The sequence below is a fragment of the Dasypus novemcinctus genome, chromosome Y (assembly GCF_030445035.2).
Source record: "Dasypus novemcinctus isolate mDasNov1 chromosome Y, mDasNov1.1.hap2, whole genome shotgun sequence".
Taxonomy (NCBI): Eukaryota; Metazoa; Chordata; class Mammalia; order Cingulata; family Dasypodidae; genus Dasypus; species Dasypus novemcinctus.
The window spans coordinates 25448635-25592813 of NC_092216.1; the positions used below are offsets into that span (position 1 = coordinate 25448635).

General features: G+C 39.9%; 1 non-coding gene across 1 annotated transcript; it reads left to right on the forward strand.

Moving 5' to 3' along the window:
- The first annotated feature begins 36799 nt into the window (after positions 1-36799).
- On the forward strand, positions 36800-36931 carry LOC139438460 (small nucleolar RNA SNORA42/SNORA80 family). Its single transcript, XR_011648123.1, has one exon. It is a non-coding gene; the product is annotated as a small nucleolar RNA SNORA42/SNORA80 family (small nucleolar RNA).
- Positions 36932-144179: the final 107248 nt, after the last annotated feature.

The window sequence follows — 144179 nt, forward strand, 5'->3', positions numbered from 1 at the left end:
AATCAAAAATACACTTGCAGAAAATAGCAGCACATTAGAAGAGGCAGGGCAGAGAATTAGCGATGTGGAAGACAGTGCATTGGAAATCAAACAGATAGTAGAATTGATTGATAAAAAGATAGAAAAAATCCAGCTAGGACTTAGGGACCTGAATGACAATGGAAAATGCACAAATATATGTATTATAGGCATCCCAGAAGGAGAAGAGATGGGATAGGGGTCAGAAGGAGAGTTGCAGGAAATAAAGGCGGAAAACTTCCCAAATCTACTTAAAAAGAGACAGATGTACATCTCCAAGAATCACAGTGCACCCCAATCGTCATAAACCCCAACTTGTCAAATTATCCAATTGGATAATTGTCAAATTATCCAACACTCAAGACAAAGAGAAAATTCTAAAAGCAGCAAGAGAAAAGAAAGTCATCACATAAAAGAGAAGCTCCATAAGATTAAGTGCTGATTTCTCACCTGAAACCATGGAAGAAAGGAGGCAGTGGTATGATATAGTCAAGGTACTAAAAGAAAAAAATTTCCAACCAAGAATACTCTATCCAGCTAAACTAGAATTCAAAAATGATGGAGAGTTCAGAATATTCACAGATAAACAGAAATTGAAAGAGTATGCCAACAAGAAACCTCCCCTTCAAGAAATTCTAAAGGGAGTTCTGCAGGAAGAAAGGAAAAAGCAGGACAGGCAGAGTTGGAGGAGAGTGTAAGAGCAACAAAAGAGACAAAAACAGAAGAAAACAAACAAACAAACAAAATATGACAAACACAAATCCAATCAAAATATGGCTAACATAAATAATTCCTTGAAATTAATAACAATGAATGTCAAAGGATTAAACTCACCTATCAAAAGATTCAAACTGGGACATTGGATAAGAAAATATGAGCCATCTATATGCTGTCTACAAGAGACACATCTTAGACCCAGAGACTCATGGAGGCTGAAAGTGAATGGTTGGAAAACAATCTTACAAGCAAACAATAACCAAAAAAAGGTAGGAACAGCTATATTAATATCAGACTAAATAGACTTTAAATGCAAAACAATTGTGAGAGACAAAGAAGGATACTACATATTAGTGAAAGGGACAATCTCTCAAGAAGAAGGAACAATCATAAATATTTGTGCTCCTAACAAGGGTGCCTTTAAATATGTGAGGTAAATGCTGGAAAAACTAAGTGAAAGAATAGATTCATCTACAATTATAGTGGGGGATTTTAATACACCACTGTCAACTCTAGACAGAACATCTCAAAAGAGAATCACTAAAGAAACAAAATATCTGAACAGTATATTAGAGGAGCTGTATCTAATAGACATATACAAATCATTACACCCAAATACAGCAGGATATACATTTTTCTCAAGTGCACATAGATCATTCTCCAAGATAGACCATACGGTAGGCCACAAAGAAAGGCTTAATGAATTCAGAAAGATTGAAATCATACAAAATAATATCTCTGACCACAGTGGAATGAAGCTGGAAATCTGCAAAGGCCAGAAGCCCAGATTTCACACCAAGATATGGAAATTAAACAGCACACTCTTAGAAAAACAGTGGGTCAAAGAGGAAATCTCAAAAGAAATCAATGACTACATTGAAACAAATGATAATGACAACACAACATACCAAAATTTAGGGGATGCAGCAAAAGCAGTACTGAGAGGGAAATTTATAGCCATAAATTCATACATCAAAAAGAAGAAAAAGCAAAAATTGAAGCACTAACTGCACATTTGGAGGAATTAGAACAAAAACAACAAAGTAATCCCACAGGAATAAGAAGGAAGGAAATAACAAAGATAAGAGCAGAACTAAATGAAATAGAAAATAAGAAAGCACTTGAAAAGATAAACAAGACCAAGAGCTGGTTTTTTGAGAAGATCAACAAAATTGACAAACCTTTAGCAAGACTAACAAAGAAAAAAAGAGAGAAGATGCAAATACACAAATAAGAAATGAGAAAGGAGATATCGCCATTGACCCCACAGAAATAAAGACTATCATAAGAGGATACTTTGAAAAACTATATTCCAACAAAAATGACAATTCAGAGGAAATGGACAAATTCCTACAAACACATAAGCAGCCTACATTTATGAAAGAAGAAGTTGAAGACCTCAACAAACCAATCACAAGTAAAGAGATAGAATCAGTCTTTAAAAACCTCCCAACTAAGAAAAGCCCAGGGCCAGATGGCTTCACAGGTGAATTCTACAAAACATTTTGGAAAGAACTAACACTAATCCTGCTGAAAGTATTCCAAAAAATGGAAACAGAAGGAACATTGCCAACTCATTCCATGATGCCAACATTACCCTAGTACGAAAGCCAAACAAAGACACTACAACAAAGGAAAATTATAGACCAATTTCTCTAATGAACCTAGATGCAAAAATAATTAATGAAATACTTGCTAATCATATTCAACAACACATTAAGTGAATTATACACCACAACCAAGTGGGATTCATTCCAGGTATGCAAGGATAGCTCAACATAAGAAAATCAGTCAATGTAATATACCATATAAACAGATTGAAGGAAAAAAATCACATGATTATATCTATAGATGCAGAAAAACCATTTGACAAAATACAGCATCCTTTCTTGATAAAAACACTCCAAAAGATTGGAATACAAGGAAATTTTTTGAACATGATAAAGAGTATATATGAAAAACCTATAGCCAACATCATTTACAATGGAGAAATCCTAAAATCCTTCTCTGTAAATTCAGGAACAAGACAAGGATGCCCACTCTCTCCCCTTTTATGTAACATTGTCTTAGAAGTACTTGCTCAAGCACTGAGGCAAGAACCAGATATAAAAGGCATTCAAATTGGAAAGGAAGAAGTCAAAATTTCATTATTTGCAGATGACATGATCCTATACATAGAAACCCTAGGAGGGCTACAACAAAGCTTCAAGAACTCATAAATGAGTTTAGTAAAGTCACAGGTTATAAGATCAATGTGCAAAAATCAGTAGCATTTCTGTACACCAATAATGAGCACAATCAGAGGAAATCAAGAAACAAATACCATTCACAATAGTAAATTAAAAAATCAAATATTTAGGAATAAATTTAACTAAAGATGTAAAAAACTTATACACTGAGAACTATACAAGACTGTTCAAGGAAATCAAATAAGACCTAAATAAATGGAAGAATATTCCCCGATCATGGATAGGAAGACTAAATATTATTAAGATGTCTATCCTACCAAAACTGATCTACACATTCAATGCAATCCCAATAAAAATCAACACAACTTTCTTTCAGGAACTAGAAAAACTAACAATGAAATTTATTTGGAAAGGAAAGAGGCTCCAAATAGCCAAAGACATATTGAAAAAGAAAAACGAAATTGGAGGAATGACACTACCTGACTTCAAAACATACTACAAAGCTACAGTAGTGAAAACAGCATGGTATTGGCATAAGGAGAGACACACAGGCCAATGGAATTGAATTGAAAGTTCTGATATAGAACTTCATATATATAGCCATATAATATTTGATAAAGCCACCAAAACCTCTCAACAGGGAGAAAATGGCCTATTAAACAAATGGTGCCTGGAGAACTGGATATCCATATGTAGAAGAATGAAAGAGGATTACCATCTCACACCTTATAAAAAGATCAACTCAAGATGGATCAAAGACCTAAATATAAGAACCAAGACCATAAAGACCTTAGAAAGCAGTATAAGGAAACATCTACAAGACCTTGAAATATGAAATGGCTTCATGAACATCACACCAAAAGCACGAGCAGCAAAAGAACAAATAGATAAATGGGACTTCTGCAAAATGAAAGCTTTCTGCACCTCAAAGGAGTTTGTCAAGGAAGTAAAAAGTAGCCTACACAATGGGAGAAAATATTTGGCTACCATATATCTGATAAGAGACTTGTAATTTGCATATAAAAGAACTCCTATATCTTGAAAATAAAAAGATAAACAACCCATTTAAAAAATGGGAGAAAGATTTGAACAGACACTTCTCCAAATAAGAAATAGAAATGGCTAAAACCACATGAAAGAATGCTCCAAATCTTTAGCTATCAGGGAAATGCAAATCAAAACTACAATGAGATACCATCTTACTCCCATAAGATTGGCAGCTATGAAAAAAACAGAAGAGTACAAATGCTGGAGAGGATGTGAAGAAATGGGAACACTCATCCACTGCTGGTGGGAATGCAGAAGGATCCAACCATTCTGGAAGACAGTTTGGTGATTTCTTAAAAAACTAACCATAGATTTGTCATACGGCCCAGTAATTCCACTGCTGGGTATATACCCAGCAGAACTGAAGGCAGGGAAACAAACGGATATATGCACACCAATGTTCATAGTATCATTGTTCACTATCGCCAAAAGTTGGACTCAACCCAAATGCCCATCAACAGATGAGTGGATCAATAAAATGTAGTATATACATACAATGGAATACTACTCGGCTTTAAGAACAAATACACTACAAACACACATGATAACATGGATGAATCTTGAAAACCTTATGTTGAGTTAAGCAACCCAGGCATTGAAGGACAAATACTACATGACCTCAATGATATGAAATAAGCAAGCTGCCTCAGATAGCTAGAGATTGGAAGACAGACTTACAGGAAATTAGGGGGTAGAGGAAGGTTGTAAGCTGACATCTACATGGGTGAAATCTATGATAAGCTGAAGGTAAGTATGTGTACAAGGAAGGGATAAAATGAGGGCATACGGTTACCTTTGGGTGGGACTTTGCAGGTTTGAGGGGGGCTAGGGATGGATGAAAGGGTAATATTGCCCCCAAAATTGGGGGAGGGTGGGGCAACAAACGAACATAGGAGATTGTCAGGTGTTTGTTGAGAATAGAATGCAGAGAAAACCTTTTCAAAATATAATTAGGAAAGTTATCTGTTTAAGATACTCAAAGGGGATAATCTGACACAGGACAGACTCCTAGGGAATATCTGAATGCTCATTTTGCCAGAGTGTGTTATACCATTGGGTAGAGACCCATATAATGAGAGTGAAGGTAGACCCACACCCTGGGGAGGACTAATGCCATCAAACAGAGGGAACTGTATCTCTCAAGAGAAATGGTGGTTCCCAGGGCATTAGGGCAGTTGAGCAAGTCAAGCCCTTAACACTGTTGCAAGTATCTCTGAATGTAGCTCCTCAAGAAATGAAGATTGACTGTCACTGTGGGCCCCAAGTGGAGGGGGAAATAGATATTGAATAGATGGAACCAAAGGAAATGTGAAGGCAAAAGAAGTGTTTCACATGAGTACACGAGGATGGATATAAAACATGTAATATTACACCAAAAACATATAGGGGATAACAGACTAATAATGTAAACCATAATGTAAAACATAGGATAACTAAAAAATTTAGAAAACTGAATAGCCTAAAGTATAAACCACAATGTAAAAACAAATGTTACCTTGTTTGAAAGCTATTGTCACAATATCTGTTCATCAGTTTCAGTAAATATGATATGAATAAGTAAAAAGATTATCCCTGTGGAAGGGAAACAGTTTTATAATGGATATGTTGAAGTACTGTATATTGTATATATGAATTACTGTGATCTAAGGCTCTTGTGAAGAGAAGCTCAATAATTAGGAAATAATTAGGGGAAAAAGAGAAGAAAAAGATAGGATGTAGAATTTTTCCAAATCAGTATGTATCCTATATCTAACCTTTAAACTCATCTCTTTATTCCATTTTACTGTTAAGGGAACCTGACATTATATTGGGTTTCACTTTTCAGGAAGTTTTAGATCACAGAGAGGTTCAACAATGGCAGCAGAGGAATACTGGTATGGGATGTTATTGACAGAGGACATATGGTTGACAGCGAGTTATACAGGGCATGTGTCTAGGGTGCATGGAAATGTTTAGATATACTTATAGTGGAAACAATTCAAAACAACAGCTGGGGGGGTACTTGGTTCCTGGCGGGGGGGGGGAAGACTCTGTGATGGTCCCTAGAGGAGCAGTGGCAGTCCCCCGGGTGCAACGGCAAGGACCAGGAAGGAATGAGGATCCACCAGTGGCCCCCTGATACTGACTATGCTTGTAAGCCTAAACACCTGAAATAAGAACAAGGCCTAGAGCAGCACTGTGCCTAAGAGTTCCCTCCTGACAGCCTCCGTGTTACTCAAATGTGGCCAGTCTTGAAGCCAAACTCAGTAGATAAATGCAATACCTTCCCCCAAGCATGGGACATGACACCCAGGGATGAGCCTCCCTGGCACCAAGGGATCACTACCAAGTACCAGCTGATGACGTAAGTAGAAAATGACCTTGAATTAAAGGTTCAACGTGGACCAGCAGAATATCCCTGTCTACAAATAATAAGAGGAGTTAAAAATGCTGTTTGACCTAAAGTAAGGGGGAAATGGAAAGGAAAATGAGTTTATATGGCTATGAGTCTCTAAAAAAGAGTCTGGAGGTTGTCAGAAGGATTGCCCTTATGCACACCTGAGCAGAATCTCAGAGACAGATAAAGTAGATACAACCCCAGGTATTGGTTCTTTTGAGGGCTAAAAAGACCCACAGGTTCTATGGTCATGGCAGATGGGGTTCACTGCCATGTCAGTTGGCCCTTCTTTGGAGTTGTTGTTTCTGCATGATGGAGCTGGACTCAGATGTGATCTATTTTCACAAGTCTTTCATGCTACTTTACTGGAATTGTAGTTGGTGCTGGTGTTTAAGATGTATCTAGGGTATTTGAATCTCTGGACTGACAATATGATAGCCAGGCCCTGAGCCTCAACAGACTTCAGCTCCTACACTCTGATTTATTGGACTTATCCCACTCAGCTAACATGGAGTTGAAGAATGTCAACCACCACACAATGGAGCCTAGAGTGCCTACAACTGAGAACAGGAGGATTGCAACCAGTATCCATGTAGAATCTAAGCCCCTTCTTGACATAGATGTGGAATGGACACAACCAAGCCAAGGTCCACAGGAAGGAGGAATACAGTAAGGATTAGAGTGGACTTAATGATATTCTATTCATGAACTATTGTGGTTAATAATCAAGGAAATGTGGCATTGGTGTGGAAAAAGTGGCCATGGTGGCTGCTGGGTGTGGGGAATAGGAGGAAGAGTTGAGATGTGGAGGCATTTTTGGGACTTGGAGTTGTCCTGAGTGGTGCTGCAGGGAGAATTGCAGGACATTTTATGTCCTCCCATGGCCCACTGGATGGAACGTGGGAGAGTGTGGGCTATGGTGTGGACTACAGGCCATGGGTGCAGTGATGCCCAGAGATGTACTCACCAGATGCAATGGATGTGTCATGATGATGGGGGAGAGTGTTACTGTTGGGGGAGTGGTGGAATGTGGGCAGAAGGGGTGAATGGGGACCTCATATTTTTTGAATGTAATATTTTTTAAAAAATGAATAAATAAAATTTAAAAAAACCAATAACACTTACTTATTAAAATTTCTAAAGAGTTTTCTCAACATTATAGTTTCAGTCATGTACCTGACAATCTTTCATGTTCACCTTCGCCTCCCAACCTTTCCCCTAATTCAATGGACCTTCTGACCCATCATCTCAACCCTAGCCTCCTTCAAGCTTGTGACTCCCAACCCAATACTATCCCTATACCCCATCTTTTTCCTTCACTGCACAAGTACTTACCTCTACCTTATCATAGATTTTGCCCAGGTGGGTGTTGGCTCACAACCTTCCTCGCCCCCTATTTCCTGTAAGCCTATCATCCAGTCTCTAGCTCTCTGAGACAGCTCAATTTGCTCAGTGCATATCAGAGGTCATGTAGTATTTGTCCTTGAATCCTGACTTGTTTCACTCAACATACGGTCCTCAAGATTCAACCATGTTATCCCATGTGTTAGTATTGTATTCTTTCTTACAGCTGAGTAGTATTCCATAGTGTGTGTATACTACATTTTGTTTATTCACTCTTCTGTTGATGGGCATTTGTGTTGATTCCAAGTTTTGGCAGTAGTGAATAATGCTGCTATGAACATTGTTGTGCCTATATCGGTTGGTGTCCTTGTTTTCAGTTCTTCTGGGTATATACCCAGCAGTGGAATTGCTGGGTCATAATATAGCTAGTTTTTGGAGGAACCATCAAACCATCCTCCACAATGGTTGGATCCTTCTACATTCCCACCAGCAGTGGATGGGGGTTCCCATTCCTCCACACCCTCCCCAACACTTGTAGTCCTCTGGTTTTTTTTTTAAATAACCACCTGTCCAGTGGTTTTAAGATGGTATCTCTTTGAAGTTTTCATCTGCATTTCCCTAACAGATAATAATGTTGAGCATCTTTTCATGTGCTTTTTAGCCATTCATATTTCTTCTTTGGAGAAGCATCTGTTCAAATCTCTTGCCCATTTTTTCAGTGGTTTGTTTGTCTTTTTATTTTTGAGATCTAAGATTTCTTTATATATGCTGGAAATTAGGCTCCTATCAGGTATATGGTTACCAAATATTTTCTCCCATTGGGTAGCCTGTCTTTTCACTTTCTTGATAAACTCCTTTGAGGTACAAAATTTTTAATTTTCAAGGGGTCCCATTTATCTATTTTTTCTTTCACTGCTCATGCTTTGGGTATGAAACTCCTGAAGTGATTTCCTATTACAAGGTCCTGTAGATACTTCCCTACAGTGTCTTCCCAGGTCTTTATGGTCTTGGCTCTTATATTAAGATCTTTGATCCATCTTGAGTTGATTTTTATATAAGGTATGAGATTGGAATCCTCTTTCATTCTTTTGCATAGGCATATCCAGTTCTCCAAGCACCATTTGTTAAAGAGGCTGTTCTCTCACCTCTCTCACTTCTAAAGAAATTTCATAGTTACTTTTTCCATTTCATTTAAAAATGCTGTGTTAATTTTCTGGCCCAGAAATCTTCTTGGTAGGGAGGTTTTAGTGACTGATTCTATCTCTTTACTTGTGATTGGTGAGTTGAGATCATCAATTTCTTCATTCATGAGCGTAGGCTGCTTATGTGTTTCTAGGAATTTGTTCATTTCCTCTAAATTGCCCTTCTTATTAGCATATAGTTTTTCAAAGTATCCTTTTATGATAGTCTTTAATTCTCTATGCTCGATGGTGATATCCCCTTTCTCATCTCCTATTTTGTGTATTTGTATCTTCTTTTTTACTTTGGTAGTCTAGATAAGGGTTTATCAATTTTATTGATCTTCTCAACTACCTCTTTGTTTTCTTTATTTTTTCCTAGTGCTTTCTTATTTTCTATTTCATTTAGGTCTGCTCTGATCTTTGTTATTTCTTTCTTTCTTCTTCCTTTGTGGTTAGTTTGTTGTTCTTTCACTAATTCCTCCAAGTGTGCAGTTAGGTCTTCAATTTTAACTCTTTCTTCTTTTCTGATATATGAATTTATGGCTATGAATTTACCTCTCATTTCAGCTCTTGCTGCATCCCATAAGTTTTGATATGTTGTGTTGTCATTTTCATTAGTTTTGAGGTAGTTACTGATTTGAGATTTCCTCCTTGACCTACTGTTTGTCTAATAGTATGTTGCTTAACTTCCATGTCTTTGTGCCTTAGCTTGTTCTCTGGCCCTTTCTAGCTTCCTTCCATTGTGGTCAGGCAAATTATTTTGTATGATTTCAGTCTTTATGAATTCATTGAGACTTTGTCTGTAGCCTAGCATGTGGCCTATCTTGGAGAATGATCCATGTGTGCTTGAGAAGAATGTATATCCTGCTGTATTTGGGTGTAGTGTTTCGTTTATGTCTATTACATCTAGATCCTCTAATATATTATTCAAAGTCTTTGTTTCTTCATTGATTCTCTGTTGAGATGTTCTAAGGGTGATAATGCTATATGAAAGTCCCCCACTAAAATTGTACAGGGATCTATTCCTCCCCTTTGTTTTTGCAGTGTTTGCCTCATGTAACTTGAGGTGCCCTGGTTAGGGACATAAATATTTATGATTGTTTTTTCTTCTAGAAACATCACCCCTTTTACTAATATCTAGTGTCCATCTTTGTCTCTCACAATTATTTTTTATTGAAATCTATTTTGTCCAATATTAGTATAGGTGCTCCTGCCCTTTTTTGGTTATTTTTGCTTGTAAGATTATTTTTCAGCCATTCACTTCAGCCTCCTTGAATCCCTGGGTATAAGTTGGGTTTCTTGTAGACAGTGTATAGATGGGCCATATTTCCTTATTCATTCTGCCAATCTGTGTCTCTTGACTGGTGAGTTTAATCCATTAACATTGTTATTACTCTGAAGGAATTACTTACATCAGCCATATTTTCTTTGGATTTATGTGTGTTATATGTTGTTTTTATTTCTTTTTGTCTTGTTAGTTGTCTTATACTCTCCTCCACCTCTGTCTCTTCTGTATTTTTCTTTCAACCTGAAGAACTCCCTTTTGTATTTCTTTTTTTAAAGATTTATTTATTTATTTCTAACTCTTTCCCTATCCCTCCTGCTCTCAGTGTCCATTCACTGTGTGTTCTTCTGTGTCTGTTTGTATTCTCATTAGGTCACTCTGGGAATTGACCTTGGGACCTCCTGGAGTGGAGTGGGATAGTGGCAATCATTCTCTTGCACCACCTCAGGTCCCTGATTGCTTCATTTCTTATTACGTCTCTTCTGTGTCTTGTTTTGTTGCATCATCTTGCACCAGCTCTCTGTGTGGACTAGCACTCCTGCACTGTGCCACTTTCCTGTGTGGGGCAGCACTCCTGCACAGGGTAGTACTCTGTGCAGGCCAGCAGTCCATGCAGTCCAGGACTCCATGTTGGCCTGCACTCAACATGGGCCTGCACTCTTCATGGGCCACCTTGTCACACGGGCCAGCCTGACTTCACCAGGAGAACTTGGGCATCAAAGTCTGGACCTCCTATATAGTAGATGGAAGCCTAGTTGCTTGGGCCATGTCTGCTTCCCACTTCAGTATTTCTTGAAGGGCAGTTTGCTTATTAACATCCTCTCTTAGTTTCTGTTCTTCTGGGAATATTTTGAAATCTCTATCATACTTGAGTGCCAGCTTTTCTGGATAGAGTATTCTTGGCTGGAAATTTTTTTCTGTTCATACCTTGACTATGTCATACCACTGCCTTTTTGTCCCCATGAATTCAGCTGAGAAATCAGCACTTAATCTTATTGAGTTTCCCTTATATGTGATGGTTCTCTTTTCTCTTGCTGCATTCCGTACTTTCTCTTTGTCTTGAGCATTGAATAATTTGACAAGTGTATGTCTTGAATTAGGCCTGTTGGGTTTTATAATGTTTGGGGTCACTGTACTTCCTGGACATATACATACAACTCCCTCAATAGGTTTGGGAAGTTTTCAGCCATTATTTCCTACAACACCCGTTCTGTCCCCTTTCCCTTCTTTTCTCCTTCTGAGATGTCTATAATGTGTATGTGTGCACATTTTATGTTGTCATTCTAAACCCTTAAAGTCTGCTGCACTTTTTCTATCTTCTTATCTCTCAATTTTACTAGCTGTTTGATTTTATATGTACCATCTTCCACATCACCAATTCTTTCCTCTGCCTATTCAAATCTCTTGTTATTTGCTGATTTCTTATTTTTGATTTCTTGGATTGTGCCATTCATCACCATCCTATCTGTTATATTTAGTGTGTGTTTACAATTTCTTCAGTATGCTCTCCAAGTGTTTTTTTTAATATCTTTAATCTCTTCCTTCACTTCATTGAATTGGTCCATATTAGTGTGGACAGCTTTGATTAGTTGTTTGATGTTCTGCTCCTTTTCCCTGTTTTTAGTTTGTTTATTAGACTGGGCCATGTGTTCATAATTATTGGTATGGTCTGTAACTTTTTGTTGCTCTCTGGTCATTATTTTATCTTGATGGGCTTGTTCAGTTGATTAGCTTCTTTGTGTAGCCTCTGGAATTATTTAGTTGCTGTTTGTGTGTGTGTGTGTAAAGTTTTTCTCTTTAACACTTTGTTCTTCTTATTCTATGTCCTTGATGTTGTCTAAGTTCCCTTGAAGGAAACAGATTAGGGCCAGGGAAAGTAAAAGATGTAAGAAAAGAAAAAGTATAATAGTAATATTGATAGTAAAAGTTGGCAGAAGAACCATATAGGACCTAGGAGAATGAATATTAAATTGTGTAAGCAGTGTAGAGGTATAGGTTTAAAAAATTGGAGCACCTATAATGAGATGGGAAACTTAATATGGAGAAGAGCATAGTATGAATTAAAAGGCCAGCATGATGAGGAGAGAGGGAAAGAGAAAAGAATGGAAAAAACAGAAAGTGTTAATAAAAAATAAAAAACAGGAGTGTTAGAAATAAAAAGCCAGAAAAATTTGGGGCTAAACAAAGTGAGGTAGAATGTAAGAGCAACAACAGTAGGCAGAAGATAGAAAGATGTAGGGAGGAAAAGAGAGAGTGTTGGTAGCCAAAATAAGTACACACAGAAAGGAGGAAATGGAGGAAGAGGAAACCCAGCAAACAAGAAACAAGCCAGCAGCACCTAATTAAAAAGAGTGGGGGGAGGGGGGAGGGATGAAGAGGAAGGAAAGACAAGAAAAGAAAACAACAGACAAACCCACAAGCAAGGAGTCAACCAAACACTAAGAAAAAACAGACTTCTCTCTTAAGCCCATGTGGAGCTTGTCAGGCTGCCGGTGTTAATAAATTACCTTGTAACCTTCTCACACCAGATTTTGCAATGGATTTTAGTGAAGTAAACTAAGTTAAATTATGTAACAAAAAATAATCTTTTTTTCAATAAAAAATAAGAGACTCAAAGGAGGCTAATACAAGGATAATGTCTATGTTTTCCCTGTCCTAAAGTATCAGCTAGATGTTTAATATCCCAATGGGTCACTACTCCAAAAGGAGCCAAGAATCAAACTAGAGACCTTGTATACCCAAGGCTAAAACTCCTCCACTGATCTAAACTTTCTTGTTGGGTTCATTATCTCTTCAGAAAGAGGCCCTTTCCCTGGGGTAGGATTGACTCTTTGCAATTGGATAAACTGCTCACTAGGAATCTGTACTCCCTCTCCACCCCCCCCCCATTTTTTTTCTAACTGCTTTTTCTCCCAGGGCAGCAGGAAGCAATAGCCTGTGAGAGTTCCCTTTTGAAATTCAGATGTGACCCTGGTGAATTAACTCACCACGGAATAAAATGACTATCAGTCTCTTTGAGAGAGAGCACCCACACCTGGCCAGGAATCCTAAATATGTCTTGGAAGCCGATTAAGCACGTTCTACTGTCTCCCTACCTTAGGTGGGTTGCACAGGACTAGTTAATTGCCTGAGCCCACCTTCACCCAGACTAATTTTCCCTATCCCAGGGAGGTTAGGTAAATCAGGCTGCCTTATCAGATTCACCTCTCCCCTCTTCCTGGTTTCTCCTCAAGCCAGCTTGCATGCTCCTCAAAGCTCAAAAAAGAGGGTCCAAACAATTGAACCTGCACTTGGGGAACCTCTCTCCATCCTTCACCAGAACCCTCCCACTTTTGGAGTTTGTGTCCTCCAGCTGGGTGACTGGCAAGGGTCAGGGAATGCCATGGTCTCCTGCCCTGAGGGAGGGGCTTAGCCGTCCCAGAGCTCCAACCTGGAGCATAAGAAACTCATGATCTTACCTTGAACAATCACTCTTTTTGTCTGATCTCTCCAAATTGATGCCCTAAAGCCTCTGCATTGTGGGTTCCCAAGTATCTCAATCAGGCAGAATTTTGTCCCCACTCAGCCATTTATTTTGTAGGAGAGATGATGTGGGAGCACTTAGTCTGATGTCATCTTGCCCTCCTCTGCCATTATACTCTTTTTTTAACAATTTTTAACAATTTATTTATTTATTTCTCTTCCCTTCCCCCACCCCCCCGACCCCGGTTGTCTGTTCACTGTTTCTATTTGCTGCATCTTCTTCATCCGCTTCTGTTGTTGTTAGCCGCACAGGAATCTGTGTTTCTTTTTGTTGCATCATCTTGTTGTGTCAGCTCTCCATGTGTGTGGCACCATTCCTGGGCAGGTTGCATGCTCTTTCATGCTGGGTGGCTCTCCTTATGGGGAGCACTGGTTGCGCATGGGGAGGGGATACTCCTGCGTGGAACGGCACTCCTTGTGCACATCAGCACTGTGCATGGGCCAGCTCCATATGGGTCAAGGAGGCCTGGGGTTTGAGCCCCAGACCTCCCATGTGGGAGACAGATGCCCTAACCAGTGGGCCAAGTCCACCTCCCAACACTGTTTTTTAATTAAAATTAATAGATCACAGAACATTACATTGAAAAAAAAAAAATAAGAGCTTCCCATATAACCCACTCCCCACCATTTCTGTAAATTGTATCTTTTGAAGATACATACATCACAGAAACGATTATATTATAAAAAGCATAAGAGGTTTCCATACACCCCCACTCCCCCACCCCACTCCTCCCACACCAGCAATTTCCCCCATCATTGTGGCACACTCTTCACACTCAGCGAACACATTTTGGAGCACCGCTGCAACACATGGATAATAAATAGTTTATCCTGTCATTCACACTCTCCCCCAGTACATTTAGTGGGTTATGGAAGGGTATATAATGTCCAGCATCTGGCCCTGCAATATCATTTAGGACAAATACAAGTCCCAAAAATGCCCCCTCATCACATCTCTTCTTTCCTTTCACTGTCCTCAGCAACTACTGTGGCCACTTTCTCCACATCAATGATACAATTTCTTATGTTACTAGTCACAATAGTTTTATAGTAGAATATCAGTAAGTCCACTCTAATCCATATTTTATTCCTCCATTCTGTGGGCCCTGGGATGGCGATGTCCACTCCACCTCTAGATCAAGAGGGGCTTAAATTCTGCATGGATGATCGCTGCAATTCTCCTGCTTCCAGTTGCAGAAACTCTTGGTTCTTATGACCAGTCTTCTCTCTTCCTCTAATTGTTTGTTTAAAATTGATATAAAATTTAAATACAGTTAAATATATTCATCTTAACTGAGTGATGTCAAATTTTTCAAACCTTTTATCACCTTCCTCTACAGTATCTAATTACACTATCAAGATATGAATTTTTCCAAATAATCTGTAAAAATAATCAGTATTTGCTTCAATCAATAACCACCTCCCAACATATTCACCCTCATTCTCACTTTCTTTCCTCATACATTCATTTTGCCACAACTTGAAATTCATAAAAATGAAATACATTGGAATTAACTATTGGTGCCTGCATCCTTTGCTCACAATATTGTTTTGAGACTCATTCTTGTTGTTTGGTATTTCGGCAGTTCCCTCACTTTTTATCATTTACTCCTTTGAAACTGAATGACCGTATTACAAAATATTTATTCATGTTCCTCTTGGTGGATGTTTGGGTCCTTCAAGTTTGTGTTATGAGCTAAAGATATTATGAGTATCCATTATTTAAGGATATGTTTTACTTTCCTATGAGTAATAGAAAAGGAAAGCTCAATCCCAAAAGATCCTTCACATCCCACTAATTGCTTCATCAGCTGCTCTTGGCACAGTTGGTTTCTCTGTACTTCTTGAAGCGTTCCCATCACTTATTCCTGGTTCATCACATTCTCTTTTTTCTTTTTATCATCTGGACTCTCTTGGCTTTGCATGTCTGTTATTTAGAAGATATACATTATTTTTATATTCTTTTAGAAGTTATATATGAAAAGACAACAATTTTCATTGCCTTATCAAATCTAACATTAACATAATCTGTCATGCATTTCCAGGATGATACATCATTTTACTTAGAGAACTTTAAAGTTTACTGAAAAATCATGCATGATTTTCCCAATATAATTACCCACATACACACTGCTTCCCTACTATCAGCACTGTGCATGTGTGTGGGAAATTTGATGATTTGTTCAATAAAGTCTTTTGCCCATTTTTAATTGGGTCATTTGTTGCTTTAGTGTTGAGTTGTAGAATCTATTTATAAATCATGGATAGTAAACACTATCAGATTTGTGACATCCATATACTTTCTCCCTTTAAGCCAGCTCCTTTTCACCCTTTCAGACCTTACCCCTACCTCATACCTTAAACAAAAATTAACTGAAAATGATCAAAGACCTAAAGAAAAGTGCCAAGACCATTAAACTCACAGAAGACAATGTCAGGAATATCTGACATTGGGCAGAGCAAAGGTTTCTTATTTACAATGGAAGCACTTGCAATGGAAGAAAAATAAATAAATGGAAACTTCTCACAATCAAATCATTTGTGCTTGAAAAGATTGGTCAAGAAAGCAGCCTACACAATGGAAGAAAATACTTGGAAACCATATACATCATAACAGTTTACTCTCCAAAATATATAAAGCAAAACCACAACTCAAGAATGAAAAGACAAAATGGCAAAATGGGCAAAAGACTTAAGACATTTTTCCAAAGAGCAAGCACAAATGGCTTAAAAGCACATGAAAATATGCTTTCCACAACTAGCTATTAGGGAAATGGAAGTCAAACCACAATGAGTTATTATAACACACCTACTAGAATGGCCACTATAAAAAAAACAACAACCAGAAAACTGCAATTGCAGGAAAGGATGTGAAGAAGGAGGAACATTCATTCACTGCTGGTGGCAATGGAAAATCGGGTAGCCACTGTGGAAGACGGCTTAGCATTTCCTAGGAAGCTAAGCATGGAATTGTTAAATGATCCGGCAATCATGCTACTGGGTTCATACTCAGGGGAACTGAAAGATGGAACGGGAATAGACTTTTGTTCACCGATACTCCTAAGTGTCCATCCACCAATTAATGGATGAGTGAAATGTGATGCATACATAGAAAGGAAATCAACTTGGATATAAGAAAGAAGGAAGACTTATTCATGTCTTATTACTGACTTTTTGAAATAATCCATGCACAGAAAGACAAATATATTATGATTTTACTAATATCCACTAATTATAAAGCTAACTCATTTGGTTATAATCTATAATATAGGTTACCCAGAGATGGAAGCAGTGAGAAAATGAGGAGCTGACACTTACTTTGTGAAGAATTTTTCATTATGTTGATTACAAATGTTTGGAAATGGGTAGAGGTGATGTAGCATATTATTGTGAGAATAATTTAATTGACAGCAATTATGTGAGTAAATGTGTTTAAAGGGGAAGTTTTGGGTCATGTATGGTAATAGAAGGAAAGCTACAGGATAAAATATGTGTATAGCACAATGAACCATCTAGTGGATGGTGACTATGTTAATAGTAGAAATACAAGAAATGCACATTATTACAAGTACTAATAATGGGGTGAATATGGGGAAAAGATAAGTATGTCAGCTAAGGGTACAATTGTCAGCACTCTTTCTCCTGGCACTCTGGCTCCCATGGTGAACACAGGCCTCCTTATCCCACTGAGCTATTACTTCCAAGGAGGCACTGAGGATTGAACAATTCATTCAACAGTGGTGTACCTGGAATAACATTTACAACTTTGAAACCTCTTCATGAGAGATGAATGACTTAATACTAATAATAAGTCTAGCTTTGAATTTCTTCTCAAGATTCCCTTAATCCTCTTAGGTTAAGTTCCAGGCCAGCCCTATGAATCAATTCTGATTGGATGGGCTGGGAAATTCTAGCTTAAGTATTTTGGACCCCTGGCTTGAAGACTGGGGTGGAATAAGAAGGTATTCAATGTGAAATACGGTAAAAATTCTCAGAATGACTTTCAGGAGCGTGAGGATTTGGCAGGTTACCCCAATAGTGAGGATCACATGGTCCTGAGATCAGATCTCCAGAAATAGAAGCCCAATCCCAGGCAGAGAGAGTATCCCAGGTAATACCATGGTTGGCGTGAACTTTTATTAGCCAAAGGGCATGCACAGCCCTTGCTTCCTATACCATGAATATGTGCGATGGGTCAGCCAATTCCTGAGCTCTCTTCAGGGCTTCATGACTAGCATCATTATATATTACTAGAATTATTATCTTTGTGATGTCAGCTGTTTCCCCGAGAAAGGAGCTCCTTGCTGCTCCCTAAGCTTTCCTTGGAGGTGTGTCATTTAAATAGAAAGCAGGAGTGCCAGATGGATATGGGATGGAGAGTGTAGCTTTTCAGATTTTGCCCAAGAGGGATTTCTTCCTGATACAGAACTCATACTGCAGCACTCTTGCAAGGGAATAAAAAGTGTTCCATGTAAAGATATAACTTTTAAATTTTTATTTATTTATTTTCAAATGGACCATTGAATTTGTAAAATTCTTTGCAAGTATACTATTTACCTTCTTCCCAAGAAAGATGAAAATCTCATTTTATTTTTATTTTACATCTATTAAAATTTTAAGTAAAATATACTTTTACTTATAACTTAGGTTTCTTGGCAATATACTCTTGCAAGTTATAATGTCTTAAAAAACTCATGACTGAACTGCATATATGTTCAACTTACAATTACATATGTAATACCTATTATACAGATAAGAACAATAAAAGAAAGTTTATACTTATAAGATCAACACAAAAATTGTAACATAATGTATTAATGAATATATTAAGAATATATAAATATATTAAGAAATAAAGAACATATATGAACATATACATAAGTCTCTTAAGTATATGAACAATCTTGTCAGTAGTAGTATTGTCTTTCATGTTGATTTTCTGTAAAGAGAAAGTTCCATATGTCTGGTGTGTTCCTCAAGTTGAAACTCTGTGTGACTGAAAGAGGAATTGACTATGGAAGAAATCGCTTGTGTGTCCAGGAGATGAAAAGAGAAACTCCAGCCCATGGAGGAAGTTCCGTTGAACCACTGCTCTCAAAAACACTCTGATGGAAGAATTGAAGAGGGTCATTCCTGCCTGTTGGCTCTGCAGGCCTGAGGGGAGCAGAAGCGCAGTGATGCTTTAAGACCAACCCAGGCTCACTGCTGCGGGAGGGACCATCAGGGAGGGGAAGGGATCCCAAACACACTGAATTTGGAAAAGTGCCTGATGCTGCGGTGGTCCTCATGACATCTTCTTGGGACTCCAGTGTTTTCAGCATCTTCATCTCCTCTTCTTGTCTGGAACATCTGGATCTCTCTTCCTGTAGTTCTAGGACCACTGAAGTTAATTCCTCCATCAACACCGCTGTTGTTCCCTTAGCCTTTCTGTAGGTTTCAATAAAGCTGGACATTTTTAAAGTCACTTTCTGTAGCCTAGCTTCCCCTAAAGATGACTTAGTCTCTGCATACCTCCTGTTCGCAGCACTCATCTTATCAAGAAGTTGACATTTATTGACAATCAGTGTAGCTAGTGAGTCTGCAAGATGCTTTTCATGTTTTATATAAAGTCGGCTCCTAACAGACTGTTCAAGTCTGAACAAGAAGAGACACACCAGAATGTTGAAGAAGGATTGAAATGCCCCTGAGTCCCACAGGAGGCTGTGCAATGTGAGATATGGAGTAGTGCCACCGCGCTTCATCACCACCTCTCAAAGTTTCCCAAGGATCATCCAAAAGACAAGCTCCACAGAGCACTACAGGCCCTCTGTGCCACTGATGCCACCACAGGACTCTGCCCAGTAACCCCGTATCCACAACAAACCCCAGAGAACTCCCCAACATTCTGCCTGGAACCCACAAGCAACTGACAGCCCAACTGCTCATCAGTGAGGTGATCAGTGGGGGAAAGATACTGAAAATAAAATGTGCTTATCTCCATTGTACTCTTATGAGCAGCCTTCTCTCTCTCTGTCTTATTGCTTGTTTAAAAGTGATGTAAAATTTAAATATAGTTAAATGTTTCATTCTTAACTGAATTTTTCAAATCTTTCATCTCCTTTACCTACAGTATCTACTTGCCCCATCAAGATAGGAATCATTTCCAAGAATCTTGAAAATAATCCCTATACATGTCAATCTATAACCACCTCCCAACATTTTCACTCTCATTCTTATTTTCTGTCTGCATACATTCATTTTGCTACATCTTGATATTCATAAAAATGAAGTAAATTGGAATTTGCATTTGGTGCCTGCACTATTTCTGAAAATAACTGTTTTGAGATTCATTTTTGTTGTTTGGTGGATCAATAGTTCCCTGTTTGTTTTGTCATCATTGAATCCTTTGAAATTAGATGACTATTACAAAATTCTTGTTCCTTTTGGTGTGGATATTTAGAGCCTTCAAGTTTAGGGTATTATGACCTAAAGGTATTATAGGTATCCTTCATATAAGGACATGTTTTCCTTTCTGCTGGGTGATAGAAAAGGAAAGCTTACTCCCAAAAGATCCTTTACATCCCACTAATTGTGGCATCAGCTGCATTTGGCACAGTTGGTTCCTCTGTACTTCCTCAAGTGCTGCCATCACTTATTTCTTTTTCACCACATTCTTCTTTCTCTTTTTATCATCTGGACTCTCTAGTCTTTCCATGTCTGTCTCCTGTGCTGGTTTGTGTTTTCTTCCAAAAATTCCTTAGCTTTAGTTTTGTTTTCCCCCAGGGCTCTGTACTTGGACCTTTTTCCTTCTTCAGAAATCGGTTCACTTCCTGGTCATGTGATGTTGGCTTTAAGTTCCATCTATCCTGGCATAAGTACTAACCCTATTTATCTAACCCAATTTTCCACACAGTCCAGATTTATACAGAGTTGTATCCAGGACATCCTACTTCTGTGGTATTGTGCCAACACCAAACTCTAGACTCCTTCCCCAAACTCCTCCTTCTTGGTCTCTCCCTTTTCCATAGTCAGCATTTCCCTCCTGATAAGTGTTCAGGCCAAAGCTTTGTGGCCTTTCTCGAATTCTGTCTTTCCATGCCACTCCATCCTTCACTTTCTGTGTTCATCTGGCCCCTTCTACTTTGCCTCCTCTTTTTCTTGTTAGAGCCTGCTTCATTGCTGACAGGATGACCATGGTTGCCTCCTACATACACTCCTTCTCCTGCCTTAGCCCTTCAGTTCCTTAAGTTCATGAAACAGAAGTGTATTTTTCCCTTTGCCATGTTTTACACAGATGGCTGAAGGAAAAGTGTACATTAAGTAAAATATATTATTCATGATAATGAAGTAGTCTCTTATCCTTGTTGATAATTTTTCTTCTATTCCATCCCTTGCTGAGAGAGTCATCCCAGAATCTCCTATTGGGATTTGGGTTTGGCCCTTACTTGTCTCTTACTTGTTGTAATTCTGTCAATTTGCAAAAGCTTGCAAATATGTGTACTTCAATTTTAATTTGGTATTTTTTTCTGGAATTTGAACCTTGTAATGATATGATAAGACCCTACAATTCCGGTACTTTTTCCTTAATGATTGTGTACTTGCTATAGCCATACTGACACAAGATTTACTTATATTTTTGTTTGTCTGTGATTATATAAAATCCATATTTTACTGCCAAATATAGTGTTTACCTTTGCTTTTTATCAGAAGGTACCTGGGATTGAACGTGGGAAGCAGGTGCTCAACAACTTGCATTACATCTGCTCTCCCTTAGATGGGTTTTGTTTTTTCATATATAGAATTATTTTTTTCATCTATTTCTCTTCCCTTCCTATCCCTCCATCCCCTAGTTGTCTGTTCTCTGTGTCCATTCGCTGTATGTTCTTCTGTGTCTGCTTCTATTCTTGTCAGCGGCACGAAGAATCTGTATCTCTTTTTGTTGTGTCACCTTACTGCATGAGCGTTCTGTGTGTGTGGTGCCATTCCAGGGTAGGCTGTGTTTTTCTCTTCTCTCATGGGGCAGCTCTCTTATGGGGTGCACTCCTTAAGCATGGGGCTCCCCTATGCGGGGGACACCCCTGCATGGCATGGCACTCCTTGGGGCATCATCCAGGTGGGCATGGGCCAGCTCTCCACATGGGTCAGGAGGGACTCCTTTTTAAAAGGAAACATATAGAGTTCTTTAAAAATCCTCTTGAAAATTTTTATAAGGTGGAACACCTATATGACTATAATTACTATTCAAGTTTAAATATAGTCTTCCTTCCTTCATTATAATTTTTCTTTATTCTCACTGTTCAATATTATTATTTTTCTCCTGAATATCTTCTTTGGAATCATAGTCTTTATTCAATCTTATCTTTTCCATTTCTTTAGAAGATATACACTATTTTTACATTCTTTTAGTAGTTACCTGTGAAAGACGTTTTTCTTTGCCTTCTCAGATTTAAAGTTGACAAAATTTGTCTTCTATTTCCAGACAACTCATCATTTTAACTAGAAAAGATTTTAGGTTTACTGAAAAGTCATTCAGGAAATAGAATACTGTAATGTAACCACCAACATCCACTGCTTCCCTATTATCAACATTGTGGGGAAACGAACTTGGCCCAGTGGTTAGGGCATCCGTCTACCACATGGGAGGTCCATGGTTCAAACCCCAGGCCTCCTTGACCCATGTGGAGCTGGCCCATGCACAGTGCTGATGCGCGCAAGGAGTGCCCTGCCACACAGGGGTGTCCCCGCATGGGAGCCCCACGCGCAAGGAGTGCACTCATAAGGAGAGCCGCCCAGCATGAAAGAAAGTGCAGCCTGCCCAGGAATGGCACCACCCACACTTCCTGTGCTGATGACGACAACAGAAGCGGACAAAGAAACAAGACGCAGCAAATAGACACAGAGAATAGACAACCGGGGGAGAGGGGGGGATCAAATAAATCTTTAAAAAATAAAAATTAAAAAAAAATGTGCATGTGTGTGGGAACTTCGATCATTTGCTCAAACAAGTCTGTTGCTCATTTTTTAATTGTGTCATTTGTTGTTTAAATGTTAAGTTGTAAAATCTCTTTATAGATCATGGATATTAAGCATGTTCAGATCTGTGATTTCCAAGTATTTCCTTCCAATAAGCAGCTGCCTTTCCACCATTTCAGACCTTACCCCTACCTCATACCCTAGACAAAAATTAACCAAAAATGATCAATAATATAAAGATAAGAACCAGGACCATAAGATTCATAGAAAAACATGTGGGGAAGAATCTTTAGACATTGCACTGGCCACGTTTTTTAGATTTTACACTCAAACACTTACAATGAAAGAGAAAGAGATAAATGGAACCTCCTCACAATCAAATCATTTCTGCCAAAAGAACCTGGTCAAGAAAGAAGCCTACACAAGGGATCAAAATTGCTTTCCACCACTACCCTATTAGAGAAATGCAAATCAAACCATAATGAGATTTCATATCACACCTACTAGAATGGGAAGTATAAAAAACAACCAGAAAACTTGCAATTGTTGGAAAGGATGTGGAGGAAGACAAACAGTCATACACTGCTTGTGCAATGTAAAATGGGGTAGCTGCTATGGAAGACACCTTAGCAGTTCCTCGGGAAGCTGAGGATAGACTTGTTATATGATCAAGCAATCATGCTACTGGGTTCATAATCAGAGGAACTGAAAGATGGGATGTGAACAGACATTTGCTCACTGATGTTCATAGTGGCTTTATTCACAGTTACCAAAGGATGGAGACAAGTGTCCATCAACCGATGAATGGATTTAAAAAAAGGAGATATACATATATATATATATAGGAATTCAATTTGGATGTAAGAAAGAATTAAGACCATATTCATGTCATATTATGGAGTTTCTTTTGTGTAAGCCAGGCACAAAAAGATATGATTGCACTCATATCAACTAATTACAAAACACTAGCTCATAGGGTTATAATCTACAGTTATATATAGGTTTCTCGGAGATGGAAGGAGTGTAAAAATGGGGAACTAACACTTAATTGTGTGTAATTTTTCATCAGGTTGATTGCAAATCTTTAGAAATGGATAGAGGTGATGGGAGCACATTATCATGGGTGTTATTGACATCACTGAATTACACATGTACATGTGTTTAAATGGGAAGTTTTTGGTAATGTGTATTACTAGAAGGAAAGCTAGTGGGTAGAACATGGGTATAACACAGTGAACCATGTGTGGAGGATGACTGTGGTTAAAAGTACAAATATAAGAATGTTCTTTCAGGAGATATAGTGAATGCACATCACTATTACAGGTAAACTAACAATAGGGTAGAGTAGGGGTAATATAACTAATGAAAACTACAGGGTTTACTTAGCAGTAATATTTTAATACTGTTCTTCCATTGCACTAGAGGTAGCACACCAATGCAAAGTGTCAACAAGAGGGGGCGATATGGGAATATTGTATTTTTCATGAATTTATATAAACCTATAACACCTCTAATTAGAAAATCACCACAATAAAAACTGTTTTCCTGTATGAAGAAAACCAGACACAAAGGACTACAATTGGTAGAGGTCTTTTTTGTTTAAAATGTAATTATAAGTAAACCTATAGGCACAGAATGGTTATTAGTGGTTATGTAGGGTGGGGGAAGGACAGAGGAATTGAGAGGTAGCTGCTGTTGGTTATGGGGTTTTCCATTTGGAATGATGAAAATGTCCTAAAATTGCTTGTGGTGATGGTTCCACAACCCTAATTATATTGAGAGTCATTTGGTTGCACACTTTGGATGGACTCTATGTGTGATAATATCTCAATAAAATTGCTATAAAAGACTACTCCATCAACCCACAGAAATACACTAAAAGACACAGGCCCCACCTAAACACACAGAGTTTCTTGGACAGGTGTATACCCCTAATAACTAAGTGTGAGTAAGCAACCAGGAACACGGGATATTTGAGGAGATTTGTAGTAGGAAACATAGAGATCAAACATGCATACTAAAAAAGGGAGTGATGAAAAGAGAAAAAATTATAAAGGACTTTGGGAAAAAATATTATTGCCATCAGTGAGATAAGGGGACATGGGTTATACTGAAAGGATATGCATATATAACTTCGTACGTGTGTATTTGTATGTACATATATATGTCCGTGTCCATATGCACGTAGTGGTTACTGCATGCACCATTACACAGACAACCTCACCATTCATTATATGGCTCTCCTGAAAACTAGCAGAAGGAGGAGGCTTATACCCACATCAGCAAGACTTGCTACAGGAACAGCATATTTTCTGATCCCTAGAAAGGGCAGCATGAACCCAGCTGTGACAGTTTGAAGCTCTCTGTGGATCTCAGAACAGCTGATGTCCACAGAGGCAATTCCTAAATATAATGTAAATGAGAACAAATAAAAGAAAATTTACAGTTAAAAGCAACAAAACTTTAAATTATAAATATAAGGTTAATAAATATGCAAGTGATCATATATAAACAAAGAGCTAAGTCTCTTGAATAGTTTCTTAATTATATTAACCATCTCATCAGTCGTACTAGGTCCTTTCATGTTGAGACTCTATAATGAGAAAGTCACATATTTCTGGTGTGTTCCTCAAGTTCAAACTACGTGTGCTTGAAGGAGGAATTGACCAAGGAGGAAATCGTGTGTGTGTCCAGGAGGTGAAGGTAGAGGATCTCCACCCCATGGAAGAAGTTCTGTTGATCCACTGGCCTCAATGACTCTCAGATGGAATTGGAGAGGGTCATTCCTGCCTTTTGGCTCTGCAGGCCTGAGTGGAGCAGACAGTGCTGTTTTAAGAAGAACCCTGACCCACTGCTGGAGGAGGGAACATCAGGGAGTGGAAGGGATTCCAAACAAATTTAATTTGGAAAAGTGCCTGGTGCTCTCTGGTGGTTCTCATGACCTCTTCTTGAGACTCCAGTGTTTTCAGCATCTTCTTCATCTCTTCTTGTTTGGAACATCTGGATCTCTCTTCCTGCAGTTCTAGGACCACTGAAGTTAATTCCTCCATCAACATCACTGTTGTTCTCTTAGCCTTTCTGTAGGTGTCAATAAGGCTGGACATTTTTAAAGTCACTTTCTCAGGAAGGAGACGTGGCTCAATTGATAGAGCATCCACCTATCATATGGAAGGTCCAGGGTTTGATACCCAGCACCTCCTGGCCCGTGTGATGTGCTGGCCCATGTACAGTGCTGCCGTGCACAAGAAATGCCCTTCCACACAGGGTTTTCCCCTCTTTGTGGTGCCCCACATTCAAGGAGTGTACACTGCAAGGAGATCTGCCCTATGTGAAAAAAGCACAGACCGCCCAGGAGTGGCACCACACACATGCAGAGCTGACTTAGCAAGATGATGGGAAAAAAAAGAGACACAGTTTCCAGGTGCTCCCTGTCAAGAATACAAGTGGACACAAAAGAACGTGCAGCAAATGGACACAGAAAACAGACAATGGAATGGGGCAGGGAGAATGGGAGATAAATAAATAAAATAATTCTTTTTTAAAATAAATAAAGTTGCTTAGTCTAACCTAGCATCCCCTAAAGATCACTTACTCTCTGCTTACCTCTTGTGAGCAGCACTCATCTTACCAAGCAGTTGACATTGCTTGTCAGTCAGTGTAGCTAGTGTGTCTGTCTGCAAGCTGCTCTTCATGTCTTATAAAAAGTTGGCCTGTAACAGACTGTACAAGTCTGAATAAAAATATGAAACACAACAGAATGCTGGTGAATATTGACACATGCTCCAGTTCCCCTGGAGGCTATGGAATGTGAGGTCTGGACTAGTGTCATTGGGCTCCTTCCCCACCTCTCACCGATTCCCAAGAATCATTCAAAAGACACTTTCTGTTCATGGGATGGACATTATCCATCATCATCTCCTGGTTAGTTGTCCTGGGTGAGTCCAGTGAATTGGAGAGTAGGTGTTGCAATGCTTCTGTAATTCAGGGCTCAACTGACACATAGATGGACCAGAGATTGAAGTCTCTTGGACATATATTTATCAAGTATAGTGCTAAATATAGGTTCAAATAAAGGGGCAGAAGAGCCATGTGTAGAGATCCTATAAATGAGTGTAACTCTGTATATTCTTATGAATATTTTTCTATCTCTCTCAGTTTTTTAAAAATGGAGGTAAAAATTTTAAATAGTGAAATGCACTGATCTTAACTGCATGCTGTGTCATATTTTTAAAAGTTTCACCCTCTGTCCCTACAGTACCAATGACCCTATCAAGATATGAAACATTTTCCATTAATCTGGAAAATAATCCCTATACCCTTCACTCATTACATACCCCCCCAACATATTCACCCATGTTCTGATTTTCTATTATCATAAATCAGTTTTGCCACATGAAATAAATTGGAATTTACATTTTGGCACATGCATCTTTTGCCCAAAACATTGTTTCAGAATCATTCATGTTTGGTAGATTAGCAGTTCTCTCATTTTTTATCATTGTGTCCTTTGACTTTGAATGACTATATTACAAAATGTCTATTCATGTTCCTTTTGGTGGATAGTATGGTCCTTCAAGTCTGGGATATTATGACCATCCATGTATATGTCCTTTATATCAGGACATGTTTTTCTTTCTCCTGGGTGATAGAAAGGAAAGTTTAATCCTTCACATCTTAACTAATTGCTTCCCTATTATCAACACTTTGTATGTGTGTAGGATCTTTATTAAATTGGTTAAATTAAGTCTTTTACCCATTTTTAACTTGGGTGATTTGTCATTTTAGTGTGGAGCTGTAGAATCTCTTTATATATAATGGATATTAAACCATTAATGGATATGTGATTTCCAAAATCTTTTTCCATTAAGTTGGTTTCTTTTTCACCTTCTCACACCTTACCCCTAACAACTTAAACAAATATTAATTGAAAATGAACAAAGACCTGAAGATATGATCCAGGACCATAAAACTCACAGAAGAAAATGTGGGGAAGGATCTTCAGATATTGTGCTGGGCAACTGTTTCTTAGACTTACACTCAAAGCACATACAATGCAAGAAAAAATAGATAAAGGGAACCTCCTCATAATCAAGTCATTTGTGCTTCAGAGGACCTGGTCAATAAAACAGCCTGCACAATGGAAGAAAATATTTGGAAGTTGAACGAAAATGAGAACAAAACATATCAAAACCTGTGGGACAACACAAAGATGCTGCTAAGAGAGAAATTTACAGCCTGCAATGCTTATATTTAAAAAGAAGAAATAAGGAACGAATTGTAGCTCAAGTGGTTCTGCACCTGCTTCCCACATATAAGGTACAGGGGTCAATCTCCAGCTCTGGTACCTAAAAACAAGCAAACAAACAAAAAATCACAGCTAAACTTGAACTAACTACACATCTGGAGGAACTAGTAAAAGAACAGCAAACTAATCCTAAACCAAGCTGAAGAAAAGAAATGGTAAATATCAGAGCAGAAATAAATGAAATTAAGAACAAAAAAATGCACAGGGAACGGGAAGCAGCTGTGGTTCAATCCGTTGGGCTCCCATCTACCATATGGGGGGCCCTGGGTTCACATCTTGGGGCCTCCTTATGAAGGCAGGCTCCCCCGTACTCTGTGGTGAGCCGCCAGCCCTGGCACCGCAGAGTGCTGCCCAGCCTGCAAGCACCGTGGAGTGCCACTGCCCACAAATGACACGGAGATCTGACACAGCAAGGTGACGCAACATAAAAGGGAGTCAAGAAACAAGCAAACAAAACAGAAGAGCATGCAGTGAATGGACACTACCAGAAAACAAGCAAGCTACAAAAGGGGGCGGGGGGAGGAATAAATAAAAAATAAATACAGACACAGAAGACCACACAGTGAATGGACACAGAGAGCAGATAGCAAGCAACTTGCCAGGGGGGGTGGGGGGTATGGAATGTATGAATGACTGACTGACTGACTGAATGAATGAAAGAAAATAAATAAATAAATAAATGCAATAGGGAGAATCAACAAAATGAAAAATGAAAAGTTGGTTGTTTGAGAAATTCAACAAATTTGACAAATCCTTAGGGAGAGTAGTAATAAAAAAAGATACAAATATATAAAATCAGAAATGAGAGGGACACATTACCACTGACCCTGAAGAAATGAGAGATCAAAAAAGGCCTCTTCTGTCCCTTTTATTGAACCTGTGGTTGGTGTTGGGGTTGTATGTTCAGGAGACTTGAATCTTTGGACTGTGCATGTGCCAGCTGGGCCCTGAGCCTCAGCACAGTTGCAACACCTCCTCTCCAGTTCATTGGACTTACCCAGGTCAGCTAACAAAGAGATGATGATGTACAATCACCACACCTAGGAAGTGAGAGAGTCTACAACTGCTAGCAGGAGAGTCCCATCCATCAGCCATGTGGGATCAAAATCCCCTCTCAATTAAGAGTTGTAGTGGGCATCACCATCCAAGAGTCCTCAGGATTGGAGAATAAAACATGTACTAGAGTGGGCTTACTGGTATTCTACTACAGAATTATTTTGACTCTAGCAATGGAAGAAATTAAATAATTGATGAGACAGTAGCCACTGAAGTTGCTGAAGGAATGGAGAGAGAAAAAAGAGGTATAATATGGGGGCAATTTTGGGCCTTGGACTTGTCCCAAATGATATTTCAGAGATAGATATAGAACAATATATATCCTATCATAACCCACTGAATGGACTGGGAGAGATTGTAAACTACAATGTAAACTATAATCCATGCTTTTTAGCAGTGCTCTAAAATGTATTCATCAAATGCAATAAATGTAACACACTATTGAAAGAATAGTTGATGTGAGAAAGGTGGGGGTTATGGGGAGTGGGACATATGGGAATCTCTTATTTTTTTAATGTAAGATTTTGTGTGATCTATGTATCTCTTAAAAATAAATAAAAACTATATATAAAAAAAAGGATGCTATGAACTATTGTGTGCAAAAATTGAGACAATGTAGATGAGATGGAAAATTCCTAGGAAAACACACAAACTTATACTAGGGGTTCTGAACAAGGGTTTGACAGCCCCCCAAGGGTCCGTGGGACGATTACAGGGGGTCTATAAGCTTGAAGGAATTTTGAATAATCCTAAATTTTAGTATAAAGACATGCCAGTGTTAAGTGTTAAAAACTCTGCTGCTACATTCTGAGAAAGCATTTGTGTTTTTTTCACCTGACTGGCAAAGGGGTCCATGGAACAAAAAAGGATAAGAACCCTTGACTTCCACTGACTGTAGAGGAAATAGGAGATTTCAGCAAACCAATCACAAGTAAAAAGATTGAAATAGTCATCAAAAACCTCCCAAAGGAAAGTGGATTTTGCTTAACTGATACAGCATCTGCCTATCACATGGGAGACTCAGGGTTCAAACCCACGGCCTCCTGACCCATGTGGTGAGCTGGCCCAAATGCAATGCTGATGTGCACAAGGAGTGCTATGCCACACAGGGGTGTCCCCAGCATAGGGGAGCTCCACGCACAAGGAGTGCGCCCCATAAGGAGAGCTGCCTGTACAGAAAAGTACAGCCTGCCCAAGAGTGGTGTCACACACACAGAGAGCTGAGGCAACAAGATGATGCAACAAAAAGAGACTCAGATTCCTGGTACCACTGACAAGAATACAAGCAGACACAGAAGAACACATAGCATATGGACACAGAGAGCAGACAACTGGGGGGCAGGGGTGGGAAGGGTGGGAAATAAATAATAAATCTTTAAAAAAAAAAACAACAAACCTCCCAAAGATGAAAAGTTCAGGATCAGATGGCTTCACAGGTGAATTCTTCCAGTCATTCAAAGATGATCTTTGCTCAACTTTTCCAAACTTGCTCAAGCTTTTCCAAAAAAATTGAACAGGAAAGAACACTACCAAACTGATTCTATGAAGCCAACATCACCTGAATATCAAAACCAGATAAAGATATCACCAAAAAGAAAATTACAGTCCAATATCTATCTCTAATGAATATAAATGCAGAAAAGTCTTCAACAAAATACTTGCAAACCAAATAAAAATCACATTAAGAGAATTATCCCTACAATCAAGTCAGTTTCATCCCAGGTATGCAAGGGTGGTTCAACACAAGAAGATCAATTAGTGTAATAAACCACATTGATAAATTGAAGAGGAAAAATCACATGATCTTCTTGGTTGATGCAGAAAAGGCATTTGTCAAAATACAGCACCTTTTCTTGATAAAAACACCCAAAAGATAAGAATAGAAGGAAGCTTTCCCAGTATGGTAAAATGTATATAGGAAAACCCTACAACTAGCATGGTACTCAGTGGTGAAAGGTAAAATGTTGTGGGCAACTGGCTTACCTATTTGTTGCTTCTGTTATTATACATGATGTTGCAATTTCTTCCTGTTATTGTAAATGTTACCTTATTGTAGATGTTGCAGATGCTTCCTATTGTGAGCTGATTGCAGCAATAGAAAGCTCTTCTGCTGAGATCAGGAACAAGACAAGGATGCCCACTGTCACTATTGTTATTCAATATTGTACTAGAAATTCAAGCTAGAACAATTAGGCTAGATAAATAAATAAAAGTCATCCAAATAAGAAAGGAAGAAGTAAAACTTCCACTATTCACTGAGGATATGATTGTATACCTAGAATCTCCTGAAAAATCCATAACAAAGCTACTAGACCTAATAGACAAGTTTGGCAAAGTGGCACGATACAAGATTAATATGCAAAAATGAATAGTGCTTCTATACATTACTGGTGTGCAATCTGAGAAGGAAATCAGAAAAAAATTTCATTTATAATAGGAACTAAAATAAAATATTTAGGAATAAAATTAAGCAAAGATATAAAGGGCTCCTATTCAGAAAACTCCAACACATTGCTAAAAGAAACCAAAGAAAGCTTAAATAAATGGACAGCCTTTGTTCCTGGACTGGAAGGCTTTATCATTAAGATGTCAATTCTACCCAAACAGATTTACATATTCAATGCCATCCCAATAAAAGTCCTGTCATCCTTTTTTTGCAGAGATGGAAAAACCAATTATCACATTTGTTGGAAGGGAAAGTGTCCCTGAATAGATAAAAAATGGCTTGAAAAAAGAACAAGGTTGGGGGATTCTAACTTCTGGACTTGAAAGGATATTATCAAGGGAATTAGATTTGGCTCAACTGATCCGAGTGTTCACCTACCATATGGGAGGTCTAGTGTTCAAACCCAGGGCCTCCTGACCCATGTAGTGAGCTGGCCTACGCACAGTGCTGCTGTGCGCAAGGAGTGCTATGCCACACAGGGGTATGCCCCATGTAGGGAAGTGCCACATGCAAGAAGGGCTCCCCCTGAGGAAAGCTGCCCCACTTGAAAAAAAAAGCACAGCCCACCCAGGAGTGACACTGCAAACACGGAGAGCTGATGCAGCAAGATAACACATCAAAAAAGACACAGATTCCCAGTGCTACTCACAACAATGCAAGTGGACACAGAAGAACACACAGGAAATGACACAGAGAGCAGTAAGGGGAGAGAAATAAATAAATAAATAGATCTTTTTTAAAAATAGAAAAATAAAGGATATTACCAAGCTAGTGATAAAAACAGCATGGTACTGGCATAAAGACAGATTAACCGGAGGAAACATTTTAGGAATTCAGAAATAGACCCTCACATCTATAGTCAACTATAAAAGTGCTAATAGAAAATGTAGGAAAACATCTTTGACATCTTGTGACCAGTGGTAGTTTCTTAAACTTTGTACCCAAAGCAAGAGCAACAAAAGGTAAAATAGATAAATGGAACTGCCTCAAAGTTAAACACTTTTATACCTCAAAGGATCTTGTCAAAAGGGTGAAAAGGCAGCCAATTCAATGGGAGAAAATCTTTGTCAATCACTTATCCAGGCTAGTGGAAGCGTTTTGGGTCTGGAATCCCTACACAACCTGGTGGATTTAACACAATGATCTCTCTCGGCACTGGGAATGCTCTGTCAGCTTCTACATTCTCTCCTGATGGGAGAGTTTTTCAAGTTGAATATGCTATGAAGGCTGTAGAAAATAGTAGTACAGCTATTGGGATCAGATGTAAAGATGGTGTTGTCTTTGGAGAAGAAAATTAGTCCTTTCTAAACTTTATGAAGAAGGTTCCAACAAACGGCTTTTTAATGTTGATTGGCATGTAGGAATGGCAATAGCAGGTTTGTTGGCAGATGCTCGTTCTTTAGCAGACAAAGCAAGAGAAGCTTCCAACTTTAGATCTAGCTTTGGCTGTAACATTCCACTCTAACATCTTGCAGATAGAGTGGCCATGTATGTTCATGCCTATACACTGTACAGTGCTGTTAGACCTTTTGGATGCAGTTTCATGTTAGGGTCTTACATTGTGAAGGATGGTGCACAACTCTACATGATTGAGCCATTGGGTGTTTCATATGGTTATTGGGGCTGTGCCATTGGTAAAGCCAGGCAAGCTGCAAAGACAGAAATTGAGAAGCTTCAGATGAAAGAAATGACCTGCCGTGACATTGTTATAGAAGTTGCAAAAATAATTTACACAGTACATAATGAAGTTAAAGATAAAGCATTTGAAAGAGAGCTCAGCTGGGTTGGTGAATTAACTAAAGGAAAACATGAAAAGATGTAAGGGAAGAAGCAGAGAATTATGCTAAGAAATCTTTGAAGGAAGAAGATGAATCTGATGATGATAATATGTAACATTTACATCTGCTTCTGTTTTAAATTTCTATATAGTCCCATGTAAACTATTTAGCCCACTGGGTTATTATATACCCAGTAACAAATTTTCATTAAATTTTTGTCTTATAATCATTGACATTTGCTTAATATCTGCTTAACAAAATATTTGCTTAACAAAATTAGTGTGGGCAATTGAAAACCCGGTACTCAGAATTAAAATGCCTGCTTAAACATTCCTTAGAGGCTATTGGATCACATGAATTTAAAACTCCAGTCCACTAATGTAGAAGCTAAAAATAACCTGCTGGGCTGTTGTTGCCCAGTTTTGTAATTAAATGATGTTGGTTATCCTCCTCTCTTAAACTTTAGGTGTAATTTAGAAAAACAGATCCTACAACATGTGAATCAAGAATGTTTCTCTTTTCCTTTATTGTCATAAGGAGGAATGGATTTAAGAATTAAAGATCCTAATCTGTCACTTAAAAAAAAAATCACATATCCAGTAAGGGTTTAATATACAAGATATACAAAGAAATTGTACAACTCAAGAGTAAAAAGACAAACTTCCCAATTAAAAAATGGGCAAAAAACTTGAAAAGAAAATTGTCCAAAGAAGAAATACAAATGGTGAAGAAACACATGGAAAAATGTTTTTCATTAGAGTTAGGGAAATGCAAATCAGAACTACATGAGATATCATTTCACACCTATTACACTGGCCAGTCAAAGTTGGAAAACTAAATGTTGGAGAGGATATGGAGAGATGGAAACACTTATTCACTGTTAGTGGGAATACTGAATGGTACAGCCATTGTGGAGGAATGACTGGCAGCTCCTAAGGAAGTTGAATATTGACCTAGCATGTTAGCTGGCAACTGGCAATATCGTTACTATGTATGTGCTTGGAATAACTGAGAGCAAAGACACCAACAGACATCTGGACATTGAAATTCACAGTGGCATTATTCATGATTGTCAAAAGTTATAAGCAACCTGGGTGTCATCAACTGATGAATAGATAAACAAACCGTGGTATATACACATAATGGAATATTATGCAGCTGTAAGAAGAAATGAAGTTGTGAAGAATAGGACAGCATGGATGAACCTAGAGGACATTATGTTGAATGAAGTAAGCCAGACACAAAAAAGACAAATACTGTATGATTGTGCTATTATGAAGTAAATATAAAATATAAACTGATGAAGTTAATAATTAGAATATAGGTAACCAGAAAAGAAAATGGCAGTAGAGAATGGAAAGCTGAGATTTAATCTGTGCATAACTGGTGAAAAGGTTATTTGTAAATCTTTGAAAATGAAGAGAAGCACATCATGGGCTTGTAATTAGCCAAGCTATATATGGGTATGACAGTGGTTAAAAGGGCAAGACTAAGGTCATGTATATTACTAGAAGGAAAGCTAAAAACTGTACCATGGGACTTCATAAGACAGTGAAACCTCACATAAAGCATGAATGTGGGTGATATTGCATATATAAGACCGTTTTTCCAAAATAAATATACAAATATACAGAGAGAAAGAAAAAGAATAGCAGCTTCCTACAGCAGGGGAAACAGATTAGAGGGGATGAGTTTTTTGGGGGATTTGTTTATTATTATTATTATTGGAATAATGAAAGTGCTCTAAAATGACTGAAGTAATGAATGCACAAATATGTGATTAAATGGAATAACATCGATCAGTTTGGAACAATTTATGCTTTATTAATATTTGTTAATAAAAGGGATTTGTTTAAAACAGTGCTAAAATAAAAGAAAAAATAAAGAATTTTAGTCTTCAAAAGACAACATGGAGAAAGTGCAGGTCAAGCCAACTAGTGGGAAAATACTTTTGCAACCCATATATCCAAGAAAGGACTCATAGTCTTAATATAGAAAAAAACTTTACAAATTAATAAGAAAGGCAAAGAGCCCAGTAGAAAGATGGAGAAAACACTTGAAAAGGCCCTTCATAAAAATATATTAACAAGTGACCAATTAATATATGAAATAAAGAATCTTCTTCAGTCACAAGGCTTGTTCTTCATCTTTGTATTTTGGAGGCACCAGGAACCAAACCTGGGATCTCCCTGGTGGGAAGGAGGTGCTCAATCACTTGAGCCACATACACTCCCCCCTCAGTTTTAAAAAATTATGTATTTCCTCCAGGGGATTCTTGCTTTTAGTCGGCAGAGATCCAGTGCATCTGGGTTCCTACTTAATCTCAAGGATCCAGAACTTTCCTGGGACAAAGAATTCAGTCAAAAAGTATTTATTAATAAAGGATACAAAATGTTTGCAAAATTTTCTGAGATTTTAAAATTTTAATTGTATGATAAATTCAATCAAATGAACAGGGCAGGGCACATCCCACAGAATGAAGCCTGGCCAGCTTTAGCAGCTGTGTAATCAGGGTGTGTCCCTTGAAATATAATTCTGATTAGGTTTATGAACTGCTTCTCCATGTATAAAGAATGACAAATAGAGGAGATATTTAACCAAAAAAGAACAAGATGTAGAGTACAGAACTTTAGTAGAAAAGCCAAGTGCTGCTTTCCTGTGGAACCTAACTTGGAATTTAGTTGGCTTCACTCCTTTGGTTTCAGTTCTGGTTATTTTTCCATCTAATTATTATGAGCCAGCTCAACTCCATTCCTGTTTTATAAGTCCTCTTTTCAAAAAATCAAATTATTTCAAAATCCTTAAATGTATTATGGTCTACTTTTTTTTTTTTTAAGATTATTTATTTAATTCCCCCCCTTCCCCGGTTGTCTGTTCTCTGTGTCTATTCGCTGCGTCTTGTTTCTTTGTCCGCTTCTGTTGTCGTCAGTGACACAGAAGTGTGGGCGGCGCCATTCCTGGGCAGTCTGCACTTTCTTTCGCACTGGGTGGCTCTCCTTATGGGTGCACTCCTTGCGCGTGGGGCTCCCCTACGCGGGGGACACCTCTGTGTGGCAGGGCACTCCTTGTGTGCGTCAGCACTGTGCATGGACCAGCTCCACAAGGGTCAAGGAGGCCCAGGGTTTGAACCATGGACCTCCATGTGGTAGGTGGATGCCCTAACCACTGGGCCAAGTCCGTTTCCCTACTTTTATTATACATTAGTTTATCTCTCTTATGCATTCTTGCCAACCTTCTGCATAGAACAGCATTTGCACTTTCTACCTCTTGCTGCACAAAAGTGAGTCCTTGTCTGGTGTGAATGAGAGTCAGGTAAATGACACTGGGATTTCTGAGAAGAGAAAAAGATTCCTTAACAAAGAGAGGAGGACAGACCCCAAATCTATCTCTCTTAACTGGCCAATACTTCAGTGTTTTATAACATTAAAACAAAGACAGGCAGATTTAGATATTGAGGTTAGAGATAGTTTAATCTCTAGTAGGTGCAGATTGATTGCATACTTAGCTCATTTGAAGTTTAACGTTTAGGCTATTGCACATATTAGACACAGGCCTACTTTGATCAGACGCACAAGGTCATATGCATGGGTTTGGATTTATGGCAGGCCCTTCCCCATGGACCTCTCACAGTGTCCCATGCCAGAGCAAACTCTAACACCGAACCATTGCCTGGCCTTGTCCATAGGCCTCCGTACTGAAGGGGGCTGCACAGTGTAAAAAATTTTAAAAAAAAGAACTCACTAAGTGAGCTCTGGGCTGAATCGTGTTTCTTCATTAATATATATTGAAGTCTGAGTCAGGAGTATCAGACTGCAGGGTTGCAGAAAAAGATAAGGGCATAAATGCTGGCCCAGTCACAAGATATCCTGTTACTTGCTAATTAAAGGGAAAAGTTTATGCAGTTAAAAAACATAGAATCATCATCAAAGAAACAAGGCATGAGGGATAAAGTTCAGTGAGTTACAACAGTTCCAAATCACTTCTTCTGCCTACATTACAATATGTCAGAAAGTTAAAAGGCATTTAAAGAATGATTCAGCAATTATAATAATATTTGTTAGCTCATGATGAAAATTCCCCCCTTTTCTTTGTCCATTCCTCAATCTTGAGGGATATCTGGGCAATGAATGCTTGAACTTCTTCATGCTGAAAAGGGGTATCGACGTTAGGGGCTAGAGAGATGAAACTGCTTTGCTTACAGATGGGTGTCTTCCTGAGTTGCAGGTTGTCTTCTTGGAGGGATTGGAACCCCTGAGTTTCAGGACTCAGCTGGAACAAGAACAACCCAAGGCTTTAAGTCTCTGAGAAGTAATAAGTAAATTGAAAAATACAGGTTTAAATAAAAAAGTAGGATTATGATCAGGGAATTTATAAGTGAATATAATCAGGTCTGAGGGGGTGTTGATATCATATGATTTTGTAGCTTGATCATGGTGTTTGGATGTCCCAAGGGCCCTTAGGAGCACTTCTGTTTGAGACTTTGCCTACTGTGGCAGTTTGTGATATATATATCTGACTGAGACCTCATGAATGACCTTTTGACACTACTTGAAATCTCTTAACTATAGAAACTTTTTCTTTTATTTATTTTCTCCATTATGACCAAGATCATTCTCTGTAAGCATTTCTGATCCCAAGGTGCCAGGGAGGCTTATTCCTGGGAGTCATGTCCCACATAGGAGTGAAGGTAGTGAATTTATCTGCAGAATTTGGCTTAGGCTTAAGCCATATTGAGTAACAAGGAGGTTTCCTGGCTGTGTCTGTTAGGCATCAATTAAAATTAAGCCTAGTTTCTTGGGTTTTTTTTTAAGGCAGTACTAGGGCTTGAACCCAGGATTTGTACCTGGGTAGCAGGTGCTCAACCACTGAATTACACCTGCTCCCTAGACTTAGTTTTGTCTTTCCAAAAATAAGGTTTATAATTGCAAGCTTCTAGACTGAAGTTGTGGCTCATTAGCATATTTTTTATGAGGCAATTTCCATCACTGTTAGACATTCTTCCCATAGGTTTCCCTGTTATAAGTTTAAATGAGGACAATCTTCTTTACTAACAGGAGTGGATGTTAGATTTGGATCTTGTAAGGTTTTTTTTTTTTTTTTTAATGTAGAGTTTCTGTAAGATTGAAAGAATAGCAGGAATTCCTCAGATGGGGACATTTACAGTTCTATGCTTTCCCTTTCTAGTCCCATAAGGGATTTCACAAATACTTTTTCATTTTATGCCTAAAACACTTTGAAATGCATCACAATATTACTGAAACCTGTACAGAATATTAAGATCTCATCCGTTATTTTAGATTCTATGTAAAATAAAATTGAGTTAGGTTGTCTAAATAAACTGACCTAATGGAATAAATCAGATATTGTGCAATAGAAAGTTTATATTTTTGATAAAATAGCCCTTCTGTCCTTCATCTCATATAGAAATTAGAGTTCCAATATTTAGATAATATCACCGTTTACACTGAATTTTTACTCACTTTAATCTTTAACTATATCAACCCCATTCACCTCTTTGATTGAGCTTGGATCCTTTCTGTAGCTTCTCTAAGAGTTGTATGGAGTTGACTTTTGAGAATTAATGCTGCTTTTTCAGCACCTTCAGAGCTAGATAATTTTAAAACTGTCTCAGGTGTCACACAGACACCTAAGGTTTTAGGGAACTACAAATTATGCACAAAGAGCAAAGCATCTCAGAATATGAAAATAACAAAGTCCAGAAACAAATATGATTACTGCAAAAGAATAAAATCTATGCTTTAATTTACTTATTTTTAAAATATAATAAACTTTATTTTAAAAGAGGCTCTAGATTACAGAAAAGTTACATCAGAAGTATAAGGGATTCCTATATATCCTACCCTGTCCCCTTCCTCATCTTCCCCTATTTAAAATATCTTACAATTTGGTGGTAGTTTGTTAAAATTAATGAGTAAATATTAAAGCATTGTATATTAGTCAGGATTCTCTAGGGAAACAAAACTGACAGCAGATATCTGTAAATAGTATGAAATTTTATATTGTCTCACATGACTGTGGAAATGCACAAGTCCAAATTCCCTAAGGCAGGCTGCAAACCAGGGCCTTCAGTGGAAGTCCTTGATGAGATCCCCAGGAGACACTGACTGTCTGAAGTAGAGATGGTACTTCTGTCTCTAAATCCTGAAATCACTTCCCCTTTAAGGTCTTCAACTGATTGGATGACATATCACTCACTGCTGATGGCAGTCTACTAACTGATGGTAGATATAACCAGCCATCTGTGCAATCAACTCACTGATGATTAAAGTCCGTGAAATGTTCTTCTTTTACAATTAGCCCAGTGCTTGCTTGACCAAACAACTTGGCACCATTACCTGGCTGACTTGATACATTAGCCTATCACACATGGCTACTTATCAAAATCTATAGTTTACATTGTGGTTTTCAGTTAATTCCAATGTCCCCAAAATGCTCTATGTACCACCTATTATTCCCTCTCCCTCCCTTCAGAACCTCTAGTAACCATTATCTTTATGTCAATGTTACATGTTCCTCCATTGCTACAATATTAATAGTTTACTTTTTTTATTCATTTTTTAAAAATATTACATTCAAAAAATATGAGGTCCCATTCAACCCCACTGCCCCCACCCCATTATCATGACACATCCATTGCATTTGTAAGTACATCTCTGGGCATCACTGCACGTCATGGTCAATGGTCCACATCATAGCCCATACTCTCCCACATTCCTTCCAGTGGGCACTGGGAAGATCTACAATGTCCTGTAATTGTCTATGAAACACCACCCAGGACGACTCCAAGTCCCGAAAATGCCTCCACATCTCATAGTTTACTTTTTTATGGTTGCATTCCCTCCTAATGTTTGTTCATTCCTTAACATTGAGGACTTTGTTATGTTGCCAGCTCTGCTGCAGATTGAGAGGCGGCTTAGATCTTATGAGGCAGATGGAAGGAACTGTTTTGTTTTCAGTTCTAGATAGTCACTGTTTTTCTGGGATGGGGGTTGTTCATCATTATCATTTTGTGGGTTTTCTTGGGTGAATCTGATGGACTGGAGAGTAGGTGTTGGCTGCAGTTCTGCTGAATTTCAGGTCTCAACCGGAATATGAACAGACCAAACATTTAAGCCTCTGAGACATATATTTAATGGGTATAGTGTTAATTACAGGTTGAAATAAAAGGGTAGGAGAACCTTGTGTAGGACATATAAATGAGCCTAACTCTGTTATGTTGGGAAAATAGGTTCTCATATTCCAAGACAAGGCCCAACAACATGATCATGATTTTGAGAGTTTCTGTCCTTGCCTATATTATCCAGAGGGCTCCAGAGCCCTCAGCAACACCCCTGTTTGAGGCTGTTTACAGTAGCAGTTAGTGCAGTCTGCCTGAGACATGCATGAGTGTAACAACTGGAATGACATCCCCCAACTCAATATAAAAGCTCTTAGTCAAAAAAACTCTTGTGTATTTGATGTTTCTCCCTGTTTCAAGGTCTTTTTCCAAATGCATCACTGGTTGGAGCTTGGTATTAATCCCTTGGTGCCACGGCTGCTCTTCCATGGAGGTCATGTCCCATGCTAGGGTGGAGAAGGTAGTGTGTTTATTTGCTCAGTTTGGTTTAGAGAGAAGCCACATGTAAGTAAAAAAGAGGTTTTCAGGAGGTAACTCTTAAGCAATAATTACAAAGAAACAGGAACAGAGCATTCCTACAATTGTATTTTCAACCAGAGACCTCCACCTCCCCAGCATTCAACTGTTCCTTCCTAAGCCTTCCCCCAAGTTCCATTATAGCCCAACCCACTCCTCCAACCATGCTCACTCTCTCAAATTCCTGTACCACCATCACCCCCATCCACTGCCAAACTACCACCTTTCACCTTATCATAGGTTCTTCCCAGATTGAGGATTGGCTCACCACTCTCGACGGCCTTTATGTCTCCTAGGAACCTGTCTTCCAGACTATCTCTGTGAGTCTGTTCAATATGTTTGGTCATATCAATGAGGTGATGGAATATTTGTCCTTTAGTGACTAGTTTACTTCACTCAACATAACGTCTTCAACATTCTTGTTGTTGTGTGTGTCAATACTTCTTTCCTTCTTACAGCTGGTGAATATTCCATTGTATGTATATACCACATTTTTCCCATCCCCTCATCTGCTTAGGAACACTTGGGTTGCTTCCAACTTTTGGCAGTAGTGAATAATACTGCTATAAATATTACTGTTCATATATCTGTTCATGTCCCTGCTTTCAGTTCTTCTGGATACATACCTAGTAGTTTCATTGCTGGATCATATACCAAATCTATAGTTAACTTCTTGAGAAACTGCCAAACTGTCCTCCACAATGCCTGCACTATTCTATATTCCTATAGCAGTGGGTGAGTGTTCCCGTTCCTCCACATCCTCTCCATTAGTAGTTTTCTGTATTTTTTAAATAGCAGCCAGTCTAATAGGTTTGAGATCATATCTCATTGTAGTTTTGATTTGCATTTCCCTAATAGCTAGTGATGCTGAACATTTTTTCATGTGCCTTTTAACCATTTGTATTTCCTCTTTGCTAAAGTGCCTAGTCAAGTCTCTTGCCCATTTTTTAAATGGGTTGTCTTTCTATTTTCAAGATGTAGGATTTGTTTATATATGCTGGATATTAGATCATGATCAGCTAAGTGGTCCCCAAATATATTTTCCATTGAGTAGGCTGCCTTTTCACTTTCTTCACAAACTCCTCTATAGGACAGAACTTTTTCATTTTGAGGAGTTCCTATTTTTCTTTCATTGCTTGGTTTTGGGTGTGAAGTTTCTGAAACAATTTCCTACTACAAGATCTTGTAGATGCTTCCCTACATTATCTTCTAGGAGCTTTGTGCTCTTGGCTCTTATATTTAGGTCTTTCATCCATCTTGAATTAATTTTTGTATAGAGCATGACATAGTGATCCTCTCTCATTCTTTTGGGTGTGGATATCCATTTCTCCCAGCATCATTCTGTACCAGTAGGGTGGGCTTGGTGCCCTTCCTGAATATCAGTTGGGCATACATTTGTGGTCTGTATCAGAACTCTCAATTCAATTCCAGTGGTCAGGATGTCTATCCTTGTGCCAATACCATGCAGTTTTGACCACTGTAGATTTATAGTATGCTTTAGAGTCATGTAGTGTGATCCCTCCAATTTTGCATCATTCTATTTCTATAAGTTATTGGCTTTTGGGGCCACTTGACTATCCAAACAAATTTCATCATTGACTTTTCCAGTTCAATAAAAAATGCTGCTGTAATTTTTATTGGTATTGTGTTAAATCTGTAAATCAGTTTGGGTGGAATAGATACCATAATGATATTTAGTCTTCTAATCCATGAACACGGAATATTCTTCCAATTATTTAGGTCTTCTTTGACTTCCTTTTTTAAAAAAATATGTACAAGTCATTTACATCCTTAAATTTATTGCTAGATATTTGTTTCTTTTAGTTATTATTATAAGTGGAATATTTTCATTTACAGATTGCTCAGTATTAGTGTAGAGAAATTCTGAATTTTGCATGTTGATCTTATATCCTTCCACTTTGTTGAACTCATCTATCAACTCTATATTGTGCATTTTGGGGCACTTTCTACATATAAGATTGTATCATCTGCAAATAGTGAAAGTTTTACTGCTTCCTTTTCAATTTGGATTCTATTTATTTCTTTTTCTTCTGGCTCTAACTCTCTTATGAGAATTTTCTAAATGAAGCTATTTTTAGAAATAAAAACATTTCACAATTAATTTGTATTGAGGACATCAACTACAGACCATAACAGTAGTTTTGTTATGTTTCACCTTTACACTTTGTGTTGATGATGAACCTTTAACATGTACCTGACTGCTTGTGCTGTCAGAGAAACATCAGAGTAAAACAACGTAACTGACAAGGAAATTTGTTTTCTTTTTCTGTGACATATAATATGTTTAAAATAACTAAAACCATGACTAACAATACCACACTCTTGTCTTATATCATGAAGATCATTATCATGACATAGCATGAACAGTGAGAATGTTGTTAACTCTCTAGGAATTTTATACAAACTTTATATTAACATTTTACTCTAACAAATTTAACCAACCAAGGGTTAAAAATCTCTTTTAAAATTTTTAATACTTCCTAAACACCTCCCATGTAATTCATAACCTATTAAATGAACTTTATTTTTAGCACCTCACTTTTTGGAAGGTGAAAGAAAAAAATCAGTTACAACAGTTTGAAATAAAAAGATATTCCATAGGGTTTGACATTTAAAAAGCAAAATGTCCAAAGTTGTCAGGTTTCAACATTATGTTAAAGAGGAAAATGTGCTGTTGTGAAGAAATGTTTGGTTTTGCTTAACTAAAGTTAAGAGAAGTCTTAGTTCTTAAAATGTAAGACTATTTTTCTTAAAACAACCATAGGCATGAAAAAGTTAACATAAAGTATTTTGATAAAACATAGGCTTTCTGCCTTTTATCCTGATTATTGAGGGAAAAAAATTCTTTATAGTGTCTTCCTAAAACAGACCAACAGTGGAACTGATGTAGCTTAAGTGGTTGAGCACCTGCTTCCCATATATGGGTTCCCAGGTTCAATCCCTGGTAACTTCCAAAAAGAAAATCATAACAAACAAGCAAACAAATGAAGAAAGAAAAAAAAAAAAAAACTCAGGGGAGCTGGTGTGGCTCAGTCGTTGAGTGCCAGCTTTCCACATAGGAGATCTGGGTGTCCGTTCTGAACCTGAGTACTCAAATAAAAAAAAACAGGCCAATAAACCAAGAAATAATGTCACCTTAATAAAGAAAAATCCAAGTTTCAGTTTTACATCAGTATATTATTTGATAGTAAGATTTTTAAAATTTTTATAGACCTATTAAATCTTTTCCAACTTTGACCATAATTTCCTATTCAATGAACCTTCTGTCACTTTCTGTATCTATTGAGGTTTTTTTTTTTTTAAGATTTATTTTTTATTTATTTAATTCCCCTCCCCTCCCCCGGTTGTCCGCTCTCTGTGTCTTTTTGCTGCGTCTTGTTTCTTTGTCCGCTTCTGTTGTCGTCAGCGGCACGGCAAGTGTGGGCGGCGCCATTCCTCGGCAGGCTGCTCCCTCCTTTGCGCTGGGTGGCTCTCCTTATGGGTGCACTCCTTGCGCATGGGGCTCCCCTACGCGGGGGACACCCCTGTGTGGCACGGCACTCCTTGCGCGCATCAGCACTGCGCATGGGCCAGCTCCACACGGGTCAAGGAGGCCCGGGGCCTGAACCACGGGCCTCCCATGTGGTAGACGGACGCCCTAACCACTGGGCCAAAGTCCACTTCCCTCTATTGAGGTTTTGTTCTGCATTTTCTTCTCTCTCATTCCATAACAACCAGTCATTTTATATTAGGAAAAACTACTTTCTTTTTCCTTAATAAAAATACATATTTAAGTTACCAAATTGATTTTTGAAACTGTCTACAAGTAAACATATTACAATGAAAAATTACCATCAAAATTGAACTTGACAGGATAATATTAAATACTTAAAACACCTTAGTTAAAGCACTTTGAAACAGTGATATACAATCATTTAGCAAAGATTAATAGGTATTACACTGTTTCACCCAAAATGTATCATATATGATTTACTTTTATATGAATTTTGAAATCTATGAGGATATTTTGCCTCTACAGTTTTGTTAAATGCTTGGAATTAGTTATAAATATAATATAATTCATTGGAAGCTTGGAGAGAAATTTTCTCTTAAATGAATTACTTCTATTTACTTAAAATGAAGTGTAATGAAGACAATGTTTTCTTAGAGGTGAAGAGTGTGGGTGGGGTGCTGTTATTTTGGGGATTGTCCAGGTTGTTTACTGTAACACGAGTATAAGTGCCCTGAAATCTTGTGCCCTAGGGTATGTTGGGGTTTATGTAGCTGCTGTTTTAGCTTGAGTGGATTTTTTCCTCCATTCTTTTTCTTTTACAATAATTTTGTCTATCTAGATCTACTTTCACCAGCAGTTCTGTAAATCAATTGGCAAAAATCTTAGTAATCAGGCTTATAAATCTAAATAAGATTGAAATACTTGCAAGACCCACTGGGTCTTCAATAAGATTTAGGAAATATTATTATTACAAAAGGGGATTTAGGCTATGTCAGGACATACAGAGGTTAAGAGAGGAGGATTTCAAAGAGCATTAAAAGCTTGACTTCCCCAATTTCTAGGATTCCAGGAGTTTTTTTCTTTTTGATCTATAAAAATGTTCTAAAATTGATTGTGGGGATGAAATCACAGCTCTGTGGTTACACTGAGAACCACCGATTATACACTTTGGATGGATTGGATGGTGTGTGAAAAAAACCGATTTGAAGGAAAAAAAAAAAAAACAGGAAGAAATTATATCCATGCAAAATACCTGCAGGACAGATTCATCTATCATCCTGTGAAAGGTAGGCCACAGGAGTATGGACCTGGTCATTCAATATCAAATCTAGGATAGGTTAAGTTAGGAGGTCAACACAATCACCTGAGTATAATTAAAGTAGAGGTTAAGTACTCCCCCAGTGAAAGTTAGTTTTCTATATAGGGGAAAATTAACCAGGCCTCAAAACCATACCCTGAGGTCTTATAAAAGGATAACTTGAGGGAGCAGATGTAGCCCCAGAGGTTTGGTGCCTGCTTCCTACATGGGAGGTCCCAGGTTCAGTCCCTGTGGCCTCCTAAAATAAAACAAAACAAAACAAACAAAAACAAACAAATGAAAAAACCAACTCAGGGGAGCTGATTTAGCTCAGTGGTTGAGTGCTGGCTTCCCATATATGGGGAATCCACCCCAGTGCCTGAAAAAAAGGGATAATTTCATGAAGATCTATCATAGTCATAATCTTTGAAACATTATGAAGTTTTCAAAATCAATTCAGTAGTTAGAGATAAGATGCTACAAAAGACAAAATCTTTGCATGCAGAGAGTAACATCGTGTGCATGTAACATAAAAGAATCTCTCTGGAGTCCCACTGAATGATTAGTCTAGAATTCTATATAGAGAATTGAATTAATGAATATATTCAAGTAAATATTTTATCATGTCTCTTCTCCTTCCCAACAAGAGATTTTTCATATTGGAGGGAACCCATTTTAATCAATGACTTGGTGAAGGTTTCTATCACAACTTCAATTGGACTCAATATGTGCCAATGCACATGGTAAAGAAGGCCTGTGTCAGCCCAGTTGTTTTTTTCCAAGTCCCAGACGATGAACTTAATTTTTTTTAAATTTTAACTGTATTTTTGGATGATACATGGATCACAAATAATGTTAAATTAAAAATATAAGAGTTACCATAAGCCACAACCCACCCCCCACTCCTCAATCAACCTCTTTCATCAGTGTGGCACATTCGTTGCATTTGGTGAATACATTTTGGAGCACTGCTGCACAGCATGGATTATAGTTTACAACGTAGTTTACACTCTCCCTGAGTCCATTCAGTGGGTTATGGCAGGATATATAATGTCCAGCATCTGTCCCAGCAGTATCATTCAGGACAACTCCAAGTTATTAGACCCTCAGTGACCAGTGATCCTGTAATGAACATAAGCAAAGTCAAATGATAGTTCAATTTTATGACTATTGTCTTTATGAGGAAGCCTTCAGAAGAACTTGTGCCCTCAGATAAAATTAGAGAATTCATGTTGGAGAGAAATTATATGTCTGCCATCTCTGTGGGAAAGCATTCAGCCAACCTTCCAATCTACTAAGAAACCTGAGAGAACTCACACTTGAGAGAAACCCCATGAATATCATCTATGTGGGGAACTTTCACTCATCCTCCCATATTAGATAACATGAGAGAACTCACATTGGAAAGAAACAATAAGAATGCCAGATATGAGAAAACACTCCAGTAATTGTTCTAACCTTAGATAACAATAGAGAGAAACCATATGAATGTCATGTATGTGTGAAAGTATTCTGTCAATAAATAGCCCTTAGATTACAAGATAAAATTCACACTAAAAATGTTACATATATGGAAGATTATCCAGTCTCAACCCTAACTTTCAAACAAATGAATCCTCAGATGAGTGTAATCCAATGTTAGTATAATCAATGTGATACAGAATTCCCAACAGTGTGTTGCCCATTCTATGAGTAGAAGCCAGTACTCCATTTATGCCAATGCTCATGTCATAGGTATTGGGGCTCTACCTTCATCCTCTATCACCAGATAAGTAGACCTTCCAGATAGATGCAATCAGGGAGCAAAGCCAAAGGGGTGGGCAAGGAATTCTGATTCTTCCTAGGCCATCCCTGGTGCAGAAGCCAGGTCCAAGGAGACATACGGGCCACCTTGTATAGCAATGTGCTTCCAGCTCCTCACACAGCAGCAGCAAACCCTGGGATACAAGCTTTGAGCTGAAAGTCATCCTCCATTTGTGTTCTTAGAGGGAGAGCTTTGTCTTGAATACTGCCCTGAGACTGAGGTCATCTTATGGTTATGGTGGCACACAAGTTGAGTATGAGGGTAGGAGAAAAAGGGGCTGGGCCTGATACTCTTCTGAGGGGAAATGGCTTTCCTCTGACCTTCAGTAGGCACCTATTCCACAGACATGGTCCATGGGGACAGAGCTACATTTGGGTGGGATGGCTGGCAGGGTACAGCACATTTGTCTGACATGAAGCTGTGTTTACAGAGCAGGCACAAAAAGCACTGCGTCAACTCAGGCTCTGTTTAGAGGAGCATCGGATATACTGATGGACATGAATGCCTTCTCCCAACCACCCCTCCAGTGTGGCTAATTAAGAGGCAGGAAGTGCTCCTGTGACCAGCTTCCTAACTGAAGGGAAACATGTTTTATCTCAGAAAATATTGGAGAATGGGATAAGGAGAGAGTGGGCACTGTCTGAACTTTAATCCATCCCAGATTCACATCAAATCTTGTGGTGATTAATGGCTGGTATCAGAATCTACGAGGATGCAGGTCTGGATTTAAACCATCTAGGATTCTAGCAAGATTGGTGGGTGGTTGGGAGGTGGGATGCTTTGACCCTGGGAATAGACTGAAAAGGAGGGGGATTCCTCCAGGTGCAGATTGAGATGCCTGGATGTGCAGTACCCACAAAACACTTTTTCTCCTCTTCCCCTATACAAGCTTTCATACTGGCATTGCATGGACACTGGGGACACCAGTGAATTAAGCATTGGGGTAACCTCCCCAATCCATTGCTTTAACAAAGGAATGTGTGTTGGGGTTGGGCAGAAAGCAAGAGCTTGAAAGTTGGCCAAAGTATTGTGAAGCAGCAAAGAACAATGTAAATTATAATCCATGCAGTGCAGCAGTGCTCCAGAATGTATTCACCAAATGCAATGAATGTGCCCCACTGATGAAAGAGGTTGTTGATGATGAAAGAGGTTGTTGATGTGGGAGGAGTGGGGGTGAGGTGGGGGGGGAATATTGGAACTGCTTATATATATATATATATTTTTTTTAAGATTTTTAAAAATTTCTCTCCTCTTCCCAGTTTTCTATTCTCTGTGTCCATTTGCTTTGTGTTCCTCTGGGACCGCTTCTATCCTTGTCAGCAGCACTGGGGATTTGTGTTTCTTTTTGTTGCGTCATTTTGTTGTGTCAGCTCTCCCTGTGCTCAGTGCCATTCTTGGGCAGGCTGCACTTTCTTCTGTGCTGGGCAGCTCTCCTTACAGGGCACACTCTGCGCGTGGGTCTCCCCTACGCGGAGAACACCCCTGCGTGGCACGGCACTCCTTGTGCGCATCAGCACTGTGCGTGGGCCAGCTCCACACGGGTCAAGGAGGCCAGGGTTTCAATTGCAAACCTCCCATGTGGTAGGCAGATGCCCTATCCATGGAGCCAAGTCTGATTCCCTGCTTATATTTTTTAATGTAACATTTTTTTGTAATCTATCCATCTTTAAAAAAAGATCATTAAATTTTTAAATAAATAAATAGAAGAAACAGCAGGGACTGGAGGAAGGAGCTCTATGCTCTTGTTACCATATGGGGTTGTGGACCCAGCCTCACCACATGGAGAAGGAACAGGGGTAGCCAGACTAAGCCAGACTAGAAAGTGGGGAATGGGTTGGAGGAGGAGGAGGAAGGACAGTTCTATTTGCACAATGGTCTTGGACCTGGAATCCTTCCTCAGCGATCTGGGACTTCTCTTTTCATTTATTTGTGTGGTTGCACTCTGTCACTCATCTTATTTTCCCTGTACCCTTCCAGCTCTACACTCAGCCTATCATGTGCATCTTTTCTTTTTAAGCAGGCAACACTTCTGGAAGGAAGCATAAGTAAACAAGGATCCTTTCAGAGTGAGGACTGCAGACAGTGGGCCATGATCTGGAGTTGGGAATAGGGGTCATCACATGAGCATTTGGCTCATCAGTATCAACCTTTCCAGCTTACCTTGAGCAAAACCAAAGTATCAAAGTCACATTCTCAGAGGATATATCCTCTAATCTCACAGAAACAACAAACACACCAGGGTGAAGATTGTATGGCCCCTGATTAACAACTAAAAAATTATACTGAAGGTAAAACAGAAAACAAAATTCTGAGTCCAGCAGAAGATAATTTAACATTTGAGAAAGATGAGTCATGAAACCATTTAATTTGCAAATTTTTTCAATAGTGTAACTACTGACAGTCTATACCAGATAAAGTTCTAATTTTTATTTTTTTAAGATTTAATTTATTTCTCTCCCCTCCCTTCCCCACCCCAGTTGTCTGTTCTCTGTGTCTATTTGCTGCAACTTCTTTGTCTGCTTCTGTTGTTGTGAGCGGCACTGGAATCTGTGTTTCTTTTTGTTGCATCATCTTATGTCAGCTCTCCGTGTGGGTGGCACCATTCTTAGGCAGGTTGCACTTTATTTCACACTGGGCAGCTCTCCTTACCGGGCGCACTCCTTGTGCGTGGGACTCCCCTATGTGGGGGACACCCATGTGTGGCACAGCACTCCTTGCACACATCAGCACTCTGCATAGGCCAGCTCCACACAGGTCAAGGTAGCCCAGGGTTTGAACCACGGATCTCCCATATGGTAGACAGACACCCTAACCACTGGGCCAAGTTCGCTTGCCAGGTTCTAATTTTTAAGTTCACTAATAGTCCTTTTAATTTCTTTATTACCTTCTGCAGCAAAAGGCTCTCCACACACATGCACACACATATCTAATCAGATCACTCCATCACTTTAATTCTTCAATATTTTCTAATAATCAGACTAGGACCATTGGGCTTACCATGGTCTTCAGGCTTGTATCCAACTGTCCTGCCCTCTTCTCCAGCCCAGTTTATCACTTTCAGGTGCCATCCAGGTGCTCTCAATTCCTGGGGCACAGCAGGTTCTCAGTTGTTTCAGGATTTCACACTTGTACCCTCAGAATGAAAAAAAACCAAAAACCTCTCAACCTATTGTTACTTCCACCAAAAATTTTAGAACTTTCCCCTGTGAAAGCTTTATGGTCAAAGTTTCTTAAGTTTCCAAGAAGACTTTATCACCACAAATTAAGTATATATGGCTAGGTATCTAAAGTATATTACTCATTTTTCTTTAAATTATCTCTTCCAAACTAAACAGTATGTGTCACATGGGCAGATGATCTGTTCTGCCGTGTAATTCCCCTCCCTGGCCCAAGTCTGAATCCTAGTACTCATGCAACCAACATTCACTTCTGACAAAAAGAGTACCACACTTGCCTTTAGATTGTTGCAGGGTAACTAGGCTGTAAAAGTATAGAAACATATAAAGAACGATAAAATTGAATATTTGATCATGAAAAATGTTTGCTTCAAAAATAACAGAGTATATATATATATATTTTAAAGATTTATTTATTTATTTCTCTCCCCACACTCCACCACAGTTGTTTGTTCTCTGTGTCCTTTTGCTGCATCTTCTTTCTGCTTCTGTTGTTGTCAGTGGCACAGGAATCTGTGTTACTTTTTTTGTTGCATCATCTTATGTCAGCTCTCTGTGTGTGAGGCACCATTTCTGGGCAGGCTGCACTTTCTTTCACATGGGGCAGCTCTCCTTATGGGGTGCACTCCTTGAAAGTGGGGCTCCCCTATGCAGGGGACACCCCTGCATGGCAGGGCACTCCTTGTGTGCATCAGCACTGTGCATGGGCCAGCTCCACATGGGTCATGGAGGCCCAGGATTTGAACCGCAGACCTCCCATGTGGTAGACGGATGCCCTAACCACTGGGCCAAGTCCACTGCCAGAGTATATATTCTTAATTTCAAAAGTAAGTATTAAGCAAGTCAAAATATTCCTTTTGGAAATAATTACTATACAGAAAGCAAAATATTTTGCTTGAGTTTTCTTCACAAATAATTTTTCTTCTTTCTCTCAGGAGATATTGAAAGAAATTCAAATGTTTGATTTTTTATAAAAATAGTTGAAACATACTCTATGTATAGTCAAATCAATAATGGAGATGAACAATTCCTGGCACCTCTAATATTTTAGGCTTGATTAAAAAAATCTTTTCTTGCAAGTTAGGGTCTCACACTGTATTTGTTAGGGCTCTCTAGGCAACAGAATCAACAAGAGATATCTGTCAATAGTAAGAGATTTTATCAGAGTCCCTCACATGACTGTGGGGTTGCATAAGTCCAGGTTCTGCAGGCAGGCTACAACCAGGGGCTCCAATGAAAGTCCACTGAATTTTCTTATTATTTTTTTATTCTAAAATTTTTAAAAAAAATTTGTTAAAGTTAATAGATCATATAGAATGCTACATATAAAAAATTGAGTTACCCATAAAACCCACTCCCACCTTTAACACCCCCACTCCCCCACCCCATCATTTTTGTAAATTGTATTTTTTTGAAGATATATCCATCACAAAAAAAGTTACATGATAAAAAGCATAAGAGGCTCCCCTATACTCCCCATCCCCCCCACTACTCCTCCCACACTAACAACCTCCCCCATCATTTTGGCACACTCATCGCACTCAGCAAACACATTTTGGAGCACTGCTGCACCACGTGGATGATAGTTTACCCTGTAGTTCACACTCTCCTGCAGTACATTCAGTGGATTATGGCAGGATATATAATGCCCAGCATCTGACCCTGCAATATCATTTAGGACAACTCCAAAGTCCCAAAAATATGTCCGCTCATCACGTCTCTTCTTCCTCCTAGGGCATGAGAAGTTGCCCTCAGCAACTACTGTGGTCTCTTTGTCCCCATCAATGATAAATTTCTTCAAACAGTAGTCACAAAAGTTTTATAGTAGAATATCAGTAAGTCCACTGTAATCCATATTTTATTCCTCCATTCTGTGGGCCCTGGGATAGTGATGTCCACTCCACCTCTATACCAAGAGGGGGCTTAGATTCCACATGGACGATGGATGCAATTCTCCTGCTTGCAGGTGTAGGCACTCTCAGTTCCCTGGTGTGGTGACTGACCATTTTCACCTCCCTCTTAGCTGACCTGCATAAGTCCAATGAACCAGAGAGTAGGAATTGCAACTCTGCTGAGGCCCAGGGCCCTGCTGGCACTTGGACAGTCCAGAGGTTCAAGTCTCCTGAGCATACACCATTGCTAGCACCAACCAAAGGTTCAGTAAAAGTGACAGAAGAGGCATGTGTAGAAAGATCACATCTGAGTCCAACTCCATCACACTGAAGAACACAAATTCCAAAGTATAGGGCCCACTGACATGGTACTGAGCTCCAGAGCTATCTGCCATGATCATATCCCTATGGGCCTCTGTAGCCCTCAGGAGAACCAGGACCTGGGGTTGTATCCACTTTGGCTGTTTCTGGGGTCCTCCTGAGGAGTGTGTAATCATAACCCCTCTGATGACCTCTTTTTTGAAGACTCTTTGCCATATAAACTCATTTGCCTTTGCCATTTCCCTGTTTTATTCAAGGTCAAAAAGCAGTTTTTAACACATGATCCTACATATGGGCTGAGATATTCTGCTGATTTGAGTTGACCCTTTCATTCAAGGTCTTTTTCTATGTATAGCACCAGGAGGTGCTTGGTAGTAATCCCTCAGCACCAGGGAGGTTCATCCCCAGGAGTGATATCCTACACTGGGCAGAATGTAATGCATTTACATGCTGAGTTTGGCTTAGAGAGTGGCCACGTTTGAGTAACATGGAGGCTCTCAGGAGGTAACTCTTAGGCACCCTGCAGCTCTAGGCCTAGTTCATATTTCAGGCACACAGATTTATAAGCATAGTTATCAGTATCAAGGGCTCATTCTTGGAAAATCCTTCTTTGTTGGTCTTTACCATTGCACTTGGGGGATTGTTGCAGTTCCATTGGGGAATGTGATAGAGCTCCCTGGCTAGAAATTCAGCACTCCCTCAGTTGTCATTTGTAACTGTTATACAAACATTTTTATATCCCCTATATACATGCCCTGGAGAACACTCTCACAACCATGTGCCCCCCATTAATAACACCCCATACCAGTGTTCCTCCCCTGCCATAGTTGAACCTCTCTCCCCCTAAAGTTCTTGATGAGTTCTGGAGTCGTTAGCTCTCCATAGATGAGTTGGGAAATTCTCACTCAATGCTGGCATCACTTCCCCTTTTAAGATATTCAACTGATTGGATAAAGCATCACTCATTGCTGATGGCAATCTGCCTGATTGATGTAGCTGTAATCAGCTATCTATGATTTACTAGAGCAGTAAAGTCAATGGTGACTAAAGTCCATAAATGCCCTTGCATTACAGTTAACCCAGTGTTTCCTTGACCAAACAACTGGGCCCAATTACCTGGCTGAGTTGACACAATAGCCTAACCATCACACATACTATATTACATGGTTCATGAATCAGGATCATTCGATTCAGAAAACAGAAGGGTGCTCTGGAGAGGAAGTGGAAAAGGGAAAATCATATAAGGAGAAGGTCGAAGCAAATGAAGCAATGTTTTTGGCTGATGTTGCTTCAGCTTTACAGAGGGGGTGCCTTACAACATGGGGAGCAGATATACATTGAATAGTATAGTTTGCTTGTCTATTCTGCTAAGCTATCTCTATGGGACCAAAGGAATTTTTATCACCAAGTATTGCTTATCTGCAGCTCTTTAGGATGTGTTCCATTTTCTCAGAAAGTCCCTGACAGACCATTGTTTTCTACTTCTGGAAAACCCTGCAGGGAAAGGTGGTCCATTCCCAGCAATGCCCAGTGAAGGCAGCCATTTTATTTTACTCAACCGGCTTATAGGATTGTACATTATTTAGGACATCAGGTAATTCTGAATTGAAGAGATATGTATTGTGTGGTATTTTTCTTGTTTAGTAAACTATGTCATACAAAAGCATGAAAAAATGTATTTGCATTGACTAGGTATTGTTAGCATAACTATTACACTTATAGAGAGAAACACTGACACTCCAGCATGAGAGATTTGGTTGGGTTACACATCTCCCTGGAAGTAAAAAGCAGCACTGATTTTCTTTCTGAAAGCACTGCATATCACTGCCCCAAACCCTGAATCCACAAGACTGAGACCTCTGGATAGTGAATATTGCTTTGGTCATACATGAATTACTGAATGAAAGGACATGACCTATTTTCATTAACTATATCTACCTCTTTTATATAATTAGAGGGAAATGTGTGTTTTTTTTGTGGTGTAATTTGATTACATTTTTCTTCATTGGCACTGACACAGGATATGTCCTGTCTCACATGCTTAATGAGGTTATTAGAAGCATAAAGAGTAACCATCACAACTGGTTTTTCTAGAGCAAGAAAGCAGCTTTGAGCCTAGAATGTACTGACAGCATCTTCAATAAGGACCCAGTGTCCCTCGATTCTCCTTATATTTTGACTCTGGTGAGTACCTGAAAGAAGTTTCCTCAGGAGGGATGGACCTCCTTTACAGTGTAAGTAATGATCTGAATGTAGATATTTGGGGTCAGGCTATCAGGGTGCCAGTGAGGTTATTATAGAAAAGGAATTACTCTGGAATTTAATTCATATGTAATAGTTGGATGGGAATCTGCCTTATATTAGGAATCTGAGATCCATTTTGCTGCAATGAGTCCCAAGAGGGAGAGAGAAAACTCTGGGAAAATAGAAATGAATATAGATGACAAATGTCATCACCAGATGAATGGACATGGGAAGACTAACATAGTGAAGGGGAGAGCCAGAGAAGAGAGGAATTCTGAAGGTTTGACATTTAAACTGACACCACAGGAAAATGAGTTAAGTGGTGCATGGGATTGGGAGGTAGTGAGTGACAATAATAGTCCTCAGTGCAGAGAGAATAACGATGTTCAACTGTGTTTGTGTGGTGCTGAAGCTATCGCTTGAATAAGTACTGACAGAAGTAACCTTTCCTACTGATTTCCTACGGAAGTTTCTTTTTTCTTGGTTTAAAAACACCATCCCCTGCTGGCAGACTTGGCCCAGTGGTTAGGGGTCCACCTACCACAAGGGATGACCAGGGTTCAAACCCCGGGCCTCCTTGACCCATGTGGAGCTGGCCCATGCGCAGTGCTGTCGCACGCAAGGAGTGACCTGATGCATAGGGATGTCCCCCGCATAGGGGAGCCCCACACACAAGGAGTGCACCCCATAAGGAGAGCCACCCAGTGTGAAAGAAAGTGCAGCCTGCCCAGGAATGGCGCTGCACACACAGAGAGCTGACACAACAAGATGACACAACAAAAAGAGACACAGATTCCCATGCCACTAAAAACAGAAGTGGACAAAGAAGACAACACAGCAAATAGACACAGAGAACAGACAACGGGGGTGGGGGGAGGAGAAATAAATAAATATATAAATCTTAAAAAAAAACACCATTCCCTTTATGCATATTGGTAGGAACCTTTTCTCATCTTATATTTAGTAAGGAGATGATTATATGTTCTAATCCAAGATCCAGAATATACCTTGATTTTGTCTTGCACTTTATAACTGGAATAAACTGGTTCTGTCAGCAGGAATATGTGCACTTAAGAGAAGCCTGACCTAAAAGTTAACTTTCCTTCATTAAAATAGTAAAAAACGCATACAGCCACCATTGCACCTCCATTTTCTTATATGCAACATATGATCAAGTATGTTCTTTTTTATATAATTTCAAATCACATCATAACATATTTTGAGAATATAAACATATTCCCAATGCAAACACAAAACACTGAGAAAATTAAACTTAGAAATAGGGGAAAAAACATTATCAGAATGAAAGGCTTTCACACTCTTCTTAATTTAATACAATGAATGACTTTAACAGATTTTCCAATTCAGTATGTTTTAAATAGCATATGCTCAGCTAAGACCTCCTCCTACCTCACCCAATCTCACTTAATCAGCCTCAATACACTAAAGCAGCCCCACAAAATCACATAATGCTCAGCCCAGCTTTCAGCTTGAGGAGACTGATATGAGGAAATTAATGTCCTCAGGTCTGTAAGGGGCTGGCCTTTGCTAGTAAACTATTTTCTTGACATCCTTGTGTCACTGAATTGGAATTATGCACATGGGTCAAAAGGACTCTGCCAAGCAGTTTCAGTGTTGACAGGGAATTTCAAACATTAATTCCTGGATGCTGAGAAAATCGGTCATTTTCACTGTTATATTTTACTTTAGGTGCCTGTAGCTGTTGGGGAAAAACAAATAAAAATAAAATAATCTCTCAACCCAGAAAACCTGTCCACAAAAGTAGAAGAGAAAGAAAAACAATTTTATTATTGAATAAAGAATTTCATAAATTGAATAAAACATTCATTGAATAAAGCAATGAATAAAGCATTAAACCAGAACAGGATGCATCACAGGTAATCCACAAGAGTTGGCAAAGACAGAAAGAAACCTCATGGTTTGTGTGTAGCTAAGCAGATACAACCAACCCATTACATACACATTCTCAAGATATCTCTTTATCTTCAGGTGAGAGGTGGGTTCACAATTTGGAGACAGGAACAGTCACCACCACTACCTCCAGGATTTATACCCTACCATAAAAATGGGAGATATTTTGATTGCATTTTATTCGAATGGCTTTCTTCCTTGTGGAGACCCTGTGTTGTGGGGAAATTTGCTTTATATACATTTCTAAAGGACAAAGAAGGAGGCACTGCTTAAAGTGTTGGTTTACTAAATACTAAGATGGGAGTCTGAAGGTAGTTTCTTCCCTTACATTCAAAGGAGGAGAGTTTCTTATGTTTAAGTTTGTATTTTCATAACATACAGTCACACAGAGATAAAATTTCAGAAATAAACTCCAGATAATAGTTGTAGAGATGGAAGTGATGGAAATGTCAATAGAAAAAAATGCATCAGAGAGTAGTGAAGTGTATCAAAAGAGGAGATAGGACATGTTGCTTTAGTTTGCTAATGGGTGCCAATGCAAAAATATGAGAAATGGTTTGACATTTGTAATGGGAATTTATTAGGGTAAAAGCTTACATTTTCAATGCTGTGAAAATGTTCAGATCAAGTCATCATCAGAGATGCCATCTCTCAAAAAGTTGGCTGCTAACAGATCCAGGACTCCTGCCACATGTCAGGGCTAAGTGGCCACTGGACTCTGCTTTCTTCTCCAGGCTCAGGTTCTCCCCAGCTCAGCTGGGGCAACCAGGCATATGGGTCATCTATGCTGGGCTATAGCTCTTTATTCCAGGCTGCTCTACTGAGTCCAGCCTCAGCCTCTCTCTCAGACTCTTGTGGTTTCTGTGTCTTTCTGGGCTTAGGAGATCCTGGAGTCCTCTCTCACATGACAGAGTAAATGGAAGATGTTTTTCTCTGTCTGCCTTTGCATGTTTCTCCCATATATAAAAGACTCCAGCAAGAGGGCCTAGATGCACCCTGGTTAAGCATCACTGAAGAACTCCAAAGACCCCCCCAGTCAGAAGCAGATTTGGCTCAATGGAAAAGCATCCACCTACCACACAGGACTTCCTGACCCATCATCCGTCTACCACATGGGAGGTCCAGGGTTCAAACCCAGGGCCTCCTGACCCATGTGGTGAGCTGGCCCATGCACAGTAGTCATGCGCACAAGGAGTGCCGTGCCACACAGGGTGTCCCCCGCATAGTGGGAGCCCCACTCCCACAAGGAGTGTACCCTGCATGGAGAGCTGCCCCATGCAAAAAAAGTGCATCCTGCCCAGGAGTGGCACTACACACACAGAAAGCCAACACAGCAAGATGATGCAACAGAAAAAAGAGACACAGATTCCTGGTGCACTCATGAGAATACAAGGAAACACAGAAGAACACACAGCAAATGGACACAGAAAGCAGACAACTGTGGGAGGAGGGAAGGGGAGATAAATGAATCTTAAAACAACAAGAACAAAGACCTCCTAGTGAATCCAGTCCAAAGAAAGAGTTCTGCACCCACAGGAAGGATTAGTTCCAAGAACACAATCTTTTATGGGATTCACAAAAAAGCTTCAAACTGTCACAAGCTTAGAACAGATTACTAAGATGTTTCAAAAATATATTTAAGAAGTACCTTTAGGACAATTTGGGAAAAAGTGATTAGAATAATTTGAATACTGAGATGTCAGAGAATTCTTGGAAAAAGTTCCTCAGAGGAAGTCAAGGTCAAATTCTTCTTAGTTCCATATAAAAGCAAACACACACATTGAATATATTTATGGGGAGCTCATTAATGTTAAAAGATTCATTTATGGGTAAAAATGGTGAATTTTGTACAGAAAAGACAGGAGGAAATGAGGAATGGAAACTGGACTTCAGTTTGATTGTGAAGGGAGGAACAGCAGGACAGGAAGTAGAATGAAGAGAGGATCAGAGGAGGTTTTATGGCTTAGTTTTTCTTCTTCATATTTTGCTGCCTAGTAGATTAACAAACGGAGTGAAACCCAAGTAAGATAGCTGGCACTTGACTTCTGGACAATGCAGCCGCAGTCAGTAGGGAAATGCACTTTCTTCTGAAATGACAACTCTATTGTCTCTGGGAGGGAAGGTTTCTCATATTGTTCTGGCTCTTTCTGCTAATGGTCCTTCTCTGCTGTGAAAAATTAAAACCACAGGATCCACAGGGGAACTCTCTGTCCATTTATACAACTGTGCATCCCTTGGTTGGATGTTCTATTATGATCAAGGTTGTACTTATTTTGTAATTCCTGAGTTTGGAGCCAGTGAAGTGTAAAGCATTCTACCAACCAAGAATCCAGTATAAAACAAGGATTTTGGGAGGCAGGGATGGAAAAATAAAACTGGGATTCCTAATCCTATTCACAGCCAGTCTGCCCCTTTAGGAAGGGAAAAGCCAGGAAAATCAAATTTACAAAGCTGAAAACTTTGATTTGCTCTATCTGTTTAGTCAGTAGAATGGCACCGTTGTCCCTGCTTATTCAGACCAAGATTAACTTGATCAGTGCTATCTCCCCACATGAAGCAGGATGTGTTAGTGAAGCCACAGACCCTTCTTCAGAGTCCAATAATAATCTAGGGCTATGCATCATCTAACACCCTGGTGTCTAAACAGCAAAGGGATTCAGGCATGACATCCAGTCCCTGAGTATTCTGTTTAATTTTTGGGATAATTCTTAGACATGGCCACCTGTTTTTCTTTTAATTTCTATGTCATATTCCATACATCTATTGCTCATCTTGTCCCCAGATCAGTGATGCTAGGGTCTTAGTGTCAGAGGGACTGTTATGACAGCTCATTTGTGGCACTGGAGAGTTTTGACTAGTGTGGATTCTGGGGGCAATTGCTTGAGGGTAATGCATCTTGGTATATATCTATTGTATTGCAATTTTCACCAAACCCAAGTAAAGGAAATATTGTCCAGGGTAGAACCTGAGTAAGAGTTTTGTGGGGGAAGCCTTACAAACCAGTGTGGCTCCCTCTGCTTCCAATAATCTCCATGTACCTATGAAATTCAGTTTGAATGGTTTAATGAAATTCCAGGTAGTGTTAAAGCAATGCTATAAACTTATAATTGCAAAATTGGCACCATAAAATATTTTACTAACCATCTTGATTTTTTGAGCTTCTATTTTATCCAGGGAGTTATAAAGAAGAAATGGAGGTTAACTGAAGTGAGCGGGCATACCCACAATCCTTTGCAGTACTGATAAAATCCCCAGTCCTAGCCTAAGGAGAAGAAGTCAAGCTGACACCAGCAAGGCCTGCTGATCCTCACCAGAGGGTCACATCTTACTTCAGTATCCTGCTTGCTGATTAACACATGGCCCCAAGGACACCCTGTTCAAAGAGCCCCACAGCCTTGTAATGTATAGGAAGCATGGAAAGCATGGACAGCACATAGCAAGAGTAAATCATATTCCCTTATCTCTCCCCATCCTCCTATACCTTCCCTTTTTCTCAAGCAAACATATAAGCTGCACCCACAACTCAAACTTTTGAGCAGAAACCTCTTGGTGCTGCCCTTGCACTAATATATAGTAACTAGCTCTGCATTCCCTTTATGAACTTGTTTTTCTTTCAGCACAACACAATCAAGCAAGTTTACATATCATGTCTTATATCTGGCACCTTGGTCAAATAAATTTCTAATGGGGTAATTCCACAAAATGCTTAAAGCCATGGTCTTTTTTCAGGAAGTTACTGATGAGTGAGGTGGAACATTGCAATAATGGAAAAAGGATATTCTTGGGAGGAACAACCAGTAGAAAAAGATCAATAAAAATTGGTCCATTGTAAGACATTTTTGACTATTCTGGACCCCTTGCCATTCCAAATAAATTCGCTCATTTGCTTTTTGATTTCCTCAAAAAAGGGTGTTGGGATTCTTATTGGGATTGTGTTGAATCTATAAATCAGTTTGGGTAGAATTGACACCCTAATGGTATTTAGTCTTCCAAGCCATGAATACAGAATGCCCTGCCATTTATTTAATTCTTCTTCAGGTTCTTTTAGTAATGTTTTGTAGTTCTCTGAGTACTTGGTTAAGTTTACTCCTAAATATTTGATTGTTTTAGTTGCTATAATAAATGAAATTTTTTTTTCTCCTCAGATAGCACATAAGTAGTGTATAGAAACACTATTGATTTTCACATATTAATCTTGTATACCACCACTTTGATAACTTTTCTATTAATTATAGTAGCTTTTATCCCTCTTCCCTTCCCACCTCCCCCCATTGCCCGCTCTCTCTGTCCATTACCTGAGTGTTCTTCTGTGTCTGCTTGCATTCTTGTCAGTGGCACCGGGGAATGTGTGTCTCTTTTTGTTGCATCATCCTGCTGCATCAACTCTCCGTGTGTGCGGCACCATTCCTGGGCATGCTGCATTTTTTTTTTTTGCATGGAGCGGCTCTCCTTACACGGTGCACTCCTTCTGCATGGGGCTCCCCTACAGGGTGGACAGCCCTGCATGTCACGGCACTCCTTACAATCATCAGCACTGCACGTGGGCCAGTTCCTCAGGTCAGGAGGCCCTGGGTTTGAACCCTGGACCTCCCATGTGGTAGGCAGATGCACTATCAGCTGAGTCAAATCTACTTCACAATTGTAGTAGTTTGTGGATTTTTACCCCTCTCTTTGTGCATACAAGGCACACATATATATGTATATATTTTATTTATATATAATACAAACACCTATATACATTCATATATACATGCATATAATATAGATATATATGTACTTTCCCCACATAGTTGTTTAGTGTCATTTCTACCTAATACTCTGTAAAATGGGTGTTAAAGTGTAATTATCAAGAACAATCCTGAGCCTTCATACTTTGAGAAAGACCACAGAGTTGGTCACTGGGTCAACCTCACAAGTGAGTCAGTACTGAGAGGAGCAGTGGCATTTTAATGCTCATTCATGTACATTCCCTGTACCCTGTATAATATGGTGTAGGCAGCTGCTCATGTTGAGGAATACACAAGTACATTTGGAATAATCAGCCCTTCTTTATTTCTGTCCCATTCTTTAAAAACTCCAGATATTTGTGGATCTAGAATCCTAGCTGGCATCCTACTCTCCCTTTCCTCTGGCCTGGGGACCTGCAGACACCATGGTTTTCCACCATCTCTTGGCTTCTTTTAGGGCGCTTGCAAGCTCCCAGGGTTCAGAAAAGGGACTTTCTGTTTTTGCCCTTTCTTTTCTTTTTCCCTCTCTCCTCATCATGATGGCTTTATAATTCATACTATAGTCTTCTCCATATTCACATTCCCATTACATTATAGGTACTCCACTTTTTAATTCCTATAACACTACATGCTTACATGAGTTTACTACTAAGTCTCCTACGTTTTATACGGTTATTCTGCTAAATTTTACTATCAATATTACTATTATACATTTTCCTTTCTTACCTCTTTTACTTTCCCTGGCCCTAATCTGTTTCCTTTGAGAGAACTTAGACAACAACCGGGAAATAGAAAAAGAACAACAGTGTCAAAGAGAAATTTAACAAAGACACAAAAAGAGCAACTAAATAAAACCCAAGACTAGAGTGAAAAGCTAATCAACTGAACACCACTTCAAGATAAAATGATGACCAGACAGCAGCAAAAAATTACAAAACATAACCAATAATTAGGAAGATATGGCCCAGTCCAATGAGCAAACTAAAAACCAGGAAGAGGAGCAGAACATTGAACAACTAATCAAAGCTGACCAAACAAGTATCATGGACCAAATTAATGAAGTGAAGGAAGAGATTAAGGATATTAAGAAATCACTTGGAGAGCATACTGAAGAAACTGTAAACAGACACAAAAGATAACAGATATGATGGTGATGAATGGCACAATCCAAGGAATCAAAAATACGCTCTCAGCAGACAATAGATTTGAAGAGGCATAGGAAAGAATTAGTGATGTGGAAGACAGTAAATCTGAACTCAAACAGATACCAGAATTGATAGATAAAAAGATAGAAAAAATCCAGCAGGGATTTAGGGATTTGAATGACAACACATAACTCTCAAACATACACATTATAGGCATCCCAGAAGAAGAAAAGGAAGAGGGGACATAAAGGGTGTTGGAGGAGACAATGGGTGAAAACCTCCCAAACCTATTGAGGGAGATGGATGTACATGTCCAGGAAGTGCAGCACACCCCAAACATTATAAATCCCAACAGGCCTACTGCAAGACATATACTTGTCAACTTATCCAATACTTAAGACAAAGAGAAAATACTGACGTCCACAAGAGAAAAGAGAACCATCACATACAAGGTTAGCTCATTAAGATTAAGTGCTGATTTCTCATCTGACACCATGGAGGCAAGAAGGCAGTGGTATGACATAGTCAAGGTACAAACAGAAAAAAATGTCCAGCCAAGAATACTCTATCCAGCAAAGCCAACATTCAAAAATGATGGAGAGTTCAAAGTGTTCACAGATAAACAGAAGCTAAGAGAGTACATCAATAAGAAGCCTGCCCTTCAAAAAATATTAAAAGGATATCTACAGGTTAAAAGAAAAAAAAATAGTAGAGACATGGTTGGAAGAGAGTGTAAGAACAACTAAAAAGACGAAAAGAGAAATAAAAACAACATATGACATAAATCCAAAGAAAATATGGCAAATGTAAGTAATTCTTTGAGAGTAATAACACTAAATGTTACTGGATTAAACTTACCATTCAATAGACAGAGATTTGCAAAATGGATAAGGAAATATGACCCATCCATATGCTGTCTATAAGAATCCCTCACTAGACCTAAGGATTCAAGGAGATTGAAAGTGAATGGCTGGAAAACAATCTCACAAGCAAGCAATAACAAAAAAAAGGGGAGGAGTAGCTATACTATTATTGGACAAAATAGACTTCAAATGCAAAATGATTGTGGGAGACAAAGATGGACACTGTATATTAGTAAAATGGATAATCGTTCAAGAAGAAAGAACAATCATAAACATTTATGCACCTAACTAGGGCACTTCAAAATACATGAGGCAAACACTGGAAAAACTAAGGGGGGAATAGATGCCTGTACAATTATAATGGGGGACTTTTATACACCATTATCACCATTAGACAGAACATCTCAACAGAGAATCAATGAAGAAACAAAGACTTTGAATAATATATTAGAGGATCTGGACCTAATAGACATATACAGAACACTATACCCAAGTACAGCAGGATATACATTCTTCTCAAGCACACATGGATCATTCTCCAATTCAGACAACTTGTTGGCCACAGAGAATGTCTCAATGAATTCAGAAAACCTGAAGTCATATAAACAACATCTCCGACCACAATGGAATGAACCTGGAAATCTACAAGGGCGAGAGAACCAGAACATGCACAAAGATACGGAAGTTAAGCAACACACCCTTAGATATACAGTGAGCCAAGGAGGAAATATCTAAAGAAATCAGTAACTATCTTACAACTAATGAAAATGACAACATAACATATCAAAATTTATGGGATGCAGCAAAAGATGTACCAAGTGGGAAATTCTAGCCATAAATTCATTCAGAAAAGGAGAAAGAGTTAAATGAGAGACCTAAATTCACAGTTGGAGGAATTAGTTAAAGAAAAAACAATGAACTAACCCCAAAGGAAGAAGAAAGAAAGAAATAACAAAGATCAGAGCAGAACTAAATGAACTAGATAATAAGAAAACTCCAGAAAAAATAAAACAAAGAGATGGTTTTTTGAGAAGATCAATAAATTTGACAAACCCTAAGCTAGATGAACAAAGGAAAAAAGAAGATGTAAACACACAAAATAAGAAATGAGAAAGGGGTTATGACCACTGGCCTCACAGAAATAAAGAGTATCCTAAGCGGATACTTTGAAAAAGTATATGCCAACAAGAAGGACAATTTGGAGGAAATGGACAAGTTCCTAGAAACATATAAGCAGCCTACATTGACCAAAGAAGAAATTGATGATCTCAACTAACCAATCAGAAATAAAGAGATAGAATCAGTCATTAAAAACCTCCCACCTAAGAAGACCCCAGGGCCAGATGGCTTCATAGGTGAATTCTACCAAACATTCTGGAAAGAATTAACCCAAACTTGCTTAAACCCTGCCAAAAAATTGAAGTAGAAGGAACATTACCTAACTGATTCTATGATGCCAAAATTACCCTGACACCAAAGACAAACAAAGACACCACAAGAAAAGAATGTTACAGACCAAACTCTCTAAAGAACCTAGATGCTAAATCCTTAATGAAATACTTGCTAATTGTATACAACAACACATCAAATGACCAAGTGGGTTTCATCCCAGGTATTCAAGGATGGTTCAACATAAGAAAATCAATCAATGTAATACACCACATAAACAGATCAAAGTAAAAAAAATCACATGATCATATCTATAGATGCAGAAAAAGCATTTGAGAAAACACAGCATCCTTTCCTGATAAACACTCTTCAAAAGATAGGAATATAAGGAAACTTTCTGAACGTGATAAAGGGCATATATGAAAAACCCACTGCTAGCAGCACATACAATGGTGAAATCCTAAAACTGTCCCTCTAAGATCAGGAACAAGACAAGGAAGACCACTATCACCCCTTCTGTTTAACATTCTGCTACAAGTACTTGCTCGAGCACTGAGACAAGAAACAGATATAAAAGACATGCAAATTGGAAAAGAAGAAGTCAAAATTTCATTATTTGCAGACGACATGATCCTGTACATAGTAGGCAGTGAGAAATTTACACAAAGCTTTTCGAACTTATAAATGTGTTCAGTAAAGTCACAGGTTATAAGATCAATGCACAAAAATTGGGAGCATTTCCACAATCTGAGGAGGAATTCAAGGGGAAAAAACATTTACAATAGTAAATAAAAAACCAAATACCTAGGAATAAATTTACTAAAGATGTAAAAGACTTATACACAGGAAACTACACCAAACTGTTAAAAGAAATAAAAAAAGCCTTAAATAAATGGAAGAATACTCCCTACTCATGGATAGGAAGACTAAATATCATTAAGATGTCTATCCTACCCAAACTGACCTACAGTTTTAATGCAATCCCAATAAAATCAAAGCATTTTTTAAATGAACTGGAAGAGTAAGTATGAAATTTCTTTGGAAGGGAAAGATTCCACAAATAGCTAAAGACGTATTGAAAGGGAAAATTAAATCATAGGAATCACACAAACTTATGTTAAAATATACTGCATAGTTGATGAATATGATTCTCCTGTTTGGAGTTGTAGGCACTCTTGGTTCCCTGTGGTGGTGGTTGAGCATCTTCACCTCCCTGTTAGCTGACCTGGGTAAGTCCAATGAACCAAAGAGTAGGAGTTTCAACACTGCTGAGGCTCAGAGCCCAGCTGGAACATGGCCAGTCCAGAGATTCAAATCTCCTGGGTATACACCAACCCCAGTGCCAACCACAGGTTTAGTAAAAATGACAGAAGAGGCATGGGTAGAAAAGTCACATCTGACGAAAGTGGACTTGGCCCAATGGATAGCGCATCTGCCTACCACAAGGGAGGTCCACAGTTTCAACTCAGGGCCTCCTTGACCCATTGGAGCTGGCCCATGTGCAGTACTGATGTGTACAAGGAGTGCCGTGCCATGCAGGGGTGTCCCCTGCATAGGAAAGTCCCCCATTCAAGACGTGTGCCCCATAAGGAGAGCTGTTCAGTGTGAAAGAAAGTTAAGCCTGAGGAGTGGTGCTGCACACACAGAGAGCTGACACAAGATGATACAACAAAAAGAAACACAGATTCCTAGTATCACTGATAAGGATATAAGTGGTCACAGAAGAACACATGGTGAATGGACATAGAGAGCAGACAACTGGGGAGTGGGGGGGAAGGGGAGAGAAATAAATAAAAAATAAATCTTTTTTAAAAAAAAGAAAGGTCACATCTGAGTCCAGCTCCATCACGTTCAGGAACACAAATTCCAAAGTAAGGCCCACAGACAAGGCATTGAACTGCAGAGCCAACTGCCATGACCATAGAACCCATGTGTCTCCATAGCCCTCAGGAGCACTAGTACCTGGAGTTTTATCTACATTGGCTGTCTGCAGGATCCTTCTGAGGTGTGCATAAGTGTCACCACTCTGATGACCTCCCAGGTCTTTTTTGAAGATGCTTAGCCATATAAACTCATTTGTCTTTACCATTCCCCCCTTTTATTCAAGGTCTTTTTCTTCTTGCATCACCAGTTAGTGATTGGCAGTAATCCCTCAGTGCCAAGGAGGCTCATCCCTGGGAGTCATGTCCCATGGGGAGGGGGTAATGCATTTATATGCTGAGTTTGGCTTAGAGAGTGGTCACATTTGAGCAATACAGAGGCTCTCAGGAAATAACTCTTCGGCATGCTCCAGCTCTAGGCCTAGTTGAAATTTCAGGCACACAGTCTCATAAGCATAGTCTTCAGTACCAAGAGCTCATCATTGGACCATCCTTTTTCACTGGTCTTTGCCCTTGCACTTCTGGGATTGTTGCTGTTCCATTGGGGAATGTGACAGAGCTTCCCTGGCTAGGAACTCAGCACTCCGTCAGTTGTCATTTGTAACCGTAACTACTTTGAAGATACCCAACGAATATCCAAACATTTTGGTATACCTTATATACATGCCCTAGAGAACTCCCTCCCAATCATGCATCCCACATCAATAACTCCCCACACCAGCCTTCCTCCCCTACCATAATTGAACCCCTCTGTGATCCAAAACATCCTCAAAAATGAAGGCTGTTATATATTGCTAAATTCAATTAATAGAAAAATGTAATAGTAATGATAGGTTTAAGATTAAAAATAGAATACATACTAATTTAGAAAAATTAAAGTAAAAATAAATTGGGGTATTAAAAAATAAAACTTATCACTTTGTTTTTGACATTTTGCCTTTCTTCACTGTAATAGGTGTTGCCCTGTACATATAGAGGCAAGTCAGCTTCTTTCATTTCTTCCTCAGTGTCTACATCCTTTTTTTTTTTCTAATTTTTTATTTGGCTTCAAAAAGTTTTAGATCACAGTAAAGTCATACATACAAAATAGGGGAGTCCCATATATCCAACATCAAACGCTTGTCGCCCATCCCCAGGAATGATCTTTTTACATGTTAATTTTATATTTGCTGCAGCTTATGTACAGATATTGAAACATAGCTATCAAACAAGGTTCCCTTTTGGTTTACATTATGATTCATATTTTAGACTGTACAATTTTTTAAGTTTTTAGTTACATTGTGGTTTACATTATAGCCTAGATAAACTTTTATATATTTTTGGTGAAATTTAGCATGTCCTATATCCATCATGCACTGCTGTGGAACACTTCACCTGCCCCCCAGCTAGCCTGCTTCTATCTATTCTATTCCTCTCTTCCCCTCCCCTCAGGGCCCACAGTGACAACCAAGCTTCACTGCCTGAAGGACCAGATTCACAGATGCTAATCCATGTGGGATCTAAGCCCCCTCTGGACATAGAGGTGAAGTGGACATTACCATCCCAGGGTCCACAGGATGGAGGAATAAAATATGGGTTAAAGTGGACTAATAGAACTATTGTGACTCTAGCAAAGGAAGAAATTGTATTATTGATGTGGAGACACTGACCACAGTAGTTGCTGAGGGCAGGAAGAGGGAAAAAGAGGTGTGATGTGGGGGCATTTTCAGGACTTGGAGTTGTCCTAAATGATATTGCAGGGACAGATGCTGGACATTATATATTCTGCTATAACCCACTGAATGTACTGGGGAGAGTGTAAACTACAATGTGAACTATAATCCATGCAGTGCAGCAGTGCTCCAAGACATATTCACCAAATGCAATGGATGTGCCACAATGATGAAGGAGGTTGTTGATGTGAGAGTGGGGTGGGGCGTGGGGTATGTGGGAACCTCTTGTATTTTTAATGGGACATTTTTTGTGATCTATGTATCTTCAAAAAAATACAATAAAAAAACATATGCTCATTTGAAAAACTATATTCACCAAATGCAGTGAATGTGCCTCAGTAATGAAAGAGGTTGTTGATGTGGAAGGAGTGGGGGAGTGGCTTCTGAGGTATATGGGAACCTCTTATATTTTTTAATGCAACATTTTTTTGTGATCTATGTATCTTTTCAAAAAACTAAAAGTTTTTTTTTTAACTACAAAGCTATAGTTGTCAATACAACATGGTATGGCACAAGGATAGACATACTGACCAATGGAACCTAACTGAGAGCTCTAATATTGATCCTCACATATACAGAAATCTGATATTCAACAAGGCCATGAGGCCAACTCAGCTAGGAGAGAATGGCCTCACCAACAAATGGTGCTGGAAGAACTGGATATCCATATGCAAAAGAATGAGGGAGGAATACCATCTCACACCTTATGCAAAAATCAACTCAAGATGGATTTAAGATCTAAATATAAGAGCCATGACCATAAAGACCTTGGAAGACAATGTAGGGAAGCATCTATAGGACCTCATAATAAGAAATGACTTCAGGAACCTCATACCAAAAGCATGAGCAGTGAAAGAAAAAGTAGGTTAATCGGACATGTTCAAAATTAAAACCTTTTGCACCTCGAAGGGGTTTATCAAGAAAGTGAAAAGACAGCCTACCCAATGGGAGAAAATATTTGGTAACCATCTATCTGATAGTAGCCTAATATCCAGCATATATAAAGAAATCCTATATCTCAAAAATAGAGGCAAACAATGCATTTAAAAAATCAGAAAGAGATTTGACCAGATCCTTCTCCAAAGAAGAAACATAAATAGCTAGAAAGCACATGAAAAGATGCTCAACATCACTAGCTAGTAGGGAAATGCAAATCAAAACTACAATGAGGTACCATCTTTCACCTATTAGACTGGCAGCTATTTTTAAAAAAGAAGGACTACAAGTGTTGGAGAGGACGTGGAGGAATGGGAACTCCAATCCACTGCTGGTGGGAATGTAGAAGGATCCAGCCCTTGTGGAGGATGGTTTGGTGGTTCCTCAACAAACTAGCTATAGGTTTCCCATATGACCCAGCAATACCACTGCTGGATCTATACCCAGAAGAACTGTAAACAAGGACACAAACAGATATACACACACCAATGTTCATAGCAGCATTATTCACTACTGCCAAAAGTTGGAATCAACCCAAATGCCTATCAACAGATCAATGGATAAACAAAATGTGGTATATACACACAATGGAATACTACTCATCTGTAAGAAGGAATATAGTACTAACACATGGGATCACATGGATGAACCTTGAGGCCCTTATGTTGAGTGAAGAAAGCCAGGCATTAAAGGACAAATACTACATGACCACTGTGATATGAATTAAGCAAATCAAGCTGCCTCAGAGAGCTAGAGGCTAGAAGAGAGGCTTACAGAAAATAAGGGGGAGAAGAAGGTAGTGAGTTGTCGCCTACATGGGCGAAATCTATGATAAAGTGGAGGTAAGTAGTTGTGCAGTGAAGGGATAAGACAGGGGCATAGGGATACTATTGGTTGGACTTTGCAGGCTTGAGCAGGGCTAGGGTTGGGAGAATGGGTCAGATGGTCCATGGGATTGGGTGGCAAGTTTGGGGAGGAGCAGATGAACACAGGAGATTGTCAGGTACATGGCTGAAAGTATAATGTTGAGAAAACTCTTTCAAGTTTAAAGTTAAATGAGTAACTGGTTTAAGGTGATTGATGTGGGGCATCTGGCACAGGATGCACCTGGGGCAGGCTTCTAGGGAGGGTGTGAGTGCTCATCTTGTCATAGTGTGTTATATCAGTGGATGGAGACCCATACAATGAGCAGGAACAGGTTGTACCCCCATCTTGGGGAGGTCCAATGTTCTCAAATAGAGGGCAGGGTGTGGCTCTCAGTGGGGGAGGATAGAAGTGTGTCAAACCCTCAGCATTGTTACAGTATCTATGAATCTTGTCTTTCAAGCAGTGAAGCTTGGTTGCCACTGTGAGCCCTGAGGGGAGGAGGTAGAGGAATAGAATAGATAGAAGTGGGGGTAACAGGGGGGGAGGGGCAGTGGAAGTGTTCCACAGGATTGTGCAATGATGGATATAGGCCATATTAAATTTCACCAAAAATTTATACAAGTGTATAGTCTAAAATGTAAAACACAATGTAAACCATAATGGAACCATGGTTCATAACTATGTTTCAATATCTGTACATCAGCTGTATCAAATACAACATCCACATGTAAAAAGATATTTGCTGGGGAAGGGGGAAATGAGTCTAATGTTAGGTGTATGGGAGTCCCCTATATTGTATTTGTGACTTTACTGTGATCTAATACTCTTTTGAAGACATTATATAAAAATAAAATAAAAAATAAATACGTGAAAGGCACTGAGGAAGGAATGGAAGAGATTGCCCTATCACTGTACATACAGGAGAACACCTATTACATCTATTTCATCACCTATTACAGTGATGAAAGGCAAAACGTCAAAAAAAATTTATGACTTTTTCATTTTTTTAATACCCCAATTTGTTTTTCACTTTAATTTTTCTAAATTATTATGTTTTTTGCTTCTAATCTTTAAGCCTATCATTACTATTTCATTTTCCTATGAATTGAATTTGAAATATATTAGACTTCATTTTTGAAGATGTTTTAGATCACAGAGGGGTTTCAGCTATGGCAGGGGAGGAGCACTGATGTGGGGTATCATTGATGGGAGATGCATGGGTGGGAGGAAGTTCTCCAGGACATGCATATAGGGTATATAGACATGTTTGGATGTTCTCTGGGTATTGATGCAATGGGTAGTTTCACACAACAACTGAGGGAGTGCTGAGTTTCCATCCTGGGGAGCTCTGTTGCATTCCCCAATGGCACAGGAACAATCCTCCAAGTGGAAGGGCAAAGATCAGTGAAGAAGGATGATCCAAAGATGGGCTCTTGATACTAAGTATGCATATGTGTCTGTGCACTTGAAATTTCAACTTGGCCTAGAGCTGCAGGGTGCCTAAGAGTTACCTCCTGAGAGCCTCTATGTTGCTCAAATGTGGCCACTCTCTAAGCCAAAGTCAGCATACAAATGCATTACCTTCCCCCCAGCATGGGACATGACTCCAGGAGATGAGCCTCCCTAGGGATTACTCCCTAGGGATTACCAAGTACCAGCTGATGATGCAACTAGAAAAAAGACCTTGAATTAAAGGGGGAATGGTAAAGACAGATGAGTTTATATAGCTAAGAGTCAGGAGGTCATCAGAGGACTCACCGTTATGCACATCTCACAGGATCTCAGAGAAAGCCAAAGTAGATACAACTCCAAATAGTGGTGCTGCTAAAGGCTTTTGAGACACCCACATCCTTCAATCATGGCTGATGGCTCTGGAGATCAGTGCCTTGCCAGTGGGCCCTACTTTGGAATTTGTGCTCCTGCGTGTGATGGAGTTGGACTCAGACATGACTTCTCTATACATGGCTCTTCTGTTACTTTTACTGAACCTGTGGTTAGCACTGGAGTTGGTATATGCCCAGGGGTCTTGAATCTCTGGAATTTCCATGTACCATCTGGGCCCTAAGACTCAGCAGAGTTGCAAAACATACTCTCCAGTGTGTTGGATATACCCAGGTCAGCTAACAAGGAGGTGAGGATGGTCAACCACCATACCAACTGGAAGCAGGGAAATCCCATCCACCAGCCATGTGGGATTAAGTCCCCTCTCAATTTAGAGATGGAGTGGGCATTGCCATCCCTAGGTCCACGGGATGGAAGAATTAAATTTGGATTAGAGTGGACTTACTGGTATTCAACTATAGAATTATTGTGACTCTAGCAATGCAAGAAATTATATCATTGATGTGGAGACAGTGACCATGGGAATTGCTGAAGGCAGGGAGAGGGAAAAGAGTGTGGTATGGGGGCAGTTTTGGGACTTGGAGTTGTTCTGAATGATATTGCAGGAACAGATGCAGGACATTACTTATTGCCTGAATGGACTGGGCGAGACAGTACACTACAATGTAAACTATAATCTATGCTGTGTAGCAGTGCTCCAAAATGTATCCATCAAATGCAATCCATGTACCACACTAATGAAAGAAGTTGCTGATGTGGGAGGAGTGGGGGATGTGGGGATGGGGATATATGGAAACCTCATATTTTTGTGGCAACATATTGTGTGATTTATTTATCTTTAAAAAAAGATAATTTTCAAAATTGATCCTCTTATGAAAAGGAAAAAGCGGAAGCTGAAGATAAACTGGTACAGAAATTTGATTTTAATTAGCCATGTTCTGAATTTTAGATTGTAGATGTTTTGTAGACATTTTCCTTCACTTTGCAATTGAGACCAGAAACACTTGAAGATCTGGGCCTGCAGAGGCAGTGGGATCAGAAGCACTCCTTGATCAGAAGTGTTTGCCTCTGAGTAAAAGTCTTTCTTTGAGATGAGTCACAGAGGGGCAATATTTTACTCAACATTTCCACTATAGGGAAAGAGCATGTCTTTGTTTTTAAACTTTGTTTCCCATATTGTTTTCAATATTTTCTTTATAACTTAGAAATTGTGAGAGGCTGTATTTGATATTTAAAAAGAAGTGAAGATAAATCTGACTTAACATGTATGTAATGTCAGTTCTCTAAGAGGAAAATGTCATCCTCTTATTTTTTTCAATGTAACATTGTGTGTGATCTATGTATCTTTTTAAAAAAGAAAGATAATAGTAAGTATACTTAAAAAATAAGATGATAGAGATAAGCACATTTTATTTTCAGTATCTCTCCCCCACTGACCACCTCACTGTTGAGCAGCTGGGCTGTCAGTTGCTTGTGGGTTCCAGGCAGAATGTTGGGGAGTTCTCTGGGGTTTGTTGTGGATACAGGGTTACTGGGCAGAGTCCTGTGGTGGCCTCAGTGCTGCAGAGGGCCTGTAGTGCTCTGTGGAGCTTGTCTTTTGGATGATCCTAGGGAAGCTTTGAGAGGTGGTGATGGAGCACAGTGCCACTACTCCACACCTCACATTCCACAGCCTCCTGGGGGACTCGGGGGCATTTCAATCCTTCTTCAGCATTCTGGTGTGTCTCCTCTTGTTCAGACTTGAGCAGTCTGTTAGGAGCTGACTTTATATAAAACATGAAAAGCATCTTGCAGACTCACTAGCTACACTGTCAAGAAATGTCAACTTCTTGATAAGATCAGTGCTGCTTACAGGAGGTATACAGAGACTAAGTCATCTTTAGAGGAAGCTAGGCTAGGGAAAGTGACTTTAAAAATGCCCAGCCTCATTGACACCTACAGAAAGGCTAAGGGAACATCAGTGTTGATGGAGGAATTAACTTCAGTGGTCCTAGAACTACAGGAAGAGAGATCCAGATGTTCCAAACAAGAAGATGAGATGAAGAAGATGCTGAAAACACTGAAGGCACAAGAAGACATCATGAGGACCACTGCAGCACCAGGCGCTTTTCCATACTCAGGGTGTTTGGGATCCCTTCCCCTCCCTGATGGTCCCTCCTCCCGCAGTGGGCCTGGGTCGGTCTTAAAGCAGCACTGAGCTTCTGCTCCACTCAGGCCTGCAGAGACACCAGGCAGGAATGACCTTCTCCAATTCTTCCATCGGAGAGTTTTTGAGGGCAGTGGATCAATGGAAATTCCTCCATGGACTGGAGTTTCTCTGTTTACCTCCTAGACACACAAGTGATTTCTTCCATAGTCAATTCCTCCTTCAGTCACAACAGAGTTTGGACTTGTAGGGTACAGGAAATATGGAACTTTCTCTTGACAGAAACTCAACATGAGAGAAGCTACTGATGAGATTGTTAATATACAAGAGACTGCTTAAGAGACTTCTGTAGATTTATGTATGTTCATTTATTTCTTTATTAATCTGTTCATATATTTACATTATAATTTTTGTGTTGATCTTATGAGTATAAACTTTATTTTTCTCATCTACATAATATCTACTATATACATAAGTTGAACATATATGTAGTTCAGTAATGACTCTTTTAACAATATAAACTTACAAGAGTATTTAACGAGAAACCTAAGTTATAAGTAAATGTAAATTTTACTCAAATTTTTAATAGATGTAAAATAAAAATAAAGTAATTTTCTTCCTTGGGAAGAAGATATACAATATACTTACAAAGAATGTTATATAATTCAATAGTATATTTGAAAAGAATAAAGAATAAAAATTTAAAAGTGATATCTTCACTTGGAGAGGTTTTTATTCCCTTCTGAGAGTGCTGCAGTATGAGTCTCTGAGCAGGAAGAAATCCCTCTTGGACAATATCAGAAAATCTCCACTCCCCATCCCACACCCATCTCTCACTCCTGCTTTCCATTTAAATGACACATCTCAAAGGAACGCTGAGGGAGCAGCATGGATCTCTTTTCCCAGAGAAACAGCTGGCATCCCTAAGGTAATAATTTAGTCATATCTAATCATGCTGTGGGAGACAGTGGGCAAAAACTGGAGGCTTATAATGACTACTGAGGAAAGCCGCAAGTGACACTCCGAGCATTTGAGGCATCTACATGACATAAATGAACCAAAAGTTTTCTCTATTTCTCCCCAAAATAGAGAAACCTGGGATTGTTGTGGGGATAGATCAGTGATGATAGGAAAATCCTTGTCACTGTGGAGCTGATAATTTAGGAAAGAATGGAAGATTGAACAGGAAACTAAAGAGAATATATGGCATGTCAGGAAATGCTAAGGGTGATGAAGAAGCATAAGTAGGGAAGCTGGGGAGTGAAGTTTTGGGAGAAAAGGGGGCTCATGAAGTGGACAACAGGCAAGCTCTGAGGAGCGGGTAGTGAGGGAAACTGGCAGAAGCATTGAAGGATGAGGGGCATAATGAATAATGCTGCTATGAACATCAGTGTGTCTCTCTGTGTCACTGCTCTCAGGGCTTTTCAGCATATACTCAGTAGTTGTATTGCAGGCTCACATGGCAAATCTATATTCTACTTCTTTAGGAACTGCCAAGCAGTCCACCACAGGGGCTGGGCCACTCTGCATTCCCACCAACAGTGAATAAGTGTCCCTACCTCTCACATCCTCTCTAACTCATGTAGTTCTCTGTCTTTTTAGTACTGGCCAATCCAATAGGTGTGAACTGATATCTCATTATAGTTTTGATTGGCAGCTTCCTAATCATTAATAATGTTGAACTTTTTTCTTTTTCTTTGTTTTGTCATTTGTATTTCTTCTTTGGGCAAATGTCTGTTCAGATCGTTTGCCCATCTTTTAATCATTTGTCTTTTCATTGTCGAGTTGTAACATCACTTTAACTATCATGGATATTGAACCTGTATTAGACATGTAATTTCCAAATATTTCCTCCCACTGAGTCAGCTGCCTTTTCACTCTTTTGACACAGTCCTGTGAAGTGCATGGATCAGAATACATTCTCCACACCTCTCAAATGCCCACCTCCTTCCTCAGCCTCATATCTCACAGTCAGAGTGGAAAGATAACTGTTAAAAGAATATACATGCAGAAAATGCATTTGCAGTAGGAAAAAGTAAAGTCCACACACAGAGTAAAGTGGAGGCAAGAGAGAAAAGCAGACAGAAAGAAACATAGTGGTAGGACGTCTGGGAATACGGTGGACCAGAAAGACATGGGACTCTCTTCTCTCCCAGAAGGATAGCTAGAGGACTGGCTGGAATGGCCTGGAAAAAAATCTTCTAGAGTTTAAGATACGAGGCAAAGGCTAGACACCACCCAGAAGAGAGAGGGACAAGGAAAAGAATCGGATGGCAAAACTGAGAGTTAAAATCAGCAGCTGCTCCTGCGGGCACCCTGCCCCCACTAAATACACTTCAGAATTCTCAGGCCCCTGGGCTGCTCCAGACAAAGGAGGCTCCAGGGGTCTACCTCCCCAGGAAAGGGGAGAGAGAGGGACTGTTGGGCCCTAAAAAACCATCCAGACTGGGTGGGGCTGCACCATCCTTTGCCTTGGGAGCCAACTAGGGACTAAAGAGATCTGGGACTAAAGAGATGTGACTCTCTCAATCTCCCTCTCTACTAAATGGGTCTGACTGTGGAGGACTCACCTCCCCAGGGAGGGCAGAGAGAGGGACACAGCCTAAGACAAACAATCTTTGACCCACAAATCTGGTCTGCTCTGTCCCACAAGCCCTTGCAGGTGAGGTGTGGCCGTGTCATTGTTTGCCTTGAGAGCAAGCCCAGGACAAAAGAGATCCTGGACTAAAGGAGCCGACCCTCCCAATCTCCTTCTCTACTAACTGGGAATGGTTGTTAAGGACAAAGAAGGGAGTGGAAATATTTCCTACTCAGGAAAAGTAAGGGGGCTTCCAGCAAAGGCTGGAGAGCTGTCTCTGAGAAAGTTTTGAATTACAAGGCTCTCAGCTTACAGGCAGGACCCTCTAAACACATTGTTCTAAGTTAACAGCAAACACTGTTTGACCTGGCTTTGAACTGCCAGGATTGCAAAGATTGCCATCTTCTGGTAGATAAAGTAAGTGCATGTGAAAATCATTGCCAAAATCAATATTCCCTCAAATAAAGAGCAGGGCTCTTGAGGGCTCTGGAGATATCCAGACACTGTAGGCAGGGCAGACAGCTCAGGAGTTTGGTGTCCTGCCACTGGGCGCTACTTTGGAATTTATGCTCCCCCGTGTGACAGCTGGACTCCATTGCAGGTTCCCTCCACAAGGCTCTTCTGCCCCTTCTATTTGAACCTATAATTAGTACTAGAGTTGATAGGTATATGTCCAAGTGTTACTGGATTTTATCTAGGTTCTTGGCTATGCTGCAGAAATACATTTCAAGAGCATGCCAGATGAGTTAGGTCAGAAATTTATTCAGGTAGGGAGGGAAGAAAAATGGGAGAAAGTAACAGAGCTGTGGTCCCAGGTAGAGCAGAAAGGCATAAAAAGGGATAAAGAGGGCTGATTTACAATCTACAATTACCCACTACAGATTATAATCCCCAGGTTTACTTGCATGGCCACATGGCAGAGGAAAAATGGCGAGAGTGGTGTGCAGAGGGCAGGAACAGGTCCAGAGGCAAGAGAGCAGGGTGAGAGCGTTCAGGCCTCCTTGTCACTTTATGAACTATTAACTAGCCCACCTCTTTGCTAATGGCAGGGGAGGGGTTCCAGCTGTTTGCTGTTTGATTGATCACCCCTCCCATCAACCCCTTAGGGAGGACCCAATGATAAAGTCCCTAGGGAACATCGAGGGCTTTTCATTGCATCCAGAAGAAGTCTTTGTTCTGCATAGCAGAATCCTGGGGGTAGGGGCCTTCCAGCAGCTATCTTGGGGGTTATTCATGCCCAAGTGGACTCTCTGCAAGATTCCAGATCTGTCTATTAATTCCCTATCTTACTAACCTGCTTCACAAGAGACTTAAATCTCTGGGCTCTCCATTTTCCAGTTGTGCCCTGAAATCCAACAGCATTCCAGCACCTACTCTCCAGTTCACTGGACTCACCCAGGACAACTAACAAGATGATGACTGACAACAACCATCTCAAGGAACAGAGAAAGTCTGCAACTGCAAGCAAGATAGCCCCATGGGATCTAAGTCCCCTCTCAACTAGAGGCAGAGTCAGCATTACCTTCCCAGAATCGTCAGGATTTGGAAATGAAAGATGGACTAGAGTAGACTTACTTTTATTCTACTGTAGTCTTACTTTTATCCTAATAATGGAAGAATTCTTATCATTTATGTGGAGGCAGTGATCACTGGAGGTTCCGAGGGGAGGGAAAGGGAAAAATAGGTGTAATATGGGGGCATTATCAGGCCTGGGGAATTGTCCTGAATGACATTGCAATGACAGTTACAGGCCATGGTATGGCCATTTGGAACAACTTCCAAAACTGTGTGGGAGAGAGGGTTAACTACAATGTAAACTATAATCCATGCTTACTGGCAATGCTCCAAAATGTGTTCATCAGTTGTTGCAAATGTACCACACTAATAAAAAATGTTGATGTGGGAAAATATGGGAGGGCTAGGGAGTGGGGCATATGAGAATCCCCTATATTTTTTATGTAAAATTTATGTAATCTAAGTTTCTTTTAAAAAAGTAAAAAAGTATATTTTTAAAAAAATAAATAAGAAAGGCTTTATCTGGCTTTTATATCCTCTCTCCCCAAGTCCCTAGGAAGGGAGTCTGCAACCCATTACTGGGTCCAGTGACCAGTTTTGAGCAGTTAACATTAGGGACAATCCTAATGATCCAGGCTGAACTGAGAATGAGAGAGCAGCAGTAACACACAACCTCTAGCCACCAAATCTCTATGAAAGATAAAGAAATTAAGCATCTGTGTAAACTACCATCAAAACCAGAAGTTGCATTAGTCAAGATTCTCTATGAAAATAGAATAAATAAGAGGCATCTGTGAATAGTAAGAGACTTTATCAGTCTCTCACGCAACTGTGGGGATGCACAAGTTCAGGTTCAGCAGGCAGGCTACAACCAGGGGCTCCAACGAAAGGCCAATGAAGGTCCTTGATGAGTTCTGGGAGATGCTGCCTGCCCAAAGATGAGCTGGGAAATTCTCTCTCAATGCTGGAATCACTTCACCTTTTGAAGCATTCAACTGATTGGATAAAGCCTCACTCACTGCTGACGGCAATCTCCCTGACGTAATTAGCTATGTACGATTTACCACTGTAGTAAAGTCAGTGGTAACTAAAGTGCATAAATGCCCTTGTATTGCAGTTAGCCCAGTGCTTACTTGAGCAAACAACTGGGCACAATTACCTAGCCCAGTTAAACACATTAGTCTAACCATCACAAATGTCTAGACATCAGCAATAAATTATGAGCAATACTAAGAAAATGGAACTCTCATGAAAGGATGAACTTGTATGTCCAAGAAGCACCCTGTGCCTCAATCAAAACAAACCTGCATAGACCTGCTCCAAGAAACACACTAGTCAGAATGTAAAACATTAAACGTAAAAAGAAAATTCTGAGAGCAGCAAGGGAGAAGCAAACCTTCACAGACAAGGGATGCCCAATAAAACTTAACTGTGGATATCTCAGCAGAATCCATGGATGTGAGAAGGCAGCGGTATGATACAATTAGGATACTGAAAGACAATAACTGCCAGCTGAGAATGCTTTATCCAGCAAAATTGTCTCTAGCAGTTTGATACAGATTTGAATTCGAAAAACATATACTGGATTATGTTTGTACACTGCTCTGCACCTGGGCACGATTACATTATGATTAGGGCTTTGATTGGGCCATATCAGTAGGGTACTGAGTCCCTGCCCTTGGTATGTGTGGAACTACAGATACAAGACATGGCAAAGGACAGAGTTGGAGCTTTTTGATGCTGGAAGTTTTTGATGTTGAAGTTCTGATGTTGGAGTTGATGCTGAAGTCTTAAGCTGGAGCCCAGGGAAGTAAGCACACCAGAGGAAAGAAAAGCAAGCCCTGCGAAGAGTGGAACCCTGAGCCCGGAGAGAAGCAAGCCATGGGAAGAGAAGAACCTTATGCCTGGAAAGAAGCAAGACCCAGGAAGAGAAGAACCCAGAAAGCCTGAACCCTCACAGACATCACCAGTCATCTTGCACCAACACATGAAAATAGACTTTGGTGAGGTAATTAACTTATGTTTTATGACCTGACATCTGTAAGTTCCTACCCCAAATATACACCCCTTAGGAGAGCCAAAAGACTTCTGGTATTTTGCATCAGCACCTCTTTTGCTGACTAATACATTGTCCTTCAAATATTGAAGTGAGTATAAAATATTCACAAACAAACAGAAACTAAGAAAGTTGGTAAAAAAGAATCCACTTTGCAGCAAATATTAAAGGAAGGCTTAGAGACTGAAAGAAAAAGACAGGAGAGAGGGGCAAGGAGGAGAATATAGAAGAAAGAATAGCAGAAAGGATATCCAAAAGATTTAAACGTTAGATGAAAATATAATGTGACATATGACCAAAGAATAAAATGTGGAAATAAATAATGCATTTACAGTAATATCATTGAACATGAATGATTAAATTCCCCAATCAAAATATACAGGCCGACTGAATAAATAAAAATACATGAGTCATCCATATTCTGCTTACGAGAGACTCACCTTAGACCCAGGGATACAAACTGGCTGAAAGTAAAAGGTTGGAAGAAGATAGTCCTGCAAACTGTAACCAAAAAAGAGCAGGTGCAGGTACACTAATGTCAGATAAAACAGAGTTTAAATGCAAAAAAAGTTATGAGATACAGAAGTCCAGTATATATTACTAAAAGGGACAATCCATCAGGAAGATAGAGCAGTCAAAAATATCTATGCACCAAACCAGGGTGACCAAAAATACACAAGAGAATCTGGAAAAGAAAAATAGACATCTTTATAATAATCTTTGGAGACTTCAACACACCACTCACATCATTAGATAGAACAACTAGACAGAAGATGAGTAAGGAAACAGAGTACTCGAACAATAAGATAAACATGTTAGACCTAACAGACATATACAGAATGTTGCATCCAAACTACATGGGCTTTGCATTCTTCTCAAGAGCCCATGGATCATTTTCCAGGATAGACCACATGTTAGGGCCAATGCAGCTCTCAGTAAAGTGTAAAAAGATTGAATTTATACAAAGCACGTTCTCCTATCATAGATAAATTCAGAAACATGTGGAGGTTAAACACCACACCACCAAATGAAATCAGTGGGTCAAAGAGGAAATGGCAAGTGAAATCAGTAAATATTTTGAGACAAAATGAAAACAACAACATAGTTAAAAAAGTTATGGAATGCAGCAAAGGGAATCTTGAGAGGGAAGTTTATAGCACTGACTCCTATAGTAAACAAGAAGAAAGAACTAACTTCAAAAATTTACCTGAATGACCAGATGTGGCTCAAGTGGTTGAGCTCCAGGCCCCACATGGGCAGTCTTGGATTCTGTTTTCAGTGCCTCCTGAAAAAAAATGAAACAAAACAACAAGCAAAACAAATAAAAAACCAATTCTAGGAAACTGATGTGGCTCAGTGATTGTGCATCAGCTTCCCGCAGACAAGGTCATGGATTCACTCCTGGTCCTCTGTAGTTCAAAAAGTAAAAAAAGATTTAACTGAAAACTGGGAAGCTAGGAAAAGAACAGCAAACCCATCACAAAGCAAGCAGAGGGAAAGAAATAATAAAGATTAGAGGAGAAATAAATGACAAATAAAGGACAAAAAAAATGAATAAAATCAACAAAATCAAAAAGTTGGGGAGCAGATGTGGCTCAAGCAGTTGATTGCCTGCTTTGCACATGGGTGGTCCAAGTTTCGGTTCCCAATACCTCCTAAAAACAAAATACAACAATCAAACAACAAAAAAACCAACCCAGGGGAGCTGATGTGGCTCAATGGTTGAGCTCCAGCTTCCCACATATGAGGTACTGTGTTCAATCCTCAGTCCCAGTACCTAAAAAAAAACACACACACACACACACAAAACAACAGCAACAACAAAACACACCAAAAGCTGGTTCTTAGAGAAAATCAATATAATTGACAAAACCCCATTTAGAAAAAAGACAGAAGAGGCAAATAAATACAATGCAAAATGAAAGGGGGAGGTTATGACTGACCCCCACAGAAATAAAAAGGATCGTAAGAGGCTATTTTGAGGAACTTTATGCCAACCAAACTAGGCAACTTAGATGAAATGGACACATTCCAGGAAATGCACAACCTACACTGATGCTACAAGAAATACAAGAACTTAAACCAATCACATTTATCTATATGTATGTATTTAAATTCAATCCCCCTTCCCCGATGTTTCTCTTTGTCTGTTCATTGTTTGCTCACCTTCTCCAGGAGGCACCGGGAAGCAAACCTGGGATTTCCCACATGGGAGATGAATGTGCAATGGCTTGAACCACACCCACTTCCCATGGGCTGTGGTGTCTGCTGACCTGTGGCATCTGCTGGTTTAGAAGTCTGCTCATTGCAGCAAGGTGCAACATCTAGTTCTTATAGCTGTAGGTGTGGGGTCTAGCTCTCATTGCAGCAGGTATGGGCATCTAGCTCTTGTTCAGGGGGTGCGGGCATCTGCTTGTCTTTTTTAGGAGGCACCAGGACCCAAACCCAGGACCTCCCATGTGGCAGGGGGATGCTCAACTTGTTCAGCCACATCTGCTTCCCACCAATCACATTTAAAGAGATTGAATCAGTCATCAATAATATTCCAACAAGGAAAACTGTAGGGCCAGATGGCTTCATAGGTGAATACTACCAAGTAGTTCAAAAAGAATCAACACCAATCCTGTTTAAATTTTCCAAAACACTGAAGAGGAGGGAAAATTACCCAAAACATCTTATGAAGCCATCACCCTAATAGCAAAGCCACATAAATACACTATAAGAAAGGAAAATTACAGAACAATCACTCTAATGATAATAGTTGCAAAAATTATCAAGAAAATAGCTGTAAATCATATCCAGCATTATATCAAAAGACATACAGCACAACTAAGTGGGAAATATTCCTGGAATGAGAGACTGGTTTAACATGAGAAAATCAATCAACATAATATACCATGTTAACAAATAGAAGGAAAACCCCACAAGAACATCTCAATCAATGTAGATAGGGCATTTGACAAAATCCATCATCCTTTCTTGATAAAAAGACTTCAAAATATAGGAATAGGAGGAAAATGCCTCGATAAGATAAAAGACATATATGACAACCCACAGCCATCATTGTATTCAATGGGAAAAGTTTGAAAGCTTTCCCTCTAAGATCAGGAACAAGACAAGGATGCCCACTGTTGCCATTGTTATTGAACATTGTATTAGAAGTTCTAGGTAAAGCAATGAGACAAGAAAAAAATGAAAGGCATCTGTATTATTTTCGGAATTCATAACCATATCAAACCACTACACTCCACACTCTGAAATCCAAAAACACATTACAATATTCAAATAAACCTTAAATCAGTAACTATGCAAGTACTAAATCATATCACAATCAATTTTAAGAAATACAGTTTGTCTTGGGGCAAAGTCCTGTCTGCTATAGACCTCTGAAACTTAGAAAACAATTTATCTATTTCCAATACACAAATGGACAGAAAACATAAACATTTTCACTATAAGAAGGAGAAATTTGGGGTGAAACATGCCTCATGGGTCCTCTACATTTCAGAAAACCTGCATGACATCCTCCATTCCATTTCAGTCTGAGAGTCACTCTTAAAATGATAGTCTCTACTCGTTGGTGCCTTATGGAAACCCACCCTTTCCATAGGCTTGCCCAAAGGCCATTTTCTTGGTTCCACCCTCATCAAGCATCTGGGTGTTGACCAAGCTCCAGAGCTCTCCCTCCCAGAGTGTTGGGGTGATTGTCACACCTTATCCAATCTTTGGGTTAGAGTCTTACCCCCCTAGTACAGTGATGTGAAGACAACATTCCCCCTAACATTTGACATACAGGCTCAACCCTCTCACAGCAATGAGTTGACCACCTGGTCTTCCCTAACCTTTGGGGGACAGGTACACCCCTCATAGATCTATGGGGTGCCGACCTTAACCACCCTAATTCTTGGGGAATTTGCTCCACCCTCTCTGTACCCTGGGGCAGCAAAACTCTCCCACAATATTGGGCAGAAACATCCACCCTCTTCAATGCTGGGGCAAACTCACTCTGCCTGTACACATGAGTGGGGTTCCTCTCTTGACACAAGGTGATGTCTTAATTTCAGATCTCAGCTTCCATGGTTTTCCTCTTAAATCTGTTTCTCCTTCATTCTCTCCTTTCTATGTCCCTTTTAGTCCAAGCTAACAGTGGTTTTGTTCATACAGTTCTCTCAAAAAACTTGTTGCTTTAGCACACAAGAAGCAAGGGTCCAAGCCATCAGACAGGAAGACTTTCCACAAGTTTTTTTGAGAGAACTGCATCTTCAATCCTGATTTACAAGTTCCAAGTTTAGTTAAGTCCTCCAATGCAGCACTTTCATCTGGGAGTTTGTTTTACAGAGGCTTGGAATTTCCAAATCAGTTTCTGTTTTCTCAGTGCCCAAAAGTTTGGTCCTCAGCATATCTCTGTCATCTAGCATTTTGTTAAAAGCGCAAGCAGAAGCCAAGATGCATTCTCTGGGTTTGCTTTGAAAATTTCTTCAGCTAAATGCCCAGGTTCACCATTTTCAAATTCTTGCTTCCATGAAACACAAGGAGTTAATCTCGCTAAGTTCTCTGCAACTTTAAAACACGGATTACCTTTCCTCCAGTTTCCAGTAATAGTTTCATCATTTACTTTGAAGGCATCATAAGAAGTCTCTTTAGCAGCCACATTCCTATCCACAGTCTCTTCAAAGCACTGTAGGCCTTTTCTTACAAGCCATCTCACAATTCCTCCAAGAAAAGCCCCTTACCTATTTATAAAACTGTTTCAGCATTTCAGTAATTACAAAAGCACTTCCTTACTCCTTGGTACCAAATTATATTTAGTCAGCCAAAGGGGTGCTGAAGCAAAATACCAGAAATTGGTTGGCTTTCATGAAGGACATTTATTTGGGGTAGGAGCTTACAGGTACCAGGCCATAAAGTATAAGTTACTTCCCTCACCAAAGTCTATTTTCACACATTGGAGCAAGATGGCTGCTGATGTCTGCAAGGGTTCAGGCTTCCTGGGTTCCTCTGGGCTCACTTCCCCTGTTTTCTCCACAAGGTCAGCTGTAGCTATCAGGTGAATTTCTCTGTCTCTCTCCCTGGGGTTTCTGCCATGACTAAGGAGCCATCCCTATTCCTTTGTGTTCTTCTTCTGGCTCAAGGTTCCTCTCTCCCTGGGGCTTGCTTCTCTTTCCTGTGTGCTTACTTCTGTGTGTTTGACTTCAGCATCAATCCCCAACATCAAATTTCAACATCAGAAACCCCCAACTCTGTCCTTTGCCATGCCTTCTATCTCTCAGTCCCCACCCACCAAGGGGTGGGGACTAATGCTCTAATGATATAGCCCAATCAAAGCCCTTATCATAACTTAATCATGCCCAGGTATAGATCAAATTACAAAGACAATCTAATATCTATTTTTGGAATTCATAACCATATCAAACTGCTACAGTACCCAAATAGGAAAAGAGCAAGTAAAATTCTCACTCTCTGCACATGTCATGATCCTATATTTAGAAAATTCTGAAAGGTCTAGGAAAAGCTACTTGAGCAAATAAATGAGTTCAGCAAAGTGGCAGGATACAAGATCACTGTAAAAATTCTGTAAGGTTTTTGTACTCTAGCATTGAAAAACTGGAGAAGGAAATTAGGAAAAAATTCCATTTATGAAAGTAACAAAAAGACTCAAATATCTAAGAATCAATTTGCCCAAAGAGGTACAGAACCTATTTGGACAAAATTACAAAATAATGCTAAAAGAAATCAATGAAGACCTAAACAAATGGAAAGACATTCTGTGTTCATGGATTGGAGGACTAAATATCTGAAGATGTCAATGCTACCCAAACGGATTTATAGATTCAGGGCAATGCCAATCAAAATTCCAAAGGCCTACTTTTCTAAAATAGAAAAGGCAATTGCCAAATTCATTTAGAAAGGAAAGTGCACCTGGATATCAAAACCATGCTAAAAAAGAAGAGCAACGTGGGAGGAATTTCACTGCCCGACCTTGAAACATATTACAAAGCTACAGTGGTCAAAAAGCACGGTACTGACTATGGACATAAAGATAGACCAATTGATCAGTAGAATAGAATTGAGAGTTCACCTCTACAGTCAACTGATTTTTTCCTTAAGATTTATTTTATTTATTTCTCTCCCATTCCCCTTCCCCCCCCCCCCCCATTACCTGCTCTTTTGCTTCCATTCACTATGTGTTCTTCTCTGTCCACTTGCATTCTCGGCATCACCGTGAATCTGTGTCTTTTTCTTTTGCCTCATCTTGCTGCGTCAGCTCTCCTTGTGTGCGGCAGCACTCCTAGGCGGGCTGCAACCTTTTTGCAAGGGGAGCCCCACACGCAAGGAGTGCACCCCACATGGACAGCTGTTACATGCAAAAAAAGTGCAGCCTACCCAGGAGTGGCATCATACACACAAAGAGCTGACACAGCAAGATGGTGCAACAAAAAGAGACACAGACTCCCAGTGCTGCTGACAAGAATCAAAGCAGACACAGAAGAACACACAGCACATGGATACGAAGAGCAGACAATGTGATGGGAAAAAAGAAAGGAATAAATTTTTTAAAAAAAACTTTAAATAAATAAATACATAAATAAATAGGAAAGGCAGGACCACAAAATTTCTAGGAGGAAATATACAAAAACATCTTAAAGACATTGTGGTATGTGGTGGTTTCTTGGGCCTTACACTGAAAACATACACAACAAGAATAAAAATAAATAAATGGAACCTCCCCATAATTAAACACTTTTGCATCGAATAGGACTTTGTCAAAAGGTTGAAATAGCAGCCAACCCAATGAGAGAAATTATTTTAAAATCACTATCTGAGAAGTGTTTAATATCCATGACATATGAAGAGAAGTTACAACTCAACAAAAAAAGCCAAATGACCCAAATTAAAAATGGGCAAAAGATTTGAATAGACATTAAGAAGAAATATAAATGGCAAAAAAAACACGTAAAAAATATTCAACATAACAAATGATTATGGAATTGCAAATTAAAACAACAATGAGGGAAGCAGATTTGGCCCAAAGAATAGGGCATCTGCCTACCACACGGGAGGTCCAAGGTTCAAACCTAGGGCCTCCTGACCCATGTCATGAGCTGGCCCACACGCAGCACTGATGTGCACAAGGAGTGCCATACTACACAGAGGTGTCTCCACGCTCTATGAGTGCGCCCGTAAGGAGGGCTGTCTGGTGCAAAAAAAGTGCAGCCTGCCCAGGAATGGTGCTGCAAACATGGAGAGCTGACGCAGCAAGATGATGCAACAAAAGAGACTGGGTGCCACTGACAAGAATCCAAGCGGACACAGAAGAACACACAATGAATGGACACAGAGAGCAGACAACCGGGGCAGGGGGATGGGTGGGGAAGGGGAGAGAAATTTGAAAAAAAAAACTACAATGAGATATCATTTCACACTTATCAGAATGGCCACTACTCAAAAGACAGACAACTATAAGTGTTGGAGAGGATGTGGACAGATGGAAATATTTTTCACTATTGGTGGAAATGCAGAACGGTACAGCCACAGTGGAGGACCGTTTGGCAATTCCTAAAAGAATTTGCATAAAGATTTGCCACATGATCCTGCAATATCACCACTGGTGTATACTTAGAAGAACTGAAAGGAGTGATGCAAACAAACATCTGCACACCTATGTTCATAGCAGTGGTATTCAGGATTGCAAAAAGATGGAAACAATCCAGTTGTACATCGACCAATGAATGGATAAACAAACTGTGGTGTATGCACATGATGGAATATTATGCAGCTGTAAGAAGAAGAAATGTAGTCATATAGCATATGACAACATGGGTGAATATCAAGGACATTATGTTGAGTGAAGCAAGCCAGACACAAAAGGACAAATAGTGCATAATTTCATTACCATGAACTACATATATTGTGTAACATATTTTAAGATTCCACATAAATAGACTAATAGAAAGAAACTTATAAAGGTGCAATTTGATTAGTGGTTGATTGGGGCTAAGTAAGGCATACTACAGTGTGTGGCGTTTTCCTCCTTGGAGTAATAAAATAAATCTAAAATTTTTTATAATGATGATTGCACAATATTGTGATTCTACTGAAAGCCATTGATTATACACTTTAGAAAGATCATATGGTATGTAAATATTTTAAATAAAACTGTTTAATAAATAAATGTTGAAGAACAGGCAGAAATTGCAGCTAGGTACACGAAGGGAAACAGAAAAAGATTGAGAAGTGAAGAATTTTCTTGTTTTATTATTATTATTATTGAAATAATGAAAAAGCTATAATAATGATTGGAGTGATCAATGCAAAAGAAAAAAAAGAATACGGAAGGATTTGTACTTCAGCATATGGGTGACTTACCTGCTGAGACAGGTTTTATGTTGGATATTCCCCAGGAAACTTCTGAGTTCGGAAGGAAGGTAGTAAACCAGGGGCAGCCCCCGCTGGGCTTCTGTGCACCCACATCTCCCTACACCCTGGGCTGGTGCACTGTTCTGTGCCTGCCAAGCCTCCAGGTGGCAGTGAGCTCCTGGAACAGCAAACTGTGGCTATCTACTGACTGAACAGGCCAGGGGTTGGTACCACGGAGGCAGGAGGACTCCGGCTAAAGGGAGTGATGTGGGAAGTCATATGCAGGCTTTGTGCTGCACCAGGAGCTTTCTCCTGCGATTCCCCACGGGGCGGGCGTAAAAGCCTGGGTCCCCGGACTCTGTGGCCCCGGGAGTCTGGGCTTGGACTGGAGGCTCCCGAATCCTGCTCCTTTTGCGGGCCCTTCCTCCTGAAGCTTCAGGGTCCCTGCGCTGAGGAGTCCACTTCACCAGGCTCTGGAGACTGGCCCTGAACGCTCCCAACACCGTCTTAGAGATGAAGGCGCAGGGCAGGCAGGTGAGGGGCACATTTCCACCACCCAGCTGGGCCGGCGCCTGCAGGGGGCGCGCACCCGCCTTTCCTGAGGAAACACCCTGGAAACGCCCCCACATTCCTGCAGGAGCGGAACAGCAGCGGCGGGAGGTGGAAGGTGTCGTTCCCGCGGGGCCGCTCCGCGGTGGGCGTGAGGAGAGAGCCCCTCTTCCCACGCGGGCCGTGGGGAGCTGCCAGGCTGGGACTGCTCGGCGGTGGGCGTGAGGAGAGAGCCCCTCTCCCCGCGTGGTGGCGCAGGGCTGCGTGGTGGTGCTTCCAGGGCTTTCTTCCCTAACGTGAGCGGAGGACTTCGGGTTCCTGCGCTGCCCCCGTTAGTTCATCGTCTCCTCAGGGGACGTTCAGGAGACGTGTTTGCCCAGAGCCCCCGCTCACTGAGGCTGCCAGCTCAAAGCCGGGCGTGCTGTCGGGCTTTTGCGGGTTCAGAACTCTTGCTGGAGACAATCCTGACGGAGCTTCAGAGAGGAAAGACGTCTACAGCCCTGAAAGGGGTAGGAAAGTATTGCAGCTTCCCGTGGAGAGGTCGGGGCGGCGGGTGTGGCCGAGCCCTGGGCTGAGGGGAAGGGGCGCTCCTCGTGCGCGGCGCCCTCGGTGGTCACAGAGGGGCGCACTGTTCCTGCACCGCTGACAGAGTTGAAGGAAATGTTGACAGACTTACAAGTAGGGGCAGTGCAGCTCCCAGCATTACTTTTAAGTGTTAGTAACCCAAATTCCAACATTTATGATAATTTTATATTTCCTACTTCAATTAAAGCAAACTTTTGAGTAAATTTTTTATTTAAGGTTCCAAGGCCAGGGAGTAAATTCGGGACCTTGTGTGTCAGAAGCTGGCAATGCACCACTGAGCCACTTTGGTTCCCAGTGGTGTTTTTTTGTGTTTTAAGAAGTCACCGGAACCGAACTGGGACCTCACATGTGGGGAGCGGGCGCTCAACCCCTGGGCCCATATGAGTGCCCTAAGTTCATTAAATATCAGTTTTAATTTATCTTCTTTTCAAGGACAAAACTGCCATGTTGTACAGTTTCTCATGAAAAAGTGAGAATTTTCCATTACTTTTAAGCTTAGCTTGTTGACATGTCCTTTTTCGCAGTGTGACTGTTACTGTTTAAAAAATACATAGAGATGATACCTGCACAACATGGGAATGTAGTAAATGTCCGGGGATTATACCCTTTAAATTGGTTAGTTGTTCGTTATGTAGATTTTACAAGCTACCTCGCCTTCAAGTTGTAATAAGTTGCGCTAAGTAAAATTTATGCATCAAGAGAAATCAGTTTTTGAAGGTCAAACCCGATTGTGATTTTTCAATACCTACTATTGCATACTGCTGAAAAGTACTTGAGTTGAAATATATTCAGGACCTAAATTATCAATTTATTTCAGAGCTGTGTCAGAAACTTGTTATGTAAGTCATATGTATTCAGTGAAGGTAAATTTCTCCTGTAGAAAATACAAAATCTGACTTTAATTTTGTATATTTCCATGGAAAGGTGAAATCAGTGTGTCTACAATTTCCTTTTGTACATGCATATCTTTTGTAGGCATGTATCTGTAACAATATCCATGTTTTATAAATTGCCAAATAGTGTATTCATGTGGTAGAACAAGATACAGACAACTAATGGAAAATTTTAAATCTCAATATATTCCATTTCCTAAATTAAGGAATTACTGTTGTTGCTTGGAAAATGTACTTCACTTTTCATCTCAAATTTACTTGAAATGCACACAGATAATTCTGTAACTTCTTGAATAGACAGGTTTCACACAACAGTTTTCAATTAATGTTAAAAAAATACTTGGTAATTAAAATCACAATTAATGAATGACTTTATTTTATTTATTCAGTCATTCAGTAATATAGGTGACATACAGACCTATGCAAGGAATGATCTGATAACTATTTGCTGTGTAATTCTATCCTGTGGTAAAATTTAAGCCAGGAATCTGATGTATGTCTTGCTCAGTTGTGGTACATTTCCATGTGATTCGACCAACAATAAAATATTAACACAATGTCAAGAAGTTTTCCTTTTTCTTTTTTTTTTTTAAGAGCAGCTCAGTGATTTGGGGGTTGGGTTAGTATAACACCGAGAGCCTAAGGAAAAAAGTACAAAATGGCCCTTAAAACCAATGCCAGTATATGGTTACAACTAAGGATATTACTAATTCTTGTGCTACTTAATCACTTTTTTTAGAACATAAAGCCATTTTTGTTTAGAACATAAAGCCATTAACTTGAACTTGAGATGTATACACAATACATATACAACCTTATGAAAAATACTTTTCATAAGAAACATTACACTTTTAAAATATTGGAAATTGAGTGTTTGTGGTGATTTGTATTTTGACTTAGAACAAGAGGAGAACATGCAATTAGGAGGTTTTTACTGATAGTAAAGTTCTTCAAGTTAATGGTCTTCCTTTCCCTTTGTACTTACCACAGGCTACCCAGTGTCCTAGAGGATTCATTGTGAGACAAATGTCAGTCACCGCTTTAAGACCTTACTTTGAAAGGAATTAAGGAGAAAACAAATTGGAAGATAAGATTTCATCTTTGTTTTTGGATCGAAAAAATTTCAATGAGTTTATTATAAATGTATCCTAACCTTAATTTTTGAATTCTTCAGGTAAAGTCTTATGAGAAGAGGTCAGTAGAGATCATCTAATAGAAATCCTGACATCATCCATTTAGGTCCGTGGCACAATCCCTCGCCAGTAAGCACGACATACTTGGATATGTCATTGGCAACCCTTAATAGAAGTTATTTTCAAAAACTGGAAGATTTCTTCTATAGTCATACATTCTTTAACATCTTGTTTATTAGCAAAAATCAGCAAACCAGCTTTTTTTAGGTCCTAATGCACTATGTCTTCTACATTGCTTCCTACACTTCCTCTTGTAGGGGAGGTAGGCACAGTTTCATTCATAGAAAATTCATTAAGGATGGTAGTTTCCTCTGCATTATCCATTCCAACAATGATAACTTTGTGCTCCTAGTCGTTGAACAGCCTCCATATCCTGGTGTCGAGAATTCCCATTCTGGGGCAGCATACTTCCCTCCAGCCACCTGGGTCATCTGGTCTTCCCCAATCCAAGGTAAGGGAGAGGAGAGTGACACAGCAGAGCCTCTGCCTCTGCTGCTACTTCTCCTCCCACACTTGCCACCAGCTTGATTTCTGAGAACTGCAAGGAGACCTAAACCCAAGCCGACCAGCCTCAGAAGCCACCATCCTCTCCCAGTTCCTTACTGGTAGCTGCAGTGGCACCTACCAAGTAGGCGGGGTGTAATAATATTTGAAATCGTGATGACTCTTTTTCAGATTCCTTAATTTTCTTTTTCTCTACTTTCAGTTTGAAAGGGACCATCCTTTTTCAGTGGTCATTGGCCCTGTATTTGGGGGATTGTTGTTGTTCCATTAGAGAATGTGGTGGAAATCCCCAGGATGGGAGTTCAGTATTCTTTCAATTGTGTGCATCTCTACCCACTGTGGCAATGCCCCATGAACATTTGAACATGTTTATATACCTTATATATAAATGCCCAGGTGAACTTCCTGTCATTTATCTCCCATCACTGACAACCCACACCAGTGTTCCTCCCTTGCTATAGTTGTAACCCTTCTGTGATCCAAAACTCCTTCAAAAATGAAACCAACTGTATTGCCAATTAGATTAATAGGAAAATGAGGTAGTAATGATAGGCTTAAACATAAGAAATAAAATGTATAATAATTTAGCAAAATAAATCTAAAAGTAAAAAAAAATTGGGATATTAAACTGAAAAATATTAAAAATAATTTATTTGAAATGTTTTCCCTTTCATCACTCTAATAACTGTTGTCCTGTATGTACAGTGGTAATTTCTTACATTTCTTCCTCAGTGTCTTTTTTTTTCATTATTGTCTTCAAAGAAGTTTTAGGGCACGGTCCATATACCCAACATCCTCCCTTAAGAATGTTATGGAATGGCCAGATGGTAAGAAAAAGGGTAACATAAAAACGGGAGTTATTTTAAAACTACAATACATGATTACCTAATGTTTTTTTTAAAAAAATATGCCCCAAAAGAATTTTTTCCAGAGCAGTGAATTTTTAAGAGCAAATATTATAAAGAAGGTAAGGTGTGTTTCTAGAAATTGGTCCATGTTGTCAAAGGTATCTGTTCAGGCACAATTGCTTGTAGTGTACTTTTAAAACCCATTTTAGAAATGTCATCACTTTGATTACTCACTTTAGTGAATAGATTGTTCTTTTCTTTATTCTTAATCCATCTACCCAAAGGATTTTCTTATTTGTTGATCTTTTCACAGAAAACTTGTAGTTGTGTTGCTTCTATTGTTTTTATATTGTTTCATTCATCTCTGCTCTAATCTTTATTTCTAACTTTGGATTTAGTTTGCTCTTCTTTGTGTATTCCCTTAATATATAAAATTATGTTGCTAATTTGAGATGGTTATTCTTTCTAAATAATGTGGGGTTTTTTTGCTATAAATTTCTCTGTTAATGTTTTCAGTGCATCTTTTAAGATTTGATATATTGTGTATTCATTTCTGTTTATCTCAAAGTGTTGTCTAATTCCTCTCATGATTTCATCTGTGAACCATAGATTCATGTGTGCTGTTCAGTTTCCACATACTTGTGAAACTTTCTAATTTATCTTTTATTTTTAATTTCTAGTTTCATTCTACTTTGGTAAAAGAAGATACTTAATGTTTCAATGTTTTTATATATGTTGCGGTGTAACATATGATCTGTTTTAGAAATGTTCCATGTGAACTTGGGAAGAATATATTCTGCAGGATCTAGTTGGCTTATAGAGTTGTTCAAGTCCTCTCTATCCTTAATGATTGTCTGTCTAGTTTTTCTATCCATTTGTGAAAATGGAAAATTAAATTCTCCAGCTATTATGATAGATCTATTTCTCATTTAAAATATGTCATTTTTTCCTCTGTATATTTAAGTGCTCTGTTGTTCCATGTATATATATTTATAATTATTATATGTTCTTGATATATTGACCCTTTTATGACTATGTAAATGCTTCATCTTTTGTAGACATGTTTGTTTTAATTTTGTCTGCTATTACTCAAGTTAGCCTAACTTTCTTTTTGTTATTATCTGCATGCTGTATTTCAGTATTGCTGCCAACTTTCTCACTTTCAACCTCTCTGGGCCTTTGGTTCTAAAGTGGGTCTGGGGGCCAGGTATACTTCAGAGGTCTTTTACTTTAGTTTTTAAAAATTATGTATTTTACTTCTAATATTTAAACCTGTCATTTTTCTATTATTGACTTTTGCAATATATTAGGCTTAATTTTAAAGAAGTTTTGGATCACAGCAGGATTCAACTATGGCAAGGCTGGAGCATTGTTGTGGGGTGTCATTGATGGGGGATGCATGGAAGGGAGTTCACCTGGGCATGCATATAGATATGTTTGGATGTTTGTTGGATATTGACACAGTGGGTAGAGATTCACAAAACTGAAGGAGTGTTGGGTTCCCTTCCTGGGGAGCTCTGTCACATTCCCCAATGGAACAGCAACCAAGTGCAAGGGTAATGACCAGTGAAGGAGGATGGCCCAATGATGAGCCCTTGATACTGATGACTATGCTTAATGAGCCTATTGTGCTTATAATTTCAACTTGACCTGGTTTTGCAGGGTGCCTAAGAGTTACCTCCTGAGAGCCTCCATGTTGCTCAAATGTGGCCACTTTCTAAGCCAAACTCATGTCCCAGCATGGGACATGACTTACAGGGATGAGCCTCCCTGGCACTGAGGGATTACTAGCAAGCATGGCTTGTGGTGCAGCTAGAAAAAGACCTAGAATTAAAGGGGGAAATGATAAAGACAAATGAGTTCATAATCTTAAGAGACTTCAAAATGAGTTGTGAGGTCATCAGAGGGGCCATGCTTACACACATCTCAGAAGGGTCTCAGAGACAGCCAAAGTAGATACAAGCCCAGGTAGTGGTGCTTCTGAGGACTACGGAACACCTAGGTCCTATGGTCATGGCAGATGGCTCTGGAGTTCAGTTCTTTGCCTGTGTTCCCATCTTTGGAATTTGTGCTCCTGAGTGTGATGAAATTGGATTCAGATTTGACTTCTCTACACGTGCCTCTTCTGCCCCTTATATTGAACCTCTGGTCAGGTGACAGGGAAGTGAGGATCGACAACCACCACACCAGGGAACCAAGAGAATCTACAGCTGTGGGCACAAGAGTTCCATTCACCAGCCATGTGGGATCGAAGCCCCCTCTCAATTGAGAGGTGGAGTGGGCATCACCATCCCAAGGTTCCCAGGATGGAGGAATAAAATATGCATTAGAGTAGACTTACTGTATTTTACTATAACATTATTGAGACTCTAGCAATGGGCTAAATTGCATCATTGATGTGGAAACAATGGTCACTGGAGTTGCTGAATGCATGGCAAAGTTAAAGGAGCTGTGATATGGGGACGTTTTTAGGATTTGGAGTCATCTTGAATGATATTACTGGACAAAGCAGTACGTTATCCTGACATAACCCACTGAATGGACTGGGAGAGAGTGTAAACTACCATGTAAACTATAACCTATGCTGCGTAGCATTGCTCCAAAATGTATTCATCAAATGAAATGAATGTACCACACTAATGAAAGAAGTTGTTGATGTGGGAGAGAGTGGGGGATGTGGGGAGTGGGGCAGGTAGGCACCTCCTATATTTTTTAATGTAACATTTTGTGTGACCTATGTATCTTTTAAAAATAAAGGCATATTAAAAAAGTAAAATGGTTCTTGGGGAGTAGGCATGGCTTAGTGTTTGAGCACCTGCTTCCCATGTATGAGGTCCCAGGTTCAATTCCCGGTACCTCCTGAAAAAAAATAAAGTGGGTCTCTTGCAGGCCATAAATAGTTATATCATTGTTTACATATGCCAAATGCTGCTTCATTGAAGTAATTACTTAAAAAGTATTAACTAAATAGAGCAGAGACTGCCATAATATATCAAATTACAACAAAAGAATTAAAATTGACACTTGTGTTTTACATGTATTTTTGGTTAATGTTTTTAATTGAAACTTTGTTGTGGACCATTTTAATTCCCTTCTCATTTCTGTTTTTTTCTATTTTTAATTATCAAAATAATTTCTAACTTATAGGACGATTGCAGAAATGAAGAATACCTATATAAATTCCTGCTTCTCATACCCAAATCCACCATTTTAAACATTTTGCCACATTTGCAGTTCCTTTCTTCTTCCTTCCTTCTCTCTCCCTCCCTCCTATGCATTTAAGGGTAGGTAGATACACCTTGCTCCTTGAACACAATATTCCATGTACATTTCCTAAGAACTAGAATCTTCACTAATGTAACTGCCTTAGGTACTGTTAAATTTAAAATGTTTAATATTTCTATAAGGCAATATTGCTCTAAGTCTCTATTCCAGTTTTTTAATATGTCCCAATAACGTCTCTGAGTCTTTTTCCTCCATTATTAGATCTTGTCTAGGATCATATATTGCACTGAATTATCCATGACTTTAGTTGCTCTTTTATTAAATTGTGGAAACATATACAACATACACTTAACTATCTCAACCAATCCCACGCCTACCATTCAGTGAGATTAATTACACTGACCCTGTGCTAAGGTCACCACCATCCATTACCAGAACTTTCTTATCACCGTAAACAGAAACCCTGTATCCATTCTGTGTTAACTCTTCTTGCCCCTCTGTACTGCACCAGGTAAGCTGTAATCTACTTTCTGTCTCTGAACTTGCCTATTTCATTTGTTTCAAATGAGTGAACTTAGGCAATATGTCTCTGTGTCTGATATTTCACTCAGTGCGATGTCTTCTAATTCATTCATGTTGTAGCATGTATTAGGACTACATACTTTTTACAACTGAATAATATTCCATTGTATGTATGCATCACGTTTTTATCCTGTGAATGGATACTTGGGTTCCTTCTGTCTTTTGGCTATTAGGAAAATGCTGCTGTGAGCAGTGGTGTACAAAACTATCCATTTGAGTTCCTGCTCTTCCATTCTTTTGGGTATATGCGAGGTCATGTGACAATTCTGTCTCCTCCAAACTACTTTCCACAGTGTGTATTGCATCATTTTTTATTCCCATCAAAAACGTATGGGGCTCTCTGATTTTCTCCATCTTTGCTGATATTTATCTATTTTTATAGCCATTCTTGTGAGTGTAAGCTACTAATATTTCTCTCTTTTTTTAAACTTGTATTTGTGCTTCCATATATACTACTCATAATTTTCCATTTCAGCACTTTCAAGGGGACAATTCAGTAAGCTGAATTATGTTCATGATGTTACGCTAATCACCAGTATCCAGTACCCCAAATTGTTCATTATCTCAAACAGAAACTCTGTACCCATTAAACAGTACCACCTCTCTCTCCTCCCCTCCAGCCTTTGATAACATAAAATCTACCTGCCTCTATGAAATGTCCTTCTCAATATTTCATATAAACAAAGATTAGACAATATTTGTCATTTTGTGTCTGGGTTATTTTCCAAAACATTATGTCTTCAAGGTTTGTGCATGTTGTAATATACATCGAGACACCCTCCACTTTTATGACTGAATATTATTCCAATGTGTGCATACCACTTTTTGTTTATTGATTCATCTGCTAGTGGACACTTGTGTTGCTTCCACCATTTGTCTACTCTGAACAATGCTGCTGTAAATATTGGTTTACCAATAACTATCTGAGTTTTCTGTATTCAGTTCTTTTGAATATACACCAAGAAGTAGCATTGCTAGGCCATCTGTAATTCTATTTCCAACTTTTTGTGGAACTGCCAAGCTGGTTTCTACAGTGTCTGCACCATTTTACAATGTCTCTAGTAACATTAGGATTCCTATTTCTGTGTATCTTCACCAACATTTACTTTTTTTTTTTAACGAACAAAATCAGTGGATGTTAATGGTATCCTCATTGTGGTTTTGATCTGCATTTCTCTGATAACCAGTGATGTTGTGTATCTTTTCATGTGCTGTTGGCTATGTGTATATCTTCTTGAGAAATTCGACTTAAATCATGAGTGAAGCCTTACCATCTTTGACTTTACTCCATTGGGAAGTGTTTTGGTTTTTTTTTCTCTAAGCAAGTTTATTAAGATAAATTCACATACTATCCAGTCCAAATAAAGTGTACATACATGGCTTTTTGTATAATCCCAGCATTGTGCATTTATCTCTGTAGTCAATTTTAGAGCATTTTCATTACTCAAAAAGAAACAAACCCTACCCGTTAGCAGTCACCACTCAATTCCTCTGCCTTCCCCACCATATGTAACTATTAATCCAATACCATCACTATAAACTTATTTATATTCACATTTTATATAAGTGAAGTCTAACGATATGTAGTACTTTTTGTCTGATTTCTTTCGCTTTATTTTTTAAACATTCATGGGAAAAATATTAATGTATTACTATTCTTTACAGTCCATAGTTTGCCTTAGGTGTATTTTCACCCAATGACCACCCTATTTTTTAACATCTTTTGATATTAACATACAGTTGTTCTGATTCAGGGAAGAATACTCTTATATACACATTATCTACACACAGGATTCACTTTGCTTATACAGTCTCATGCTTCATCTTCTAGCTTTCCTTCTAGTGGTATACATGACCCTAAACTTTCCCTTTCAACCATAGTCACACCCATATGTTAGGACTGTGAATTATAATCACTTTAATGTGCTATCATCACCTCTCCATTTTCAAACATTAACAGTCAGCCATATTATAAATCCTGCACATTTAAACCTCAGTCTATCTTCTGGTGACCTATATTCTAGTCATTAACCTCATGAGTTTGCTCATGATATTTAATTCCTATTAGTGAGATTATATAAAATTTGTCCTTTCGCATCTGTCTTTGTTTCATTCAACATAATGTTCTCAATGATCATCACGTCACATGGATCGAGAATTTATTTCTTACAGCTGAATAATATTCCATTCATTTATGGCATTTATGGCATTTTGTTTATCCCTTCTTCTGCTGATAGATAACCGGGTTGTTTTTATCTCTGGGCAATTGTGAATATTGTCACTATGAACATTGTTGTGTAAATGTCTATTTGAATCCTGCTTTCAGCTCTTCTGAGTGTATACCTAGCAGTGAAATTGACAGATCCTATAGTAGATCTGTATTTAGCTTCCTTAGGGACCACCAGTCTTCCCCAGCAGTTGCACCATATTACAATCCCAACAAAAGTGAGTAAGTGTTCCTATTTCTCCACATCCTCTCTAACACTTGTAATTTTCTGGTTTTTTTTTTTTAACAGTGGCCATTCGAATAGGCGTGAAATACTATCACATTATAGTTTTGATTTGCATTTCCATAATAGCTCATGATGTTGAACATTTTTTCATTTTTTTTTCCATTTGTGTTTCCTCTTGGAAAAATGTCCTAGTCTTGCCCATTTTTAATTGGATCATTTGTCATTTTATTAATGAGTTGTAAGATCTCTTTATATATCATGGATATTAAATCTTTGCATTGGGAGATTTTTGGTAACTGAGGTAATTCCTACCTGTTGTCTTTTGAGATTGTCTATTTCTTCTTGAGTCATTTAAATTAATTTTTGAGTTTCTGGGGATTTTTCCATTTCATATAAGTTATTTTGTTATCCTACAGTGATTTTTTTTAAAGATTTATTTACTTATTTATTTATTTCTCTTCCCTTCCCTCCCCCCCACCCCCAGTTGTCTTCTCTCCATGTCCGTTCACTGTGTGCTCTTCTGTGACCACTTCTATCCTTAACAGTGGCACCGTCAATCTGTGTTTCTTTTTGTTGCATCATCTTGTTGTGTCAGCTCTCCGTGTGTGCGGCATCATTCTTGGACAGTCTACACTTTATTTCGCGCTGGGGAGCTCTCCTTATGTGGTGCACTCCTTGCGCATGGGCTACCCTACACGGGGGACACCCCTGCATGGCCCGGCACTCCGTGTGCGCATTAGCACTGCATGTGGGCCAGCTCCACATGGGTCAAGGAGGCCTGGGGTTTGAACCAGGTACCTCCCATGTGGTAGGCAGATGCCCTAATCATTTGGCCAAGTCCGCCTTCCCTACAGTGATTTTAATATACTCTTATTATCCTTTTTATTTCTGTAAGTTCAGCAGTAATAGTTCCCCTTTTCAATGCAAATGATTTTTATTATTTGCGCCTCTCCTTTTTTGTCAGCCTATCTAATATTTGTCATAAGTTTGGACATTTTGTGTTTTCATTTTCATTCCTCTCTAGATATTTCCAGATTTCCTCATGACTTCTTTGACCCATTAGGTCTTTCTTTAAGATTTTTAAATTTTTTTATTTCTCACCCCTTCCCCACCAGTTGTCTGTTCTCTGTATCCATTTTGCTGTGTGTTCTTCTTTGTCCACTTCTGTTGTCAGCTGCACAGGAATCTGTTTCCTTTTGTTACATCATCTTGCTGTGTCAGCTCTCCGTGTGTGGAGCACCATTCTTGCGCAGGCTGAACTTTCTTTTGCACTGGGTGGCTCTCCTTACAGGGTGCACTCCTTGCACGTGGGTCTCCCCTACACGGGGGGCACCCCTGCGTGGCACGGCACTCCTTGCACGCATCAGCGCTGCACATGGGCCAGCTCCACCCAGGTCAAGGAGGCCTGGGGTTTGAACCGCAGACCTCCCATGTGGTAGGCAGACTCCCTATCCATTGGGCCAAGTCCACTTCCCCCATTGGGTCTTTAAGAGTGTATTGCTTAACTCCCCCATACTTGTGAATTTTCCAGTTCTCTAGTTACTGAAGTTTAATGGCATTTTGTTGTGGTTAGATATGATTTTTATATGAATCTGATCTTTCAAAATTTATTGAGACTTGTTTTGGTGTATATCATATAGCCTAATCTGGGATATAATCCTTGTGCACTTGAGAAGAATTTGTACTCTATTGCTTTCAAACAGATGTGTTACATATTTCTTGCACATACATACTCTCTTTCAGTTATAAACATATATATAGGACTGCTAGGGCTATTTGGCACATAGATTCATTCCAGTCCTCCATTTCATTTTGGGCCTTCATTTTGAAAATGCTAGCCAATATTGAAAGTGGTATATTGAAATCTACTACTATTAATACAAATCTGCCTATTTCTCCCATCAAATCTGTGAATATTTGCTGCATATATTTTGTGCCTCAAGATTATGTACACATATTTTTGTAATTGATTCTTTTTTCAATATATAGGCTCTTTGTTCCTTCTAAAAGTATTTGACTTTGTTTTGTTTCATGATAATTTAACCATTCTCACTCTGTTTTGGTTACTGTATTCATGGAATAGTTTCCATTTTTTCACATGTAACCCCCTCATGTCTTTGAATTTAAGCTGTGTCTCTTGTAAGCAGAATATAGTTCTCATGCTTTTTTATATATTTTCCTGATTTCTGCCTTTTGACTGGGATATTTAACCCATTTACTTTATTTTTCAAAGTTTTTATTTTGTTTTTCTCATTTAAAAAAAACAACGTTACATTCAAAAAATTTAAGAGATCCCCATATATCCCCATCCCTCCTCACCCTACTTCTCCCTCATTAACAACCTCTTTCATCCTCATGGGTCATTCATTGCATTGGATGAATACATTTTGTAGCACTGCTGCACCACATGGTTAATGGTTTACATTGTAGTTTACACTGTCCCCCAGTGGATCCAGTGGGCCATGGCAGGACATACAATGTCCAGCATCTGTCCTTACAGTATCACCCAGGACAACTCCAAGTCCTGAAAATGCCCCCACATCATATCTCTTCTTCCCTCTCCCTGCCCTCAGCAGCTACTGTGGCTCCTTTCTCCACATCAGTGCTACAATTTCTTCCATTACTAATCACAATAGTTCCATAGTAGAATATCAGTAAGTCCACTCTAATCCCTACTCTATTCCTCCATCCTGTGGGCCCTGGGATGATTATGTCCACTCCACCTCTATATCGAGATGGGGGCTTAGATTCCACATGGATAATGGATACAGTTCTCCTGCTTGCAGTTGTAGGCACTCTAGGCTCCCTGGTGTGGTGGTTGACCTTTTTCACCTTCCTGTTAGCTGGCCTGGGTAAGTCCAATACACCATACAGTAGGAGTTGCAAGTCAGCTGAGGCTCAGGGCCTGACTGTCACATGGACAGTCCAGAGATTCAGGGCTCCTGAGTATACATCAACCCCAGCAACAAACACACGTCCAGTAAAAGTGACAGAAGAGGCATGTGTAGAAAGGTCACATCTAAGTCCAACTCCATCACACTCAGGAAAACAAACTTCAAAGTAGGGCCAGCTGACACAAAACAGAACTCTAGAACCATCTGCCATGACCATCGAACCTTTGTGTCTCCGTAACCCTCAGGAGAACCAGTACCTGGCGTTGTATCTACTTTGGCTGTCTCTGGGACCCTGCTGAGGCATGCCTAAGTGCAACCTCTCTGATGACCTCCTGACAATTTTTTGGAGTCTCATAACCATATAAACTCATTTGTCCTTTCCATTTCACCCTTTTATTCAAGTTCAAAAAGCAGATTTTAACACCTGATATTACATGTAGGCGGAGATATTTTGCTGGTCTGAGTTAACCCTTTAATTCAAGATCTTTGTAGTTACAGCATCAGCTGGTGCTTGGTAGTAATCCCTCTGTGCCAGGGAGGCTCATTCCCAGGAGTCATGCCCCAAGCTGTGGGGAAGTTAATGCATTTACGTGCTGAGTTTATAAGCCATTTGCTTTAAATGCCTCAGGAGCCCCACTATTTGTAGCATTTGTTTCTGTGACAGATTCTGCTGTGACTCTGGAATGACCTCTGAACTCACTTTGAAATCTCTCAGCCATGAAAACTCATTTGCATGTACTGTTTCCCCTTTTTGGTCATGCTTTTTTTCCATCTGCCTTGCTAGTTGGTGCTTAGTAATAATCCTTCAGTGTGAGGGAGCCCATCCTTGGGAGTCAAGTCCCACACTGGGGGCAAGTATTGCATTTTGGGGTTAGAGAGAGACCTCATGTGAGTAACAAGGAGACCTTTAGGAGGTAATTCTTAGGCAACCTCTAATATTAGGCTAAGTTTCAATTTCAAAACAAAAGGTGCATAAGTAGACTCATCAATATCAAGGACCTGGCATGATGGTCTGTCTTCATTCACTAGGCGCTGCCCTTGTACTCAGAGGATTCTTGCTGTTATATTAGAGAATGTAGCAGAACTCTACAGGATGGGAATTCAATATTCTTTCAGTTAGTGTGTGTATCTCCACCCACCGAGACAATGCCACATGAACACTTGAGCATATTCATATGCCTTAGAGGCATGCCACAGCTGAACCCTTCTCATGCATACCCATCACTGACACCCCACACCAGTGATCCTCCCCACCACTGTTGAGACCCTTCTGTGAACCAAAACCTACCTCTCCAAAGATGAAGCCAAGAAAACAACCACATAAAATCATTAAGAAAATGAAATAATTAGAAGTTCAAAAATAACCAATAAAATACAAAAAAATTAAATAAAAAAAGTTTAGATATTTTTCTTTCATCAGTGTAAGATCTATTGTCTTGTGTGTAAAGTGACATTTTCTTCCATATATTCCCCAGTGTTTAATTTTTTTTCATTTTTTTCTTCAAAGAAGCTTTAGGATACAGAAAAGTCGCATAGGGAATACAGGTGATTCCCATATACCCATCATCCTTCCCCTCTTCTCCTCTCCTCTAATAATAACCTTTTATATGCAGATGGTACATTTGTTGCAATTGATGTACAAACATCAAAGTATTACTATTATGGTCAATTGTTTATATTATGGTTTACATTTTGGATTGTACACTTTTATAGGTTTTGACAAAAGGGAGTATAGAGTTGTGAACCGATGACCACATGGGCAAAATCTGTGATAAGTTGGAAGGCTGTAGCTGTGCAGTGGATGATGGTCACAGTGTACAGTGATGTGACTGGGTTCAGTGGTGCTCGTCTAAGGAGTAATGGGGGGGGTTGGTTGGACTGTGTGGAAATAGGGGACAGTCAGGGGAAGGAGCAAGTGGATTCGGGGGATTTGCAGGTCTGTGGTTAAAACTGCATTGTTGGCAATGTTCTTTAGGCAGATATGACAGGGAAGGGTTACTGGTGTAAGGTGCTGGGTATGGGGATACATGGGACAGGACTCACCTGGGGCAGACTTCTATGGAATATGTAAGTGTTCGTTTTGTCATAGTGTGTAATAGTGTGTAGAGACCCACACAATAATTAAGAAAATGGAAACTCCCATCTTGGGGCATCCAGCTGTGTTCTCAGTTAGAGGGACAAAAATTCCTTGAGAACATAGGCAGTGCCTAATAAAACAGACAGTATGTCAAGCCCTCAATATTATTGCAGGAACTATGACTCTTATTCTTCAAAAATTGAAACTTAGTGGTTACCATAGATGCTGTGGGGAAGGGGAGGAAAGAATAGAATAGATGGAATGTAGGGCATTTTTAGCGCATTAGAATTGTTCAACATGATCTTCAATAATGGATACAGGCTACTTCAAAATTTGTCATTTCATTCTTAATGTATTTAGTTGATCTTTTGTAGTAAACCAATTTGAATTACTTCTCATTTCCTTTTTTGCATAGTTTTTCGATATTTTCTTTGTGATTGCCATGGGGGTTAATTTAACATGTAAATCTGTAACAGTATCTTTAGATTTGATACCTACCTAACTTGAATATCATCCACCAACTATGTTCAGGTACTCCTCCATCCTCCCCTCTTTATGAAGTTGTTGTCACAGATTACATCCGGATTTGTTTTGAGTTCCAAACCATACATTTATCATTATTTTAAGACATTTATTTGCATGGTATATTCTGTATGTGGAGTTAGGACCAAAAAGTACAATGAAATAGTACGGGCATTTATAATTACCCAGGTAATTACCTTTACTGGAGATCTTTATTTTTTAATGGTGCTTTGATCTTTTTTTTCCATCTGATGAACACCCTCTAGTTTTGCTTGGTGGGTCAGATCCAGGGGTTGAACCAGGCTAGTAAGATAGGAAATCAATAGATGGATGTGGAACCTGGCAGGAAGTCCACGTGGACATCAGCAGCCCCAAGATGACTGCTAGAAGATTCTTCCCGAGATTCTGCCACTCAGAAGAAGGCTTCCTCCAGAAGCCAGGAGAAGCCCCAAGTATTCCTCAAGGACTTTATCATTTGGCCCTCTTGGGAGATGGATGGAGGAAATAAGCAATCAAAACAGTAAATAGCTGGAACTCCTTCCTTGCCATTAACAAAGGGGTGGGATAATTAACAGGTCAAAAGACAGGCAGGCATGGGGCCTGAGCATGCTCTAGTGTGCTCTCTTGACTCTGGACCTGGAATGCAGCTGCCTACCTCCCTGCTTGAATCACAGTGCAAGTAAAACCTGGGCATTTATAATCTATAGTGGGAAATTATAGCCCATAAATCAGCCCTCTTTATCACTTTTCAGCCCCTTCCTCTCTACTTGGGACCCCTGCTGTTATTTCCTCCCATTTCTCTTCCCTCCCTACCTGAATAAATTACTGGCCTAACTCACCCAGTCTGCTCTTGAAATGCACTTCTGCAGCATAGCCAAGAACCTAAATAAAATCTGGTAATAGCGTGAGAAACAGTCAGCTTTTGTTTATCTGAGAATGCCTTAATCTCCCCCTCAGTTTTGAAAGAGAGCTTCTCTGGATATAAAAATTTTTGGTTCTAATGATTTTTGTTCAGTACTGTATAAATATATCTTCCCACTGAATTCTTGCCTTCAAAATTTCTGATGAGAAACTGGCATTTAATGTTATTGGGGCTCCCTTGTACATGACATGGTACCTCTCTCTTCCAAATTTCAGTATTTTCTTATTATCTTTGTATGTGACTCATTCTTTTAAGTAAAATGAGACCTTGTCCCTCTCAATATTATGAACCCATTGGCTTCTTCACTAGAATTGTGGAATCTTGACTCAGCCCAGTGGTGTTTTCTCCAAAGTTATTTAAGCAATGACCTTAGAAAGCTGTGCCCCAGAGTACCTGGCATATTCCTTTCCATGGGTTTCTGAGACTGTCCGTTTTGTTTAATGTGATGTACTCTGGCCTGTAGTTGATTGCACATGTTTTCTGTGAAGCTTCAGAATTAAAATTGTCCATTGATGACAAAACACTGAAAACAGCCCACTTAACTTATTACTGATTTATAAAAGTGAAAGTTCTGGTGAAAGTTCATTACAACAGTAATGCATTTGAGAAGATTTGGTTGCTTCTGTGAAATTGTGACCAATAACACTATACTGTTGTCTATGTTAGAGAAAAAATGACACTCGCTGGGACATGGAGACTGAGGATTGCAGGCAGGCAGGAGTTTATTGGGAAGCTCTCCCAGCGGAGGGATCTGAATATGAGAATTAAACTCACTCATGGAAGGTACAGATGTGAATTTATACAGTCCATCAATAGGCAGGAAAGCATTAGTTCCAGGAGAGGGTGTTAGACTCTGAGTATAGCCTCTTGATAATAAGAGGCTGTAAAAGTGAATTATTCTCGTGCAGGGCTTGGTGGTAGTGGGCTAGGAGGCAGGGTATTCTTGGAATGTAGGGACCTGGAAGGGATGGGTCTTTATTGGCTCCATGTCCATTGAGCTGTTCTCTGTGGTAAACAGCTTTCCTCAATGAACAGGAGTGGAGTAACAGCCTTATGATCTGTTAATCAGTGCAAACCTTGTAGCTCTAACATTCCTAACTCTTAGGTTATATGTATATGATGAAGGACCTAAGTAATGGGAATACTGGGCAGAAAGAAAGGGTGATTACAGGCAAAGATGTATTGGGACGCTTTCACAACAGAGGGTGTCTGAAGAACAAACTTCAGCCCACCTCTGGCAGAGGCAGTCATGAGTGGAGGAAAGGGAGTATTGACTCATTCTGTCTCCTTTCTGCTGTTAGAGGATGTAAGGGGTTCTCTTCTTGTGCAGCTGGTGGGTTTTACATTGTGAGGTGGTTATCCACTGTTCTTGTAATAGGAAGGTTTCATTTACATATTCTTGGATAGTCTGAACAACTTGGATGAATCAGGCGAGAAGCTGTAGGAGATAAGAACCACACATGAGAAGGAGAAAAATTATCAGTGGGGTTATTCGGGGTATTAGTATAGCATTAAAGAAGAAGAAAAATATGAGAGCCATGTAAAAGCAAAAATGTTTTGAGAGTTTCCATCTAGGGGGATTGTTGTAAAGACATCTTTGAGGTCTATTACTGTGTAATGTGTGGTTTGGGGAGGGATATGTGATAGGGGTTGGGAACTAGCGACTATAGCCTGGTTTGCTTGGTTGACAGCTCTCATGTCTTGGACTAGACAATAACTGCCATTAGGTTTTTCAACAGCTAGGATAGGTGTATTGTACAAGAGTTGGTGGGTGTAACAGCACTGTGGCACAGTTTGTCAATGGTGGGTTTAAGTCCACACTTGGCACTGCAAGAGAGAGGATATTGGGGAATGTTGATGAAAGAAGGGCTGTCTTTTAGGGTGATTTTTACAGGGGAGAGGTGTGAGGCTATTGAGGGAGAGTCAGTGTTCCAGACTTGGGCGTTACTTTCTGTTGTAAGATAAAAGGAATGTCAGTAGGAGGGGAAGTAGGAGTTAAGGCTGGGGCTGAGGACAAAAGGAGAAGGAACCTAGCTTGGGGGGAAGGTAGTGAAAAGGAGCTAGAGGAGTGCAGTTTGGATAGAATGTCTCCTCCTAAGAGTGGGGAGGGGCATGATGGTAAAACTAGGAATTGTTGTGAGAATGTGAGATTTTCTATAGTGCAAGGGAGGGAGTGTGTAATCAAGGAAGAGGAAGGAATACCCTCAACTTCCACAGTAGAGGTTGAGGAAGATGTTAAATATCCTGAATATTCTCAAACGACAAAGTATGTGGCCCCTGTGTCAGTTAAAAAGGAGTTCAGCTTATCTCCAACCTTGATGATAACCCTAGGTTGCCACTTACTGATGGAGATGAGGGGCCTCACCAAACCCGGGACCCATCTGTCCTCTGTTGTTATTTTGGGTAGTTTAGGAAGAAAAGATAATCTAGGCCAGTAAGGTGTGTTGGAGGGACTTTCTCAGAAACTGGGTTTTTGGGACAATCCGACTTCCCGCGGTCTCTAAGGCAGCACACCACTGGACAAGCCCTGGCAGGGTCCTAGATTGGGGCATGCACGTGCCCAGTGTCCTTCCTTCCCACACCTAAAGCACATCCAGGTGGCAGCCACAGGGAAGAAGAGGGATGGGGTTTTGGAAATCGACTCTGAGGGCAGCAGCAAGGAGGGATCTCGTTTGTGTTTTTCTAATTTGGCTTCCTCCTCTATTGTTAAAGACCTTGAAGGCTGCTTTAATTAGGTCTTTCCAAGGGGGTTGAGGGGCCTCCTGTAATTTCTGCCATTTTTTTTTTCCCTGATATCTGGGTATGTCTTAGTGATAAAGTGGCTATGTGAGTGTAGTCGTCTGGATTCAGAATCCGGGTCAAAATTACTGTATTTGAGGAACGATTCATTTAATCTATTCATAAAGGCAGCAGGGTTTTCATCTGATTTTGGGGAAATTTCTTTGGTTTTTGCGGCGGTTTGCTCGGTTGGTAGAGGTGGGGTCTGGCTGCGGACGAGGGGTCGGTCCAGCTCTGGACGAGGGGTTGGTCCCGCTTGGGACGAGGGGTCGGTCCCACTTGGGACGAGGGGTCGGTCCGGCAGCAGACGAGGGATTGGTCTCACAGGGGTTGCGCGGTTCGGCTGACGGGGTCGCCCGGCGAAGCCGGTGACGAAGGGGTTGCCCGGGGAAGCAGGCGACGAACTGGGGACAAGGGAGGCCAGGCACTTGTCAGGGGCTCTCAGGACTGGAGGGCGCACGGCAGAAGAACTACCACGGAGACAAGGTAAACACGCAAGTCCACTTTACTGAGGGAGAGGCAACAGTTTTATAGGGGCTGGGGAAGGCTGATTGGTCGAAGCCACACCCTGTTCTGATTGGTTGCCGGCGAAAGGTCAGTGGGCGTTACTGGATGGGGGACGGGTGGTGGTTAGGGATTGGCTGTCGCTGTTGCTGGGGGAAGGGGCATGGTTTAGGGATTGGTGGCTGCTGTTGCTGGGGTGGAGGGCAGACTGGATTTTTCCGCCCACGCCTGGCTGTTGCTGCTGTCGGGGGAGGGGAAAAGGGCAGACTGGAATTTTCCGCCCTGCGCCTGCGCAGGGAGAAAGAAGAAGAAGGGTGCCGCCCCACAGGCATCGGGTGGCGCCATCTGGGAGGAGGGGCGGCCGCGGAAGCATGGCTGCCAAGAAGGGGAGACCCGAGGGCACTCTGCGCCCATGCCGAGCTTCCTTCAGGGGTGGCGGTTAGTCCGACCAGCCACCCTATTATGGGGGCAGCGGCTTGGCCTGCCGCAGCTGCTCCCCGGCCAGGCCAGCAAACCACACTTCAGCCCGAGGGGTGACTGCAGGTTTTGTCATAATTTACTGTTTTGAGGGCTGCCTTTTTCATGCCTTCTATTATGCAGGTTCAGCAGTGAGCCACAGTGTCTAAATCTCTGGAACCTGCCTGATATTCCCACTGAGGGAGCCTATGGAAACTGCGTCAGTGCCAAGTGCACATCAGGAAGGGCCCTATGTGTGTACGGAATTGGTCAAGGCAGTGGCTGCAGCCCAAATGCAGCTTTTTTCCACGGGGCTGGTAGAAGAAGTTGTTATGACATAATATATGTAGAGTGAGAAGAGATTGTGTATTTTAACTTTGTTTTTCTGAGAGGAGTGTTGGTATTTGTGTAAAATTAAGAGGTGGAAAGGGGTTAACCCTTGTGCTTATAGAGGTGGAGGTGGACAGTGGGGAGCGGGGAGGATGTAGTCCTCATGAACTGGTATGAGGAGGGGAGAATGGAGGGGCAGAACAAGGTGCAGCAGAAGGCTGAGGGGCAGAAGGTGGTGACAAGGACAAGGATGGAGGCACACAGGGAGGGGGTGCAGGAGGAACTTGGCTTGCTGGACCAACATTGAGATTTTCAGGAGATTTGGGAGGGAGAGGGAGATGGAAGTTTCTGATGGAGCAGTAGGATTTGGTAAGAGGAACATGGTAGAGAGAAAGACAGTTTCAGAGAAATAGAAAGACCTGAGTGTAAGGACCTCTAACCACTTGGCATTGTGTTGGATGAAGTTTTCCAGCTCTCTAAGGAGCTGTGTCAAAGGTACTGTGTTCCAGCCATTGACTTCCATGTTCTAATTTGTACTGACGCCAGATTGTAGTGGAGTAATAGAGAGGAGCTGAAGGAGTTTTCCCATTTTTGGAAGCTGGGATGAGGTCAGGGACTCTCCAGAATTGACTGAGCACCTCAGGCATCCCAAGGTAATCAGAGAACCTTAGCAGCAGGAAGTCCACACCCAGGACCAGACATTTCTGACTCCTGAGGGGGTTCTGGGGATGCAGGTCAGGCATCTGCCATGGTCCCCAAAAATGAAGAGGATCACTGACCTAGCTAGGATCTGTGGAGTTGTCTAAAACAACAGGAGAAACAGCAGGATCCTCCAGAGGAGAATTCCCTTAACTCCCCCAGCTGATGATGGGAGTCTGGTGTTGGATGGAGCTACAGCAGGAGCAAGGGCAGTTCTCTCACCAATCTGCTGGTTTCAACACAATCCCAAGTGTCTCTGGGGCTTGCTCTGTCTCTGAGGTTCACTCTGAGGAGTTCGAGGAGAGGGTGAAAAGGAGGATAGGACTCAGAGTTGCACGATCAGAATAAGGAGTAACCCCAGGTGAGCTGCCACTGCCCACTGCTTCCCAGGTTGCAAGGTGTGGTGGTGGGGTGGTGCGGTGCCAGATCCCAGGTTTCTGGCAACATATGTTAGATGATGGGGTGAGACAATTGGGATGCAGAGACCAGTGATTGCAGGCAAGGATTTATTGGGAAGCTCTCCCAACAGTGGGGGTCTGAAGAATAAACTTCAGCTTGCCCCTGGCAGAGGCAGTCATGAATTTGTCCAGTACATTTATAGGCGGGAACATGCTTAGACAGTGGGAGTGGGTTTGGGCTTAGGTAAGACCCGAGGCCCTATAGGGGTGGCTATAGGTTGTGGGCAAGGGGCAGTGAATTTCAGGGGTGTGGGAGGGGTTGGTGGAGTCACGTGGCTTCTTTGTCTATTCTTGTAAGGAAATGAACTGTATCAGGACATGTCGGCTCAGGATGGGGAGCTGTTCTATGTCACGGTTCATGGCTCCTTCTGGTCACACTTCCACAGTAGGGCAGGTTAATAAGAAACTTCCAGCTTCTGCAAGTCGTAGCTGTTATGGTCACTAGGGATGGGGCCTAATGCTGTCATAGGAGACTTTAGATTACTAACTGTGATTTCAGAAGCATTTTTGAGTGATTTTTTATTGTTCATGAATTTAAGATTCCCAGCCAGCAATGCTGCATAGAACAGGACAATAATCAAAATGACCACATTTTCCCAGTTTAGAGAGTTTGAAGCATAGACAACAACAGTGTATTATTACTTGCCCTTTTGGGCTTGGGGCATCTGGCACTTTAACTTGTAATTTAGACTTAGTCCTTTGCTGTAAGGATCTGGGTACAAAGTTACAGGAGTCCTGTGGCAGTGTCTGCAGCACTGAAAGCATAACTTGCCCCCTGTGAGAGAGGGAGGGGCCGATGTAATCCACTTGCCATCGTGCTCCTGGAGTCTCTGCTCAGCCAGTGTGTCTCATCCAGTGAGGTAATGGTCAGTCATTGGGTGAGCACGATGGACACTTGAAAGTGATGTTCCTGAGCTGCTGGTGAGTGACAGGCAGTTGGAATTGCTGGACTAGGCACCACCAGGTCTGTTATCCAGTGTTTGCCTTTTTGGTGGAGCCACTCTGCTGCCTTTGGGTCTCAGTGGGATGGCTCTGGATCTTCTCGAGGGTATGTGCCTCAACAGTCCCAAGAGAGATGTTAAAGGAGGGTACAGGGATGTGATAGACTGTTACCTCTCACTGCTGGCAGTTGTTCCAGATGTTCTTCCACAGACTTCTCTTCCCCAGAGGGCAGCCCACAACAGTTCACTGTTCCTGTCTCACACTTTGGTTTCTTCTAGAAATTGTGACTAAAACTCAAGTGGTATTTGTTTAGGAAGTTGCCTCTACCACACATCCCACCCAAACCAAGATTGGTCCTGGCTACATCCAATACACAGGACAAGTTAAAACCTACCCCCTTACCGCTTGAGCCTGTGTTAATTGTTTTAAAAGCAGCCTGCTGGGGGCAGTGGGGGATGGGGTTCTCATCTCCCTGTGCAACCTTTTCTGATTAACACATATGATAGTTTTTAATATCTGAGCTAAATGAGGGATGAAGGGTTTTCAGGATCCCAAAATTATTATAAACCTTATTAATATGAGAAAATATACTTTATCAGTTAAAACAGAGGATACAGTTTTTTGTTTTACTTAACTAAACACCCTTTAAGAATTTGACAGTCAGGGCTTTGTAGCATGTCCTAAATATTTGCCCATCTCATGCTCTTAAGATACAATTGTCTTTGATGTTTCTTTTAATTCTGAAAAAAAAAAAAAAAGATTACTGGTTTTGGGTTTTTTTTTCACACAGCCAGAATTTCACACAGACAGATGGTTGTGCTCTGCACATAGCCTTGGGGAAGCACTGCAAAATCCTCAGTTGGCCTTCTCACATGCAGGTGAATGCAGGCTGGATTGATTTGCCTAAGGAGATATTAACGGAAGCTTTAGCGGGTCTTAAACAGTGATAGTGCCATAACTGGATATTAATTTTTGTAACACACTTGGAATATTTAGGACTGCTACAGACAGCAGTGGCGTTACTTTAATTCATGATAATCTACTGTTATGCACCAACCCTGACAGCCCCTTGAGGTCACTCTTTTCCTGCAGCCATAGTCCTGCTTCTTTAGTGGAGGTGGGGCAAATCCGTTGAACATGAGCAAAAGCATGTCTCTTGATTTCTAGATGGAGAGGTTGTTTCTGTGACACAACCAATTTAAAAAATAATTAGGGAAGTGGACTTGGCTCAATAGATAGAGCATCTGCCTACCACATGGGAGGTCCATGGTTCAAACCCAGGACCTCCTTGACCTGTGTGGAGCTGCCCCATGTGCAGTGCTGATGTACGCAAGGAATGCTTTGCCACTCGGGTGTCTCCCACATAGGGGAGCCACACACACAAGGAGTGTGCCCCATAAGGAGAGCTGCCCAGCACAAAAGAAAGTTCAGCCTGCCCAGGAATGGCACTGCACACACAGAGAGCTGACGCAGCAAGATGACGCAACAAAAAGAAACATAGATTCCCGGTGCCACTGACAAGAATAGAAGCAGACACAGAACACACCACGAATGGACAGAGAGCAGACAACTGGGGTGGGGGAGGAAGAGGAGAGAAATAAAAAATAAATCTTAAAAAAAATAGTAATTAAAGCCATGATTAACAACATTATAGTTTAATATTGTGCCAAAACCTTTTTTTAGATTTTCAGGAATTTTTTGCACTCTTTTGAAGTGTACTGATAATACTTTGATTAACAGAAGGTTAAAGAATCCCTTTTAATTTCATAACACTTTTATTTTTTTATTTTTTATTTTTAGATTTATTTATTTATTTCAATATAATGTTTGTAACTAGCAGTGCTATTATGTGCAGTATGAAAGTGGTTTAAAGGGAACATTTAAGGTCATATATATAACTAAAAGGAAAGCTAAAAAATATAGAACATGAGACCGTATAGCATAGTAAAACCACATGTGAAATAGGATATGGGAAAAATTACATATATGGGGCCCTACTTCTCTGAAATTGAACAAATGTATCTTATTTTTGTATCTTTGTCTTTCTTTTACAAATGTGTGTTAATACTGCAAAATGTTAATAGCAGGGGAAAAAATGTATGCTAAGTGAAAGAAACCTGACACAAAATATTACATGTTGTATAGTTCTATTTCTATAAAACATAAATATAAATCAATTTGTAGGGCTGAACTTAAATTAGTGTTTTCACAGGCCTGGGGAAAAACTGCTGAAGGGGAGGGGTTTTTATTCCTGGAGTAATGAAATTGTTCTAAAATTTTTTTTGGTGATGAATGCACAAAATTTTGATTATACTAAAATCCATTTGAATAGATCATATGATATTTAAATATGTCAAGGAAACTACATAATAAATAATTCTGCATAATAACCATAAGTAGCAGCTATATACAGCTAGTGAAACAGATTGAGAGGTGAAGAATTTTCTTGCTTTTTTCTTTTTTTTTGGGTTATTATAATTGAACTAATGAAAATACTCTAATGATGACTGAAGTGATGAATGTGCAACAGTGTGATCATATCAAACACCATTGATTGTGTACTTTGGATAAACTGTATGCTTTATTAATATGTATCAATAAAACTGACTTGTACAAAAAGATAGTTTGCAGGCAGGAGCTCAGTGGTTAGCTTCCACAGGAGACAACTGAATCTATAATGCCCCACTCTTTGAAAAGATATATTAACCAAGCCATGTGAAGCTCTCCTGTCTTTTGCCCATATCTTGTCTCTTAATTAATGTATTTCGCTTTCAGGAAAATACCTCATTTTGAAGTTTCATTTTAACCCTGTCATTGGTGATTTTATGTTAAACCTAACTATTGACCTGAAAACAGCCTGGACTTGCTGCAGCTCCTCACAAAGGGTCTGAAACTCCCCTTGGCAGTCATTTCCATCCCTTGAGACATGGTGGAGCAGGTGGCATGGGTGTGTGCAGGTGGCTAGCAGCCAGGGTAGTTTCCTTAATCTTCCTAGGCTCCACCTCCTCATCTCTGCCCCATGCCCCACACCATTTTCTCACTGTTGACATAGCGATTGCTCGCATCTCAGTTGTACTCATGCTGCTAGAGGGAGGCCAGCATCTTAGTCCATTACACCCTAGGGAGTTGGCAACTCCCTGGGATGACTACTGATAAATCACTATGCCTCTGCCATGCCATGGAGTGCTTTGTTGGCACACAAAGTGTTGGGGCAAGATACCTATTACCACCTGTAGCAGTTTGATATAGTTATGAATTCAAAAAATAGATATTGGATTATGCTTGTAATCTATCTATACCTGACCATGACTGAGTTATGATTAGGGTGTTGAGTCCCCACCCCTTCGTGGTTGTGGCTCACAGATAAGAGGCATGACAAAGGACAGAGTTGAGAGTTTTTGAAGTTAGAGTTTGATGCTGAAGTCTTAAGCTGGAGCCCCAGGAAGTAAGCTCACAGAGGCAGGAGAAGCCAGACCCAGGAAGAAAGAAACCTTGAACCCAGAGAAAAGCAAGACCCAGGAATGTAGGAATCCAGGAAGCCTGAACCCTCACAGATGTTGGCAGCCATCTTCCACCAAATAGATTTTGGTGAGGGAAGTAACTATGCTTTATGGCCTGGTATCTGTAAGCTCCTACCCCAAATAAATACCCTTTATAAAAACCAACCAGTTTCTGGTACTTTGCATCAGCAACCCTTTGACTGACAAATACACCACCTATATGGAAGGAGAGTCACCACATGGAAGATAACAAGAGTCCATGCAGTTCTTGGGGTGGGGTCACCAAGGAAACACATGACTTACACAGGCATTGGATAGACCACCAGTTTCTCCCAATGTGAAGAAACAAAGCAGGTTGAGCTTAGTGGGAATTGCTCCCCTATAGCCAGTGAATCCCACTCCAAAGCTGATGCAGGGAAATGGTCTATGCACACCCCTCTTGTGTATAGTTTGTATAGAAGGCATTGGACCTGGCTCCCTCCCCACCAGGAACAGATGTAACCCCAAGGGTACAGCAGGTGCTATAAAATAATGCATATACTCGGCCAAGCATTCTCCACTGAATGTTAGCAGAATGCTCTATGCAAATAGAGAATGAACCTTTCATCAGGCCACCATTTGCTAGGGAACCTCTTTTTTTTTTTTACTATTTTTTTTATTTTTTAAAATTTTTTTATTTTATTGACTTTGTAATAATATTACATTAAAAATATATATGTGAGGTCCCATTCAACCCCACCCCCCCACCCCACCTCTCCCCCCCCCCCCAGCAACACTCCCTCCCATCATCATGACACATCCATTGGATTTGGTAAGTACATCTTTGGGCACCTCTGCACCTCATAGTCAATGGTCCACATCATGGCCCATACTCTTATGTCTCTAGGAAATCCTGACAAGTCCATATTTATAATGCAATCCCAGGAGCCAGGCTACTACATCTAAGCATAGTGTTTATTGGTGGGTCTCAGGGAAAGATGACAGTCCTCACTCAAACTCCCATTCCACATTACATACATTTTATTTTTCCAAAGCACAAGTTGTTTATTGGATAAACTGCCAGTGGGATGTGCCCATCAGCCAGCAAACTCATCAAAATATATAATATAGTTCAAAAATGTGGACTTTAGAGTTGTAATAAATCCTTTCTATTTGATCCACAACTTCTGATCAAATATAGAGAGGTAAAACCCAGAACTGAAAAAAAAAAAACTATTGTTAGGATTTGTATCCTAAAAGTCAAATTCCTGATGCAGGATGTGTATAGAAAAGGATAAAAATGGAATAAGAAACTTGAAGTAGTTATGAACACCTGAAGGTTAAAGCTTAGTTTAATGTAACATGGTGTAATTGAAATATCACTAGACTGGTGGCCAATAACCTAGAGTCCATTTCTGTCTGCTGTAACTGGTTATGTGACCTTGGGCTACTAACGCCCTAGGTTTTTATTTCTATAACATATAGTGTCAAGTGAAACCTTACAACACAAAAAACAACAAATAAAACCCTAGAATAGAAAGAAAAGCTAACCAATCAAACCCATCAAGATAATCAGATGCCTAGATGCAAAAAATTACAAGCTATACTAAGACACAGGAAGACATGACCCAGTCTAATGAACAAACTAAAACAAACTAGACATGGACCAGTCTAATGAACAAACTAAGGAGACGCAGAACATGGAACAACTAATAAAAGAGGTCCAAACAAATATCATGAATCAACCTAAGTGAAGGAAGAGATTGTGGATATTAAGAAGACACTGGGAAAAAATGCTGAAGAAACTATAAACATACATTAAAAGATATGATAGTGATGAGTGACACAATCCAAGAAATAAAAGATACACTGGAAACACATAACAGATTTGAACAAGCAGAGGAATCAGCAATGTGGAAGACAGTACAGCTAAAATCAGACTCATGGAACAGATAGATAAGAAAAAGCCCAGCAGGGACTTAGGGACTTGAATGACAAGAGAAAATGCAAAAATATATGCATTATCGGCATCCCAGAGAGAGGAGAGAAGGGGAAGGGGACAAAAGGTGTGTTGGAGTAAATAATGGCTAAAAATGTCCCAACTCTATTGAGAAACATGGACGTATATGTCCAGGAAGTGCATTGCACCACAAACCATAAAATTCCTAATATCCCTACCCCAAGACTTATATTTGTCAAATTGTCCAATGCTCAAGACAGAGAATGGAGAAAGCAGAAAGAGAAAAAAGATCTATCTCATTCAAAGGAAGCTTGACAAGATTAAGCATTGATTTCTCATCTGGCATTCAAAAATGAAGGAAAGTTCAAAATATAGATAAATTAAGAGAGTTTGTCAATAAGAAACCCACCCTTCAGGAAATAGTAAAAGGCATTCTGCACGTTGAAAGGAAAAAAATAGGAAAGACTGTTGAAGGAGAGTGTAAGAAAAACTAAAAAGGTAAAAAGAAATTTAAAAATGACATACATAAATTTAATGAAAATATGGCTAATATAAGTAATTCCTTGACGCTAATAACACTGAATGTTGATGGCTTAAACTCTCCAATCAAGGTAACAGTTTGGCAGAATGGATAATAATATATGACTGATCTTTATGCTGACTGCAAAAAAACCTTAAATCCATGAACACAAGGAGGCTATAATTGAATGGTTGTAAAGCAAATTTACATGCAAACAATAACCAAAAAAGGGCATTAGTAGCTATACTTCCATTGGACAAAATAGACTTTGAATGAGAAACTATTTTAAGAGATAAAGAAGGACACTAGATATTAAAAAAGAATACTATCGAGAAGAAATAATAATAAGCATTTATGCAGCTAATCAGGGTGCCTCAAAAGACACAAGGTGGAGTTGGAAAAACTAGAAACTAGATGCCTCTACAATTATTGTGGGGGATTTTAATACATCATTCTCACCATTAGACCATCTTAACAGGAATCAAGAAAGGAAGACCTTGAGTAATCATTAGAGGAGCTGGACCTGATATATATATACAGAGAGAAGTGATTTTAGCTCAACTGATAGAGCATCCACCTACCACATGGGAAGTCCAGGGTTCAAACCCAGGGCCTACTGACTGGTGTGGTGAGCTGGCCCACATGCAATGCTGATGCAAGCAAGGAGCATCGTGCCACGCAGGGGTGTCCCCCATGTAGGGAAGCTGTATGCACAAAGAGTGCACCCTCTAAGGAGAGCTGCTGCATGTGAAAAAGTGCAGCCTGCCCAGGAGTGGTGCCACACACATGGAGAACTGATGCAGCAAGACAATGCAACAAAGAGAGACAAAGATTCCTGGTGCCACTGACAAGAATACAAGCAGAGAGGAACAAACAGTGACTGGACACAGAGAGCAGACAACTGGGGGAGAGGATGGGGAGAGAAATTATATATATATGTATATGTATATACACACACACAGCATTGCAACCAAATACACCAGGATATACATTCTTCTCGAGTGCACATGAGTCATTCTCCAGGATAGACAACATGCTAGGACACAGAGCATCTCTCAATGAATTCGGAAAGGTTGAAATTATGCAAAGTAATTCCTCTGACACCATGGAAGAAAGCTGGAAATAGGGGCAGAAAATCAGATTAGGCAAAAAGCTATGGAACTGAAATAGCACACTCTTGGACAATCAGTGGGTCAAGGAAGAAACTGCAGAAGAAATCAGTTACTACCTTGAAATGAATGAAAATGACAACACAGTCTCAAAACCTAGAGGGTGCACTGAAAGCTTTACTGAGAGGGAAATTCCTAGCCATAAATGTTTTTTTTTTTTAAGAAGAGCTAAAATCAAAGACCTATATGTACACCTGGAGGAACTAGAAAAAGACCAACAAACTAACCCCAAAGAAAATAGAATGAAATAACAAAAGATTAGAGCAGAACCAAATGAAAAGAAAAATGAGAAAGCACTAGGAAAAATAAAACCAAAAGCTGGTTCTTTGACAAGATTAATTAAATTAAACTCTTTGCTAGACTAACAAAGAAAAAGGGAAGAAACAAATACATAAAATAAGAAAGGAGGAAGGGGATATCACTATTGACCTCACAGAAATAGAGTATCATAATAGGATACTCTGAAACATTGTATGCCCACTAGATGTATAATCAAGAGGAAATGGACAAATTCTGAGAAACACAGGCACCCTACATTGTCAAAAGAAGAAATTGACTAACTCAAACACTATCTCAATTATGATCTTGAATTTATCAAAAACCTCTCAACTACGAAGAGTCCAGGATCAGATGGCTTCACAGGTGAATTCTAACAGACATTCTGGAAACAAATAATACCAATCCTACTTAAACTCTTGCAAAAATTAGAAGTTGAGGAAACTTTGCCTAACAGATTCTGTGATGCCAACATCACCTTAATACCAAAGCCAATAAAGCCAATGATGCCATGAGAAAAGAAAACTATAGACCAGTGTCTCTAATGAACCTCAATGTAAAATCAACAAAATACTTGCTAATTGTACTCAACAACACATCAAAAGAATTACATGCCATGACCACGTGAGCTTCATCCCTAGTAGGCAAGGATGGTTCAACATAAGAAAATCAGTCAATGTAATACACCACATAAACAGATCAAAAGAAAAGGTCACGCAATAAATCTGTATTGTTGCAGAAAAAGCACTTGACAAAATACAGCACCCTTTCCTGATAAACACACTTCAAATGATAGGAATAGAAGGAAACTTCCTCAACGTGATAAACCCACAGCTATCATCATATTCATTGTTGAAGTCCTAGAAGTTTTCCCAATAAGAACTGGAACATGATGAGGATGCTCACTCTCACCATTCTTATTTAACTTTGTGTTAGAAGTACTTGCTTGAGCATTTAGGGGAAAAAAAGCATCCAAATTGGAAAGGAAGAAATAAAAATTTCACTATTTGCAGATAACATGTTCCTATACCTCAAAAGACCTGGGAATCTAAGCTTCTAGAGTATATATATAAAGGGTTCTATAAAGTGGCAGGTTATAAGATAAATATGAAAAAAATGTGCAAATATCAGTAACATTTCTGTACACCAACAATGAGCAATCTGAGGAGGAAATCAAGAAAAAAATCCCATTTACAACAGTAACTAAAAGAATAAAATACCTGGAATAAACTTATCTGAAGATGTAAATGACAGAAACACAGAAAACTACAAAACACTGTTAAAGAAAATCAAAGAAAACCTAAACAAATGGAAGAATATTTCCTATCCATGGATAGGAAAACTAAACTTCATTCACATATTTATCCAATGCAAGCTGATTTACAGATTTAATGCAATCCCAGTAAAAATTACCAGAGAATTTTTTACTGAATTTGAAAAGCTAACTATGAAATTTATTTGGAAGGGCAAAGGGACCCAAATAGCCAAAGGTATATTGAAAAACAAATACCAAATCAGGAATCACACTACCTGACTTTAAAACATACTACAAAGCTACAGTGGTCAAAACTGTATGATACTGGCCCAAGGATAGGCATACTGACCAAAGGAACTGAATTGAGAGTTCTGATACAGATCCTTACATACACAATCGACTGATATTTGACAATATCACCAAGCCCATTCAACTCGGTGAGAATGACTTCTTTAAAAGTGGGACTGCAGAACTGGATATCCATATCCAAAAGAATGAGAGAGGAATACCATCTCACAACTTATACAAAAATTAACTCAAGAAGGATGAAAGATCTAAATATAAGAGCCAAGATCATAAAGATCTTAGAAGATAAGGTACAGAAGCACCTACAGGATTTTGTATAAGGAAATGATTTCATGAGCTTTACACCCAAAGCAAGAGCAATGAAAGAAAAAATAGCTAAATGGAGTCTCCTCAAAATTAAAAACCTTTGCACCTCAAAGGAGTTCATTGACAAAGTGAAAAGGCAGCCTTCTCAATGAGAGAAAATATTTAGTAACCACATATCTGATGGGCATAATATCTAGCATATATAAAGAAATTCTACCCCTTAAAAATAAAAAGCCAACCCATTCAAATATTGGGCAAGAGATCTGAATAGACCCTTGTCCAAAGAAGAAATACAAATATGTAAAAAGCACATGAAGGGTAGCAGATTTGGCCCAATGGGTAGGGCACCCGCCTACCACATGGGAAGTCCAAAGTTCAAACCCAGGGCCTCCTGACCCATGTAATGAGCTGGCCCATGTGCAGTGCTGATGCAAGCAAGGAGTGCCATGCCATGGAGGGGTGTCCACCATGTAGGGGAGTCCCAAGTGCAAGGGGTGTGCCCCATAAAGAGACCACCCAGCACAAGAAAAAGTGTGGCCTGCTGAGAAATGCCACCGCACATACGGAGAGCTGATGCAGCAAGATGATGTAACAAAATTCGACACAGATTCTGGGTGCCACTGACAAGAATACAAGCAGACACAGAAGAACACACACACAGTGAATGGACACAGAGTAGACAACTGGGGGGTGGGGAAGGGGATAGAAATAAATAATTTTAAAAATGAAAAATAAAAAGCACATGAAAAGATGATCAACATCACTAGCAACTAGTGAAATGAAAATCAAAACTACAGTGAGATAACATCTTAAACCATTAGACTGGCTGCTATTAAAAATACAGAGAATAAAAATGTTGGAGAGGTTACACGGAGAAATGGGAACCTTTACTGCTGGTGGGAAGGCAGAATGCTGCAGCCATTGTGGAGGACAGTTTGGTGGTTCCTCAGGAAGCTAACTGTAGAACTGCCATATGGTCCAGCAATCCCACTGCTGGGTATATACAAGAAGAATTGAAAGCAGGGACATGAACAGATATATGCACCCCAGTGTTCAAAGAAGCATTATTTAGTATTGCTCAGAGTTGGAAAGAACCCAAATGTCCAACAACAGATACATGGATAAACAAATGGTAGTATATACATTCAATGGAACATTACTCAGCTGTAAGAAAAAAAAGCATCATTAATACATGGGATGACCCGGATGAATCTTGAAGACCTTATGTTGAGTGAAGCAAGCCTGGCACTAAAAGATAAATATTATGTTACCTCACTGATATGAATTAAGAAAATTTAGGAGAATTACAGAGCTAGATTCTGGAAAGTAGGTTTATAGGAAACAGAAATGAGAGATTGTGAGCCAATGCCCATATGAGCAAAATCTATCAAAAGGTGGAAATGTGTAGTTGTGCAGTGGATGGGCATGACAGTGGTGCATGATGCTATTGGGTTGGGCAGTGCTGGTTTGTGGAGGAGGATGGTGGTGAGGGTGGGTTGGACTGTCCATCGAAGTGCGGGAGGGACCAGTGAACACTGAGGCTTTGCAGTATGTTGAAACTACAATGTTGTGAATGTTTTTTGGGAGTGTGGCTGGAGAGCAATACTGGTTTAGAGTGTTGTGTTTCTGAGGCAAGCTTCTAGGGAGTGTGTGTGTTCATCTTGTCGTAGTGTGTTTTTATCAGTGGTTGGAGGTCCATATAATAAGTGGGCAGGTGTTGGGCTCCCATCCTGGGTAACCCTGCTGTGTTCTCAAATTGAGGGGCAAGAGTCTGTCAAGAGCATAGGCAGTGCCTAATAGGGGGGGGGACAGGCCAGTATATTAAGCCCTCAAAGTTCTTGCAAGTAACTATGAATCTTGTTCTTCAAGGAGTGAAGCTTGGTTGTTGCCCAGTTGCCAAGTGGAGGGGGAGGGAGGAACAGAATAGATGGAATATTGGGCATTTGGGGAGTGATCTTACAATGATGGACACAGGCCATGTTAAATTTCATCAAAATTTACAAAGGGAATGGTCCAAAATGTAAATCACAATGTAAATCGTTGACCATGTTTAGTAGTAATACTTCCACATTTATATATCTTTTGAAACAAAAGTACCATACACTTATAAAATTGTATTAGTAGGGAAAAGGGGAAAAGGTGAAGGATGTTGGATTTATCAGAATCTCCTATATTCTGTACATGATGTCTCTGTAAACTAAAACTTCTTTGAAGACAAAATTTTTTAAAAAAGACACTGGGTAATAGAAGATAATGTCACTGTATATACAAGATAAGAGATCTTACAGTGGTGAAAGATAAAATGTCAATATAATTTTTTTACAATGGAAGAAACTAAATCATTGATGAGGAGACAATGACCACTGAAGGTGCTGAAGTCAGGGAGGACAAAGAAGTGTAATATGGGTGCAATTTCAGTACTTGGAATTGTCCTGTGTGATATTACAATGACAGATATGTGTCAATATATATATGGTCATAATTTACAGAATTGAGTGAGATGGAGAGTATACTACAATGTAAACTGTAATCCATGCTTAGTGCAGTGCTCCAAAATGTGTTTCTCAATTACAATGAATGTACCTCACTAATGAAAGATGTTGTTATTCTGGGGAAACATGGGAGGTGTGGGGATTGGTGCATAGGGGAATCCCTTATATTTTTTAATGTAACATTTTATATAATTAACTATCTTTTAGAAATAAATAAAATGTAGATTTTTTTAAAAAGCAGTGGGGAATAAAATGCACCGCCAAAAAAATCACACTTAGTTCACAAAAAAATTTTTCTAATTTTATATTTTAATTGTTTTTCACTATTCCAGTATTGTGTAACTTTTTGTATTTCTTATTTTTCAAACCATCATTTAATTTTCTTAATAATTGTACTTGCTTATTTTCTTAGCTTCATTTCTGAAGATGTATTGGATCACAGTTAGAACTGTGTCAGGAGGATCACTGGTGTGGGGAGTTGGTGATGGAGAATGTATGGAAGGTGGTTCACCTGGGGCAAACCTGCATAAAAGGCACATGAATTTGTTCAATTGCTCATGGAGCATTGTCATGGTGGGTGGAGATTCACACAATAACTGAAAGAATATCAAATTTCCATCCTGGGAAGCTCTGCCACATTCTCTAATGGATAGCAAGAATCCCTCAAATACAGGGGCAGCAGCTAGTGAAGGAGGAAGGAATATTGACAGGCCCTTCATATTGTTGGATAACTTATAAACCTTTAATTTTGAAATTGAAACTGAGCCTAGTATTATAAGGTGCCTAAGAGTTACCTCCTGAGAGCCTCCTTGTTGCTTAAATATGGCCTCTTACTAAGTGGAACTCAGCATATAAATGTTTTTCCCACAGCATGGGACATGACTCCTGGAGATGAGCCTCCCTGGCACCGAGGGATTACTACCAGGCACCAACTAGCAATGCAACTGGAAAAAGACATTGGCCAAAAGGGGGAAAGGGTAAAGACAAATGAGTTTATATGGCTAAGAGACTTCAAAGTGAAGGGAGTCATTCCAGAGGTTGTGCTTATGCACACCCCGGAAGGATCTCATTGACTGCCAAATTAGATATTGCCTTAAATAGTGGAGGCATTCAGAACAACAGGTAGGGCAGACAGCTCTTGAGTTTGGTGCCCTGCCAGTGGGCCATACCTGGGAACTTATGCTCCCAAGTGTGACAGAGTTGGACTCAGTTTTGGTTTCCTTACACATGGCTCTTCTGCACCTTCTATTTGACCCTATATTTAGGGCTAGAGTTGATGGTATATGTCTAAGAGACTTAAATCTTTGGTCTGTCCATGTGCCAGCTCAGCCCTGAGTCTCAACGGAGTTGCAACCCCTACTCTCTAGTTCATTAGGGTCCCCCAGGACAACTAACAAGGAGATGATGATGGACAGCAAGCATCCCAAGCATCCCAAAGAACATAGAGAGTCTGCAGCTGCAAGCAAAATAGTCCTATCCATCTGCACCATAGGATCCAAGCCCCCTCTCAAATAGAGGTGGAGTAGGCATCACCATATCATATTCCTTAGGATTGGGGAATGAATGATGGACTAGAGTAGACTTCTTGGTATTCTAGAATAGACTTATTGTGATTCTAACAATGGAAGTACTTTTATCATTGATGTGGAGGCAGTGGCCCCTGGAGGTTCTGAGGAGAGGGAGAGGGAAAAGCAGGTGTAATATGGGAACATTTCCAGGACTTCAGAATTGTCCTGAATGACACTGCAAAGACAGATACAAACCATTATATATCTTGTCAAACTTACAAAATTGTGCAGGAGAGAGTGTAAGCTACAATGTAAACTATAATCCATTCTTAGTGACAGTGCTCCAAAATGTGTTCATCATTTGTATCAAATGTACCACACTAATGAAGGATGTTAATGTGGACAAATGTGGGAGGGGTTGGGAGAAGGGCATATGGGAATCCCTTATATTTTATATGTAACATTTATGTAATCCAAGTATCTTTTTAAAAAATTAAAACTGTATTTTAAAAAACCCAAAGGGGTATTTGTTTAGAAAGGTGTCTTTGCCACAAATCTCACCCAAAGACAATGTTGGTGCTAGCCACATCCTATTCATCCGGTAAGTCAAGGCCCACCCATTTACTGCTTGAGACTGTATTATTGCCCTCTTTACTTCTTAAAAAGCAGCCCACTTGGGAGATTTTCTCATTTCTATGTACAACCCTCCCTGATTAGCACATACATTGGTTTCTAATATCTGAGCTAAATGAGGAATGAAAGGTTTCCAGTATCTCAACAACCAAGAAAAGGCCATAATTGTTTTGGTTTGTAGTATGGGAAAACATCGTACTTTAACAACACTTAAGAGTTTTCTGGCAGCAGGGACCTTGCAAGTTTGTCCCTACTGTTTGCCCATTCCAGGCTCTTAAGATAAGATACCATTGTTTCTGAGGCTTCTTTTAATTCTGAAAAAGAATTACTAGTTAAAATAATATCCATATAATGAAATAGGGTTATGGCCACTGCTTTCTTCTGCACAGCTGGATCCTTTGTCACCAGGCCAGGACAGATGGTGTGGGCTCTGCAGATGGCTTTGGCGATGTAGTGCAAGATCCATCACCGGCCCCCTACATGAAGGTGAATGCAAGCTGGCTTGGCTTGCCTAAGGAGATAGTAAAGAAAGCCTTAGCGAGATCTAAAGCAAAGTGATAGTGATATAACTGATATTTTGCAGCAAACCAATATTTGGAACTTTGGTATACAGCAGTGATGTTACTTTAATTTATGAGAACCTAGTGTTATGTGTCATTCTTGGCAACCCCTAATGGCCATTCTCTACACCCAAAGAACTGCTTCTTCAGTGGAGGTGGGGCAAATCAGATGAATACAAGCCTGAGTGTCTGCCTTTGATGACAAGGTGGAGAGGTGGATTTTGTGACACAAACCATTTTTTAAAATAATTAAAACCATGATTAACAACATTATGCTTCTATTTAATATTTTGAAGAATGCAGGTTTAATTTGTGGGAATTTTATACAGTCTTTAAGTATTCATATGAACATTTTATCAAACAACTTTGGTTAACAGAATGTTATAAAAGCCCTTTAATTCTGTAACAATTTCTAAACACTTTTCATTCAACTTGTAACATATCAAATGGTCTTAACTATTTTATTACTTTACTTTTTGCTTTTACACCTTTACCATGATTACATTAATTAACTGGTATTTTATTTTAGCAGTACAGGAAAAACTACTTTTTTCATTATTTTATGAAAACCTAAAATTCCCAGTGGAATCAAGATTATCTTCTTCCTACCACCACTTTCACATGCAGATTGAAATGGCCTCTGACAGGTTTTCCTGTTATGAAGTTACTTTTTTTATAAATACCAATTCACTTTCTATTTAATAACAGCTTCCTCGTTATTTCCATTTATGCAATGTTTTTATAAATGTCTTATAACAATCCATAACCACATAGAGTGGTTACTTCATCTCAAGACAAATTTCAACTTCACAGAACACATTCCCTTAATCCTACCTCCTATATTGTCTTCTACAACTTGCCATATGCATTCAAAATTTGTCTTACATACTTCCATCCTGATTTTATGAAAACCAGCCATCTTATGTTAGGACAAAACACACTCCCTGAAGTAAACTTATCAAATTTGAGTCAGCACTTCCACAAACCTTTACTTCATTCTATACCATTTAAGTCATATCACTCATTCTGTTCTGTAAAGCAAAACTATCCATTTCAATTTAGGCAAAAACAATTTTTTAAAAAGAGGATGGCAATAATTTTATTAGTCAAAACTTACAATTTTCATCATTTCAAAAATTTAATACATATAATGTTAATTTATCTTATTAGTATCCATATTTAGTTTTCAATATAAGCACTTAGTAATTTTTTGGTCATTTGAGTAGAGCTCTTTTAAGAATTGTCATTTGTTAATTGAATATTACCATCTGGAGGTATCAAAATATATGCTGAACAAACAGAGAAATCCAAAAAGATTTAAAACACATACAACAGAAACATAAAGCTCACTAATTTGACTCATTATTCTTACTCCTTTGCTATGGCTGTTACCAAGCTCTCTGTCATTTCACATAGCTGCTTTTAAGATGTATTCTGGAATGCATGTTGCCTGTAGTATGCAAGCTCATTCCTGGAAATACTTTATTAGTAATCAGCAACCAGTTAGGAATACTCATGCAGTATAACTGTAGTTAAGCACTAATACAGCAGTTTAGACCGACAGACATTTAACACATATATTCTGGGTTACTCTTCATTAGTTCAGTTTTGACAGATTTGTAATTCAGGAGTAAGCTATTGACTTAAAACTGAAAGCTCTTTTTTAACACCTTGATAAAAATTCTAATCAAAATAAAATGTGACTAAAATTAAAATATCGTTAACATTTTAATTGTCTTTTAGTTTGTAATATATTTTAATTGCAGGCTTACAAAAGCTGCTAGCATTTTTTATTTATCTATTTCTTTAGGGTTTTCCAGTTCAAAAGTTACTAAACTTTGGTGGCACTCATTTCATCAGCATGGCTCTCCTGGCCCAATTAGAATTATCATGGAAACAAAACAGAAATTATTAATGTTGCTATGTTTTTTTACTTTTCGAGTAGTTTAATTCTGTCAGCCCTCACTAGCCCACAGACACAACATTCAGGTGGCAGGGGGTTTGCAGAGTTGCTGCAGGAATGTTTTCCTTATGTTAGTTAACTCGTTAGCAGAATGTTTTCTTACAAGCATGTTTCAGGGAAAAGTGCTTTCTTTTGCACTTCTACTTGTGTGGGATTTTGTATCTGTGATTTAGCTTTCCTTGCATAAGTGGATTAGCATGATTTAAAGGTTCTTCTACAGTTTCTACATCTGAATCAGTATCTCCTTCTTATCTAGTTGCTCAGAGAGACCTGTCACTAAGGCAGAGGTGGAAGTCTGCAAATTCCTTTCTAGTTGTAGTTCTGCTTTCCTCTAGCCTGAGCATAGACAGACCATTGTTTGCACCTGTTCTTGTGATTCCTCTGATTTCTTAAATTCTCCTTTTGACTTACTTATCAGTTGGAGATTCCATTCCACTTTTAAGTCCTCCTCCAGTCACCTCGCCTTTTCATCAGCTGCTGCTTGTTAGTAGTATCACACCAGGAAAGGAAGAAAGGCCATACAATGGCTGCAGCCACTGCACATTGCTCATTTTTCTTAGTAAAAGTTCCCTTTACTCTTTTCTCTAACTGCGCTAATCCAGCAGGAGTGTATGGGGCATCCCCCAACTCCCTCCTGGGTCCTCAAGTGTTTATCAGCTGGGCAAGCCTATACCACATAGACGTGTGTGGCTGCCCCAGGATTTCCTCCACAAATTCCCTGTGTACTGCAGGGTCTACTCTTCAGTATCTGGAATGGCTGACATGTTTTCACCTGCCTTATCTCCAATGGGATTCCCTGGAATATCCTGCCAACTATGCCAATTGTAATGCAGGAAGGTTGAGCCCAGGAAGGCTGACAGAATCTTTTGATATTCCAAAGAAACCCCATGGGGAGTTCAGCTGCACGCCCACCATTTATTTACTCACATGTCCCATTGTTGGCAATCAGGCAACAACCATGCTATACAGTAGGTAAACACATTATATAGGGCTAGACAGCACAAGGAGCAGCTCTAGCTAATGCATAGAGCAGCTCAAGGGTATAGGCAGCTTAGTAAGTAATTAACAGTGAATGCATACATATGAGGGTAATTGTGTGGGTCCCCAGAACAGTGAGGGTCAACACATATGAAGGTTAATGGTTACTATGCCTAGGATTGTGTATGTGCTGTAGCAGAAACTTCCAGGATGGATTGCTGGTCAGTTCCACCCACACTTTCCAGCAATCTACACAAATAACTAGTGGGAGGGAGAGGTGGGCATTTCATATCCCTACATGGAGATTAGTGCATAGCCATATTTGAGGGCTGTTATTTCTGTCTACTACCCACCAAACTCATGCACATATTCTATTATTTTTAAAATGGAATATTCTTTGAACTGTAGATATATGGAAGTGAAAATAGATATATTGATCTGAATCATTCTGAAAGGAATACTTAATGCCTCAAATGAGCTTAAGTGACCTATTTATAGTTTTTATAATAATTTATGTCTGTTTTCTAAATTTTTGTCTACATTTTTTATAATCTTTTAAAACTAACTGCTAGAGTTGGTCAAGTACCACTTCATATGCAATCTTAATGACAATTAGCTTACTAAGTTTTAATATAGTTTTTTTTCCCAAAGATTTCTTTATTTACCCCCTTCCCCTCCTCCTGCCCTTCTGTTTTTGCTGTCTGTGTTGTCTTCTCTTCTCATTTTCTCTCCTCCCGGATTCACCAGGATTTGATCCTGGAAACCTCTGATGGGGAGAGAATTTCCCTGTCAATTGTGCCACCTCATTTCCTGGTTTCTGCTGCAGTTCACCTTGAGTCTCCCCTTTGTCTCTCTTTTGATGCATCATCATCTTGCTGTGTGACTCACTTGAGTGGGCACTGTCTCACCACTTGGGCACTCATGTGGTCATGGGCTCAACACACAGGCAAACTTTCTCATCTTTTTCACCAGGAGTTTCCAGAGATCCTCCGATATGGTAGGTGGATGTTCTATTTCTTGAGCCACATCCAGTTCCCAAATTTTAATACATTGTTGGGAAGCATAATGACATTTTATGAAACATTTTTATGGCAAAATAAGGCTCAATGAAGGCTATGACAATACTTATATGCAGATTTACTAAAAATGAATGTCAACTCTTATCCAATGAGAAGATTCATATGAAAGAATATAAGTGTAAACATCATTTGATTGTATGCTATATGCACAAATATCTCTTCATCAATACAAAGAGAATTATTTCCTATAATTTCTGAATGTTCCATTTATATTTGGTTTCTCGTCTCTGTCCTGGACTCAGCTCCCCTATCTTGTCCTCCTCCTATCATGAACCTTGCCTTGGTTCTTGTGCACTGTGTGCCCCAGTCAGTCATGGCCCTTCACAGCTCCCCCCATGCTGGCCCTGTCAACTCTCCTTGCACCTTCCCCAAAACTTATGTCAGTTCTCTCTGGGCACCTTGCTTTGTCCCATCAGTCACCAGTTTCTCTCATTTTCTACTCCTTCCCAGGCAGTTTTACCCCAGTCCCACTCCTTATGAAATCCCTCTTTCCTGCCTCTCACCTTAGACCTCAGACCCATCCCGCAAGGACCACTCAGCCTCGCCTGCATCCCTTAGTTTCTGTCCTTTATTCCTCACCCATCTCCCTTCCCTGCTTCTGCCCAGGACCCTGCTTCTCCGCTGCCTTGGTTTACCCTCTGCAGGTTCCCCCTTCTGTGGACTGACCCCACCCTTTCACTACTCTTCATTCAGTTCCCCACGGCCCTTTTAATTGCCCCATCCTCCTAGGCCCTCTCACCTTTCTAGTCCTGCCTCACCCAGTTTATCTGCCCCTGAGCCACTGACCTCTCCTAGCTCCACCTTTGAACCCTCCCCACCACAAACTTGCCGAGAGGCCTCATACCCTCACCAGGATTCTCTTCTCCTTCTCTCTTGCCCCTCTCCCCAAATTGGCCCCAAGTCCCCTGCTTCAGGTCACCACAGCTCTCCCCTCTCACGGGTCATGCCATTTTCTATGAAGACCCTTAGATCTCACCTTCCTGATATGCTGTGACCTGCTCCCAGCTCCATGCCTCCATGTTCCATACACTGCTGTTCCCCTCATTTACCCTGAAATTTGTATTCTTCCCCTAAGCTATGTCAGTTTACACCATGGTCTACATGGGTCTCATCACACAGCCTGATGGCACATCTCTCATGAATGCCACTGCCCTTTCCCACCCTTCAGTTCTCCATCCTTGTCCCAGTGCTCCCTTCCTAGCTATGTTCCTTCTAGTCACTACCTGTCTCCAGTCCCTAGGAAAGCCACTCCCAGACCTTCTCACTATCTCCCCTGTCTTCTCCCTTGCTCCTTTCAGTTCCTAGGCACTCAAGCCCCTGCCCTCTGTTCACTCTTTCTTCCCTCTCCTTTCTCCTCTATCATCTTGGATCAGTTTCCCTCTGCTAGCTGTCCCAGTACAGCTTCTTGGCCTAGTTATCCTTATCCCATCCATCTCCTTCTACCTCCCTGCCTTCCCTTTCCTCAAGGGCCCTACACCCCATTATGGAGATACCCAGTCTCAGGGCTCCCTGCCTTTCTCCACATTCTGCCTCTAAGATGGGTATACAGAGGGCAAAAGTTCATCCTGTGGCCTCCACACACCCTATTCTAAGCTGGTCATGAAGGATGCTCCAAACAATTTCCTTGCAGAGGCCCACATGTTAGGTCCCATGTTAGGCCTTTGTGGATAACCAAAGAGGTAGAGGGAAAAAATCATTAACAAGAGACTTGGGCAGAACTTACATTTGTTATGACTGCGAAGGTTGGTGTAAAGCACTCAGATCTGACTCCCCACATGGCAGTTTTACTCTTCTTTACATACCTGTTACTACTTAACATTTGCTTTGATTATGCATTACCTTTTAAGCATATGGATGAACATTCATAGCTAGTTATATAACTGTATGATTAGTATTTTCATGGAATTATGCTTCCATGATCAAAAATGGGGCAGATAACTCCACCCCCGGGTGGGAATTTTATTTTGTTAATTAAGCAAGTTGGAGTGAGGATAACCCACGGTTTCTTCTGTGCAGGTCTAACCAACCGGTTGAAGCTGTTTTTCATACTGCACTGCTTCAACAGGATATTCTCAACCACAAGAAATGGAATTTGGGACCAAGAGAGGGTTGCATCTCATTACCTTCTAATTTACATAAAATTCTTTCCTTTGTATCCTAGCAACAGGGAGAGAAACAAGTTACTTTCAGATATTTGGTCATCCTACATCCATCAACATCAGACCATTGTCCTCATTATCATAATCAGGCCTCTACCAGAATGTTATAAGACCCTCAGAATCTCTTCAGTGTAAGCAAAGGCTTTGAATCTCCTGCTTCCTGCCCCAGCTGTTCTGTAATAAATCTCTTCTTTGAAACCTGGTGTCACAGGATACATTTTTTGTGTGCATCGGGGAGTGAGCCCATTTTGGCAACAGCAATAGGACAAAGAGCTCACAGGCAATCCCAATCCTGTGGACAGGGAAGAAACAAATCCTGGGCACTGTGCCTGAGAACTGCTGAGCCTGATGTTCCCAAAGCACAAAGAAGCCATGGCTCCCACGATCTCCAGGTGGAACAGTTAGTTGTGTGTTCAAATCCTGTGTGGTGGAAGTCATTCTTATCTCTGATTTCTAGGTTTGGATTTTTTCCTGATTTCAATTTAGCTTAAGTCAACAATAGTCTTTAAACTGGAAGCCTTGTAGGCAAGTGTAACCTTGACAAGTATATGGACAGAAAGGAAAAGGTACAATTTTAGGATGCAATACACCCATAAAATTTTCTTCAACCTAAGATTTTTAAAAATGTGAGAAGGTTTGCATTCTACCTGTGTTCAAAACTGAAGGAAATTCACAGATAGTAGATTTTCTGTTTCATATACAGGGTTTGGGGATTCTAGACACAACAGGCACAAAGGATGTCAAAATTGTAAGATAATTTGGCAACTGCATCCATCAATGTTGCTCTGATATCACATCTAGAGAGTGCATGCCCACCTACCTGCTTCCAGGATCATTTTCCCTCCAAAGTAAACAAATAACAATGTCTCTTTCTGACCTGAATGGTCGTTTTGCTCTGAGGACTATGTTGGTACATCAGCCAATAAAACATTTCATATTATGTGATAAAATCTGCATTCTTTTAAAAGATTAAAGATAAAAGTAGTATAATATGGCATGCATAGTTAAGTAGTATAATTTTTTTTAAGATTTATTTTTTATTCATTTCTCTCCTCTACCCCCACCACCCGAAGTGTCTGCTCTCTCTGTCCATTCACTGTGTGTTCTGCTGTGTCCACTTGTATTTTTGTCAGTGGCACCCGGAGTCTGTCTCTGTTTTTTGGTTGCATTATCTTTCTGCATCAGCTCTCTGGTTGTGTCATGCCACTGCTGGGCAGGCTGCACTTTTTTAGTGCAGGGGAGCTCTCCTTACAGGGTACACTCTTTGCACATGTGGCTCCCCTACACAGGGAAAACCCCTGCTTGACCCGGCATTCCTTGCATGCATTAGCAATGTGTGGGCCAGCTCACCATATGGGTCAGGAGGCCCTGGGTTTGAACCATGGACATCCCATGTGGTAGGCAGATGCAATATCCATTGAGCCAAATCCACTTCCCAAAATTATATAATCTTGATTGAAATTATTTTTAAAATCAACAGAAAACCTCAATACAGTTCACCTCATAGGTCATCTACATTTTATTTAAGAGAAATGAGAACTAGGATATGCCCAGAAAGGTAAAATTTCTGACTTCCATTTATCCCCTAAATTTGAATCTCAGAGTTTGATTCTCCCATACTGTTGAGCATTTATTTCTCAAAATTGCAGTGTTTTATTCCTTACTACAAATTCCTATCAGCTTCACATTAGACATGGTGAAAAACAGTGGGAGAACTATATTTTTATTTGCTTCTGGGATACATGTAACAATGATAAGAAATGCTCAAGTAGAAATAAATGTTGGAAATCTTGATTTTTATATGCTTCATAGGGGCATATACTTACTTTAAACTCTTATTAAGCAATTTCTGTCTTTCAGCAACTAGACAGATGAAGCAATATAGACTTTATTCTTAGATTCTTATTCTTAGATTCTCTATTCTTAATTTATAGAGAAGTGGACAAAACAGACTTCATCCCTGCTATTATAAAGCTTAAAATTTAGTGCAAGAGAATTACATCAAATATGTACACTGAAAAATTGAGATATGTGATATTAAGGGAAATCATTGTATGGAGGTGTTTTTTTGTTTTTTTTTTTTTTTTTAAGTTTTAATATTTATGATTAGTCTTAAAGAATGAGAACCAGATAGCAGTCAGAAAAAGGGAGATGAAAAATGTTCTTGTCAAAGTTGATTAAACATGGAAAGAGGCCTTGGGAACATGGCTGATGGATTAGACAGATAAGGTTCACCTCTCACTAAAACAAAGGAGAAAGAGCCAGAGGCTAACTTGGTGACCTGCTTTGGGGTACAGACTAGGAAACTGCTTCACAACTGCCAGGAGAGTGAGGGACAGAGATGAAGAAGCTCAAACAAGCTGTGAATTATTAAACCACCTGGCTGCTGGGAAGGGCTCTCCTCCCCAACCCCAGAGATATTAAGTGAGGGTAAAACTCCTAGAGAACTTTATATAACTGAGCAGAGAGCAGACATGTTCCACCCTGCTAGCTCCAGCTCCTTTGGATGTATGGAGAAGAGGAAGGTGCTCTGAGTCATCTAGAAGGGAGCTGGACAGGAAGGGAAGCCAGGGGTAGGTGGTGGGTTGCTTGCCCCAGTGGCTGGAAGCAGCACATGTATCCTGCCCTCAGGGAGGATAGCCTAGGTGGAGCTCTGGGCTCCTTACTCCAAATGGAGTGTAGCGGCAGATTCCCTGGAAGGAAGAGGAATCTAGGAGGGTGGAGAATGATTTTTTTGTGGTAAAGGTAGCCAGCTGGGCCCCTCTTGAACATTGGAAGGGACCATGACTCAACAGGGAGAGGGGAGGATCTCCTCAGGCAGGTTCTCATGCCCAGCTGCCCAGGTAAAGAGAGGAATTACTTCAGGGAGGAGGCAGAGACAGGCAGTTGATCAGCAGGGGGATTGCAGGGAATCTAACCTGCACAAGGGAAAAGGGGTGGACAGCCTTCTGAAAGCCTAACTAACCTAAGGGTACAAATTACCTCAGTGGAAGAATTCCTGCCTAGCATATACAAGGTCCCTGGTTTGAGTCCCAGTCTTTAAGAAGTGATCCACTGGGTTGTCAAGCATCGAGCTGCAACTTTTTGACAGAGAACATGTAGACATTCTCTTTGTATTAGCTATTCTTGGACCTCTCTCTTTTTTGAAGGTTCCTTTTAAAATTCTTTCCTTATTTTACTCAGTAAAAGCCTGTTCAAAACCTGCAGAGGGCAGGCTGCAGGGTGACTGAACATCAGCAGCATTAGAAAATCTTTAAGGGCCTAAGACAGAAGGCTGCTTTTCCATGTTTATTTTTGTTTTTCTATCTTTTACTTCTTCCTCATCTTTAAAAAGGAGTCACTTCTCTCTTTTTTTCTGGTTTGTTGTGTTTCCTTTCCTTCATCTCTGTTTTTTCTCTTTCATTTACCATTTTTTCTCTACCTACCCTATTTCCTTTCTCTCCATCTTTATTCCACCTTTTTTCTTTGGTCTCTAATTTTTCTTGTTTACATTTCTATCTTCTCTCTCTCTCTCTCTCTCTCTCTCTCTCTCTCTCTCTCTCTCTCTCTCTCTCCCTCCTCTCTCTCTCTCTCTCTCTCTCTCTCTCTCTCTCTCTCTCTCCCTCCCCTCTCTCTCTCCTCTCTCTCTCTCTCTTCTTTCCCCCTTTTCTCACCATTCCAGGCTTTTAATTCATTCTATATATTTTTTCTCTATTCTGTTTCTTGTTTCATTGCTTCTATTCTACTACCTCGTATTATTCCTCTGTGCTTCTTACCCAAGTTAATCTTTCAATTTCCTAGGTCTGGTACAGTTCCTCTCCTACATTTTACTATTATTATTACTATTATTCTTTTTCTCTTCCTATCTCTTTCCTTTTCTGTGGTCCAACTTTTTTTCCAAGGGAACACAGACAACAATAAGGAACTAGAATAAAATGATTGTAGTGTCAAGTTGAAATCTCATCATGAACAGAAAAGCAATGATAAAATAAAGCCATAGAATAGAGAAGTTAATCAACTGAATAAACCCATCAAGACAAACAGATACCTAGACACCAACAAAAAGTTAGAAGCCATACTAAGAAACATGAAGACATGGTTTAGTTCAGTGAAGAAACAAAACTAGGAGGAGATGCAGAACATGGAACAACTAATCAGAGATGTCCAAACACCTAACATGAATCAACTTAATGAACTGAAGGAAGAGATTAAGGGTATTAAAGAGATGCTGGAAGAACATACTGAAGAAATTATAAATGTACATAAAATATAACAGATATGATGGTGATGAATGGCACAATCCAAGAAATAAAAAATACATGTGAAGCATCCAACAGCAGATTTGAACTGGCAGAGGAATAAGTGATGTGGAAGCCAGCACATCTCAAATCAATCAGATAGTAGGAGAAATAAATAAAAAGGATAGAATAAAATCCAGCAGGGATTTAGAAATTTGAATGACAATATGGAATGCACAAATATACACATAGTAATCATTCCAGGGGAAAAGAGAAGGGAAAGGGAGCAGAAGGAGTGTGGGAAGAAATAATGGCTGAAAACTTCCTTACCCTACAGAGGGAAATGGGAGTACCTGTCCAGGAAGTGCAGCACACCTCAAAAAGAATAAATCCTAACAGAACAACTCAAAGTCATATATTTGTCAAATTATTCAACGCTCAAGACAAAGAAAGAATACTGAAAGCAGCAAGGGAAAGAGAACCATCACATAAAAGGGAAGCTTGATAGGATTAAGGGATGATTTCTCATCGGAAAGTGTGGAGGCAAGAAGGCAGTGGTATGACAGAGTTACAGTGCTAAAAGACAGAAAACTTCCAACCAAGACTTCTCCATCCTGCAAAGCTGGAATTAAAAAATGAGGGAGACTCAACATTGTTGCAAGTATCTGTGAATCTGGTCCTTCAAACAGTGAAGCTTTGTTGTCACTGTGGGCTCTGAGGGGAGGAGGAGAGAGGAATAATATAGATAGAAACAGGGTAACTGGGGACAATGTAAGTGTTCCACAAGATCATGCAATGATGGATATAGGATATGTTAAATTTCACACAAAAATGTATATAAGCCTATAGGCTAAAATGTAAACCATAAGGTAACTAAAACTTTAGAAAATTGTATAGTCTAAAATACAAACCATAATATAAACCAAAATGGAACCATGTTTGATAGATATGTTTCAATATCTGTACATCAGCTGCAGCAAATATTGCTGGGGAAGGGGGAAAGTGTTTGATGATGGATATATTGGAGTCATCAATATTGTATATGTGACTTTCCTGTGATCTAAAACTTTTTGAAGACAAAATTAAAAATTAGAAAAAAGAAAGGGTATAGACACTGAGGAAGAAATGAAAGAAATTGCCTTGCCACTGTATATATAAGACAACACCTATTACACTGATGAAAGGCAAAATGTAAAAAAAAAAAAACTTTTATTTTTTCATTTATAGTACCCCAATTTATTTTTACTTTATTTCCATTTTTCTAAATTACTCTATACTCTATTTCTAATCTTTAAGACTATCATTACTTTTTCTATTATATTAATATGGCAATATAATAGGCTTCGTTTTTTAAGATGTTTTGGACCACAGATGATTTCAACTATGGCAGGGGATGAATGCTGGTGTGGGTTGTGATTAATGGGGGACTCATGGTTTGGCAGGAGTTCTCCAGAACATGTATATAGGGTATATAAAAATATTCAGATGTTCATTGGGTATTATCATAGTAGCTACAGTAACAAATGACAAGTGATGGAGTCCTGAGTTCCTAAGTAGGGGAGTTCTATCAGACTGCCTAATGGAACAACAATGATCCCCCACGTGCAACAGCAAAGACATGGGAAGAAGGATGGTCCAAAAATGACCCCTTGATATTGATGGCTTTACTTATGAGCCTTGTGCATGTGAAATTTCAACTTGACCTAGAGCTGCAGTGTGCATAAGAGTTACATCCTGAGAGCCTCCATGTTGCTCAAATATGGCCATTCTCTAAGCCAAACTCAGCATGTAAATCTATTGCCATCCCCCCAGCTTGGGACATGACTCCCAGGGATGAGCCTCCCTGGTACCCAGGGATTACTACCAAGTACCAGGTGGTGATGCAACTAGAAAAAGACCTTGAATGAAAGGGGGGAAATGGTAAACAGAAATCAGTTTATATGGCTAAGAGACTTCAAAATGAGCGAGGTCATCAGATAGGTCATGCTTATGCACATTTCAGCATGATCTCAGACACAGTCAAGTAGATACCCCAGGCATGGGTGCTCCTGAGGGCTATGGAGATGAGACACTGGGGTCCTACAGTCATAACAGATGGCAATGGAGTTCAGTGCCTTGCCAGTGGGACAGACTTTAGAATTTGTGCTCATGAATGTGATGGAGTTGGACTCAGATGTGACCTCAACAGATGTCTCTTCTGTCACTTTTATTGAACCTGTGGTTGGCACTGTGGTTGGTGTATACTCGAGACTTAGATCTCTAGACTATGTGCCAACTGTTCTCTGAGGCTCAGCCAAGATGCAACACCTACTCTCTGGTTACTTGGGCTTACTCAGGTCAATTAAAATGGAAGTGAGGATGGTCAACAGCCACACCAAGGAACCAAAAGTCTACAAGTGCAAGAATGAGAATTCCATCCCTCAGCCATGTGGGAACTAAACCACCTCTTGATTTAGAGGTGGAGTGGACATCACCACTCCAGGATCCTCAGGATGGAGCAATAGAATATGGATTAGAATGGACTTACTGTATTCTATTATTCAATTATTGTGACTCAAGTAATGGACTAAATTACAACATTAATTTTGAGAAAGTGGCAATGGGAGTTGCTGGAGATAGGGAGAGGGAAAAGGAGGTGTGACATGGCATTTTCAGAACTTGGAATTGCCTTAAATGATATTGCAGAGACAGATGTAGGACATTATATAACCTGACATAACCCACTGAATGGACCAGGAGAGAGTGTAAACTACAATGTAAACTATAATCCATGCTGTGTAGCAGTGCTCCAAAATGTGTTCATCAAATGCAATGAATGTACCAAACTAATGAAAGAAGTTGCTTTGGAGAAAGTGGGAGATGGGGAGAGCAGGGTATAGGAGAACCTCCTGTATTTTTTAATGTAACATTTTGTGTGATCTATGCATCTTTAAAAAATAAAAACATTTAAAAATCATTAGAGGCATATAGCAGTAGACTCAAAATCATAGAAGGGTAAGTGATACAGAAGACACAACTGAAATTGAAGAGAGAAATGCTGCGCATTTTTAACTATGGAGCAGGACAACTAACAGAAGGATGGAGACAAACCCAAGTAACTCACTCTTGTAGGCTGGAGCATGGAAGTGATGTTCCCAACTGTGGTGGACTTCCCAAAAAAGTAAAATACCCTGCAAGACTGTGCATGGGGTCACAAATGTCCTTTAGCTAAAGGAAAAACAATTGGCTACATCATACCACTCTTTCACAGGATGTGGAGGACATGGTCTTGCCTTGGACAGCATAAGAGGCATCAAACAAAGGCTGGCCCAGGGGAAGACTCCCATATCCTTTCTGTTGACCTTGGTGAGAGTAGTGGGTGAAGTGGTAGAAAGGATCAACAATGTTCTGCTTTGGGTTGGAATCAGAAGTACAGAATCTGCCATTTTCACTGAGGTGGCTGAGAAGGAGAAAAGTCTAGCAATGGGAGGACATGCCAATAGGGACATAAAGGAAGCATAAAGAACTACCACAGGGCGGCGGACTTGGCCCAGTGATTAGGGCATCCATCTACCACATGGGAGGGCTACGGTCCAAATCCTGGGCCTCCTTGACCCATGTGGAGCTGTCCCATGCACAGTGCTGATGCACACAAGGAGTGCCCTGCCACACAGGGGTGTCTCCCGTGTAGGGGAGCCCTACCTGCAAAGAGAGTGCCCCGTAAGGGAGCCACCCAGCAAGAAAGTGCAGCCTGCCCGGGAATGGTGCCACACACACACAGAGAGCTGACACAAGATGACACAACAAAAAGAAACACGATTCCAGTGCCACTGACAACAACATAAGCAGAGAAAGAAGAAGCAGCAAATAGACACAGAGAACAGACAACTGGGATGGGGTGGGGTGGGGTGGGGAGGGGAGAAAAGTAAATAAATTTTAAAAAAAAGAAATACCACAGGAAGAAAGAGGAGGAGGCAGGGCTGGCCCACCAAGGAAGGCAAGGTGGCTTTACTTACCAAGGCAGAGGAGAGACAATGCAGAAATGGATGTGATTCCTACAGACAGAAAATCTGCCAAAGTTATGTGGCAGAAGATGGTCCCTTTAAGTAAGATATTACGGCCATATTACAAACCATAAAAGAGGAGGCTCTCAGAACTGAAAAGGCTTAAAATTCTGCAGAGCTGCCCAATAAGCCCCAGATGTGCCCCAGAAAAGAGGAACATACTGGATGCTAAGGTTTCCATATCCACAGACTAGGGCAGTGAGGAAGACACTTCTGACTGTGACTCATGAATCAGAGAGGAAGGATGCTCCCATCATCTGTATTCTGACCTTACTTCCTTTAAAAATAATGCTTATTGGAGAAGAGATGCATCTAAGTGTTTGAGTGTCTGCTTCCCATTTTTGAAGTCCCAAGTTCTATCCTTGGCACCTCCTAAAAACAATACAGCAACAGACAGGTGAAAAAATCAAGTCAGAAGAGACAGTGCAGCTCAGCAGGTGAATACCATCTTCCCACATACATTTTCCTGGGTTCTATCCCTGACCCTAGTAGCTCAAAGAACACACAAAAAAGAATGCCTAGGGATAGAGCTAAGGATCCCAGGTCCTCGCTGTGTGTCATATGCCCTGTATCTCCATGAGGGTTGATGGGAATAAGAGGGGTTCACACTTTCAACAGTCTTTTAGATACAGGTGCCAAAGTGCCAAAAAAAAAAAAAATCCACACCTCTGCAGAGTAGTTAATATAGTGAATGACAAAATCATTGCTAACGATGGTATGGCTTGGCTTAAGGAGGAAACTACAAATTAAAAGGAGATGAGTTTTATTGTAGAAATAAAACCATGGTAGACATATACTCTGGATATGGCACAGCAATTCTCATGCAAAATGTGACTGTGGAGAAACACTTTTGCAAAGTGCTCAGATACCTGAATGGACTTCAGGCAGATGTAGGTACCTCATGACAACACAAATGCCCTACCCATAAACACATTCCAAAACAACAGCAATGGGATAAGATGACACTGGAATGGAGAACTCAACTACATAAAGGCCATCTGAAGAACTAACTGGGTGATGACTCTAATGTACTTGGGAACTGAACACTGCAGGGCAAAGAAAACAAGGCTGTGGAATGTATGTTGGGGAACAATTGGCTTTGAGGGAGTGGAAGAACAGCACATATCCTGTATAGGCTACAAATGCAAAATCTCAGCCCTCAGCATGCCCAATTGCTTTCTATTTCCCCACTGGAGTGCACTCCACAAGGCACTTCCCAGGGGTGGTTTGTGGTCTGGACTGCAGTTTTAACATAAAGGACCCATAATTCCAAACTGGAGATGAAGAGGGCTCCTTCCTTCTGAAAATTGGACATTTTGAAAATTGGACACTGCCTAGGCCTTCAATGTACTTTAATGTTCTTGCTTGATGTTATCACTGTGTTCTTGATTGCAAAAAAACTTCCTGTAATACTACTAATGCATGGCATGACACACAGGCAGATTCTGGATTCTGGGGAATCCTCTTTCCAATGAACCCACAATTGTCCATGACTGATGTGCTTTATTCAAGTACTGATTTTTTTTTTTTTTAAGATTCCTTGTTTCCCTCCCCTACCCCTATTGTCTGCTCTCTTTCTCCATTCACTGTGTGTTTTTCTGTGTCCGCTTGCATTATCCAGTGGCACTGGGAAACATTTCTTTTTTGCTCCATCATCTTGCTGTGTCAGCTCTCCATGTCTGCACTGCCACCCCTGGGTGGGCTCTGCTTTTTTCTCATGGGGTGGTCTCCGTGTGGGATGCACTCCTTGGGTGCATCTCTTGTTGGTGTACCTCTGCATAGCATGGCACTCCTTGCATGCTGCAGCACTATGCATAGGCCAGCTTACCACATGGGTCAGGAGGCTCTGGGTATTGAACCGTGGACCCTCCATATGGTAGATGGATGCTCTATCAGTTGAACTATGTCTGTTTCTTGATCTCTTAAGTTAATTTCACTTCATATTAGTTCTTAGTAAATCCAATATTTAGTATACCAGTGTCAATTTACAATTCTACATTGTTATCCCACATAGTTTCAAAAATAAGACTTGTTCACAGGCCAAAGGATCCATAAAAAGAACTTTATTTTCCATTAAATTTTCTAAAGTGAAATACAGATGAAGGTTTCCCTAAATAGACTTTATGATTGTTTCCACAGCCTAAGAATATAAATGCTGAGGAATGAGAGACCACTGAACACATGCTTTCATTCATGACACCAATAAGCCATATATACAGTGTGAAATCTCAGTTGTCCTACAGATGTTGCTGTTTATATTCTTTCATATAATGTATGGTGAGAACATTAACCAAAGCCTTTCACATATATCAGTGTTCTTAACCAGAGGTCAATGGACCCCTTGATTTCATGGGATCTGTGAATTTGAATGGAATAAAAAAAATCAATGTTATCTTTATTTCCTCTGGCCTCTAACTGAAATCTAGAATTTCCCTCCCTTCTGAATGTAGGCAATAAATGTAGTATTCATCTTACCTGACCGGTAAAGGGGCCCACAGAATAAAAAAGATTAAATCCAGGCATATATGGCATTCATAGTGCTTCCCTCCAGGATCAGTTTTCTCTTGTTGTCTAAGGTTACAAAAATAAACTAAGGTTTCCCAAGAGATGCTATTCATACAATATCTCTCCAGTGTGAGATTTCTCATGTTTTCTCAACACAGACCAGGAAAGGCTCTGTCACCTAGATGACATTCAAAGGGTTTTTCTCCAGTGTGAGTTTGCTCATGATTTCTCAGGGAAGAACACCAAGTGAGAGGTTTTCCACATAGGTAACATTCATAGGGCTTCTCTCCAG